General features: G+C 46.7%; 1 protein-coding gene across 2 annotated transcripts; it reads right to left on the reverse strand.

The window, feature by feature from the left end:
* Positions 1-7,343: 7,343 nt before the first annotated feature.
* On the reverse strand, positions 7,344-108,804 carry XPO6 (exportin 6). 2 transcript variants are annotated; one of them, XM_047712671.1, is made up of 24 exons: positions 108,202-108,804; positions 76,933-77,023; positions 73,222-73,334; positions 72,255-72,452; positions 66,413-66,572; positions 64,219-64,296; positions 56,245-56,698; positions 52,815-52,941; positions 46,219-46,328; positions 37,676-37,784; positions 35,456-35,545; positions 34,195-34,264; positions 28,080-28,239; positions 24,667-24,759; positions 21,832-21,976; positions 20,322-20,468; positions 19,256-19,445; positions 14,767-14,922; positions 13,676-13,790; positions 13,328-13,499; positions 11,769-11,930; positions 10,931-11,029; positions 10,537-10,767; positions 7,344-8,048 (listed from the first exon to the last, which is right to left on the reverse strand). In XM_047712671.1, the coding sequence occupies exons 1-24, from the start codon at positions 108,202-108,204 to the stop codon at positions 7,947-7,949; spliced, it is 3,375 nt and encodes a 1,124-aa protein (XP_047568627.1). In that variant the 5' UTR covers positions 108,205-108,804; the 3' UTR covers positions 7,344-7,946. The 2 variants fall into 2 exon arrangements, with proteins under 2 accessions (XP_047568627.1, XP_047568626.1); XM_047712670.1 differs by having other exon boundaries at positions 35,456-35,548.
* Positions 108,805-132,677: the final 23,873 nt, after the last annotated feature.

Raw genomic sequence — 132,677 nt, forward strand, 5'->3', positions numbered from 1 at the left:
GCAAGCTGGGAACGAGGCAAGCCGCTTCTCAGAGCAGGAGGCCGAGAGTGTGCGGGGAAGGACATCAAGACTTCAGAGGCAGACGGTAGGGCTGACTGGCGGTTGGAGTGTGGCCCCTAGTGGAAGAGCTCCAGGCCTGATTAAGGACTCCCCGGGCAGCCGGATGTCCTCATCAAGTCGCCTGAGTGAGCGCAGACATAAGGCATCAAAGCACCTTTCCCTACAGAAGTGGATTCCCTTAGTTCTCGCCAGTATGAGTGGCCGGCCAGGAAGCTCCTGTCCCCCTCAAGCGCATGAGTCCAAGACTGACCCCCCAAACTCAGCCCCTGGGAGGCTGAAGGAAACTGGGGGATGGGAGAGAGGGACGGCAGACAGACCACATGGTGAGAGGACCAGCGGCCACCACCCCCATGACCTTCACCTGTTGTCACATCCAAGCTGCCAGAGCAAGGACTGACCACAGAGGATGGGGTGGTTGACAGGAGGGAAAACCCTAAACCCCTGGGGCCCAGGAGGACCAGAGGGAGGCCGCTGAGTCACCCGAGCCAGAGCAGGGGGTTGGGGAGGGGGCCAGTTCCCATGATGGGAGAGGAGAGCCGAGGCTCATGAGTAGGGGGACCCCTGTGCTGCCCAGAGCAACAGGCCACCTGGGTAGAGGGGAGCGGCTGCAGCACCCACGCCCAGACTGGGGGACTGGGAAGGCAGGGGGGCTGCTCACACCCACTACAAACAACACTGAGGCCTCAAGGCCGCTGGCTCTGAACCTCTGGTCTGCTGACAGGGACAGTGGGGTCTGCAGGGGCCAGCAACAGCTTTCACTAATATCCACCTGCTGCATCCTGTGGGAGACTGGGAAAGGCCAGATATTACAGATGGGAGCATGGCTTATAGACTCACGGAGCCTTGGATCCGGAATCGAGTCCATTCTGGATATTCAAGCAGCCCTATCTACTGAGGGTCTAAAGTCTAAAATAAGGGCCAGAGGTCCCTCCTGCAACCCCATAGACACATGAGCTGCACCAGCCCCCTTAAAGCCACCTTGGAAAGAGGAGGGATGAAGGGGAAGGGATACCTTTTGAGACAAGACAGTTTTGATGGAAGTTTGACAAATTCGCCATGGACAGCCATGCAAGTTGTTCACTGTCCAAGAAGGCCTGGCTGAGGGGAGAGGTACCAGCTGAAATCGTGCCCACCCTCCACTCTCCTTGTACAGTGCTGCACCTGCTCGGAGGAAGAGAGCCTTTTGGAATTTGCACCAAGCCTGTCTAGAGTTTGAACTTTAACTGAACATTTTATCCGGAAGAGCCTGTTTTAAATCTGGAAAGAACGGGTTCTGTTAAATCCGCACATTTTTTCAAAACACATTTTTCCTGCCACCCGTTTTCCAGAGCACGAGGAGATAAGTTATAGAAGGAGGTACATTCTGTGCCCCTCTGACTCCGATCAGAGCACACACAGTACATTCTGTCCACCGCCTAGCATGTGTGTGTGTGCACTCACACACGCATATCCAAGTAAAGCCATGGGGCACACAATAGGACCCCCCACCCCCGCTTTCTGAAGGACGGGACTCCTGTGTTATCCATGCTTCACATCTAACCCTTGACCTGGCACCCGTCACAGTGAAGACCATCAGCAAATGTCCGGTGATCAGCAAGACCGGACCATAAATGACATGCGTCCTTGAACTGAGGGTGGGTCGAGGTGCATGGTCACAGCAAGGGGAACCTACACAGCCGGCCCTGGAGTCCACAATCCCCAGCCATGTAGAAACCCCAAGGAACCTTGCCCTCCTGGGGCCAGAGTGCCCAGGGCCTCCCGGATGTGCAGCCCCATCTGGATCACGGGCAAACCTAATTCTGCAAACAGCTCTCAAAGCCCCCAGGACATGGAGGACAGAGGAGCAGGACCCCTGGCTATGGAGACCTGCCGTACCGTGCGCCAGGAAGCAGGTCCCCTCCTCACACCCGCTGGCTTGACTCCCCACCACATCTCCAGACAAACAGGGCCCAGAAAGGGACGGGGTTGGGACGGGCAGGCACCATGAATCCAGGATGCACGGGGACCCCGACTCTGAGCTCTCAGCTCCCTGTTCTTCCCACAGCTCAGGCACCACCCACAAAGTGCCTCCACTCAGGTCTGTCACGAGGAGGAAAACAAAGCAAAGCAGTCACAGTGTCTCTGGCAGGGAACAGAGCAAGATTTGGAATTCTCCAGACTCTGGAGCCCTATGGACCTGAACGCGGACCCCAGCTTTGCCAGTGACTTGCTGTGTGGCCTTGGGCAAGTCACCACCTTCTCTGAACCTCGATATTCTCATTTCTAAGCTTTTGGTCTGAAGGCAGGGAATCCTAGGTGTGGGGGGGGAGCACCTGCAAAAGGGCAAAGCTGGCTGTGTCTGGGAGGCGGTGATGGCCTGTCTCCTCCTGTCTCTTCCAGCATGGAGGAGGTGGGAACCATTTTTGGAAATGCCACAATACAGATCATTAACGTAATAAAAGCCCCCAGAGCTTCCTCTGGGCTCCTGGCAGCTCCCCAGGCAGGCTCGGCAGGGAAGATTGAAATGCTCCGCACATCTTTCCCTGGAGTCTGAATTCGTCCTTCTTGAGTGCCCTTCAGAGGCTGGAACCAAGGTCGCTGCCACTCCTGGGGAACTCGGGAGTCATCTGCTTCAGCATGGGAACGCGGGTAGGGATGGGGAGGAGGCAGTACAAGGACCTCCTGGAGGCCCTGGGCCTCGGGCTCCACCTCTGTAAAATGGGGGTTGTGCCTTCCTCAGTGGCTCCAAGAATGACAGGGGTCCTCTCTCTTTTTTTTTTAAATTTTTTTTTTTTTAAGATTTTATTTATTTATTTGACAGAGAGAAATCACAAGTAAGCAGAGAGGCCGGCAGAGAGAGAGGAGGAAGCAGGCTCCCTGCTGAGCAGAAAGCCCGATGTGGGGCTCGAACCCAGGACCTGGGATCATGACCTGAGCCGAAGGCAGCGGCCCAACCCACTGAGCCACCCAGGCGCCCCAGGGGTCCTCTCTCTTGACGTCAGGGAGAAGACTCACGTCTGGATGAGTCTCTGGCCTCAGCTCCCCCGCTGGCTCCAGACACCACTGTGAGTCTGCGAGACGAGGTCCCAGATGAACCTCCCACAGTGTCCCAGCAGCCACCTCCACCTAACCGCCCTGGCGTGGCTTAGACTAAAATAACCACGGAGACCTGGGGTCTCCCCACATGATTCGCCCATAGGGGTGTGTGTTTTTGTGCAAAGAGGCTGCCACACACGTAACATGATCTTATTCCCACTGGGAGAAAGAGGTGTTATGTACGGACATATGTATGTAAATGCAAGGAAAGTTCTGGAAGGCCACCCACTGAGACATTATTAAATGACTTTGTAGATCTTCATGTTGTTTATCTCCAAGGAATATGTATTATTTCTGTAATAAAGGGGGGTGAACGAAGCTTATTTTTATTTTAATAAAGATTTATTTACTTGAGAGAGAGTGTGCTTGCATGTGAGCTGGGGAGGGGCAGAGGGAGAGGAGAACGGGAACCCCAAGCAGACTCTGTGCTGAGCTCGGACCCGAGGCGGGGTTTGATTCCACAACCCATGAGATCATGACCTGTGCTGAAATCAAGAGTCAGACGCTCAACCCACCGAGACACGCAGGCTTATTTTTAAAAAGAAAATCTACCCATTGCCAAAATGCTCACCTACGTCTGGCCTGTGTTTTACTTAAGTAATTTTTCAGCCCACCCTCAGCCCACCCCGGGCAGGCACCTGGCTTGGACTCAGCAGGCGCTTCTGGTGCTCTTCAGGGCCCCTGGGGCTCTGAGCCAGCTTTGGGCCTAACTCAGGAGGCCGCGTGACCTGTGTGCCCTGAACCACGCCACCCCCACCAACTCCAAGGCTGGAACCTATGAATTAACACGGATTTCTAAAGATGTTTCCAATGATGCACGCAGGGATGAGCGGAAAAGGGAGCCCTTGAAATCCTTCACTCAAGAGCTGTTTACTCGAGTGCTTTTCCCTGAGGAGCCCTGAAAAGTAAGGCCGCGAGTTCGCAACAGACACCCAGAAGACAGCAAATACCCAGAAGACAGTAAATCTGGAAAACCCTCATGTGCTCGACATTTTGGGGAGCCCACTGGGGGCTGAGCCCCACCCCCTGCCTTCATTCAGGTGGGGGCTACCACAGGGGCAATTAAGGTGGGCTCAGGAGAGCTCCCGAGGTGGCGGTCAGGGAAGACCTCTGCTTTCCTCCAGAACGGATCCCGGAGACGCCCCAGCGCCGCCAGACCACATCCTCCTGCGTGCTTGAGGCACAGAATGGGACGCTGCCTGTCAGCTGTGTGTCCCTGGGCTGGTCACGGCGGCGGGCCTTCGTCTCCGGCCATCTGTGCTGGTGCTCCAAGCCCCACAGAGCCAGATGCCTTCTCTTCCGGGACGAGTGAGAGCGGAAGTCCTGGTTTGCCCTGCTGGCCCAGGATGGCTGCTGATAGTGTCTGCTGTCACTCTAGACATCCTTGTATGCAAAGAAAAGCAAAACTGTTGGTCTCCCCAACCATTTCTCCATCAAAGCTTCACGGCAATTTGGCAATCTGCGAAGTCTCCAGGCAGCTCCCGGCTGCTGGCCTGCCTTCAGAGGCCGTCACCCCGTGTCCTCACCGGCTTGCCCACCGGGGAGCTCCTCCACACCCTCCAGGGACGAGTTCGGTGGTCACCATCCTCGATGAAGCCCCCTGATCCTCGGTCCTCCATCTGTTTTCCAGCCCCTAACCCCCATCACTGTACTTAGCACATCTCTCTCGGCAACAACCTGTCTGTCTCCCCATGGCCTGCAAAGTCCTGGCGGGCACCAGCTGCCTGATTAGCCTCGGAGTCCTTCACTTGCAACCCAGCACCTGGCTTAGGCAGGGATTCCGTAAATAACATTTGTTAAATTCAGGGCTGTCAATCAGGTTCCTGTCAAGGGCCCAGGAGTCAGCTAGAACCAACCACACCTTTCCTCACCCTGGTCCCATCCTCCCTGCAGAGATGTCACTCTGGAATAAATGGTGACTCTCGGAAATGGGCAGGAGAGTCCCCAAGATCCACAAAAAGCAGGGGCTGATATGGTCAAGTGATCTCAGTGGACCTGATCCGCTCAGACATTTTACAACTCTCAAGTCTGTGACTTAGCTTCTTCAGCATAGGAATCAGGCCCAGCAGGATCCATCAGAAGCCTTGAGGACACCTGTGCTGTCACCTTCGCACGGAGGAGGAGAACCTGCGGAAACCCACGACACAAGCACGGACGTTCACGGGCACAGATGCTCACTGCAGCACCGCTGGGGATCCGGAAAACTGTACACAAAGCGAGCGCCTGGAGCGGCCCCCGCCATTAAAAATCACGTTTTAGAAAAATGGTCACAACGTGATAATGAATAAAAAAGGCTGTAAGACAACACGAGCTTGAGTTCGCAGAGGAAAAAAGGAAAAGAGCAAAACTGTTATGTATTTGTACGTATTTGGGAAAGAAAATTCACCAAAATATTAACAGTGGTTTTCTCTGAGCAGTAGAATTAGATGACTTTTTTAGCTTTCTGCATTCTTCACAATATGTTAGGAGGGGGAAAAAAGGCAACAGAAAAGAAAGTTGACCCTCCATGGTGTGAGGCCGATGGCAGGCAAGTGGAGGAAAATGCTAGAAGTTGGAAGTGTTTCATCAGACCCCTTCCCAGAGCCAGCGGCTGTGCCTCCGGTGGATGCCACTGACGGGGACAGACTATCATGGCGGCCTGCCCGCACGCAAAGATGGCAGAGCAAGTGTCCTCTTCAGTGAAAACTTCGGTGTTGTCAGGACTGACCTAAAGCCTACCTGCTATCCATCTCTGGCCTCCCTGTCCTCTGCCTCAAATGCAGTCTCTGGGTTTGTCAAAGGCCTGAGAACATACCCCATTCCAGTCACACTCCTTAAAACCTGCAGGGTGGAGGGCAGGGGGCACTGCAGACAAGAGGGATGAGTGAGGGGAACCCACCAGGGGAGCAGCTCACCCAGCCTCTGCTTGCACACCTCCAAGGACTGGGAGCTCACTACAACCCACACAGCTGGGGCCATGCCCAGCAGTCTTGGAACAGAACCGCTGGGCCCACCTTATTCCCCGCAGCCTTCCCCCTACCCCCCAGAGTCCTGCCTCGAGTTCCATCCAAGGGTGCAGCTCTCTTCACCTCTTCCATCCGCGGGCATTCAAAAAGCCCTTTCACCAGCTCAGGCGTAGGCCACACCCGGGCCTTTCCGCACAGGCAGGTGAGGCGGTATTTATAGCCCAGGAATAATTGGATGCTAATTCCTTTCTGCAAAAGAGCGACTGGAGTTTCAATTTCCTCCTCTCTGAACTCTGAAGTGGGGCTAGCTGCAGCTGGGAGGCTGTGACTGACGTGCACACACGCACCGCGCAGGTACCCCTGCCCACCCCCAGCCCCCTCCCCCCACTGATGCTAATAAAGGCCTCAGAAGCACAAGCCATCAGACCCCAACTCCCTTCCTCCCCAGTTCTACCACCAAGCCAGCAGCCACCCTCACTGCAGGTGAGTGAGCCTCTTCCCGCCAGGGCTGGGTCCACATGACAACCCAGCCTCGTCTAGGGGCGCCCAGCAGGCTCAGTTGGTGGAGCGTGCAACTCTTGATCTCAGTGTTGTAGCTTAGCGCTCCATGCTGGGTGTAGAGCTCACTTAATAAAATCTTAAAAAAAAAAAAAAAAAAAAAGAATCTAGCCTAGTCCTGTTGGTCCGGTCACGGGGACTTTTAGGCAGGAGGAGCTGCTGACGCGACATCCCAGCAACTTCAGGACAAGCACCGTTGCCACACATGAACACGGCCGACAAGGCCCGGCTCTCAAGACACACCCGTGAGCCCTGAGTGCTCCCCAGCCCCCGACCTCTCCTGAGCACACCAGTCACCCAGCCCTCCCCGCTGCCGCTGACCTCCGGCAAGACTTTGGTCCACCGCCGGCCAATGCCCGGCTGGGTGTCTCGGGCAGTGTCCATTCTCTAGGATGATGAGCGTGAGCCCAGGCCTGAGGAGTAGGGGTGGCGGACCCTACCTGGCTCCAAGCCCACCTGTACCTCAAGGGGAACCGTACAGACAAGTCCCTACCCTCTGACTCTAAGAAACGGGGCCCTAGGTCTTCCTACAGCTTAATGGAGAGGCGGCCTAGGGGTCCTGGAGCGAGCCAGCCCTCCTCTGCTGGGCTTTCCCGCGGCCCCGCCGCAGGCCTTGTGGCTCACAGCCCTGCTCCCCACCAGGACAGCCCCTCCCCTGCACACTGGCCCCGGCGAGCTGAGTGGAAAGATGCTCCCTGACCAGCGTTTATATAACAACAACATAAGCATTTTATTTTTTCATTAAGCTTCTTAGTTTCTTAGTATCACAATGGAATGATGAGAAAACAAGAACAAAAACCCCACAAGTCTGCAAATCTCTGACGAAGAGCAGAGACTTCAAGGCAATCGGAGGGGAGGGCAGGAGAGGCTTGACAGAAGCGCCCCAACAGTTCCAGCATCAAGTCTCTCCGGGGCCGGCCGGGCCGGAGGTGGGGGTGGAATGGTGAGAAGGTGGCACTGTCATGAGCAGTCCTTGGCGTTTTGGCCTCATGGCTGACGTCCGCGGGCATGGCGCAGACCAGCCCACAGGATTCATGGGGGGTCTCCCTGGCACCTGGATGCACGAGCCTCTGCCTGCTCCCGATGCCCTGGGCACTCCAACCAGTGCTAAGATGCACCCTGAAGCCAGCTCGGCTGGGTGGGCAGCAGGACAGGAGCGTGGAGAGGGACGGGGCAGGCAGCGCTGTTCAGGGTGCGAGAATCCAAGGAGTGGCCGAGGCCTGTCCGGGAGCCATGTGTGGCAGAGGCGGAGGGGAGGCGGGTGGCAGCAGTGGGAGCTCGTGTCCCTTGGCGACAAGCAGGCCGTGCCTAGAGCTTCACGGTGCCGGGGGGCAGGCTGTCATTGCAGAGTCTGTAGTAACGCAGGTCGTTGACCAGCCTGTGCACGTTCTGGGTGAACGAGGGCAGGTCCTGGAAGGTAGGGGCACAGCTGCAGCCCAGCCCCACCCAACACCCCAAATCACCCAGCAATCCCACCCCAGCTACTTCGATCCCGGGGTGGGCCACAGAGGTCTGCAAATGCCTTATAGAAGTCAGAACTGCTACTCATTCACTCACCCTGTGTCAGCAACGGCCCTACGGGGGCAAAAGAACAGAAGCTAACACTCCCTGGGTGCCCACCACAGGCCAGGCCCTGCCCCAGGCCATCCGGGTGCTAAGCCACTCAGCTTCCCCACGAGCCTGCAACGCAGGTTTCATTAGTGTCCCCGTGTGAAGGGTGAAGAAAGCGAAGCACAGAGAGCTTCCAAAACTTGCCCCAGTTTCCACGGTAAGAAGGGAAGGGAACCCAGACTGGACTCGCCCGTGAACACGGGTATGTCCACCAACGCACAACTCTCCATCACCACAGCTGGCCAAGCCGTGTCCATAGACTCCTCCCCGCCCAGGGCTCCCAATCAGAAGGGACACCCCCGCAGGAGCCCACAGGGCTCAGACACCAGTGGAGAAGGTCCCTTGCAGCTAGAACCCCCAAGTCTCCCCCAATCCAGCAAGACCACCCCAGGTCCACCTCCTCATGCTTAGGCTGGGATCACTGGGGGCCAGACTGCAGGTCCAAATGCGGAGTAACATCAACGGTGCCTGCCACTGCCACGGGGCCTGTGGGACCCCATGTGGCTGGCGGTGCCACGGGAGTACCTTCTGGAAGCTCGCTGGTGGGGCCCCTCAGCATCTTTCCCCTGGCTAACTTCCCTTCTTCTTCAAACTCATCTCAAAGCCAGCCTCTGTCAAAGAGGCCCCAGACGGCTGAGGCCAGCCCCTCTGCTCCTCGTTCCCCAAGGGCCCGGGTCACCTGCATGTGGGCAGAGCTCATCGGCTCCGCAGCCGGAACCCCCAGCCAGGAGTCCCGCTTCCTGGCCCAAGCATTCCCAAGTTCTCTAACCGCCAACTACAGCTGAGCTTGCTGAACCTCCGCTCATCTGTGAAATGGGATTAGTAACAGGACCTCCCCTTGGAAGGCTGCTGGAGGCTTCCACGAGCCAGGGCACGTGAAGTGCTTGGCCCAGTGTCATCCACAGGGAGGCAATGTTGCCTGTCTTCCCAGCAAGGCTCCTCTGAAGGCGGGGAGGGGCTGGAGCCTCAATGCCCCCACAGGGCCGGAGAGCCAGCCAGTTTCAGGTACCCGTAAACAGATGAATGAAGGTGCAGGTTCTTTTACTTATTTTGTCCTCCAGAAAACAAACTAAAGAGGTGTCTCTTAGATCAGTGGCTCCCAAATGCCAAATTCCAAATGTCCTGGGGGGAACACAGAGTATGTCTCTGTACATTTAATAGGCCCCCAGGTGCGCTGATGCAGAACTAGACTTGAAAGCCACTGCTTTAAATCAAGAAGTTGACTGATAAGGACATCATTAGAAAGTGAGAGTTAGGTATCAGGACTTGGCCTCAAGAAGCAGAAGGAAAACTACCCAAGTAGCTACAGTGAGCTTCCAGAAGCTCAGGAGAAGACAAGACAGATCCCGGGGAAAGAAAGATTACAAGACAAAGGAAAACAGGAGCTGCTGAGTCTAAGAGAAAACTACGCTGGCTGACGCATATCACAGACGAGATAAGGAGCGAGCAGAATCTGTTCCAGCAGGAGCAGCGTGTCCGTCTGCACACGAAGTGGGGCTGCGGTCCGGCCACTGCAGCACAGAAGGCAAGGCAGGGACACCACAAGGATGGGGGAGAAAGGTTTCATTTTGCCACACGTCAGGCGGTGAAGGATGAAACAGATTCGTCCTAGGGAAGAGTTCCAGGAAGAGTCCAGCAGGCAAGTGCAGAGACCTAACGGCTGAGGAGGGCGGGTGAGTGCCCAGACAGGACACCCTGGGACAGGAGAAGCTGGGCGCCGTGGGACTCAGATGCACCGGCAACCATGGCTCCGTGTATATCCTGGGCCTCCGCCTCCCTAGCCCCCACCCCACTTCCCTGCCACGTTCCCTGGGCAGACAGCAGGGGGCGACAAGGGTCCTCCCAGGTGAGGCCCCGCTGAACCAGGAGGCCTGGGCAGAGCCCAGGGTCACATTCCTAACCCTGGCGGGACTCAGAGATGTGGCTCCTAAGCACCAGTCTTCCCAGACTACAAGTCTGGGCTATAGCAGCTCAGGACCCAGGAGGAAATGACTGTGACCGGGGGGCTGTGTGCACGATGCGGGGCAGGGAGCCCAAAGCAGAGGCAATCAGATGGACTGCTGGGGCCGGGGCTGGGGACTGATGGCTGGGACGAAGAATGCACTTGCTGCAGAAGCCCACACCGTGGGTAGGTTCGGCCCAGCGTCCAGCCACAGCACCGAGTCATTCAGGAGCCACCAGTGGGCACAGACCACACACGGAAGTGGCCTGCCCCTTCCTCCCTGAGCGGGCGCCAGGGTGAGAACCCACGCCTGCCCGCCCTTTAGCCTCGCCTCTCTCTCCTCACCCGATCCAACTTGAAATTCCGCCCCAGCACGTTTTTCTGATTGGCATCCACGCCGTCACAGCTGGTCAGAAACTCTGGGAGGAAGGCTGCAAAGAAGCCATCAAAGTCCACAGAGGCCATATTGTAAATGGCAATGCCGATCTCCTCCTGCAGCAGGTCGTGGGACTTGTGCACCAGGACCTGCAGCAGCACGTTCACAAACTGGAACAGCATGGTGGTCCGGAAGATCTTCTGCAGACAGAGAGGGTGGGCTGAGCGATGGTCCAAGGGCTCACTCTGCCCCCGAGCCCGTCCACATGCCATCCCGTGGCCCACCCTGAGCCCCTGAGGCTGTCCCAGAAGGCTGGGACTCCGCCCGCCCCACTGCCCCCTCCTTCTGAGAGAGGGCACTGACCTTGTGGTATAGCTTCTGCTTGGTGTTGAGAGTTTCCAAGTAGAAGAGATTTTGTTTAAATAGGTGGATATCCGGCTGGAGAAAGGACTGTCCGAAAGCCTAGGGAATAAGACCACTGTGTTAGGGGCAGCATTCAAAGCACCTCAGACCTGGCCCTTCTGGGGCCCCCACCCCACACCCAAAGAACCAGCACTCTGCTGGTTCCTCGGGCCCACTGGCAGAACAAGGGTACCCACGGCCTTAATGCCTCCGATCAGACCTTGGAATGTTCCTGAGTCATCTTAGCTCTAAAGCCCTCCTCCACTGGGCCTTACTTCACACATCAGTCTCACCTTGACCTTTTGTAATAAATATCTGGAACCCATTATGGATTCCACCTTTGAAGCTAGAAGCTACTCAAGTGACTAGTCAAATCTTCAGCAATCCCAGCAGACTCTGAAGCCTGCCTCCTGCCTTCCCTAGAGCCAACCTCTGTCAGCAGACCCCTGGGCCCTTCCCTCAAGAGACTCCACTCAGCTTCTGGGCAAGGGCGCCTCAGTGTGCAGCAGGCAGCCCCCCACCCTTGGCAGCACCGGACAAGGCAGAGAGACAGGCACGCATCCAGTACCCCACAGGCCAGCTGCTGGGCAGAAGCGAACTCGGTCTCACAAAACAGGCAGCTTCTCTCTACAGATGGAGACCAAAGCTCCAAGAACTTAACTACCTGCCCAGCTGCTCAGCGGCAGCACCACGCTCGGACTGGAGACTATGGAGCTTCCCCGTACACTAGGGCACCAAACCAAGGGACAGCCAGCCGAGGGAGCAGGTGGCACCCTCACGGGCCCTTCCCGCGCATCACCTGCATGATGGCGCTGAACTGAGGCTCGTTCTCCATTGGCTCCTCGGTGACACCCCGCTGGACGCTGGCCAGGACACTGGACTTAAAGAAGTGCCTCCAGTTGTGATGGAGCGTGCGGAAGAGCAGCTCAAACAGTTCCGCCTTCACGTCAGGGGAGGGGCGCTGCAGGGACACACAGACCTTCACAACGGCCCTTCCTGCAGCTCCAGAGCAACACAGACCAAGCGAGCCTGCGACCGGCACCAGCACGGCACCGCACAGCATGCAGAGTCAGTGTCCCGCCCACATGCTCAACTGGTCAGGTGCCCTCTCGCGGGCAGCTCAAACCAGGCATCCTCTCAAAAAGACACGAGGCCCAGATCGGGGCTGAGGGACCCTGTGTTCTTTTACTTTTTTCTAACAATTTTTTTTCTTAAGGATTTTATTTTTATGTAATCTCTACCCCAACATGGCGCTCAAACTCACAACCCCGAGATCGCGAGTCACATGTTTTACCGACTGAGCCAGCCAGGAAAAAAAGGCTACCTATTACAGAACAATCAGAAATATGGCTTTCCTATTTAGAAAGCAGCTGGTATGACCTGTCACGTCTTCGTCATGTAGTTCCTTTTCCCAGAACAAAGAATGCTGTTCCCAGCTAACCTGTTGATCTTATGCAAAACAAGTAAGAAGCTTTAAAAGCAGTTCTGCCCTCTGTGGAACAGGAGTTTAAAGTGCACCTAGAGCCATGGAAAGCAGCGGCAGAGGACTCCAGTGGGAGGCAGCGGGTGGGACTGGCTGCTCCCTGGGCCTGTCTCCGCTGTCACAGGTAGCAGGATTCGGGGAGGAGGGGATGGAGGGAGGCAGGCTCAGCAGTATTTTCTAACTGAACCGAAAACCTCCAAGTCATTGGAGGGCAGGCCAGGTCACAATTCTAGATGTCTCTGTAAAATTAAAACTGTAAGGCCCAGATAATATTTAATTCACTCTTGATTAAAATTAAATTGGGACCAGAGGGCACGAGCTCCCATGGCAGGAATCCTTACAGGACCCAAGCCTGTTTAATGATGCAAAGCAACTGACTTATTTAAGCCTTAGTTGGGGAATTACAATGATTAGCTCTTATTTAACTATCACATAAAACGTAGTTAAATCCACACCTATTCTGGATCGTGTCATTCTGAATGCCTGTTTTCTACGGAGGAAGAACGTCCCTTTAACAATAAAACCTTTGCACGGTCCAAGAACTAGCCTTAGAGTCTTGAGATCAATGGACGTTCTTACTGGAAAGTACATGTGTTACAGTGTTCGCTGGAGAAAACCACATATTCACCTAAACTGAGTGTTTGCCAGAGCAGACTGATCTCCCTCACCAACCAGCCTTGCTGTGCTTTCACTAGACCAGCTCGGATTAATCCAACCAATACAGAAAGACTGGACTGAAGGCATTCTTTCTTGGAAAAAATTATTTTTACAAGAAAAATAACAAATTAGCTTTAAAACAATGCGTTTTCTTCACTACTACATTTCCTCCCCAGGTGCAGACCGGAGGCAGCACTGGGGACCAGGCCCCCCCATACCTCGGCAATGATGGGATACACCTGCTCCATGCAGAGGGAGATGATGCTGGGGAGGAAAGGCTTGAACACCTGGCCAGGCTCCTGGACCACCACCTGCAGGATCTTCAGGAACTTCTCCACCACCCGGCAGCCAGTGCTGCCTTCGTTGAGGATGCTGTCGGCCAACTGTTCTCTGCAGACAAGGGGAAACGCGTGGTAGCCAAGGAAGCGTTTCTCTGCGGGCCAGCACGAACACCAGCGCTTGTGGCAAGTGAAGAGAAGGAGCAGAAAGCCCCAGGCTCTGTAGCCGGGGCCCCCCTACTTCTCGCTTGGGAGTCTGGAAACCACGGAGAGCAGGTGTGCGGTTACCTGGTAAACATGTTGAGGAAAGTCTGTATGATCTGCTCTGTGAAAGGCACGCCCATCTGTACTCTGAGGCCTCGAAACAGAGTGAGGAAGAAGCTCAGCATCTCGTCGGTCACATCTAAATGAAGGCGCAAAGCTGAAGGTCAGAAGCCGGCGTACAGGGTAAGCAGAAGCCGCGGCCCATGGCCGTCCTCTGACAAGCCGCACAACCATCTCGACCGAAGGCTTCCTGCTTGAAGAAGTTTCCCCAAAGCCCCCGGAGCCCATGATGGAAAGTGGGAAACCATCAGGGACATGCCGGGAAAATAGCTCTGGAGTCGTGAACCTCTGGCTGACCACAGCTCACTAGAGGAAGGGAAGGTCACTGGGCAGCCATCCTTACCGGCCGGCACCCAGCGTCACTTTTCTCCCTCTGACCACTAATCTGGGCACTTGGGTCAGGGGTTAAGTGGCTGAAAATGGGTAAGGTGGATAAGGAGGGTGTATTCAGGCTGAATGGCCCCGGCCCATGAAAAGGGATTAATCGCAGAAAATACTGGCTGCAGATCTAAACCATCATCTTGTGCAGTGTGTTTTGGCTCTAACCTCACACACTCTGCTCACAAGAGGCAATCTGGGAGCGCGTGCTGATCGACAAGACTCGTGCAAGGGCTCTCAGGAGAGCCAGGCCACGTGCACCGGGAGAGCCTCTGTAGGTGACACTGACGGAGGACGGGAACCGTATCAGCAAAGCCACCCTGCCCGCTAAGGAAATAAGCAGCACTCATGGGAAAAAGCTCTTTCCTCTCCTGTACCATGACCCCATCGCCTCATCCTCGCACATTTTGCACTGGGAGAAGGCAAAGACTTAGAAGTGCACGAGGCAAGATGCCCAAGTGATTCTGGGCCACACAACACAGGCGCAAGACCCAGGTGAGGGCTCCCGGGGTGGGGGGTGGGGGTGGGGGCTTGGCCCCAGACTCTCCATAACCAACCCCCACTCTGCCTTCAGTGTCAAGGCCCGCGCTACCCACTTGGGTGGGCTCTACAGAGCCCAGCAGTCACTCTGGGACTTGCGGGCACCCGCCACCACGGGGCCTGCCACCAGCTCCTACCTGACTGATGGATAAAAGCTGGAAAGAGGGCCAAGGAGACCTGCACGGATTCCTGCAGCGACTGGTAGCAGATCTGCCGGGACTTGGTGGACTCCCCAGAGATATTCTCCACGATGTCTTCCAAGACACTAAGTGTCTGGTGGATAATCACTTTGGCTGCAAATCAAGATTCAGTGTGTGTTAGGACTTTTCTGAGGATAAAGCAGGATAACAGGAAACATACGGGAAGGGGACATTTGCACAGGTATTTAGGGGACAGCTGCAGAAGTCTTGCTAAAAGAACATGGTTTCTCTTGATGGAGTGTCCTCTCTCTCTCTCCTCCTACATCCTTTTCTCTCTTCTTTTTCCCCTTTTTACCGCCAGGACTCGCTGGCCTGCCTACTCAGGTTTTTTTTTTTTGCCTCTCTTCTGCTTCTGTCCACCAGAAAAAGTCCAGAGAGAGAGGAAGGTACAGTGCGGCCTCCGGTTAGATGATGGGTAAGAAAGTAAGCCTCACAAGGGGACTACCCCAGGCGAGAGTGGACATGTGCACATCAGACTCACCATCAGTTCCAGGTCTACGGCTAGCGGGGCAGTCCGCACCGGCACCCAGCAGCACCGCTGCGGCTGCGGTTGCGCTTGGGAAGACGCCATCTGCACCCGGGGCCTGATGATACGCGTACGATGATTATCGTATGACTTTGTGTTATTAACCGCATCTACTCCTAACGAGACCCCGATGATGCCCCATGTAGCACCCCAAGAGAGCAGAGGCAGTGGTTGGCCAACAGCAGGAGCTCAAGACGACGCCGCAAGGGCCCGGCCCAGACGAGCCGCAGAGGAACGACAGGTGAGCACTAGCTGGCCCTACAAGTGGGGCAGGACCCCCGTCAGGGCACTGGGGACAGCCAACAGCCCCAGCGCTGCAGGGCTGCTGGGAGGAGGACAGACAAGTTTGAGAATGTTTCCAGCAAAGTGCCTGGGATATCAGAAAGTTCCACACAGGGAAGCTGCCGTCCTTCTCCAGCACTGGTGGAGCTGCCTCTCACCCTCAGACACAGGGCTTGCCCCCAGCTGCCCCCAGCAGGCCCCCGTGGCTCAGCCTGAGCTTGCCACTCAGCCCTGGCAGAGCTCCACAGGCAGAACCAGAGGCTGAACCAGAGCTGGGCTGAGAGCTGGCCTCCAGCTGGCCATGCTTCTGGGGCCGCCCTGGCCCCCCATGCTCCTCAGCCTCTAGGGGGCTGAAGCAGCTTCCAGGGAAGGTACGGCAGAAAGAATCAACGCTCTGGAGGTAGATGCGATCAGGTTTGACTCCTGACTCCGCTGCGTTCTAAGTTGCAGTTCCTCTTCTGAAAATGTGGAGAGAGAGATGACCCTACCTCACTCAAAGGATTTTAAAATAATGGCTCACAGAGGCACCTGGGTGGCTGAGTGGGTTAAAGCCTCTGCCTTCGGCTCAGGTCATGGTCTCAGGGCCCTGGGATCAAGCCCCACATTGTGGGGGGGGGGGTCCTCTGCTCAGCGTGGGGCCTCCTTCCCCCTCTCTCTCTGCCTGCCTCTCTGCCTACTTGTGATCTCTGTCAAATAAATAAATAAAATCTTTAAAAATAAAATAATGGCTCACAACAGGCTGGTCTTCTAACAGCTGGTCACACGGATACTGGCACGTGAGCCAAAGACACGGCGTCCCACTCAAGGAGCCACTCACGCCCACTACTGCAAGCACAGGGACTTTAGCTAAGCAAGGACACCACACTTGGGTCAGAGGTTTCCCTAAGAATGCACAAGGTGCAGGGAAAGCAGTTTAGGGGGAAAGCTAAAAGGGTAAAGAGACCAAAATCTGACCTCTGGTGTATAAGGAAATTGAAACAAGAACCAAAATGCATTCACAGAAATGTACAAGAGGAAACTGAAAGCACCATTAAATACGTAATAGGAGAACAGGTCTATCACGTGTACCCCCACTGGACAGGACGTTACCAGACCATTAAAAACAATGCTTTCAAGAGCAAAGGGGCAATGTGGTGAAGAATCAGGATCCGGAGCCATTCAGACCCGGCTCTGACTCCTGACCGCACCACCTTCTCCCTGATTCTGAGCAACCTCCACCTGCCAAGCAGGGGGCGAGGGGTGGGTGGGGACTTGACAGTGGAGAGACTAGCGGTGCTGCTGGAAAAGATGATCACCCCGAGCATGCCACAGGGGACGCACAGAAGCGATGCGACAGAGAGTACACAACACTGCCCAGGCGGTATTCCTGCCCCAACGGCTGGAAACAATCAGAAGAGCTTCTGGGACGTTTTATGAGAATATGGTTTTGGACTCTGCAAAAACGTCAATGTCAGGTAAAACAAGAACCAGGAATGCTTTTCTGTATTAAAGGATTGGAAAGATGTAACCAGCAAAGAGAACACATGACCCCAGACTGTATCTTGGATTTTTAAGAAGCAAAAAAGGCCACTCTGGTACCTCCTGGGGCGCACCTGCCTGCGGTCTGTGTGTTACGTGATGTCACTGTTATCAGGCCGCACAGCTTGGCTGTCTTCTTGGTGTCTGAGTTATAAGACAGTATCTTGTTCTCGGAGAAAAAGGTTAAGAATTCAGGGATAAAGTGTCAATTTCAGCAACTTATGTTATTTAATTATTTAAATGGCTGTTAAAATGAAAAAGTTGAGGGAGCAAGAACACAAGTGTGGCGAAATACGAACAAGCGGTAAATCCTCACTTAAGATACACAGCTGTTCCTTTGCTCAGTCTTTCAACTATGGTGTAGGTTTCAAAAAGTATCAAAGTGGTAAGCTGCAATGGGAAAAACTTTCCAGGCCTTCATGTTATCACTTGGAGAAAGAGGAGAAAGCAAACCTCACCGGGCCGCAGGGAAGACTGAACGAACATCTGTACAGAAAGTTCTCGGCCCAGTGCGGGGCCCAGGGAACATGCCACAGATGTGAGCTCTGCCATTAAGTCTGTTCCCTGTGGAAATGGCTCCTCCTGTTCAGCAGATGGCCCCAGCATGGCACGGGGGGCAAGGGGGTAGCATCCGCTCTGCAGGGAAGCCGCGGCCACATACCCCGATGCTCTGGCCATTGAACTGTGAGTGAACATACAAAGGCTGCGTGTCACCTGCAGGCGGGTGCTTAGAGCCGCTGGGAGTGCCACTGCACCATCCTCTGCATCCCTGTCCCAGTGTAAGAACAGACTGTGGGGTGGCCCTCAGCAGCCCAAGGCCTCGAGTGACCAGAATTAACAAGCAGGATGTTGCCAACCCCTTAGCCCCAGGTGAACATGTAACAGCAGCAAGAAATACATCTTTCCTGGATTAAGCCACTAAGATTTGGGGACTGTCTGTTACCACATAGCCTATGCTGACTGATAATAAGAACGTGTAAGATAAAGGGAGAAAAGACCATCGAACTTTCTAAAGTGTGATTCCACACTAGCCATATGTAACCCCTGGGCAAATCACGTTGTCTTACACTAGTTTCCTCCCGGACTAAATCAGGTAACAGCAATGGACTCATAGGCTCCTGTGAGAATTAAATGAATGACAGAACGCTCAACACTGAGACCCAGGACCAGACAAACGCCGGACCGTGAAGGGCGGTGCCTGCACAGCAAAATGCAGAGATGGAGAGAAGATGGCCCAGGCAGGGGCCCGCACAGGGCGCCCTTGCTCACTCTGCCGCTCTCACGCACCCACAGAGCTACAGAAGACACAGAGAAAAAGGAAGACAACAAGATGCTAAAATGGTTACTTCCTAAAATACTGAAACAAGAGATTTAGTTTTTCCCGTCTTCATAGTATTCTAATATTTTTGTACAGTGAGCACTTATTAATGTTCCCGATTATAAAAATAATGTTCTTAACAAGAATGCTAAGTACTTATCACTATTTCTAACATTTCACAAAGTGTTTTTGTTGACATTCTATAACTCCCAATGTTTTGGTACTGTCTTAGTGTGAAAATACTATATTTTTATAGTATTTCTATAAGATTCCTAGAAATCTGATGCCTTCTACTTGAACTGAGTTTTCTTATCTTTTTCCTCTCTTTTGAATATAAACAATCAGACTTGAAGTGTCATTTGTGAAGATACCAAGTTTTTTCAAAGCCTCTGAAACACATGTTTTTAGAGAAAGGTTAAAAATAATTTCAAAAGACAGTACTTAAATCCATTTTTCCCAACATGCAGAGGTGAAGTGCTTTGATTGCTTATACAAGTATCTGAAATGGATCAATTAGTCACTGAAGATTGTTTATCCACGGAAGGCATCACCGATGGTTTGCTTATTTTTGACATTTTCACTAAGCGAAGGGGTGTCCTATACAGGAAACAGGTGCAGCTGACACGAGCACAGAACTCCAGACAACCAGGACTCTACCACCTAATGCTGGCTCTCCCCAGCCAGCAGCCGTGCAACAATGGACAGGTGAATACTTCATCGGCCACAAAGGAAGACAGCGCCTGCCCTATCTCCCTGGCCATCCCTGCCTTGGGGACACTTACTGTCATCCAGTGGCATCTTCCTCTGCGGGGCGACAGCATTGGGTTTCAGGTTGCGATAGTCCCGCGAGAGTGCGGAGATGAGGCTGGCGTGGTTGATGGAGCGCACAGGCCACTGCTGCTCGTTCTCGGGGAGGTTTGGCCACGGAAGCAGCAGGATATTGGAGAGGGCTCGGCACACCAACACCTGAGCCTGGAGGAGACCCACACGTCAAAGGGCGAAGAGCAACATGCAAGTGCACATGACATGACCTAGGCACCTGCCACACACACACACACAGTTCTGACCTCCTGGCTCCTTTCTCACAGGTCAGCCTGGGGCTTTGGTCCCAGTCTAAGGTAATGGCGGGAGAAAATGAAGCAGCGACACCTAGTCTGGGTCCAGCACACTCCTTGGCCAGCCCCAATAATCTTTCCTGGTGCCATCCCTTCCCCTCGGCACCAGAAGCATTACCACAGAGGGAGTAGTCACAGACACTGCAGACACTGGCCTTCGACACCCTCTGAGATGCTGCTCAGAATAGGGCTGAGAGCGCGAGGCCGCAAGAGCAGCTCTCACAGTCCCTGTGCCCTTGGCGCTGGGTTGGAAGCAGCACGTTGACAGCCAGGTGCTCTCAAGGAACTGCTTTGACTGCCCTCTGACACCACCTCTGTTTTGTTTGTTTTTAAACTTCTAGCCTGAGCCTCCTGAAGGATTTTATGAAAATCGTTGACTGGATGGAGTATCTCTACCTCAAGAAAATACAACAGAAACAGACTATTTGTAAACCAAAAGGAGTGCAAGGGGCCTCTGACAACACCAGCCACATGGCCGGCTCTCAAGGCAGCACCCCCGGCTGCCTCCCGGGAGGAACTGTTCATGTGTTCTGCACACCGTGCGGCCGCGTGGTAAGGGCCCATGGGGAGAGCACGGAGGCTGCCCCAAGTGCCACCTATGGAAGAAACCACCCCTGTCGGCGTGGCCTGTAAACTCCGAGTGCAAAAGAAGAGCCAGCCTCCTCCTCCTCGGCCTCCCCAAGTCTGAGCCACACAGCTCCAGGGCTGCTGCGGGTTGGCCCCGGGGTCTCACCTTATCGACAAGTCGCTGAGCAGAGGCATCGGTGATTCTGTTGAACACCTTTTGCACCGCGGGGATGCTGATCAGAAAGACAGGCCGCACGGTGGTGGCCAGGGACACCAGTAAGTGGCACGCAGACAGCAGCAACTTGTCCTGGACCTGGAGACAGAAGAGGACATACCGGCTCACTCGCTCTCCTGGGGGGCCGCTATTAGAAGAACTTTAATGAGGTAGCCGCAAGCCAGATACGGTGCTGGGAGCCATTATACCACCTAGGCTCTGCATCAAAGCTTCTAGGGATGATGGCCAGCAATGAGGCCCCCTCCTCTGTGCCACATCGCGGCTCCCGATGTCAAGATGGAAACAACCCCTTCTGGTTCCTCTTGGCCTTAGTCACCGAAACCTCTGGGCTCAGTCACTTGTCAGCTCTACAATCCCATGGCAAATCCCCTCGCATACCATTCAAACTACTTGGGATTGTTCATCTCACTCCAACCACGCCAACCTCTCTCTCCATTTGCCTTCCTGTACCTCACCAGTCATGCCAGGCTCTCCTGCTTCCTCCCTTCGGTGTGCCAATCAAAACCTTGGTTCAGGACCATCTGTCCTTTTCAAATTAGCAAAAGAGAAAACTACAGATAGGACCTAATGCTGGCAAGACTGGTGAAAAAAGGCACACTAAAGAGCCACAGGCATGCAGAACTATTTTGGAAAGAAGTATTAGAATTTCCTAGAACCACAAACTATCTCTAACCTTTAATCCTCCTTACTCTTAAAAAATCACCCAAAAGGATAAAGCTAAGCTCGGGAGTATGTATTTCAGAATATTATCTAGGGTAACTTTTTTTCAAATGGAGGCAACTTTAAAGTCCAGCAATGGCTAGGTAAATTATAAATTATATAAACCCCCCCTCATGGGACACTGTAACTCATTTACAAATTACAATTACAAACTCAACAAAAATTTATGGAAAACAATACACTGTGAAGAGCAGGGCAGAATGCTACCCGTGGTTAAAACTACAAAAGACAAACAAACATCTATATGTTACACAATATAAATCGGTGTCTTCTTGAAGGACAACTGAGTAGAATCTATCAAATTTACGTGGATCCACCTTTGACAGCAAATCCACTTCCTGGAATCCATCCTACAGGGATGTACACACCAAGAACTAACTTCCATCAACAGGAAAATTATAAAACATCCCACTCCAGAACAGCAGGGTTTCGGAGGAGGGAACCAAAGAGTATCACGACTTTCTGGTCTATAAATCTAAATGGTATTTTACATTCTCACAATGAGCATGTATTTATGTGGGACTCAGCTAAAAAAAATAAAGTTATATTTGAATTTATGTGGGCCACAGTTCAAAAGGAACATGATATGACACACTGCTCTACCACAGTGGTGAGAATTAAGGGTCTAATACCAAGCAAGATCTGGGTTCTCTAGTAAGTGCATATTTGGACAGAAGGGCAAGGAGTCCGCTACAAAGGGCAGCGCCTGCGGTTTCAGGACCTTGGTGCTGATCAGAGGTGTGACGGCATCCATGGTGGTGGAGATGAGCGTAACAAACTGTTGTGTGTTCTGCCGATGGGCTTCGCTGCAGTACTGCGCTAGCCAGTGCGAGTAAGCCTGAAGAGCGGCCAGCGACTGAGCGTGCCTGCGAAGGGGAGAGAAGATGCGATGTTAAAGGTCAAGGTCAAAATATGTTCGCATTAAAGGAAGAATCCCGCCCAGTGCATTTACTGTTTGAAGATATGTGTGATGGCACAGAAATCATTTACTTGCTCGGGTAGGACCTAAAAATAAAACACCATCTAAACCTTGCCACCGCTGCCTCTAACACAGAAGGCAGTCAGCCCTCTAAGTAGCTGTGGCTCCTTTAGTGGAGAATGCACTTTAGAAACCAAGAGCCGGGGTCCTCAGGGGAGTGTTCTTTCTGGGATCTCATTGCTCCCAGGAACTTTTGGGGAACAGAGCTAAGGACTCAGGCAAACCACATGGAAATCAAACTGAGCATCAACTCAGGAGGGCAAGCTGACCTTGAGCAGGAAGAACACACGGCCACATAAATGTTAAACACTAATCTCATACAGTACAAAAACAACTAGACAAATTCAGATTTTTACGATTTTCTAAAATAAATAAATAAAGGTCTAAATGTCCAAAAATTCAGTTTCTCTTTCCCTCTCTTCCTCTCTCTTTCTCTCCCCGTCCCCTACCAACATGCACAATCTGGAGAGCTGGTCTAGATGACAGAAGGTAAACGTAACGTGATTCGGGATTAGTTAGACCTTGGGTCAAAAAAAAAAAAAAAGATATAAAGGACATTTCTGAGATGACAAACTGAGTAGGGAAAAATAATATAGATACACACACACATACACACACACACTCTTAAAAATGCTACATATTGGGGCACCTGGGTGGCTCAGTTAGTTGAACGTCCCAAATCTTGGTTTCGGTTCAGGTCATGATCTCAAGGTTGTAAGATCCATCCCAGCACAGTACAGAGTCTGCTTAAGATTCTCTCCCTCTGAGGGGAGGGGGATGGGGGAATGGGTAAGCCAAGTGATGGGTATTAAGGAGGGCATGTATTGCATGGAGCACTGGGTGTTATATGCAAACAATGAATCTTAGAACATCGTATCAAAAAAAACTAATGATGTACTGTATGGTGACTAACATAATAAAAAATTATTCAAAAAATTTTAAAAAAAGATTCTCTCCCTCTCCCTCCACTCATGTGTGCTCGCTCTCTACCTCAAATAAATAAAATCGGATGACTTTGTTCCTAGAGAAACATGCTAAAGGATTTATAGGTGAAGTGACATGTTGTCTGCAATTTACTTTCCAACAGTTCACCTAAAAAAATTAAAAAAGTATGTGTTCACATGTGAATACAAAAAGAAAGTGTAAGAAACAAAAGCCAATGGGGCAAAATACTCATAACTGATGAATCTAGTTGGAGTATGTAAGGATGTTCATTCTATTTTTCCCCTTTACTACAGGTAGTAACTTTTTCAAGATGAGAAATTAGGTAAGAAAAGGTATTAAGTACCTTAAAGTACAAAAATACAGGTAATTCATAGTGATCAAGTAGTTACTTTGTATTTTATATTTAGAATGCATTGATTGTTTTACCCTTCAAGCTTTGAGTACCAAAATTAAGAAAAGGACATCAGTGTGCCTTTGGGGTCTAGGAATTTCAGTCAATCTAACCAATTCACAGACCTCTGTAAGGCTGGAGAGAGGGGGCTCTGAAACTTCCTGAAACTGTGTGCAAGATGTTGTGTTTATGAGCAAATTAGCATTTTTCTCGGCAGAAGCTTCACAGCTTTCTCTAAATTCTCAAAAAGGAAAGCTATATATATACATGCATATACACATACTCTTTAAAAAAAAATCCTAAACCACTCCAGTAAATAAGACTCTATCATTTACCTAATTTGCAGCTCAAGAACTATCCAGAACAGGGGTTAGCAGACTTTTTCTGCCAACACCAGAGTATAAATATTTTGGGCTTTGCAGACCATACATACTCTCTCCGTCACAGCTACTCAACTCTGCCGCTGTGGCACAAAAGCAGTCACAGACGATGTGTAAATGAATGGGTGTGTGTAAATGAATGGGTGTGGCTGTGTTCCAGTAAAACTTGATTGACAAAAAGCTGGCAGTGGGCCCGATTTGGTACAGGCCATAGTCTGCCAACCTTTGCTCTGTTCTAGGGCAAGTCTGGGCACTATGATCTCAGGGACATAGGCCCACCTCCAGTCCCCATTCCTCTAACCCTCCCACTTTCTTAATGGCTCTCCACTGTCCAAAAGGCTCCTCTGAGTGTGGTCCCTGAACGTCCTTCAAAATCACTCAAGTTCCCGTGTAACACACAAACACCCGAGGAGCCTCAGGCCACCCTGCTGTAGTCAGACTCTCTGAGTCACTCTCCACAGGCTACAGTTTCAGCCACTGGCCTACAGAATAAGACCTGAGGCACTCAAATTGTTTCCACTGTGGTCCTCCCATGCCTATCCGGCCTCTTCTCCCACCACACAAACTGCTCACCGCCTCCCTGACTGTGGAACCCCGCAACACATCTGTGTCTGGGCTCCTGCCGCTCTTCCCTCCTGAGACGCCCACTCCATGCGCGCTGCTCTCGGCGGTCACCGGCTTTCTACATTCCGCTCACTCCAGCCTCCCCTGCCCCCAGACAACCCTCTCTCCCTAGGTCTGGAGGAGGGAGTCTTTCTCTTCTTCACAGCAACCACCGCTGTTCCTTCTTATCTAAAACGGACTGGGACTAGAAGACTCGGTCTTTCCCAAGAATGCACCAGCAGCCCACTCTGTACTTACACATCGATGAGATCAGGTTTCAGGACTGACGGCACAGCAGTCTCAATGTTGTACAATTTTATCTGAGATCCATAGAGAGTGACTTTGACCAACCTGTTGGCAAAGAAATCGGCAGGAAGAGACACTCAGCTTACGGACTATGACAGACAAAATGGACAAGGTACCAACAAAGGTCCCAAGGACAGACATTTTTCCATCCAAATAAGAATCAAGACCAGACCTTCAATTTTATCCCAAAGATCTAATCTGAGATGTGCATAAAGGTTTATATAAAATACTAAGGCATGATTTACAGAGCCAAGAAATTCTGAACACAAAATAAATATCTAACAGGGAAATACAGTATAATATACACCATAAAACAGTTAAAATCCAAGTATCTTATGTTGTGTATTTTACGACAAAAAATAAGAAAAAAGTAAATGTTTCACATGAATAGACATATGATAAAGAAAACAGAGCAAAATGTTCACTGTAGCATCTAAGTGATGGGTATATATGGGTGTTCGCTGCACAATTTTTCCAATTTTTCTGAAGATTAAAAAAATGTTCCTGTTAAAATATTTGAGGGAGGGGGCAGGGCATGAAGCAAAACTTTTTAGAACAAATTGAAGGGTTTTTAACTTCAAGCACTATCCTTTCAGAAGCAAGTTGCTGAGCCCACTGGCCACCCACAGGCTCACTGCATACAAACGAGCCTTCAGTCCAGTAACCGAGAGCCAGCTTTCAGGGAAATGGAAACGCCTCTTTCACTGGAGACCGACGTTCCCTTCTGGGCAAAGGGAAGAAGCCGGAGGCCCGGGGCAGCTCCGTCTGTGCCTGCTCTGTAACGAAGCTCTCTAACGGAGCAGGTCTGAGGCAGACACCAGGGAAGACAGAGGGCGCTCTCCGCCTGCGGTGCCCCAGGGCACAGCTTCTCAAGCTTAAACGACCCAAAGAACCCACTGGGGAGCTTGTTACTGTGCAGCTCCCGGGTCCGGCCCCACAGACGGACTCCGGGCAGTGAGGAGCAGCCAGCAAGTCTGCATCTGGCACTCCATGCCTGGGGACCACATTCTGAAAACCACTCCTCTCAGAAGGGAGTGGAAAGCAGGACCTGCCTAGAAAACCCCAAGCTTGAGTCCCAAAGCATGCAGGGCTGGGGAGCAATGGGGGTCAAAGAGCCAAGGGCTCTCAACTGAAATTCTGGGAAGGGGCCGGCATGGTAACACAAGACACCCACGTGCACCCAGCGTGTCATTCTGCAAACCGCTCTCCGCTCTGTGCCCAGAGTACATCTCAGCCGTGCTGAATATACACACAGCGGGCAAGCACCGCCACGCGTCCCCTTTACTTTTTCATCCTATAAAACTCCACATCCACCTGCTGAAGAACAACTCCATCCCCCCTACCCCAAGCCTGGCCTGTCACTGCCCTTGCTCTCTGGTTCTGACTAGTGTCTGTATCTCCCGTGAGTGGAATCACACCGTGTTCAGCTTCACGTCTACAGCATCCTGAGTGCCGTTCCGCACTAAAAATGACTGCTGAATGTGTCTTCCACCACTGCTGCACTTGGCAGCTTCGCCAGTAGGTCTGTCGCACGCAGCCTGCAGGCGAGAAGCCAGCTCATCCCACTGGCCACGAAGGTCACGCAGCCCTAATGAGGAGCCTTCTCTCACACTTTATTCTAAACGAGGACAGAACAGCCAAGTATCTCTGAGTACTGGGCCTGCACACCCAAGCAGTGCACAAAGAGGTACACCAAGGCAGGGACTCCGAAGTCTGAAAAAATGTGGTATCAGACAGGAAGAAAGACGCATCCCAAGCCTTGCCCAGGAAGGAGAGGAGGGGCGCTGGAGGTGGAAGCCCCGTGGTCCGGAAGGAGCACAGCATGTGGACTCAGGAAGCTGGTCACAATCCAGGGTTCCCTCTTGTGAACCGTGTGACATAAAGCAACAAGGCACTCCCCATCTCAGGCCACGGCTGGCTCACAGATCACACAAACACCCCCGTCCCTCAAAGTACAGAACAAAATAAAACGTGCAAGACCACTTTTTGAAAATTTCCTATTACTGTGTGCTTTTATTATTATTAATTTGCCTTTTAACGATTTACTTAAAACTCTTAGTTATCTGTGCTTTTAGGCGAAGAGTAACAGTTAAAGAAAACTCAGGTGTGCAAGTCACTAGGCTTGGGGCTCGGTTTTGCTCAGTGAGTTACCAATGATCTGGCTCCTGGGCCAATGACAGAGTCCGGTGACCTGACTTCGGCTGGACCCACATCCACCCAGTTTTGATCTAATCAGTCCACCAGCTACCTTGAAACAATCTGAGCCTCCTATCACACCGGAAGCACCTTTTAAAAGTTATTTATTTAAATTCAATTCCGTGAACATATAGTATTATCATTAGTTTCTGGGGCAGAACAGCTGCATGACACCCACTCTCACTCCACCCCGTGCCTCCTTAACGTCCGTCGCCCAGTTACTGTTCCCCCCACCACCCCTCCCCTCCCGCAACCCGCAGTTTGTTTCCTAGAGTTAAGAGTCTCTTATGGTTTGCCTCCCCCCTTCTGTTTTCATCTTATTTTCCTTCACTTCCACCATGTTCATCGGTTTTGTTTCTTAAATTCCACACAAGATTGTACATTATTTGTCTTTCTCTGACTTATTTCACTTAGCATAATACTCTTTAGTTCCATCTACGCCATTGTAAATGGCAAGATTTATTCTTTTTGATGGCTGAGTCATATTCCTCTGTGTGTGTGTGTGTGTGTGTGCACGCGCTCGCGTGCGCACATGCATGTACACGTATACCACATCGTTATCCATTCGTCTGCCAAGTATCTGACTTAATATTTAAGCACATGGGTTTGTGAGAGGGGAGCGGGAGGCCTGGGCAGTGGGAAGTGGTCCTGAGCAAATGCAGCTGTACACCTGGGAGGGTCCCGAAGGGAGGGTAATGGAGAAGGCTGGTAGAGAGGTAGGGAACCACCTCTCGGGTCAGCTTTGACTCCTCAGGACTTAACAGGACTGGGAGAAGTCCCACCTCTGGCATCTGGCTACCTAGTTGTAAGAGGCTGAATGACCACTTGTCTGTCCTTCGCCTACCGGGCCTTTCCTACTGTCTCTTTACCGTGTGGGCTGAGACGTACGATTGACCTCACCTGGTTTCTTCTGAGACCAATCCTGTCTTTTTACCTACAGACCCGTCTGCTATGTGCTGGGCACTGTGCTAAGTGCTTCCTCTCACTAATTCTCACAGTCAGCTGCAAGACAGCAGGTCCCTTCCACGTTACAGACGAAGGGCCTGGAGTTCTCAGAGGGTACGTGCTGCTCTGTGTGCACCACACACCTGGCCACACGCTGCCCTCACACAAGAAGGAACGACCAGGCTCTGAGGAAGGGAGGGCACCACGACGGAGCCGCCACCTACCTCTCCACGACCGTGAGGGCATCGCTGAACCGCGCGGCGAACACATCTCCAATGAAGTACTCGGCCAGCCGGCCCACAGCCTGCAGGAGGGAGCTCAGGTCTCTCAGGGAGCAGTGGAGGCGCCGGCAGTCGTTCTCCGCTGTGATGTTCAACCTGTGTCCTGCAACACAACACCGCCAATGGGTTCCCGCGGGAAGGTGGCGCTGCAGTTACTGCTACAGCAAAAGCTCATCTGGGCAACTAGAGGGAGCAAAACCAACTGCAGAGGGGCGCCTGGGGAGCACGGTCAGTTAAGCGTCGGACTCCTGATTTCAGCTCAGGTCATGATCTCGGGATCATGAGATCGAGCCCCACATCAGGGTCTGCAGTCAGCGGGGAGACTGCTTGAGACTCTCCCTCTCCCTCTGTTCCTCCCCCGACCAAACGTGTGTAAACTCGTACACTTTCTCTCTCCCTCTAAAATAAATAAATCTTAAAAACAAAAACAACTGTGAAACACAGCAACTCGCAGGCTGTTTCCCAGTAACAAGCCAGAACAGCAGGCCCTGCCTCCACCCAAACCCGCACGCACAAGCATTGTAGGCCCAGAGAGAGCGAACAAGAGGGGCACACAGCCCACGGTGTGCAAACACGGACCTGATGTGATTCCTCTTGGGCCAGAGGTAGCGACACCACCAATCCTTCGCCCAAGGAAACAGGCGGGGCGGCGCAGTCATTTGCCGATACAGGTCATACTTCTGGGGTGGAACTGGTGTCCTAGACTGGCCACTACACCTGCAAAGCTGCCCACTTTCCACACCCGGGCTGACCATAGAATGCAGCCTCAGTGGGCAGACAGGCAGGATCCACCGCTCCGCAAAGAACAGGGTGGAGTCAGCACTCCACACCCCAGAAGGTCCGAAGAAGCATGGTCTGGGATAAAGGCACAGGGCCTGGAGTCTGAAGACACAGGGGCCCGAACACCTGCTGGCTCTGGGCCTCAGCCAGCCCTTCTGAGTCTCAGTTCCCTGTCTTTAAAAAGGAAAATCATGCTCCTATGGAATTCACTAGTGTACGGGTAAAGTCAGATGGCTTGCACAGGAAACCCTGTGAACTGTAAGGTATAAAGCACCACTCAGTGTTTGTGTCACTATATATAACAAAGAGCATGTGGTTTTCTAAGACCTGAAACTTTCTTTTCAATGTAATTTCTTCACGCTGAGTGATAAAGGCACAAAGGTGAGGGACAAAAATACTTGCAATTCAGACACCTCCTTGCCCTGCAGACCCCTCCTCACAAAGGTCCACAAAAGACAGTGAGCATCGCTGGGCGGGGAGAACTCACTCTGCACTGGATCAAGTCCTGCACCCTCACGCTGTGGGAGGGAGAGCGAGCACCTGCAATGCCAGCGCTCCCAAAATACCAGACCCCTCCCGCTGCCATGTCAGGAGTTTCCTCTCTGTGAGGAGAAAGAACTGGCTAAAGGCCACCCCCTCCTACGGAATTCCCCAAACATCTTCCCAGAACCCAGGCCTAAGCACACAGCTCCCCGTAAGCATGGTGCCAAACCTCCTGGGGCTCCCTCCTGGCTCCGTGGGAGAACCTGAACTCCCAGCATACACTCCAGGGCTCTCACTGCCTCCTGCCATTCCTATTTCCCACCTGGACCCCCCGGGAACCCCCGGTGGCTGAGGTCCCTGCCTGGACTGCCCCTGGCATCCCTGGTCCCTCCTGCCTTGCGTACTCTCCCCATTCTCCAGACTCACCCAAGTCCCTTCTGGGAGGCCTGCCCTGTGCACTGCCCAGCAGAAGGAACAGGCTTCCCTCCCGTCCTGCATTCCCCGCCAGGGCACCTCGGCGCACACAGGGAGATACACTAAGGAGCCACACGTCTCCTCACAGACCATGAACTTCCACAAGGGGAAGGGCGGTGGCCAGGACCTGGCACAGCGCCAGGTAGAGAACAGGCAACCACAACGAATGACTGAATGAGATGCTACAGAACACAGAGCAAACCGAGTAGGACCAGGTGTGTCAGGTGCTTGAGTTCCTCATAAAGCCCTCGGCCCTCAGGAATGTTCCCTTGTTATTCAAAGGCCACTGTGGACAGGCACTGTGAAGCCGCAAACAACAAGCCCGAACACCTCAGAAGGTGCCAGGAAGCGGCAAGTCTGAGGCCTCAGACCCTACACAGACCTCCAAGTGCTGAGGCTTGGAACAGAGCCTGGGACAGCGCCCGAGCGTGGACAGGAGTCTGGAAAAGGGTGTGGGTCACATTCCAGGGAGCAAGAGGACAAAAGGAAGGGGCAATGCAGGGAAGGACCTTTCAGGGACAGAGCCAGTGACAAAAGCCAGCTTTTGCCTGCCCCCCAGTCGCCTGCTCCTCCACCCTGAACAGGGAGCAGTGCCTCAGGGAATAAATACCAAGCGGGATTCCCAGCCCGCAGGCGGCCTTCCCCAGGCCCCAGGGGCGAGAGTCAAGGAAGGCGAGCCCCCCCCCCCCCCCCCCGCCCGGTCCCTCCGTCAGAACAAGAGGTATTTTTGGTCCTCCCCGCGCCCCGGCCCAGCAGGCTCCGCTCTGCCCACCAATTCTCAACTTACCCACACCTGACCCTACAGCTACGTACCCTTAGGCTTCCCGAAGAACTAGGTGCTTGAAGAGCAGTTACACAAAATGTTTCCCTTTTAAAAACCAAACCAAAATACCACCCCCTAAATCGGGTTTCCACTGGAGTGGGTTCTCAGCAGTCATCCTAAGGGGTCTGCCCCCCCCCCCACCCCGTCCCCACCGACCCCACCCCCTGCACCCACATGAATACACCTGAGGCAGGGCCTCTTCCCCGACGCCCCTCCAGGGAGTTTTGCCTCTTCAGTCAGCTTGGTCAGAAACACTGAGGGAAGAAGTAGTCTTCCCAGTTCCTTATGATCATCAGCGGTGCCCCCCTGCCGAGGGGAGAACACAAAAGCAGCCTAAGCCTGCTGACCCACGCCAGTCTTGAGGAAAGGTGAGGATTCTCCCCTCGGCTGAAATGCAGCCCTGGGTCCCTTCATTTCCTGTGTCACCCTCCTGCTGAGAATCCTTGCCGTCCTGACCGGTCCCCTCTAACCCACCCTGAATCGTCAAAGAGCAGTACTTAGAGTAGAAAACAGACTGGGACTGCCAGGATTTTAAACGATTAGTCTGAACCATAAGAAATTGCTGCTATTTGACCATTTCTAACCGATCAACACTGCAATTCCATACAATTTAACTGAATACACATGTGCCATATAAGGTTCACATTAATGTGAACTATAGCTGTTTCCTTCCCGCTGCCTGCCAAGGCAAACACGTGCATAGGCAGGAAGTACCCTAAAGCAAAGTCGTCGCCCCCACCTCCAAACCCAGAACTCTCATACCACCGGAAGCACAAAATGTGGCAAGGAGCCAACCTCAACTCGAGGGGCAGGCCTGAGGGTCCACCAAGAAAGCTGTTCCCAACTACCCACATCTTCTGTTTGGCTAAGGCTTACATGTCCTCCTGACAGCAAAGAACATCCACAAAGGGGGACCCTCTGCTACACAGAGGTTTTCAAAAGATAAAATCCTCTCCCCTAAAGCAAGTTACCCTGAAGCTATCGAGATGCATTCTTTACCACGTCCAAAGGACAGCTTCCTGGCAAATCACATCTTAATGTTAACTAGAACTCCGTCTTCTCTTTGTTGGGGGGCTGGGGAGGTAGAGGTGTGAAAATCATTTGAGGAATTCCACTCTGAGAGAGCAAGTAGGTCATAAATAAACCCAAGCAGAGCAAAGAATGTTTAGAGACACAACCACCAAAGACAGGACCTCTCAACCCACGAACGGTGGGAACGACCAACAGGAGCAAAGGGGGAGCTCCCCGGGGGCTACAGGGGAGCACAGCCACTGAGGTGCCACAGCAGCAACATGTCTTGCCTTGGACCTGATCACAGATGTGGAGGCAGAAGACTAACAAGAGTCAACAGGAAGACTCCCATCGATATAGACTCCAGAGACCAAAGAATGAAAGGCTAGTGGGAAGCAGCACACAGGAACAGCGGGTCCACCCTGTCAGAGAAGACACCACGGTCTCTGGGAAGAGGCGGTAAGGCTGCTGACAGGGCACGGGGGTTATGTCAGAGGGTGAATGGCCATGGGACCAGGGAACAAAATGTATTCAGAATTTCCATTTTTTTAATAGGCCTTGCATTGGAAACTTGGCTTTGGAGCCACCAAGGGGTGGGGGAATGCTTCGTCGTGGATAAGAGAACTTGTTTTAAAACGGGAAGTATTTTTTTGGCCTGAGAGGTTTTTGCCCCTGGAGTGTGCACCAAGGATCAGTGCTAGGGGTGAGATTTACAAACAATCTGGAAAAGCCAAGCACACTGTGAAATTGCCAGCAAAGGGCTTTCGATGAGAACAGGTACGTGATATTGCACATAGGGAAAAATAAAACAGATTATCCTTCTCGGATGAGAAGTTATCAGTATGTCTCAGAAAAAGGACTTAAAAATCACTCAGACTTTTATCCAAAGACAGACTCAATGCAACGTAAAGAAGGCAGAGACACCCTCGAAAAGGAACACGGGGTCAATGCAGGGAAGGAGGGGAGGGAGTGCTTGCTCAACCTTTTTAATGCTCAAGAATAATGTCTCGAGGATGCCGAGTACATTCTAATTTGATGAGTGGCCCTGAGGAAGAGACCACCAGGGCACAATTTCTCCCCAAGAATGGATGCTAGAAACATCGGTAGCATTGGGACACAGTCAAAAGGATTTTTGTTAATGTTGACAGCATATTCTACAGGCATGTCTGCTTTGAAAAGTGGTCTTTTTAAAGTTCTAAGTTGTTCTTAGCCTATCAACAAACTTTGGGGCATGCCAAGTCCCATCGACCTCCTGGGGCCCAGTGGATTATTTAGAAGCTAATACAGTCATGGAAACAAACCGTCACAGGCCACCAAGAAGGGCAGCCTCAAAAAGAGCCTCTTGTGGAGGTCCTGCCATGAATAACAAGCTCGTCCAGGAGATGGTCTCTACCCTGGGCAGCTCTGTGCCAGGCTGAGACAACAGTTACACAACAGAGGGACTGGAGGCCAGGGCTGGGCACAACTCCCAGAGGGGGAACACTAAAGAAGAGCAGTGTGAAACCACCACCAGAGACGGGAGGGGCTGAGGGGCTGGGGGGCTGGGGGGCTGGGGGGCTGGGGGACTGGGGTGAGCACAGGTGCATCTGCAAGCACAATGGTAAGTTGCTGGGGTTTCTGGTGTTTTTGGCTAGCAAAATAGAAGTCAGGTTGGACTTACTTCAACTTTTTAATCGTTCCCTGTGACACCATCTTGGGACAAATAAACATCTCCGGACATTAATTTCCCGTTCCGTGAAAAAGAAGCAACTGGTACTAATCCTCCCAGCTACAGGACAGGTGAGAGAGTTAAGGAGTGTAGGCAAATACTAAAGGGCCAGGCAGGTAATGCGCATTTAACAAATGGAAGCTATTATTGTCATCAACAAAATAACCCCAAAATGCCAAGAAGAAACCCCAAGCAGGCACAGCCAACAAAGGGCCACCCCAAGTCTTTCCGCCCAGCTATGGCCAGCCTCCCGCGGGCCATCGACAAGAGGAGAGCTGCGGATCGCAAGCTGTCAGCGTGTTCCACGAGTCCGCCTGCTCCGGAGCCGCTCCCATGTCCTGCTTCCAAACACCCAGGAACAAAGAGCACATGGCAGGGAAGCCCAAGGCCATTTTCCCTAGCATACTTGCTGGCTGACAAGACCTAAGGAAATATCCTAAGTGCTGGGCTTTTTGTGTTTTTTTGTTTTTTTTCTCTTCAAAGTTCTCCCTCTTTGCTCCAATTAGCTGCCTCCCTCTCTCTCTCTCTCTCTCTCTCTCTCTCTCTCTCTGAAACAGCTCTCCAGAACGCACTGTCGGAGTCTCATCTTTTGCCTCCCCACAGGTCCTTTTTATCATATTCTTTAGAAAAGTTTTCCCTGTGCAGAAGTGGGGAGAGATAGAGCCACAGGGAGGTGGTAGTGGAGAAATCATGTTCCAACAGCAAAGACAGCAATAATGAAATATCAGCCCGATATTTTTTTAATGTTGGTTAAAATGAGAAAATAAAAACCAGTTTACCTGACCCTGAAGTAACTATAAACTGCTGTAACCCCAGATAAACTTCTAAATTGTCCTGAAGAACTGGGAACTGAAAACAAAGAAACAAAGATTAAAAAAAAAAACATAAACGCAAATTTTAACAGCATTTTTAACATTAAAACATAAGTATCTATGGGGGGGTGGGCAGCAGATAAAAGAAACTTCTCTGGGAACTTTTACAGGCAGCTAAGCTGAAGTGTCTCCATTCAGTGCCCTGCCCTCAACAATTTCTACAATTCACACCGCCAACTAACGGTTGGAGTAAGAAAGAAAACAACATTATCAGTTCGATACTCTTTTTCTAAACAAAGCAGTGGATGCTGGGTAGGACTATCAGAACTGTCATGTTCCTAAAAGCGGACGTCAAACCCCAAATGGTCTAGACCTTCTAGAGCTCAGAGACAGGGCCTATCTATCTCCCTTCAATTCCAAGGGAAACTGTTCTGGAAAGAACTACCAGATATGCCTCATTAAAGTGCATAACAAAGTGAAAAGACAGGCCAAATTTTCTGGAAGTCAGATTCCCTTAGTCATTTAGTACACAGGACCTTCATAGCCAAAGCTCTATCTTTTCTTTCTAAAGCTGCTAACTCACCATTAAGATAAAGATCAGACTTTAATGTGACAGGTCCCTATGAAAGGCAGCTGGAAAACACAACAGCACTTTCTACAAGAGAACACAAGCCCGCCGATCACCTCACCCTTTGAAGGCTTAGGGAAATCTCCCCAAATAACAAGCACCACTTAGTGAATGAAAGCAGTCCTTACGCCCAAGAGTCTAGCACATAAATACAGGCAGAGTGCTAGCGATGAGCTTTACAAAGGCTCACTTTCCAGCAATGTAATCTTTGTAAGTCCTCTACGGGGCCTGGCCATTTCTGAGTTACTGATGCAGGCATGAAGGCAGACATCAGGAAAATTCCTATTACATCCAAGAGTTCAGGAAAGAAAAACAGCACTTCCAAAAGTTGATTTAAACTATTTGGGGGAAATGTTAACATTTGTTAAACTTAAGGGCTGGTTATGGTAATTACTATGTTCTTTAAAAACAAATAAATAAAATTAAAAAAAAATATATATATACATATATATATATACACACACACATATATATGTGTATATACATATATATATATACACACACACACAAAAGTATCAGTGAGCAAAAAAGCTTACTACTCATGCTACATGTGCAGGGAAAAACCTTAGGCTCCTCATCCCCCTCCGAGAGGTGAGTTACCAGTGTTGAGAAGGCGTGCGTGGGAAGGAGCTCCATCACCTTGGCCACCACCTCCAAGCTCTGGCGCAAGTAGCGCTGCCACTCTGTCTGCTGCTGCGGGGGAAACAGAGAAGGATTAGCTCTCCCGGGAAGGCAGAGTCTTGACATCTCCCCTGCCCCTTCATCTGTAACCTCAAGTCCACTCTCACATAGAGAATCTTGAAGAAATGGCAAATGATGGAACTGGGTTACTCAGTACTTTAAAAAGATCAACCTAGAGGGGCGCCTGGTGGCTCAGCGGATTAAGCCTCTCCCTTCAGCTCAGGTCATGATCTCAGGGTCCAGGGATGGAGCCCTGCATCGGGCTCTCTGCTGGGTGGGGAGTCTGCTTCTCCCTCTCTCTCTCCCTGCCTCTCTGCCTACCCGTAATCTATCTCTCTGTCAGATAAATAAATAAATAAATGATCTTTTAACAAAATTAAAAAAATAAAAAGATCAACCTAGAGTATTTTTTTTAATCCAATGAATTAACTTCATAAAAAGTTATTTCCTCAGAAAGCACATGACCCACAGAGAATGGCCTAATTTTCCCCCTATGGTCAAAGGAATACAGATTTCAAAAAGCCAGTTGTGAAGTGCTTGAGCCCCCCTTATGCCGTCCCAGCTATAGAAGTGTTCACACATTCGTCACCTTCTGAGACAGTCCCTGACTACCTTCCTGTCAGTACAACGGACCACATCAGTGCCACTCAAAGTATCGCCCACAGGCAAGGCAGCATCTCTTGCAGGCTCGTAGAGAATGCAAATTCTGTGGCCCAACCCCAAATCAAAGTCTGTTTACCAAGCTGTCCCAGTGATTGTCACCCATGCTCAACCACGAGAAGCACTGTATGAAATCATACGGTTAACAAGAAGTGAAGCTCACATTTACCACACACACACAATGTGCCAGGCATGTAGCCAGTCCCTCCACAAGCTACCTTCATGTACCTGTCAGACACACTGCTCCCCTCTCGGAGAGGAGAAAATTAAGGCTCAGAGAAATTAAAGGCCTAGACTTCTACCTCCTTGGGATCCAAGGCCTTTGGGCTCCAAGTACAAGGCTCTTTCTAAACCAAACATGGCCACCCTTCAAGGTCTCTCCATGCCACCGTCATTGTTATTTGGAAAGACATACCAGTGACCTGAAAATTCTGAAGTGATGGTGGGTAAGAAAAAGGAACATAGGAATTGTGTCCTTCGACACATATTCTTGGATGGGCACACCAGCATCAATGAAGTCAAGACTGACTTTAAGACATGGATTTACAAAATACACTCAGAAGAGACTTCCTTTCGTTCTAGGCTTACCATTTAAGTCGTTCTTTATTTCCACCTGCATCCAGCTGGCTTTTGTTTGTTGCCCAAAGTTCGGGGCAGAGGTGCGGAGGCGAGGCAAGGGAACGAGAGGAATACAGAGCCCTTACTAAACCTCTTCTCACTGTGCATATGGCTTCTCTGCTTATATCTCTAGTCCATACAGATAAAAATGCCTGCCAACTTCCTTTTACAATTACGGAACTACAAAAAACGAACAGGATATACAGTTGACCCTTGAACAACAGGGGTCTGAACTGCGTGGGTCCACTTATGTGGAATTTTTTCTCAATAAACACAGTACGGTACTAGAAATTCATTTTCTCTTATGACTTTCTTTTTTTTTTAAGATTTTATTTATTTATTTGACAGAGAGAGAGAGACAACAAGAGAGGGAATACAAACAGGGGGAGGGAGAAGAAGGCTTCCCGCCGAGCAGGGAGCCCGATGCGGGGCTCGATCCCAGGACCCTGAGATCATGACCTGAGCCGAAGGCAGCCACTTCATGACTGAGAGCCCCCAGGTGCCCCTCTCTTATGATTTTCTTAGTAACATTTTCTTTGGTCTAGCTTACTTTATTGTAAGAATACAGTAAAATACAAAACACATGTTAATCAACCATTTGTTTATAAGACTTTCCTTGAACAGTTAGGTTATCAGCAGCGAAGTCTGGGGGGAGTCCTAAGTTATACTGAGATTTCTGACTGTGCGGGTGGTCAGTGCCCCTAAGCCCCGCACTGTTCAAGGCCAGCTGTAAAGTTCAAAAGCACAACTCAAACTGTAAGACTACTCTGGCTCCAGAGCAGAGAGCTTACAGGTTCCGTCTCTGTCTGGACTCACACCAGAAACAACGACGACTAAGGTCGATGAGGACACGCTGCTTACATCGTCATCCAGAGTCTCGTCATCCAGCTCCTCCAGCTGGGCCTGGTTGTATCTGAACTGGATTCGATTCAACACCTCCGTGAGCAAAAGGACTAGTGCGTCTTCGTACCTATGTGGCAGAGAGAAATTCAACATCAGGTGATAGCAGGCTTTTAGCCTAGGATTTTGAAACGGCCTCCTGCACTCTGAGAAAGAACGATGTCCCTGCTGGATTACCACATACAAGTAGCATGTGAATTAGATTTAGTTTGTGGGTTGACAAGTGTGTGTGTCAGAGTGGAATGGCAGCAAGGCTATTTCCTCATTTCGCCATGTGCCAGGCATCTTCCTGATGGACTGATGGGTCCATCTGCACTGATGGACTGAAGGATCTTTTTTTTTTTTTTTTAAGTCAGCTCATGCCCAGCGTGGAGCTCAACGCAGGGCTCCATCTCATGGCCCTGAAATGAAGTTCCGAGCTGAGATCAAGAGTCGGACGCTTAACCAACTGAGCCACCCAGGTACCCCCCGACAACCACTCTTCAAGTCTATCCTGCCTGATATTTGCCGTGCAACCCCCCAAATCTCTTTTGGTTACTGTCTGCATCGAAAAACTCTTACTTTCAACCTATTTGTGTCTCTGAAACAGAAGTGAGTCTCTTAGAGACATGTAGTTGGATCATGTTTTTTTAATCCATTCTGCCAATCACTGCCTCTTAAACTAGAGAAGTTAATTCTTCACATTTAATGTCATTACTGCTAAGGAAGGACTTCTGCCATTGTGCTACTTCTTCCCTCTAGGTCATGGCTTTCGTTCAACTCCTCTATGACCACCTTCTTTCACATTACAGACATCTAGTGTGCCATTTTCATTCCCTTGTCACTCCTTTCACCATGCATTTGTGAGTCATCTTCTCCATGCCTTCCCTGGGGATTATAGGTAATTATATATAAATATCAAGTTATACTGATTTAATATAGGATTCAATAATTCAATCCTTTTAACATCTAAGAGAGATGGCTGGTATTACTGGTCTATTTCTGATGAGGAAGCCAGAGTTAAAAGAAGTTAAATAAACTAGCCAAGGTCACCAAGCTAGGTGATTTGAACCTGGGATTCCATAACTCAACATCCTATGCTCTCCCCCATAAACCACCAATAGTCTTTGGGCCTGCTCCAACCACTCCCCAAAACCTCATCTTTAGTCAGTTTTTAAGAACACTTAATACCTAAAGGAAGAACTGGAAAAAGCCTGGGGGAACCCTGCTCCTTTGACCTATATCTAAGAACTTCTCGAAGAAACATTTAAAGCTCCAGGCCTAGATATCTCCCATACGTGGTAAGAACCTACCTCAGAAGACACCAAGTTTCCTGCAGCAGGCACACCAAAAGGGCCAACAAGCCACTAATTTTCAAGGACAAACCAGCTGCTAAATCCCTGTCTGTCCCAGAACGTTTCAAAGATAGGTTTAGGGACTCCCCCTCCTCACAAAGCTGAGCATCCAGGCCAGGAACTCAGCACCACTCTACCCCACACTCTAGACTGGTGTGGCTGTGAGCACATAAAGCACCCTGGTCCTCCACCTCAGGGAGCCTCTGTGGCGTGGGCACTGCAGGAAGACCAAGCGGCAGAAGGGGCACAGGGACACCATTCTTCCTGTGGGCTCATCATCCTGGCTGTGTCGCCCCAGCCAACAATCACCCAGAGGTAATAAATTGTTCCACTTTCAGCTTCCCCATTCCTGGAACCAGCCTCGTGCACAGCCAGCCCGCACCCCCTCCTCTGCAGAGTGAGCTCCAGCTCCATGGGGCCCCTCCTCTGAGCTCCTGTGGCAGCTGGGTGCCACCCTCTCCTCAGAGAGCTGAGCTCCAGCTGCATGGGGTCCGGCCCTCTGATCTAGATTTCAATAACTCTGCCTTGTTCCCTTGGCCCCTCAGCCCTAGCAGTGGGGTTGCTTCCTATAGTTCTCATCTGCTTTACCTTGCTGTTTCCTTCTTGCTCTTCCAATCCTCCAACACCAGTTTCACCACTTTCCTACACTGAATCCTTAAAATAATTAAGTCTGGTTTCCATCTTCTTAACAGGTCTCTACCTAATAAACCATCTAAGCCCATGCAGGTGAGTTCCAGCATAAGCTAACCAGAGCTAAAAGGTATCCAGTGCCAAGATCAAATACAGTCCATCCCATCTAAGTCACAACCCCTGGACTGAGACTCTGTACAGAGGGTCTGCAGACTCCACCCCTCCCCACAGTGTTTGCAAATGACTTAACCTAGGCTAGACAGGCAACTGAGCATGGCCCAGAAATGAATGCTGGTGGCAAAAATCACTAATAATATAGGCAGCATCTGTGGGGAAAATTGCCAATAGACTCAAAATCCCATTTCAGTAGACTTCAGAGAAAAAGGTAAGATCAAACACTTAAGCCTGGAGCTTATATCTGCCATTTGCTCAGACAAAAATTCCTAAAGTTAATTATAGAAATTTTATGCTATAAATTGCTATACTGAACCAAAACATTTTCACAGTTTTGCTAGGAAAGAAAATCCACTTCAGACCAGAGGGCAGATGAAACCTGTCATCTACAAATTGTCTTGCTGAGCTAAAAGAGAATGTAAAGACTTTGTATGCATAGGATAACCTTAAATTAGACCTAAAACCCAACTGGCAGTTAGCAACACTGGTGCAAAAAAAGCTTATCACATAGAAAATTAAACCCAACTAGAAACCTGGCTAAAGCACACTTAGGTAGTACTTGCTCCCCCAAAGTGTCTGATGAGGGTAGGGAGAGCATATGGGTGTGGCAGACTCTGGTTGTCTACCCAATACCCATTCTTCTTTTCTCCCTCAGTTAGACAACCGGGCACTGAGGCCAACTGGAAGACTACATTTCCCAGCCTCCCTTGCCGATGGCAGTGGCTGAGGACATATTAAGAGAAGTCAGTAGGCAGAGCCTCTGGAAGAGCATCTTTTGTCCAAAATCTCCCCTTCTCATTTTTGCTATCTGAATCGTGGTGTGATGTCTGTAAATGCAGCATCCATCTCTGACCACAAAGTGACTGTGGAGATGGAAGCCATGCCCGAGGCTGGAAGAATAAACAGGTAAAAGGATTCAGAATACATATAAAGAATGAGAAGGCACTGACCATTTATCAAGGGAAAGACAATCAACAGAAGCCAACTTAGAGATGCCAGCACACTGGAATTACCAAAGACTTTTAAAGCAGCTATTATGAGCATCCCCATAAGGTTTTTTAGATAGAAGGTGCTAGGGACTGAATTGGGTCCACTTGCAATTATTATGTTGAAGCCCTAACACCCATGTAACTATATTTGGAGGTAAGGCCTGTAAAACAGCCAGTGGTATTCTGTTATGTGAGCTGATCAACAGAGTAGGTAAATGATCACGAGAAAGAAACCTGGAACTTAAAGAATGAAGGACAAAAGAAAGAGAACTGGCAAGTATCTGGGTAAATACCATTTCTCTAGTATTTTCCAGACTACTCCTCTCCTCCTAAGATCTTTAAAACATTAATGATGGATGAAAGCAATAATAAAACACCTGATGGGGTTTTCCATGGATATAGATGTAAAATGTGGCAACCTCCATCAAAGAAGGGAGGACAAATGATGTATGTGGCAGCAAGGTTCCTACATACATTTGCAGTGGTGAAATGCTAATGTGAAAAGCAAATATACTGTAATACGAAAGCAAGCTCTAGAAATCGCAAAGAAATATTGTAAAACAATAAATACACTGAAAAGGGAAACTAAATTTGTGTGAAACTAACAAGAGTCCCAAAATAAATGAAGCAAAAATGATAGGGCTGAAAGGAGGCATGGATAAACCCACAATTATACACAGAGAGCTCGCCTCTCTCCTGGTCACGGACAGAGCATGACAGAGGACACACAGAACCCCGCTGCCAACCTGACCTAACAGACATCTACTGAACACCCCATCCAACAACAGCAGAATACATGCTCTCGTCAACCACACTCTGAACAATCACCAAGAAGACTGTCATAAAACAAACCTTAGCAAATTGAAAAGATCTGAAACCACAGGAACTATGTCTGCAGATCACAGTAAATAGAAGATAGTAACAAGAGGATAGATGGGAAACCTCCAGATATTTGGAAGTTAAACAACAAAGAGAAAATCCCAAGAGAAATCAGAAAATCTCTTTAGCAAACAAGAAAAGGGAACATAGGACAATCTGATGGGCATGGCTAAAGCAGTAGTCAAAGGGCAATCTGCAGCACAACATGCTTGAACACGCAGTGGAGATAAACCTACAGGACCTGTGTGGCTGGAGCCACAAATGTGATTCCTGAGCACCCCAACATCTGAGTTAAATAAAACGGCAGCCACTGCACAGGTGTTTAGTAAACAACAAGTATAAGTACAAATGAACAAAAAATGAATAAATGCACAGGCAAGTAATGGACAAAAGTCCAAGTCAGACTACAAAGTCTGGGGCAGGACCCTAGACTGCTTTTCTTAACTCAATGCAGTAACTGAGACCCCATTCACTTGCTCTCTGTGGCCGTCAACAGCATGAACAACAGCATGAATTCCTCCTCACAGGACCTAGAAAACTCCTGGAGCCCTGACACAAACCTAGTTATCACCTTTTATTAACTGTCTCAAAATGCCACGTGCCACAAAGGCACTTCCTTTTCGTTAAGCAGAAAAACCCACCCGGAAAGAGAGGGGAGCAGGTTCTCTCACGCTCGCCCATGTTTGTTTACAGTGCAGCCCAGTGTCACTCAGAAGCCCTGGCTGATCTGTGGCCGGGACTTGCCAGTACTCTCACGACAAAGGGGATCACAGGACATGACTCAATAACTCTAGGTTGCTTAACTCCCTTCAGGTTTCCTCATCTTCCTGTAAAAATAAGTTTCTACACAGGTGGCTGCTCCCACTGTGACAAGCACAAAGAGAAGGGAAAGCGGGAAAGAGAACGAAGAGAACCAGCACTTATCCACTGCCGGCAGCCAGGGCACTGAACACGCTCCAGTTCACTTCCCTTTCTCAACAGCTTGTAAGCAGACACAACGCTCCCCGGAGTACAGCACAGGAAAAGGAGACTGAACCTCAGGCCTTTGCAAACCACCCCGTGCAAACGGCCAGTGTGGACCATGCACTCCAGCAGCAGCTCTGCTGGGTGGGCTGTGTTACCAAGCACATTCCTCTGACAGTGGGACATGAGCCCCAGCAGCTCTGATCAAGAAACTCGGGAGCAAAAAAAAAAAAAAAAAAAGAAAGAAAGAAACTCGGGAGCATTCTCACTGAGTGAGGAACATGCAGCACTCCAATCCCCAAGCTCCTGGGCCCAAAAATAAATCCATGTACATTTGTGCTTCTAAATGGAGAGCCTACAAAGCCTACAACACTTTGTTGTGATGAATGATGCAAAACCAATAGACCACAAGGGACAGGAACTGAGCGCGGTCTCTAACTTAACCACACCCACGTTTCCCATTTAAGACACCAAGAAAACATTCTTGACTAGTTCCTGCAAGTTCATTTACTTCTGAAATTCCGGTTCAAGCCACAAATGTGATTCCAAAAGCACCTCACCTTCTTTCAGAGGAGTTTTATCAGCTGAAAAACATCTGATCGTACTTATGTGCTTTTTTAAAATGAGTGGGTCATTACCACGAGCCAAGGCTCTTCATCAGCCCTTCTGCAGAACTGCACATGTCTGACATATCACGGTCTCTTAGAACCTACAACAGTGGTTGCCACATTTCAAAACCTTCATCTAAGGACGTGAGCACACACCTGCACAAATGTATAGTGTAAGAGGTGACAGGAAAAATACAGATATTAAAATTCAACTCTTTTCTTTGTGCCCCTCAGGGGACTACCTTATACACCGTCTTTGGAGCCGCAAGCTACACCACCAGGCAGTGTCTGATCAACAAACAGTTCCCCGGGAGATGGTTACTATTCAATATACTATTCGAAAACCACAGACTAGCTTTGAAGGGTTGGGGTTTTTTTGTTTGTTTTTTCAAGGGCATAAAAGTGTTCTAAGTGTACGTTTAAAAAAAAAAGTCATTAAAAATTAGAAAGCCTCACTTAGGATGACGATTGAATGATCAATGAGAAAAATTCCTAATGTTTAAAGCGGTCAGGCTTCATCCGCGATAACTGTGACATCAGAAGACAGGTGCGTGGGCAGGCGGGTCAACTTGTGCAGGTGGAGGGCTCTATCACTTAACTCCACGGTCACCGGCATGGCTAAGGGCAGCAGTGTCTTCTGCTACTTATTATCACAGTTGTGGTCATCACTGTGATCCATGACTGAGTGCCAAAATTAGGTTAACTACTGGCCCAGGGACTTTATATACACGATTTCCTTGAATCCTAACCATCCTGCAAGAGACATCAGTACATGCATTTTGCAACAGGAAATGTGATCAGCATATAACCTGACCAAAAGTAACACTGCTCCCACGAAGCAGAAAAGGAATTTAAATTCTAAACCAGAGCTCTTTCTGTTGGTACAAAAATGTGCACAAGTGTATTTTAATGCTAATAATCTGCTAGCACATATTTTCTCAATGAAACCATATTCTCCACACCTAAAACACGTTTGTACTGTGCTTTAAAAAGCACCTGCATATTAATCATTTCTTCAGTTTATTCTTCCAACAAGCCTGAGAGATGAGAAATATCTACCACTAAATATAGCAAAATCAGGCACAGTCCCAGAACCAGAGTACAACCGTTCAGCATACAAAATAGAGAATAAGGCAGATGTACCTTTTCTTTGAGAATCTCATTCAAAAACACTATTACTTAGAGTTGGCAAATTCACCAAAACAGGATCTACTGTTGTGTAACGAAGTCTCAGATACATGAGTGTGCTACCCATAAAGCACATCTGACCTGACACCACAGCAACATGGAAGCTGTTGTGCAATCACAAAAATAACGGTTTGGGAACAAAAGTGCAAACGTTTAAACTTGTTCAGAATTTTTAAAAACTCGTAAAACCTCAGCAATACAAAGGGTTTTAGAGGGTCAGTCTGACCTCTTCTCAGGTGGGGATTCGCCTTACCACCTCCGTTGAGCACACTTCTGGGGAAAGGCTGTTCACTATCCCACCACCAACCACGGATGCCACGGACTGAGCAAGTGTTCATAATGCGCCAAGCGTTCTCGATACATTAGCTCATTATTTCATTTCTGAAATAAGTAACTATAGGGTCTAGGAAATATACTTTCTGCCTGTAAGAAAAATGATCTTGATGCAGAGAAAGTGGAACCCTCCTAAACTGCTGGAGGGAATGCAAGCTGGTGCAGCCACTCCGGAAAACAGTGTGGAGATTCCTTAAGAAACTAAAAATAGAGCCACCCTATGACCCTGCAATTGCACTACTAGGTATTTTCCCTGAAGATACATGTGTAGTGATCCAAAGGGGCACGTGCACCCGAATGTTTATAGCAGCAATGAGATGTGGTATACAGATACAATGGAATACTATGTAGCCATCAAAAAGATGAAATCTTGCCATTTGCAATGATGTGGATAGAACTAGAAGGTACTATGCTGACCAAAATAAGTCAATCAGAGAAAGACAATTATCATATGATCTCCCTGATATGAGGACCTTGAGAGGCAGGGCGGAGGGTTGTGGGGGGTAGGGAAGGAAAAAATGAAACAAGATGGGATCGGGAGAGAGACAAACCATAAGAGATTCTTAACCTCACAAAACAAACTGAGGGCTGCTGGGGGGAAGGGGGTAGGGATAGGGTGGCTGGGTTATGGACATTGGGGAGGGTATGTGAAATGGTGAGCGCTGGGAAGTGTGTAAGCCTGACGATTCACAGACCTGTACCTCTGGGGCAAATAATACATTATATGTTAATAAAAATAATTAATAAAAAAAAAAGAAAAATGATCTTGAGAAACACCTGAAGGGAAAAACATTTCCCCATTTACTCTTTTTAAAAAATACAATAAAAAGTACAAAAGTAATTTTTGCTGGACTATGGGATTATGGGTAACTTTTCTTTATATTTTCCTATCTTTTCCTACTTTTTAAAAATACTTATTTTTCACAAGGCTTTATTACTTTATTTAGGAAGTTTTCAAACATATACAAAATGACCACGAATATAATGAACCTCAAGTTAGCATTAATAAAGGTCAACATCAATTATCAACACATGGCAACCCACTTTTCCCTCTATCCTCAGTGGATTACTTTAAAGCAAATCACAGATGTCTTATCATTTTATCCAATAAATATTTCAGTTTTTCATCTCTAAAATAAGGGCCATTTAAAAACAAACCCATGAAAACATTGTCACACCTAAAACATTAATAATACAAATTATTTTTTTAATCAGAAAACATTTTTTTAAGAAAATAAGATATTTAAGGGGGAAAAAAAATATAAAATGCACAATGACATAACTACCTAACCAGTTTCCTTGACCCAGTCTCACTAAAAAGGTCTTGCTGCATGGCTGCCCCTGCAGGCCACAAGAAAAACTGGCAAAACTGTCTATTTCTAGTTACCAGCGTTTCTGGGGTTTACCTGTTGAGAACCGCTTCCTTGTCTCCCAGACGGCTTTTAATTTTACTTGTCAGATAGTCCAAAAAGAGCGTCCAGATATCCAAGCAAGAGAAGTAACCTTCATGAGTAGGCTATGATGCAAAAGAAATCCAGACAATGAAATTACTTAATGCAACTGCTTCTTAGAAACACACCCACCGGTGCTTATTCCCACCAGAATGGTGCGACCATAAGCCTAGATTCCCTCCACTTCCTTGTAACCACAATTGGTATATTTTATTTAAAGACTTTATTTATTTATTTGACAGAGAGAGACACAGCAAGAGAGGGAACACAAGCAGGGGGAGTGGGAGAGGGAGAAGCAGGCTTCCCACTGAGCAGGGAGCCCAGTGCAAGGCTCAATCTCAGGACCCTGGGATCATGACCGGAGCCAAAGGCAGACACTTAATGACTGAGCCACCCAGGTGTCCCACAACTGGCATATTTTAGATGGTCTTCAAGACTGAGCCCTAGTGATCCTAACAAGATAAGGGTGTCATAAACACATCATTAGGGAGAGACTATGCAGGACAAACTGAATTACAAAATAAGCCGAGCAGATGCCAATCTTTAAATGTGAGATTGATTGGGGTAGGGGTGGCTCTCACAGATCATCCAATTCAAATCTGTTTTAGAGAAAAAGAAACTGAAATCTGGAGTCATTTTATCCAAGGTCAGGGGTAGAAGCAGGTCCCTTTACCCCTAGCCAATGCTCTTTCTACTATATACACCTACAAAACCAAACAAGTCAAGCAGAGAAAGACAATTATCTTATGGCTTCACTTATATGCAGAACATAAAGAATAGCGTGGAGGACATTAGGAGAAGGAAGGGGAAATGAAGGGCGGGGGGAATCGGAGTGGGAGATGAACCATGAGACTATGAACTCCAGAAAACAAACTGAGGGTTTCAGAGGGCAAGAGGTAGGGGAAAGGGTTAGCCCAGTGATGGGTATTAAGGAGGGCATGTATTGCATGGAACACTGGGTCTTCTATGCAAACAGTGAATCATGGAACACTACACCAAAAATTAATGAAGTACTGTATGATGACTAACGTAATTTAAAAAAAAAAAAAACAAAACCCCAGTGGCTCCAAAGGTGCCAAGTTTACACATCCGAAGGTTAGGAAAGTAACATTTGCAGTCTTCCTACAGAACAGACTGAAAACGAGCTTCATTCTGACCCTCAGGCGTTATCTCTTTTGCAGAAGGAGCGGTGTCCAACAGGCTCATAGCAATCTCTAACCAGGTGTTGATAAAGACAAAGGGAGGAGGGAAGAAAAGAGTGAGTCTTTGCAAGGTCCTCATGCTCCAATTTTTTAAGAGCCTTGAGATTCTACTTCATGCAAAAATCCACTATGTTCTCCACAACCTAGTCCTTCTCACACATATTCTATTTCAACCTGTGACCCCCAATCCCTTCTATATCCACTCAAATTCTTGCTACTTCCAAGAGCTCTTTTGTTTTATTTGTGATTACTTCACTGAGCCCCATGTTTGCTGGCAGGATCAGACAGGAAAAGAAATAATACCATCATCTTCTAGGATCAGTTTCCTTCCATTTCAGATCTACAAGGAAATCCAGAGGCTTACAAGGGCGTAAGTGGGATTTACGCATTGGGTGGTAGCATGAGATGGAAGTTCTGTACCCAGGCTGAGTCCAAGACAGAAAAACTTAACTTTTTCGGGCGCAGACGCAGGCAGAGTCCAAACTCACAACCCATAGCGTCTCCCTGGAACTGGAATGCACAACTGGAATGCACAGCTTAATAAGGACCACCGACAGGGCCATCCTCAGAAGACAAAATGACCATTTCCTGTCTCCACTTCATCCTCTGCAAGAGCCAGGATGTCCATAACACCAAAGGAGCCAGAAGAATAAGGGGAGAAAACAATAAGCCAGGTGGAAATAGTATGGGCGGCTTGTAGACAGGAGATGGAATCTTTCCTAACTTCCTGTAGGTCGCACGCAGTTGTCCCTCCTTGATCTGAAAACACCCACCTCTCCCTCCACAGAACATAACTGATTATATGCATATGGAAGTGCTTTTGGGAAAAGTCACCACACAAACCCAAGTTTTATGGTTATGTCAATTATTATATATTACATATATAAAATATATTATATACATATTATATACTACAATTATACACGTCCTCCCCATGCCTCTGAATTGAGGATTTACCATGTGGCTCAAGACCAGAAAATCAGGTGGGCAGGTACACCCGCAGTAGGACCTGAAACACGTCCCCACCTGCAGGCCCCACTGTGAGGCCCTTGTGAGCTGCGCATAATCTCACCTTTGACAACCGCTGTGGGTACAGATGGTTAAGCTCATAAAGATGACAGGCTGGCTGCACTTTTGGAGTCATCCAACGTTTCAGAACCCTCACAGACCCATTTAAAAAATCTATCTAGGGGCGCCTGGGTGGCTCAGAGGGTTAAGTCTCTGCCTTTGGCTCAGGTCATGGCCCCAAGGTCCTGGGATCAAGTCCCACATCGGGCTCTCTGCTCAGCAGGAAGTCTGCTTCCCCCTCTATTTCTGCCTGCTGCTCTGCCTACTTGTGATATCTCTCTCTCTCTCTCTCTCTCTCTCTCTGTCAAATAAATAAATAAAATCTTAAAAAAAAAAAAAGTATCTGTACTCAGATTTATTTTTCACACTCCAGGGCTGACTGATCACTAAAGAGCCTGACAAGTTTCTTCAAGAATTTAGCGACGCCTCCCTTCTCCAAGCACGTCACAGTGCATTGGTCTTTCTGATCAAAACAGCCTCAGAAAGTAGACAGGTGTTTTTCTTCTTTCCATTTTACAGATGAAGAAACAAAGACTCAGAAGCAAAGTCACCTACCCAAGGTGACAAGATAAGGAACAGAAAGAGAACTAGGATGTGGAACTTAAGCCTCCTGGTCCCGAGCCCTGTCCCCGGTGCCACACTACCCCAGGCACTGTTGTAAGAACGACAGGTAGGTACTCTGGCAGGTGAAAACGCAAGACCAAGAAGGACCTGGTGACAATGTGGTAAGAGATGGAGCAGGAAGACAGAAATCAGACACTTCTAGGGACACCTCAGCGAGGAGAGCAATGGTGGAGGCCAACGCCTGCCGCGGCTGGAGGCGCTACGCAGGACACTTTGGTGAAAAAAATGTAGGAAAAGAAACAAGAGAGAGGAAAGAGTTAACGAAAGATACAAATACCATCTTTGTCTCATTATTATTCTTTCAGTGTACGGTAACCAGTACTAAAATTTCTTATGGATTCTTTACCCATCATGGGACTCCCGGAACTCACAACCCTGAGATGAAGCAGCGGAGGCTCTACCGCTGAGCCAGCCAGGCACCCCTTAGGAATTTTAGAAACAAAAGGCAGAAACACTTGAGTACACTCATAAGCCTCTAGACAAGAGGAAAGAATGTGTTCCCACTCCACAGAAAATTAAATTACGATAAATTAAGATCACACTGTTAATGAACAGATGAGAACTTAAAGCTCTATCTTGAGAGCACGTCACTTCTGACTCTTAAATCTTATCCCAAAGAACTCCCCTGCTCCCACCAGCTCCTGACCCTGGAGTGCACTCTGCCATCTTTTTTCACTCTGCCTTTGCAGGCAAGGGCAGCCTAGCCTGCAGTGAACCGCACAGATCACCTTCCAGCTTCCTGCTCTTCTGCCCAATGCTCAAATCTGCTTCTGCCTGGACCCCAAAGGACACTGACTCCCACAGCCTGGGAGCCTCCGCCCAGAAAGGAAGGTCCTCATACAGGAGGCCGAGAGAGAACAAGGGAGCTCACCTGACAATGACCTTAGTCAATGGAGGAAGAAAAAAGCCTGTTGTTTGCTTCATGACCATAGCCATTTCTTTTCCCAGTATACAAATATAACACATATAAATACATAATACCACTAGGAGTTCAACAGAAAACGAACACATGGGATTCTAGAGAGGGGACCACAGGTGATGAACACTGCGACAGACTGTGAAGGTGCCCACCATAGTCCGTCTCCTTAGGTGAGGAAACTAAATCTAAGGAAATTAAGAAGACTGGTCCAAGGACACAGACCTCATAGAAATAACCGGAGCTCAAACGCAGAACTATTTGTTGGGTTCAGGTCCAAAGAAGCAGGTGTAAGAGCTGCATACTTTAAAACTTCTATTAGGGGAGCCTGGCTGGCTCAGTCGGTTAGGCATCTGCCTTCGGCTCAGGTCATGATCTCAAGGTCCTGGGATCGAGCCCCACGTTGGGCTCCAGGCTCAGCGGGGAGCCTGCTTCTTCTCCCTCTGCCACTCCCCCTGCTCATGCACACACACTTTCTCTCTCTTTCTGCCAATAAATAAATAAAATCTTTAAAAAAACCCAAAACCACACTTTTATTTAGCTTTTTTCTATACTGCGTATAAAAGGCAGATAGAAAACTTCACACACAGAGCAAAAGAGCAAAACATTTTATTCCATTTTCCCAAATAAACCCCTTCTTCCTGACCTCTGCACTGGCTCCTCATCTCTTTCATCTGCTACACTTACTCTAAGGTGTCTACCAAATCCTTTCTTCCTGGCCCCCCAGATGCAGCTCTCTGGATCCGTCTCAAATTGTTCCCACCTCGAGTGCTTCTGGCCTACCTCCTCACCCTTCCCCCATCTCGTCACCTCCTCCATTCCTTCTCAGGCCTGGTGAGCTCAGCGTGCTGCCATTCTAGATCTGCGCCCACCAGCCCCTCTACCAGACATCTTGACACATCCTCAACCCAGGTCCTCCTCCACCTGCACCCTCCCCACTGCTCCCAGGAACAGATCACCCTTACCCACTGGGGGTGCTTAATTTTACGTGCCCCGAGGAAACCTAGCTCACCACTGTACCCTCAACCACATACACACACCCCTGCCAGCCTAGGCCCGTGTCTCTATTCCAGCCTCATTTAAGCTACAACATTAGTGGTTTCAACTACCAAAACAGGGGTGCCTGAGTGGCTCAGTCATTAACGGTCTGCTTTCGGCTCAGGTCACGATCCCAGGGTCCTGGGATTGAGCCCCACATCAGGCTCCCTGCTCAATGGGAAGTCTGCTTCTCCCTCTCCCACTCCCCCTGCTTATATTCTCTCTCTCGCCATGTCTCTCTCTGTCAAATAAATAAACAAAACCTTAAAAAATAAAATAAAAAAATTAACTACCCAAACCATCTACTTATAAAATCACATGCCCTCACTGACCCAGTAATGTCATCACCAGGATACACCAACAGAAAGAGCTTCATGGAGAAGGACACCCAAAAGCATGCATGAGAACGTCCACAGCAACACCACTCATGATCACCAAAAACCCAAAAGCAGCCCAAATCAGCTGTGGAATGGACTTGCAGATAATGACTTACTATAAAGCAATGAGGGCAAACTATGGCCCCACACAACACAGGCGATCTCACCAGCGGACACTGACTGTAAAGGCCAGAGAGAACAAATACATACTGGATACTTCTGTTTAGAAAAGAGCTCGAACAGGCAAAACGAATCTGGGACATGAAGGCAGAGTTGGATAACATATAGGGAGAAGTGAAGGGGAAGTGATTGGGCCGGGATACGGGCGGTGGGGGCGGGTGCTGGCTGGCAGTAATGTTCTATTTCTTGATTGAGGTGGTGGTGACATGGGTTTGTTTGTTGGGGAAAATTCATCAAGCTGTCCATGTATGATCTGTGCACTTCTCTGTGTGTGACACTTCAAGAAAAAAACCTTATTCTAGAGACACTCACAAAAGGATGAGCTCTGAGTGAGGTATAGAACTGCTGAATAGCTACACTGTACACTTCAAACTAATTAACTCTGTGCACTAAGTCTACTGGAATTAAGAAATAAATCACACATACACACACACGCACGCACGTGCACATGCAGGATAGGGTATGAGAGAAATGTCTGCAGCCCAACTGGCTGCACAAGCCTATGAACTGACTGAACATCTCTGAACTGTACGATTACAACGGGTGAATTTCGTCAAGATGTAAATTTTACTTCAATAAAGCTTTTAAAATACACACACACGCACACATATATATGAAAAGACACTGGGTCACAAAATGTAAACTCAACAAAGGCACAGACTTTGATTGCGAGGGTTATGTGCCTAACCTACACAAGACAAGCTCGAAAAGTACCTGTTGAATGGGGGCAAAAATCGGATCCACCAAAACTTCACTCTTAAGAGCTTCACTACTTGTAATCTCCTTGTAGAAAGCTTTAGTGACAGTTACAGAACTAAAGGCCCTAATTTCAGACTATTTGCATCTTTTGCTTCTCCAGCAAAACGTGGTTAAGAATACAGACTCTATGAGTTCAAACCCTGATCCCACCACTTACTGATCGTGTGACCCTGAGCAAGTTACTCTTTGTGCCTCAGTTTCGTTATCTGGAAAATGGAGACAGTTAGTAATACCCACCTCAAAGCATTGTTAGAAAGGATACATGTGTCAATCTTCACAAGGTAAGCATCATACAAATGTTTGAGAAATAAAGAAGCTCTTTCCCCTGAAAGCAAGAGAGTAGACTTTGAGGGGGGTGGGCAGGATGAGCCATTCTGGTGTTTTTACCTGATGAAACGTGTACTTGAACAGAAGCGTCAAGAACTCCACCACGGGGAACTGGGAGTAGGACTCGATTCTTCGCAGGTGGACACTCACAAAGAGCCTCAGGAAGTCAGTGAACTTCTCTACGTAGCTACGTAAGACAGGAAGACGAATGGTGACAATCGGAACCCCAGCCACCCCCTCAGAAGAAAATTCAAATTCAATCCAAATTTCTTTCAGTACAAAACTATACAGATTTAAAATATATTTTCAGTTAAAAATATAAAGGCCTGCAACAATTACCTACAGGTCAGGCAACCCTTCATTCCATTACCACCTGAAACATAGCAGAAAAGCAACTTTAATCCTCAGACACTATCCATTAAGGCATCCTATAAACTAGTGCTCTCAGTTTCTAACCCTTCAGGTTATGACCCAATTCAAGTGAAAGGAAACGGTACTAAAAAGTCGATGGACAGAGCGTGTGCATCATTTCAATGTGGCAAGTCTGGAAGGCTGGCTGGCTTTGCTAGGAGGCCAAAATATTAAAATGAATGAGCTAAGAACAAAAGCAAAATAGGAGTAGACCAAAGGCATGGCACCCAGGTAATGTATATTCAGGCTTACAACCTGATGCTTGATCTTCCCCCCACCCTCTGGCTCCCAGTGGCTAATTAAACACAAGTCCATCCCAGGCCACTCTGAAAGTGATAGCAAAAATAAGGGAGGCGGGCTGCCCGAGCTGGACAGGCCTCGGGGACAACTGAGTCTGGTGCTTCATGGGGCAGATGAGGCCCAGGAAGATACAGTGACCCGCCCGAGGTTGCTGAGCCAGCTCATGGCAGAGTGGGACCCCCATCCACTCCCATGCCAGTGCTCTTTCCTTTCACAGCACAGGGACTCCCCCATTCATGTGTATTCACAGTGTCATTGCCCAGAGGAGTGTGGGTCGCAGCGGCAAGGATAAGAGACTGCTCTTACTGAACGCACAGCACACCATCACTCTCAGGTTTCAGAAACTGTCATTGTAAGCCCCTCGATACCAAAAGGTGATTAGAAAATGAGATGGACATACCTCCATAAATCATATTTCGGAGACCAATAAACAAAGATAAAGATTCACTACAGGCCTTAGTCAAAGATTAATTATTGGCCACAGGCAATTCTGACACTCACCACTGCAAAAAGCTTTTTTTCTTTTTTTTTAAAGCAAGGATTATGCAATAATAAAGGTGGGAAAGCAAAAGACTACTCCTCGGAAGAGCAAATTGGCCCATAAATCCAACATCCCCTCCCGTACTGTTCCTGGGACCCAGCACCCTGCAGGTGGCCCGGCCTGCCCGCCTATCTGACCTCCGCACCTCCGCTAGGAGCTAACACGTGATGTGTAAGCTTCTTTGCAGCTTAAAAAAACAAAAACGAAAACCATTCATTTGCTCCTAAGGAGAAAGGCGGTCTCTGTGGATCATGGGACCAAGGCCTTGAAGCACAGTCAGGCATCCAAATCAACAGTTTTCAGAGAGAGTCAGGTGCGAGGAGACTTCTCTCCATACCTTGGCCCATGCATTCTCCAGAGGCGGCGCCTCCTGCCTCGCTCTGCTTGTCATGCCCTCTTCTGCCGTGGCTGTCCAGAGCTGTTACCAAAAGACGCTCGATTCCCTGCTACCCATCAAGTAAAGGGAAGTCTTGGGGAAAGGGCGCACTGCCTCAATTTCAACCTCCAGCCCCATTTTTGATGCGTACAGACAAGGGCCGTTTGGAAGCCGACACTCTAGATTTACTTCACCTCATTTTCCTCCCCTTGCCCACCTTCTGGTACAGGTGCTAATGAGCAGCGGAAAGTTAGAAACAGATGCCAGAGGAGAAGAGGAGCAGAGGCCTTGGGTCGGAAGCTCCTAAATAGCTGAGAATGGACGTGGCTGTTTAGAACTAGTGCTCAGGGGCCCAAGAGCTGGGGAGCAAGCACACAGAACTGTTCAGGTCACCTTTCTGCTTCCGGGCACCTCTCAGCTTTCTCAGGGTTAAGAGGAAGCACAGGATTAAAACATAAAACCAAAAGCACAGAAGTTACACGTAACAAAAGCGTGACATTGACAACCCGAGACCACATTTCTCTACTGCCCAATGCAAGCCATCAAGAACATTGTGCTACAAGTAAAACTCAAAGCATTGGATACCTGACGGCTGATGTGGGCAGCCGGACTTCCTGTTAACATATGAAAATACAGCCTTTCTCAACCAAAGCTATAAAGGATTTAAAATTGTGTGTTTGCATACTGATGCCTTTGCATTCATAGAGAAAGCGATTATGAAATAATGAGAAATAAAATCAATGTATCACCATACGGGATCATGAGCTCTTTTGTGATTATACAAAGAAAATTTCACACAAAGCTTGTTTACAGGCAACCAAAGCAAAAGAATCTTATGAATCCACGTTTTTAACTTTAGAAAACCCTTAATAAAATTGCTAAATTTAAAAAGCACAAAGGTGGTCTTTAATCACTTGACTTTATATTCTGCTATTTACTCTAAGAAAAAGGAAAATGCCTTAACTCTGTGTAGCTTAACAACAAAAAACAAGCCCAGGAAGATGGATTAAAACATGAGCAGCATTAGCTGCCCAGCAACCTATGAATATTTCCTAACTCAATATGATTTATCCACCTGGAGGTTTCTGAACAGTCAGTATGATGCTTTTAATACAAGCTTCCAATTTCCCCTCTTTCTGGTACACAATGGTAGCATCACATCATTGAAAGCTGTAGGACAGACAAATGACATCATCCAGAGGATGACACCTCGGGGAACCGTGATGGGTTATCTTTTGGAGTACATCGGAAAGAAAAGCAAGGTTGTTTTCAGCTCCACTCAAGGGGAGGGAACGAAGAAACCCAAGTGTGTGCTACGTTAACACGTGCCCTTATTCACACCCCTCTCTGTGGATGCAAGTGTGCCACCTGCGGGAAGCTCCCAGTAACACCTCTCCTCTCTGCACCGCACGATTTCACTTGGGAGAAGTCAAATAGTAAAAACTGATGGGCAACATCAAGTGAAAAGGGGGGATTAGAGCTCCTGTACCTCCATGGCCTCCTCTCACGTTCCTGGCTACGCACGAGCAGCAGACTTGGCTCCTGCGCCACCTGAGACCTGCAGGCGAATCGTGAGGGTGGGGGGGGGGCGGGGGGTGCGGAAGGGAGGACAGGAGGCGGAGGGGGGAAAAGACAACACACCTACACAGTTCACAGTCACCTTCCCAGCTCGTCTCATCCCCCTAGCCACCCTAGCCCTTCCGGCTAAGCTCAGACTTACTGGCAGACACCTACCTGTCCGTTCCTCGTCAGGAGCCCCACACTCTGAAACCAAAGAGGATTACAGACACTATGCAGCACAGCGTGACAAACAGTCGCGGCCCTTCTGAGGACACGGCCGACTCCACACTTGTTTTCATTACCTCTCATCGAGTTCTTCCAGCCTGCTCTTCACCGTGTGAGCATTGTTATCCTTGGTGATTTTCTGCAGGAGGTAGAAAGTCTGCTGGAACATACGTAGTAAATACTCCTCGAATTCCATAGGCACACAGTTCTTGGACATGAGTTCATTGATGCAGGACATGGCCAGGACCCCAAGCCGGCCGCGTTCCTGACCCAACACACAGTTCTGGCTGCTGCCGTTAACTGATGCCATCTTTCTGGCCCGGATGTCACAGCCAAAGCGCGCAAAGTGGAAGATGGTGGTTAGGAGGGATGGGGTGATGCTGGCAGACAGAGGAATCCAACTGAAGAGATGGGCCAGGCACTCCAAGGCCAGGGAACAGATATACTCACTCTCCGCATCAAGGATGGGGATTGGCTGATTCAACAGTTTGGCTGAACTAGGACTCTGCAACAGGTTACTCAGTAAGTCACCTGGAAATACAAAGAGCTCTTAACATACACACTATCGAGTTTCTTACAAACTAATTTACCTACAACAGAGAGAAAGCAAAAGCCATCTTTCGTTAAACTCCATATTGAAGAGATCCATAAAAATGTTAAATAAAGCTACTCTTACTTCCCAGGGTTCAGTGAATTTTTCCTTTGGAGAATATATTTTTCATGAAAACATATAATTTGTTTATAAGCAGAATTCTTCACAGTTCTTTTTTTATTAATTTATCAGTGTAGGACACCTGAGTGGCTCAGTCAGTTAAGCATCTGCCTTCAGCTCAGGTCATGATCCCAGGGTTCTGGGATTGAGTCCCACACCGGGCTCCCTGATCAGTGGGGAGTCTGCCTCTCCCCCTCCCACTCCCCTGCTTGTGTTCCCCCTCTTGCTGAGTCTCTCCCTGTCAAATTAATTAATTAATTAATTAAGGAATAAAGAAGAAATGTAGGCCAAAAAACCCCACATACATAAAGGAGAAAAATCCACATTCAGACTTCCCCACAGCACACAAGAAGCCAGACAACAGTGGTACTGTGTCCACAAGTGCTGGGGCAGGAATAACTTAACCCAAAGCTCTCCTTTGAGTACAAAGGAAGACGACAATCTTCTCAAACACAGAAACTCAAATAATATATTGCCCACAAACTCTTCTTCCTTTTTTAAAGATTTTATTTACTCATGGGTGTGGGGGGGGGGGGGAGCAGAGGAAGAAGCAGAATCCCCACTGAGCAGGGAGATCCGGGATCAGATTTGAGCCAAAGGCAGACACTTAACCAACTGGGCCACCCAGACCCCCCACCCCCACCCCACAAACTCTTCTTAAGCAGGAGAGTGAATAGTAAAACCATGCAAATAAAGCAATAAATAAAAACGAAGAATTAAGGAATGGAGCAGCTGTGGCAAGGGGACTAGAGCAAGAATGGAATTAAATATAGAATGAAGACTAAACATATGGAGGAAATCTCAGAGGGTGTGCTAGCTGACTCTTATTTCACAAGCAAGAAGTCTCAAAATATATGGGCTAGAATTAAAACATGTAGTAAGAAACTGGGGTTTTCATCTTCTTTTTCTTAGTCCTAGAGATACCTTTTACAAACTAATATTCCTTGTGGAAAAAGCTATTCCTTTCATTTTAAATTCCTTCCCGTTAAATTCAAGTGAAACTACAATTTGTTTTTATTAAAAATAAAACGGAGAGCATCTGGCTGGCTCAGTCAGAAGAGTATGGGACTCTTGATCTCGGGGTCATGAGTTCAAGCCCCATGTTGGGTACAGAGATTACTTCAAAATAAAATCTCTAAAAAAACTAAAAATAAAAAAATAAAAATGGATGTGATGCCACTTTGTCTTTTTATTTAGCTTACTCTCTCTGTAACTACGTATAAAGAGGCACCTGGAATGGTGTTATTTCTGGATGATGGAATACTGGCTACATTTATACACTGTATTTTGTGCTTTATAGCAGCAGTTCTCAAACATTTTGGCCCTAGAACCCCCTTTATACTCTTAAAACTTACTGAGTCTGCCAAAGAACTCTTCTTTATGCAGGTGATTTCTGTTCACATTCGTCACATAGAAATTAAAACTGAAGTTTCTGAATACTTCAAATTTTTAAATTTTCACTTAAACACATTACATGGTAGCATAAAATATTCTTAAATGAAGAAAATGCATTTTGCCGACAAAAAAATAAGTGGGAAGAGTAGCACTGTTTGTACATTTTTAGAAATCTCTGTAATGTCTGTCTAGTTTAAAAGAAGACAGATTCTCTCATCTGCTTCAATCTGCGGCAATACGCTGTTCTCGCTGAAGTATATGAAGACAACGGCTTCACGCAGATATGAAACTGACAAGGACGGAAGCGCTTCTGTGGCCTTCCTAGGTGACTGCAGCTGTTCCTTAATATAATATAAAAATTCTACTAGTAGTCATCTCTTAAAGGTTAATTGCAATGTGGGATCTGAATGAGTTTTATTCAGTATACTCATGAGAGAAGGAGCAAAAATGACAAACAACGTCCTAGTTTTTTATGGACATGTATTTGACCTTTGGGACCCCTGAAAGGGCTTGCGGGACCTCCAGGGCCCCCAGATCTATCGAGAACTCCTGCCTTACATGATGAACACCAACAGATTAGTTAACCTTTCTCAGCTTCATCTCCTCGGCCATTAAAATGAGGATTTGTGATTTATTAATAAGGGGTTTAATTTCTACCGTTAAAAGTAAATTAGAAAGCTGTCCCCTGGCATCTTATGAGGTGTTTCCTGGCTTCTGTTCTGAAAGAGCTACATTTTTTAAAAAGATTTTATTTATTTATTTATTTATTTATTTGAGAGGAAGAGCAGAGTGAATCTTCAAGCAGACTCCCCACTGAGCACAGAAGAGCTCACATGGGCTCAATCCCACAGCCCCATGAAATCATGACCTGAGCCGAGTCAGACACATAACCGACAGAGCCCCCAGGTGCCCTGAAGGAGCTGATTTAATACTGGATGAGACTCATCATGATCTCAGCTACCCACGCTGATAATCAGAGAACCTAGTTTCAAAGACTAACGCAAGAAGGATGTTCAAGTATAATCTGCACATAAATTATCCAGTTTGTTATGAGATTAATAAGATTTATTTTTTTAAAAGATTTTATTTATTTATTTGACAGAGAGATCACAAATAGGCAGAGGCAGGCAGAGAGAGAAGAAGGGAAGCAGGCTCCCTGCTGAGCAGAGAGCCCAAGGCGGAGCTCAATCCCAGGACCCTGGGATCACGACCTGAGCCAAAGGCAGAGGCTTTAACCCACTGAGCCACCCAGGAGCCCCAATAAGGTTATCTTTAAATGGCTATGGTGGCTGTCCACCTGAGTCATATGCAACTTTCTCTCATTCAACGATAAGTGACGGTTTCTGGTACTGCTCTTCTCATCGTTCATGAACCGGGGACCACTTACAGAAGATGACAGAGTCAGACAATTCACCACTACCCAACTAGAAGAATTATCGGGGTAGAGAATTAACCAGGATTAAATGGAGGCTTCAGCAAAGGAGAAACGACCAGACACCATCTCAGTATGATCTTCTATTAAACCTGGACATTTCTGGGCCCCGAGACCTATTTATAAAGTTTCTTCAACATTTTTAAGTAGAAATAAATTGTGGCTTTAAAAATGAAAACAAAACAAAAAAGTTGTCCCTACTCTTTAGCTCAGAAGAATTTTTCCAGAGTAGGATTGCTAAGGGGGGGTTGGAGGGGGGAAGCAAAACAACAATAATAATTATGTGGCGAACAGCTCTCACCCGTTATGCTATTACTTCACACACAGTGCTGCACTAAGCACTTTACATATTCTCACTTCATGCTCACCTCTCTAAGGTAGGTATTATTACCCGCATTTAAAAATTGTTAGAGTAACTAAGATACAGACACATTAAGCATTTCCCCCATGTTCCTCAGCTAGTAAGTAGAGCTGAAACAGAAACCGAGGTCTGTCCCCTAAGCCGATGCTTCTTTCCAGAAAGCAGGTTAGCTAGAAAGACCATGCAGCCAGGAAAAGTGATCTGGAAGAGAGCTAATATTTAAATGCAGAAAAATATGCATGGTCCGAAGTCCTGAGTAAAACAGCCATGTAGGCCATGACCACAACTTCACAAAGATACAGACGGGCACAAGGACAAATACTGACCAGGGTGACGCAAACGTAAAAACTATTGAAGTGGATAAGATTACCTATTATTTTTCTCCCCTCAAAACAAGAATCTCTGAAGGCTGTTCTCGAAGAAAATTATTTTACTCAACTTTAAATGTTCCAGTCTTTTAGTAGGTTACGAAGAGTTTTTCACAAATTTTATTTTAATCAAAGTGGGAAGGAATTCCCACAGAACAGAGCGACTCTGCTCCACGCTTCAGCTTTCCAGCACAAACCTGAGCAAGCTGGAACAAGCTACCTCTGCAGGAGGCCAGCCCCGGATTATTAAGCCCGAGGACAACTTCAGCTGCTCTGAACTGGGCCAGGTTCCGGCGGAGTACGCAAGCCCTGCCAAGAGGTCGCGGACAACTCCGGTGCATTTACTCAACTGGAAGCCACCCAGACGGGTTAAGCATTTGTGCAAAGATCCCTTTGGCCTTTTGACTTTTTCAATTATTAAAATTTCATGTTTTCTGTTCAGTTCTACATTTACAAACTGACATTTGGCCAGGATAATGACTTCTTCGTTGTCCTGCGTGTCGAGGGACACTTAGCAGCACCCATGGCTTCCACTTACGAGATGCCAGTAGTACCCTCTCCTGTCATTACGTTATCCAAATTATTTCTCCGTGTCGCCAAATAGCCCCTACAGGGCAAAAATTGCCCCAAGTGACAACCAGGGATCTCACTGTAGCCTCAGTCCAGCAGAATGGGGAGAAACTCCATTCAAGGAGTCTGAGGGAACAATGAGCTCACGGGAGCGGAGTGGCCCTCCCCAGCCCCATTTTCCTACACATGGCTTATAAGGGGAAATGTGAAAAGATTTGCCAAGAGCATAAAGATCTGCAATCTGCAAAGTCCGGGAGAAAACAGAAAGGTATAAACTACTCTCCATCAATCAGCTCCCCGGAAACCTGCCAGTGCCAGGATACGTACAGACCCAAACTCGACAGAATGTGCCACGAAGTCAGGAAAGACAGCGTCTCGAGTTCTATCGCAGAAGAAGAGCAAACTCAGAATCTCAGTTATTTACACCATTTCGTTTTGTTCACTGATTCCTCCCTGCCCCCGCACTTGTCCAAGCAAAAAGAAGTGAGGACGAGAGGAGGCTAAGGAAGGAAGAGGGCCGAAGCTGCCCCCGTCCGTACAGCAGGAAGCCACGGCCCCAACATGCAGAGGGCATGGCCACGGCTTCCCCCATTCAGTCCTCGGAGGACCCCTCCTCTCCTTTCACAGCCCAGGAGGCCAGCGGTCAGGGAAGGTACAGAGAACACGTGGCAGAGCCAGGGCTCTAAACCAGGGGCAGGGGGAGGCGGGCAGATGCCGGGGGAGTGGTGGAGAAAGCAAACTTGGGGCGAAGGCCACGCACCTAGGTTCAGAAGGGTTTCCGTCCCTGCTCTGACACCAGCACTGGGACTCCGCCCCCCCATGAGCCCCAGTTTCCTAGTTTGTAAACGAAAGATAAAACCATCATCTATTTCACAGGATTCTGGTCTAGTGAGGCAAGTTTAAAAGATAAAGCAACAATTTGAGGAAGTATTCTGAGAAGCAGACCACAAGTGTACTTCAAAGCTTTTTCTACATCCAGAATGTTAGAGTGGCCGTTGCAGGGACTAGTTCCTGGGCTTTGTTCTTTGAAAGAGATCAGACCAAATCGATGTTACCAGAAAGCATATGAGGAAAAAAACGCCATAAGCCACGGGGCTGCCAGAGAGCTGCATGGGGACTCGGGCAGGGCAGAGAGAGGCGGGCAGAGCGCCGGGGCAGGGGGGCGGACCGAGTATCTGGTTTACTCACTGGGTTTCCTGTCCCCACTAAGATCTTCGTCCACAACAGTGAGCTCACGGTCACTAGAGTTAAACAACCTCCTACAAGCTCTCCTGCTTCACTTTGCGACTTCAGTGCGCAGAGGCAGTTGAGCAAAACCATGAAAATAAATGTTAATTAAATCATCAGCACTGTCCAAATAATGGAACAGGACCTGACAGCTTTGCTTGCAACTGTCAGAAAGAGAGAAAAGGCGTATCACGTGAACATGTAAGCCTACTGTTTTTTAAGGAGAAGTGTGCCAGCTTAAAAGCCTACTTCACTTCCCAGGCCCCCAACAGTCTCCATTTATTTTGCCTTTTCTCAAATACTAAAACTCAAGACTTGAAAAATGCTTTAATGGTGCCTAAGAGGCAATTTTCAAGAAGTATGAACCACACTTCCAGGTTTTGTTAGTATGGAAATGTCAAGTCCGTTCACACTGCGTTTCACCCCACCTCACCAACAAAACCTAAGCGGCGCAGAAGAGAGGCAGGCATCTATTCTGGATTTGTATTATCTGATCTTCCCCAACCTGGCCTCCCTCAAAGCAGAAACGGAGTTTGCTCAGCACATGCAGCTGAATGAAGCTAACTAAAACACACGGCCTTCGGAACCAGAAAATGATCTCTGGGAAAGTTCAAACCGCGGTAACTCCACACTGGACGTTAAGCCAGTGTTCACTCACCTAAAACCAAATCCAACCCAACAGAACTACTCTTTGCAAACTAGTGTCTAAGCAAAATGACACATTTTAAGATCAGCCAGACTGCAGGAGATTCCAGAGCCTGAGCTCATAAAAAAATCAAAGCTCTGCCTCATTTGTGATTTTTTTCTTTAATCATCAGGTATTGCAAAATGTAGAACTGCTAAGTCATCGCAAATATCCACGTTGAAAATGAAAGTCTGTTACCAAGTACAAATAAAGTTCAAATCCCTGTCGGCTTTTAGTACACTCTCAAACTGAAAGTCTAACAAATGACTCTCTAACAGTTCTTAATCCAAGTACGATAAGTGGAACCCGGAATAAATTAGTATACTATGAGCTGTCCTCAAAACGTCATGCTGTATTTTCAGCTCCACAGCAGCTCTACAAGAATCTGAACTTCCGCTTGTTAACAACAACAGGCTACATGAAACAGCGCAGGCTTGGAGGTTTCTGATTTCAACAGCCCGTTTCCTGGGGTAAAGGAGAAAGATGGGGAAATCGTTCTCATCAGCCCCACCAACCTTTACAGGAGAGGAAGAAGTGTATGCAACCCACAGGACATATTCTACTTGAAAAGCATCTGTGATCATTCAGTGTAAACACAAGCATTCAGAAACTAAAAGTGTCTGCTCAGACACAATTTCCTCTTTCTATCTATCCTTGAAAGTAGCCATTTTTAGGCAAAATGCACTTTGACTTTTGAAAAGGGTATTACTGTAATTGTGGATAATGAGCCACCAGTAAACGACTTAGTGACCCTGCAAATATGCCCACGCTTGACCAAATTATTCGGAACTGATGTAAAGTCAATGCTGATTACTGCACGCTGATCTCATCTTCCCCGAGTCCCGTAGGGAAGAAGACCCTCCACACCCTCTCTTCTTCCCCGTCCCCGCTCCTCCTTCAGGAAGCCAACCAGCTCCTGCACAGCAGACCTGTCAAGCCCACAGGCACATGCCAACCCCAGCATGAGCAATACACCATGAAATCTGAGAAAAAAACAAGCCAGAAGGGACAGCCACCAGCTCTAAACTGAAGGGGATGGAGGTGGATGAAGACGATCAGGGGTGTCCTCTTTCTGACAGGTGAGGAAGAAACAACATGAGTTGTTCAAAGTGTATTAGAAAGCACAGGTACTTACAAAGAACTAAGCAGAACTAGCTCCTCAGAACACATGGGCAGAAAGGCCGAAAATAGATCAAGGAAGAGTCAGCATCTGTATCTGGCATAGGTAGCAATCACTACCCCATTGAGACCCCCAAACTGATTTAAAAAGAGGAACACCATCTGTGGTGGGCAGACCATACCACTTTCTCCTGAGGTCGGGGACGGCGGGGGGGTGGCAGCAGTGACACTGTGTTTGTCCCATACGGTCTCCAAGATACCTATCAAGAAAGGAGAAATGGAGTTTAAGACAGAAATGAAGTCTAACCTATGAAAATCAGACTGAGAAAAACGATCTTGTATCTCTGATCAAACACCAGTATTTAAACATCCCTCTCTCCATCCTATGTCCAACTGGACATTCCTGGACACCACCACTGGGAGGGTCCAAATCCCATTTATCATGCCCCAAATACGTGCCGCTACTCCTGCTACGCTCCTCACCCAGCCAATGGCTCCATCCCACAGGACCTCGGCCTCAGGCCTCTGCTGGCCCATCCGGCCTTGCCCCCACACAAGCTGCACACACTCAACTGTGCGCTACTCCTTCCACACCAACCTCTGCCCTGCTCTCCTCCTTCCCTTCAAACCTGACCTTCCCCCCAGACTGACGGTTGCTATCTGTCCCTCAGAGTTACACCCAGCTGTCATCTTTCCCAGAAAGTTCTGTCCGCTCAGTTCTGCCTGCCCTCTACTGTAACTCCTAACACACCCGTTTTAGCTGTCTGTCTTTCCCCCCAGCACTCCAGTACCCTAGTCCCCTCTAGTCCCCCATATCAGAGGCAGACACTGCGTTTTACTCCTCTCTGTATCTTTTTACAGAACCTACCACCTAAGATGATGGAGCGTAAATGCTTTTGAAAATAATGTGTTTTCAAAATATTTAGTATTATAATATAGGTGAACCTTGAAGTATCACACTATGAAAAAGAAGCCAGACACAAAAGGCCACATATTGTATGATTTTTTTTTTTTTTTTTTTTTTTTTGAATGAAAAGGCCGAAGAGGAAAATCCATAGAGACAGAAAGATAAGTGGCTGCCAGGGGCTCGGGGGTGGCGGGGGAGGGTGGTAAGGAAAATGTTCTGGAATGAGATGGTATGATTGTTGTGCAACCTTATGAATATATTAAAGACCACCGAGTGGAACACTGTAAACAGGTGGATTTTGTGCTATGTGAACTAATCCCAATTTTAAACATTTGAATGTCTGCACAGTAGGACACAGAGGTATCAGACATGGTCCTCGAGTGCAGAAATATGACCTCTAGTTGGGGCATCAGAGAATGTACTCCGAATGAAATGCTCTGAGGTATGGGCTCCCCCTAGGAATGTGGGGAAGGACAGGGGGCAAATGACAAGTTTACTTTTGATCAAGCATTCCTCACCGATTTTAAGTGCCCACTGCATGTCATGCGCTTCTGTAACCCCTAAAAAAAGAAAAAAGTTCCTAGACATCCAAGAGGAAAGCCAGGCAGAGGAAGTGGAGATAAAAAGGCTTTTTCCACTACAACACCCCTTCAAGCAGCAAGCCTAGGCCCTCTTCCGCACTCAAGGGCCCCGGGGTCCTGGGCTGTACCTGCGCCTCCTCAAGAGCAGCCCGGCCAGGCAGGGCCACCGCACTCCACCCTCACCCCACCTTCCGCCCCCTTCTGTGGTTCGCTTTTGCTTTCTGTTTAGCCCTACTCCCCACATGCCATCACGAGGCTCTGATAAAAACAGACAAGATGAGGGGCGCCTGAGTGGCTCAGTGGGTTAAGCCTCTGCCTTCGGCTCAGGTTGTGATCTCAGGGTCCTGGGATCGAGCCCTGCATCGGGCTCTCTGCTCAGCAAGGAGCCTGCTTCCTCCTCTCTCTCTCTGCCTGCCTCTCTGCATACTTGTGGTCTCTGTCTGTCAAATAAATAAATAAAATCTTTAAAAAAACAAAAAACAGACAAGATGATGAAGAAAACACTACTTAAAACTACAGGCTAACGCACCTCGTGCTGATGCTACACCTGGTCTTCCTTTGCAGCACAAAATTTGTAACTTTCCCATCCTCCTCTCCTCCGGCTTCTTCTGATCTTAAATTCAAATCCTCTTTAAAAAGGTGCTTGCCACCCACCTTCCTGAGAAGGCAGCGCTTGGCATTTCAAGCATATCCCTGATGTGACTGGCGGGCCAATCCATAAAGACAGCAAAGGAAGGAGGTCACCAGCACGTTCAGAGGTCCTACCGCACGGGCCAGACACCGCACCCGGCACGGGCAGCCCACACCGTGTTCTGTTTTTTGGCTCCACCACAGTCACAACGAGAGTGACTGCTCGAAATGGCAGAGCGTCAGCGCCACACTGCTCACCTGTCAGCAGCCCGAGCACAGCCTGCACCTGGTCCAGCAGCAGCTTCCGCAGCTCCTCCTTCCGAGCCACGCTGAGGTCCTCACGGGGACAAGCCAGCTCTTCTGACGTCGTCTTCAACATGATCAGCCCGAGGGGGGTTGTCACGGGGGACTGGATCAACTGCAGGCAAAAGGAAGTTCTGAGCAGGCTATCCAGCCGACGAGGGTACAGGAGGACAGGGGAAACAGTAAACCTAGCAGTCCCTCCATGGTAGAGCCTCGCCGGCACGGGCCACATCACTCAGGGCTCTGCAGTCCATTTCAGTTCCTTCTGTAGCCATTCAAAGTGTCTTCTCATCTCAAAGGTCTAAGGTTCTAACCATGAACATGATGCTCTTTTACACCTAACATGACAATTTTTTTATACATCTACCTTCCCAACAGAGCCTTGGTCACTCGCCCAGACTGATGTAATAGTGACAGAGAAATGTGTAAACCAATTTGCGATACCTCCATTTCCAAGCTTTGCCTGCTTCATGGAAGTTTGAGATTAAGCATGTGGTAGAGCAGAAACATGCCTACACATCACTCACCCATGACTTCGTCATCGACAACGGTTACGATTTTACAAATACCTATGTCGCACATTTTACTCTATCACCTGCACTATCCACTGTGCTCTAAGAGCTGCCTTAAGCAAGAGACAGAAAAAGGTACCCCTTCAACAGCATAACACTACTTAGATCTTTCTAATCAACTTCACAAAATTGAAAGCATTACTCAACAATTATTTTTCAGTTTCCAGAAATGGTAAAAGCAAGCTGCCACTAAAATTCTGTGGACTTACAGGCTACACTCTAAAAAAGGGCACACGGGGGTGCCTGGGTGGCTCAGTGGGTTAAAGCCTCTGCCTTCCGCTCAGGTCACGATCTCAAGGTCTGGGATCCCCGCATCGGGCTCTCTGCTCAGAGAGGAGCCTGCTTCCTCCTCTCTCTCTCTGCCTGCCTCTCTGCCTACTTGTGATCTCTGTCAAATAAATAAATGAAATCTTTTAAAAAGGGCACACGACTGAAGGAACACTTGACCAACTTCTTTAACCAGAACGATAAATTGTTTATTCAATCTACAAAATGAGGGAGGCGGAGGGCACAGGGAACTGCAGAGGAACAGAACACCTCTCCTCCACTTGAAGCAGCACAGGGCACTTGCCTTTCTTTTGCAAACAGCTCTCCCTGCTGCGGATGGAGGGAAAGCTCATCCGCAAGAGCAGGAAATGCCTTCACGGGCGGGAACTCAGGATAAATTCAACTGCCCTCAGGAGCAGCATGACGTGAAAACAGGGGCCACGGGCGGCGTGTTGAAAATACTGTCTACTGCATCAACTCTCCTGAAGGCTACAACTGTAGACACAGCCTCCACGGGCTTTCTCGCCATCCTCTACAAGTCTGGGCTGCTTCTAACGTGAGAAGATGCAGGACGGAAAGAACAAGAAATCCCTGCAGCAACTTTTCTTTACCAAATAAAGAACTGACCCTTCACATGCATCTCTTTCTTTCCAGAGGCCTGTGGGTTACCAATTCATACTTTAGGGTGACGGCCTTTAAGGAGGAGGGTGCCTACTGGGATGAGCACCGGGCGTTGTACGGAAGGAATAAACCACTGATTTCGATTCCTGAAACCAATCCTGCACGGTATGTTCACTAACTTGAACTTAAATAAAAATTTGAAAAAACAAAACAAAACAAAAATAATAAAACAAATAAATAAAAGAGTTCCATTACTTCCCTCCCCCACCACTCCCTTCTTCTGTTTTTCTCCTCTACCTCTTTCATCTCTATTTTTCCCCAAAGCCCTCATTCTTACTCTCTCGGCTGGGAATGCCATATATTCCATTTGACAATACATTTCCCTGTAGATAGGAAAAGTTCTGTGCTCTGTAGGAAGTAAAAAATTCCTGTATTATGGAAAATGCAGCCGAAAGCCCTTTCTCTCATTTGGAAAAAAGGAAGATGACCAGGCAAAAAACCAACTGAAAATGAAACTTGTTCTTTACCTGAGAGAACAACTGGGTCAAATATTTTATTTTAGCTTTTGTGTCCAGAAGACTTGTTAGTAAAATACTGTCTCCCTTTACCATCTTCACATGTATAATTTATGCTCGTAACATAGGTCATTCTTGGGAATTTATTTTAACAGAGAATAAACACTTTTAGGTTGAAGTTCAGGTAGTGTGAGCTTCTGAAAAGGCTCAATGATTTTTACTACACCGCCGTATCAGAAACGAAATGGCAATTCTTTCTATGCTGCCTGCCCTTTAATTTTCTGGTCCCAAGCACAATGTGACCACAGGTCCAGCTCAGCAGATTTCAGGAATCTGAACAGACTCTAGAAAGGTATGATATTTGGTCTTCTGTTTTGGGGGGGGGGGGGGGGGGAAGCAAAGGTCAGTTTCGACTTCAACTACTTCCTGCTCCAGTGGCTACAAAGGGTATAACCAATACACAGAACTACAAGTGTCCTTCTGGGGCCCAAATTCAACTCCCCTTGGCCTGGTATGTGGTCACAATGATGGCATAAATTGCACAGATGCCCAGCCAACCAACACAGAGTTAAAAACAAATACAAACAACTCTGTATCCCATACAGCAAGCAGAACATGATGGAACTGAGTCAGAAAAAACCTTTCCAGATGGTTCATTCAAAGGATCGTCATATGGGGCACCTGGAAGGCTCAGATGGTTCAGTGACTGACACTTGGTCTCAGCTCAAGTCAGGTCTCAGCTCATCTCAGGGCTGTGAGTTCAAGCCCCACAATGAGCTCCACAGGGCCATAGGGCCTACTTAAAAGAAGGGCGGGGGGAGGGCGAAGGCGCCTGGGTGGCTCAGTGGGTTAAGCCTCTGACTTAGGCTCGGGTTATGATCTCAGGGTCCTGGGATTGAGCCCCGCATCGGGCTCTCCACTCAGCATGGAGTCTGCCTCCCCCTCTCTCTCTCTGCCTGCCTCTCTGCCTACTTGTGATCTCTCTCTGTCAAATAAATAAATAAAATCTTAAAAAAAACTTTTTTTAAATTTTTTAAAAATATTAAAAAAAAAAAAAAAAAAAAGGACATAGGATGGTGAAATTGACTCCAGAACTGGTTTGCTTTTGTTTGCCACTAAAGTTTACTTTATCATCATCATCAGAAACATCATCAACTGGAGATGTCTGGGTGGCTGAGTCAGTTAAGTGTCTGCCTTCAGCTCCGGTCACGATCTCAGGGGCCTGGGATAGGGCCTGCATCAGGCTTCCTGCTCAGTCAGGAGTCTGCCTGTCCCTTTGCCCCTTCCCCGTGCTTGCTCTCTCTCTCTCTCAAATAAATACATAAATAAATAAATAAATACTTTTTTTCTTTTTTTTTTCTTTTTTTCTTTTTTTAATGTCAGAAACTGAGCACCATTATTCTTGACATTTTTTTTATGTTGCTATTTATCTCATGGATAAATGAGGAGGGAATAATATGACAAAAAATATGACCAAAAGGATTTTAGAGATCACTTTGTTCAATCCTCTTGTTTCACAAAGGAGGAAACAGAGGTTCCCAAAGGGGCAGGAGTTGCTAAAATCAAAGATGATTTGTGACAAAAATGGACACAGACCCTAAACGCACATGCTCTCTCCAGCACTCTTTCCACTGTGGAGTGTTTCAAAGTCACAAAGGCTACATGAGGTAAGCATGAAGGGTGGAAAGAGGGAAGTGGTGAACAGAGGAAGAAAACTAGCCCTTTTAAACTCCATGAGCACTTCACCTAAAAATGCTCTTCCAAATTGTCATTTGTTACCAGTAATTATACTTCAAGGGCAGATAGGAAATGTCTATTCTCCATCAAAGGAAGTGACCCCAGGTGGGTGGAAACGCGGCTCCTCCCCACCTGCTGCTGCTAGGACCACACGTCTCAGGCTCACATTCCACTGCTTCTTCTCAGGGGACATGCCACTAGCCCACCTAGGAATGCATTCCCACTCTAGGAGGGTGATGGAGAGTCACCACAACTGTCCTCATCCCAGAGTGAAGGGAAGTGTATCAGAGTGAGCCCTCACTTTAGGTCCTACCACTCTAGCTTCGCTAGCCTCCTTGCCATTCCTCAGGGTGTTTGCAACTGCTATTCCCTCTGCCGCAAATGCTGTTCCCCTAGATACCCACATGGCTCACTCCATCGCTTCCACCTAGGTTTCTGCTCAAATGGCGGCTCCTCAAAAAAGCTTTCTATCATCATCCCAGCTACATGACACCCCCTAGCATTCTCTCTTTCTCCTTACTCTGGATTTAATTTTCTTCGTCTTACTTATAACTACCTATAAGCTTATTTATTGTTTATGGATGTCTGCCCACTGGGTATAAGTTCCACGAAGGCAGGGACACTGTTTTTGTTTCATTACTTTATCCCCACCAGATATCTAGCACGTGGCTGGTATTCAACAAATACTTTACTGAATCAACGAATCTCCTTTGCAGTATCAACCCAAAAAATCTCCAGATAAACGGATCACTATACAGAACCAAAAAAAATTTTTTTTGAATGAAGAATTTTTGTGCCACTTTGAGGCAATCTGAAAGAAGGAATAAGGATACTATGTTTTTTTCTTAGCTGTCCCATCATTCAGATGCCTTGCAGAGAGAGCAGTCAGAATGTTAGAAAATGTCCTGAACCTATCTATAGTCACTGAGACACTGATTTTCAGAGACTTTTATTCCTATAAACTGTACATAATACCCATTTCCTGCATACCCACAACTATCTCAATAACATGAAACTGTTTCCAACTTCAGTCAGGATTCAAATGAACAACAGCATCTTCTGCCTGGCTTTTAGGTCCCACCCTTACACTGATGACTTCCAAATCCTGACCCGTGGCCAGACCTCTTTCCTGAGCCCCAGATCTACAGTTTTCAAAGTCTCACTAGATATCCAAAGAACACACAAACCATGAATGCGTTTTCTGCCAAACTGAACTCCCCGTCTTCTACCCAACTCCATTTCCTCTCCCTTCACCCCTGGCCTGGAAAATCGGCTACCAGAGCCAGAAACCCCCCTTCCCTCACCCCTACCACCCGGCACTGACCACAGCCTCTTGACTGGGTCTCCTAAGTGCCCCATCTCCACCCTCCAGAAAGGCCTCAGGGCCAGGTCCTCCCTATCTCACTCACACTCAGGGCTCTAGCCTTGCCCCTCTGCAATCAAGACCCCTACTGTCCCAGAGCTGTCTTTTCAGCACAAAAATGTGGCTGTGTGTTCTCCCCTCTACACACCTTTCATGAGCTCCCAAGGAAGGACTATGAATTACAAACTGAAGGCCCCTGCAAAATCAAGGCCCTTCCTGGCCGGGCCCCGGCCCATCAACCTGGCCACTTATTCCAGCACCCCACCGCCTCACACCTCACCCAACAACGCTGAAAACACGTCAGTTCCTAAAGGCTGAATGCTCTGCCGTCACTGCACTCCACACACACCTCCACACCATAATTAGCCACAGTGCTGGATAATTACTGTTTGCACAGCTAGTCCCCCCACCAAATTAAAACTATTGCTCACCCCTGTACCCCCACACCTGGAGCAGTACCTAACAGGTTTTCAAATTTTGCTGAATAAAATCTCACAAGAAGTTAACAAAGGGATTGGGTTCTCCCCCCTCTTTTGCCACTGCACAAAGGTACGACACGTCTCAAGAATGCAAAGTTAAGCGAATGAGTTCATGTATCCTACAATGAACTCTCTACTATGGTTCCAAAATGCTGATCTTAAAACTCATCTTCAAGAGAAGGAAATAACCACTTCAACAATCAAACAGTTTATGAGATGAGGTTTCCTTAGGTATATCCTTACCTGTAAAATGTTCGTAAAAAAGTCATGGTAGAACATTGGCCAATCTTGACGGCCAATATCAACAATAACTTTGCAGAGCTTGTTCCGGATAAAGTAAGGTAAGGTTTTGTGGTGAGCCAAAAGGAGTTTGGGCAGGCAGCTACGGATTTCCATCTTATCTTGAGATGGGACCCCAAGCCACATTTTATTGATCAGATTCTGAAACACAAATACACATCTTTGAAGTTAACCATCTCTACACAAAAGTAGCTGGTTTTCATCCAATGGTTAGCTACATCATCTCAAACAAAAAAACCCTGCTTCTAAACAAAGGTTTAGGGCAAACTGGCAATAAGAGTACCAGGAACATTTAAACCCTGTAATACAACACTCTCATTCCTGGAAAGATGTGCTAAATAATTTCACAGAAACAAAGAGCTCCACATGCAAAACTTTCTATTATACATTGTCTCTAATGGCCACCAAAAATGACAAAAACAAGTCTAATATTCAAAATAGGAGAATGGCTTGGTGAATAATGGTATAACCACTTAGTGTTACGAGCTATATGATTATAACTAGGTTTTTAAAAATGGGCACAGAAAGACAAAATCTGTAAGACAGTTGAACTAAATGAAAATGTTGGTGGTTGGGATAATGGTATTATGGGTACCATCTCTCCTCCCAAAGTGTTTTTCTTTCATTATCTTTCTCCTTTAAATGACAACATGGAAGGAAAAGTTGCATATTAACACAAACAACCTACCTACCAACCCAGCCCCATCTCACCTTTCTGGGTTGGAAGATGGAAAGGTGCCCCAGGACAGTAGATATCCTGACAGAGACCGTGTGTGGGAGGAAGCCCCTGTGCTGAGCTACCATTCTTTCCCAGCCATCTGCACACTGAAGCTGAAGTCCATTGTTAACAATCTGGCACTGTGACCACAAAATACTTTTCCAAACAGCAGAAAGTTGTTTGACAACTTACCTCAAACACCGTTAAACTATACATCATGACATAGTCATTCCTGGTGCTGGAGAGGAAATAAAGGCAGAGTCTCCAGGCTCCTATTTGCTGGGCAAAGTTATCGAGAAGCTCCTCTAGAAAAGTTAAATAGCAACAAAAGAAGGCTATGAGGGACATGAAATCAACACAAGGCTAAGGTGTCTCATCAGGTTTTTTTTTTTTTAAGATTTTATTTATTTATTTGACAGACAGAGATCACAAGCAAGCAGAGAGACAGGCAGAGAGAGAGGAGGAAGCAGGCTCCCTGCTGAGCAGAGAGCCCGATGTGGGGCTCAACCCCAGGACCCTGGGATCATGACCTGAGCCAAAGGCAGAGGCTTTAACCCACTGAGCCACCCAGGCGCCCCTGTCTCATTAGTTTTTAAACACATATTTCTCCATATCATGTGACTGACCCCAAAACACTAGAAAAATCCAGCCATGTATTCGAGGTAGAAAGGACAGACTGTACATTTTTCTGACTCTAACGTGACCACGAGCGTGGATAGTGTGTTTGGCCATCTACAGTCTAATACCCTATGGGCACTTGTTTAGGCAGAGAAACTTTCACTGTTAAAGTTCTTACTCAACCTGGGGCGCCTGGGTGGCTGCGGCAGTTAAGCATCCAGCTCTTGATTCTGGCTCAGGTCATGATCTCAGGGTTGTGAGATGGAACTCCATGTCAGGCTCTGCACTTGGAGTGGAGCCTGTTTAAGGTTCTGCCTCTCCCTCGCCCTCTGCCCCTACCTCCTCAAAAAAAAAAAGTTCTTATTAACCTAAGTATGGTCAGTTATAAAATACCACTTCAAAAAAAAAAATCATTTCACCTTATGAATGATGGCTAATTATTCACTTGTTTCCTCTGGAGTACCGGCCATATATATTTCTTTAGGACTCACACTGTTCACACAAACATAAAATGATAGCTAGGGAAGCAGGACAAGAAAATATTAAGGATAACCTTATTAGTATAGGGCAGGGAAAATGCAAGAGAATTAAAGATGGGTAATTCTCTTTATTTGGTCTTCATTTGGTTTTATTTTAAAATACCACACCAAAAACAGTCTGTAAATCACAGTAGCAATCATGGGCTTGGAAGCTGCCAGGAGCAGCCCAGTCCACATCCAGTCAGTTAGAAATGATTTCCTCCTCCTTAGACGGCTGGCAGCATCAGCCAGAACCCCAAGATAGCAAGGGCTAAGAATCTGTCACCACATGTCTGGACACACTACCGCTTAGTCACCTTGACCTGCTGCTCTGGTCATGGAATACAACACAAAAGGGGTAAAAATTTTAAAAATCAAAATAAACATAAATTTAAGAGGATAAAAAGTAATTAATTTAAAAATTAAAAAAAAAACAAACAACACGAAACTTTGTAAAAGAGTAAAAAGATAAAACATCAACAACCCCGGGGCGCCTGGGTGGCTCAGTGGGTTAAAGCCTCTGCCTTCAGCTCAGGTCATGATCTCAGGGTTCTGGGATCGAGCCCCACATCGGGCTCTCTGCTCAGAGTGGAGCCTGTTTCCTCCTCTCTCTCTGCCTGCTTCTCTGCCTACTTGTGATCTCTGTCAACTAAATAAAATCTTACACACACAAAAAAAAAACCTTGTCAACAACCCCAACAGATTCTAGGAAAAGCAGGAAGTACAGCAGCCCATTCTAATCCTAAAATCACTGCCCTGGTAGTACTCTACAGCCTCACTGAAAAATCCCACACAAGAAAGCTTTCAACTAAGTAAAAGTCTGTAAGACTCCCAGAGCAGGAGTCGAACCAGAGAGAATGACTCTGGCCAGAACTCTGGGCTAGAGACTTTGCTGCTCGTTCAGAGTCTCATTCCAGGTGATCACTGCTCCACTTTGAGGCTCCGGCTTCCTCCACTGTGAAAACGACCGGATTGTCCCCCGAGTTTCCCTGCAAACAGCTGTATCTCTAGAGCACTAACAACATGCCTTTGGTGGAGGGTGGATAGAGTCCCTGTAATAAAAGGCCTCCTTCCTTTCTCCCACCTCGCCACGAGAAAGCCTTCAGTTTACCCAAGATATCAAAAAAGAAGCCAGTGGTTCCAGCCCACACACTCAGACAAAACCCCAAAGACTAGATACAAAGAGAACTGAACTGAGACACACCCACCATATAGAGCCAAGCACCCAGGGATCCCCGTTAGCCTGCATTTAAATGAGACATCTGTACTATCTGGTTATTTAATGCTATTTTAAATCAGATTAGAATACGATTTTAGTTCAGAGGTTCCACTTCTAATTCAGGAACACTGAAAGTGAGCAATAGCTGCTTTGCAAACCAAAAAATTAAGAGAAAAACCAAAAGCATCTCAATAAGCTAAAAATAGGACTTCAAAGCTATTAGTGTTGGGATATAGTAGACTGATATAAGGGGCAGATCCTTCACCCGCTTTGGTAAAAATCACCAGTGGTATTTTTACTGTAAGTATAAGGTACTCTGGTAGCATAAAACTAGCGAGAAGACAGATGACTCTGGAGGCAGTAGGGTCAGCCCAACTGAGTACTGAGTCAGTCTAGGGAAGCAAGCAGAGTGGATATTCTAGGCCAAATGCCTGATTATCTATTGGGTTCAGCTTCCGTCAGCATCCCTCTGTTTACAAATATTCTAGTTCTCTACAGTATACTCCCTCAGAAAGACAGGCATGCATAGGACAGGCCTAAAAGAAATGACCAAGTTTAAAAGTTAAAAAAAAAGGAGTAAGAAATTTACAGCTACCAGGAGCTGATGTGTTTGAAGAATGCAAGAGAAAATGGACTACAGGACAAGGTCTGGCCACCTGGAAACCCAGACTCCAGTCAAACTCTGGACCAAAGAGTCCTAGAGACAGAAAAAGCCCTCTCCAGAGGCAATGAACATGAGGTCCATACAGAGCAATCAGACATCTGAGGGGAAAAGCCTTTAGGATGGGATAGAGAAGAAACATTTCTTGTTTTGAAGTTCAGGGGTTAAGTGTGGACTCAGAGGGGAAAAAAAAGATTACTCCAGGAATACAGTGCAACATGTCTCTGAGGCAGAGATCGGACTCTTGAATACACACTGTACTTTACAGTATGCTTTAATGAATATTGTTCACGTAAATGAATATGAAATTCAAAAGGAAATTCTACAAAGCACTAAGGTTCCCAGAAGACCTAAGAAAACTATACCTACATCTCTGTGCTGTTTGAAGCCTTTATTCATCAAAACCTGCAGAACGGAAGGGACAATGGCAGAGATAAGGAAAAAGATGCAAGAAGCCCCCAAAGGAAATACCAGTTAAAGGGCCTGCGGGCACTAGGTAAGGTCTAGATGAACTTCCATACACCGAAATCATGTCATTCTGACACTTTCTTGAGGTTGTTTTTTGTTTGTTTGTTTGTTTTAAATTAATAGTCACAGGCTTCTTTTATATAAGTTCAACATTGCTGAAATTAAGAACAAAGCAGTGGGAGGGGCTTTCCACACTTGGCCAAAGGGAAGAAAAGCCATCACTGTGGATGACAGTGGGCCCCATGGACCACAGCCCTTGCACAGCTAGATTTGCAGATGCCACCGAACAGCAAAATGAGAGCAAAAAGAGCAAGAATTCCAGGGGAAACAGACTTGACCAGTGCAGGCCGCGAACTCCTTCCTCCTCACGAGGGCCTTTTCCTCTCAAGTGACTCTTGTCCACTCAACACTTCACTTACCTATCTCACGTTTTCTTTCATTGGTTGTACAATCGTGGAAAAATTCTGTCATCAGACTTTCCAATGCCCTGAGGGAGGCTTCTTCAGATGCCTAACAAAGGAATTTGAAAGAAAAGAAAAAGATCAGTAACTGTATCTCCTACTCTCCTCGCTTCCCTCCAGGTCCCTCCAGGTCCCTCCAGGTCACATTCGTAAATTTACTTCCTCAAACATCTTGGCTCAACATTCTTCAAATGCATGGGATTCAGAAAAACTGAAGGGAGTTTCCCAGCTGGCTCAAAACCCAAATTTTGAGTATACCCTATAAATTCATGCTACTGTACAATCGATCTACAATCGATCTTCAATTATTTATGCTAAGGAAAAAGGGAACAAATAACTCAAAATATCGTTCCAGAAATATATTAAAAGCAAATTAACAGCCCCCAGCCCTGACTGAACAGACGGAGTGAAGAGACTAAGGGAGGAGGTTAGGGCTCCCTAGAGATTGCCTGTTGATGGTGCATTTTCCCCACGTCTAAATAACTGGCCATATTTGGACTGAGAAGAACTGCAGTCAAGCTGCTGCACGGATCCGTGGGGGTTCTGAAGGTGCTTCCGGGGTCACATGTTCTGACAAGTCTCAATTTCAAATGAGCAGCCACCAGAGACTAAGGGTAGGACAGCTAAGAGGCAAGCTGAGTAGGAACTCAAAATGAGCGTGTCCCAACCGTGGACTCTCAGCAGAGCCGCTCGGGCGGAGGAGGAGAGCAGGGGCTCTCGACCCCGATGCCCATCCTCTCCCTCCTCCACGTGGAGCCCCCAACCCACTTACTCTTCTCCCACTCACGTAGGTGACGTCCTCTGAAGCAGAGAGTTGGAGTCAACACTCCACTCACCCATCTGCGGAAAGATGAGCGCTCCTATACCATTTCTGAATTCTCACTGGCATTATCTACCCAGAGATGATCAAGAGCCAAGGGTGGTTCTGATTTCTTAATTATCTCTTAATTGCAGTCTCCCCACCTTCCCCCTCCTCCCTTCTCCACACCCTCTCCATTGCCTCCCCCGCCCCCGCAGTGAGAGCAGACTATGAAAACTGTATTTTAAAACGTGTCCACACTCAAATGTATGTATCAAACCATAATATTACCGGAGGCCTCTACTTGGTAACTGACTTTTGAAGACACTGAGGAACTGGGCCACCTCTGTGGGTAAATCGGCTCTTAGGACTGGTACTAATTACAGAGGCGGGGTCAGGCTTGCACTGGCCCAGACATCAACGGACAGGACACGCACACCACAGAACACAAGGGGACCACATTCAAACAGTACCAGGCATGGCTGTCCCTCCCATGCTGCGGTCACATACAAACGGCTGTGCCATGACAACTCGCAATGACATGCTGAGTGATGAATTACTGTAATAGTTTTAGCTCTTCCAAGTTATCTGAATTTTGTATTTATGATCAAGATTAGCCCTTGAACCTGGGTGGCTCAGTGGGTTAAAGCCTCTGCCTTCGGCTCAGGTCATGATCTCAGGGTCCTGGGATCGAGCCCCACATCAGGCTCTCTGCTCAGCGGGGAGCCTGCTTCCCCCTCTCTCTCTTCCTGCCTTTCTGCCTACTTGTGATCTTTGTCAAATAAATAAATAAAATCTTAAAAAAAAAAAAAAAAAAAGATTAGCCCTCGAATCTTACTCTTTTTTTAAACCAATGTATCAGCTCAACTGAATAATATCCTTGGATCACAGGTTAATCTGAATTACACATTTTGGGGCACCTGGCTGGTTCAGCCGGTACAGCGCGTGACTTCTTGATCTCGGAGTCATGAGTTCAAGTCCCATGTTGGGCTTGGAGCCTGCTTTTTAAAAAAAAAAAACCTACACATTTTTTTCAAGTGGTAAAATAACTGAAGTGTCAGGCTAAAAGAAGCCTGAAATCTTTTTCACCTGTTTCAAGTTTTTGTGTTGATCAAAACATCCTCACTGTCCCTGCTTTCCTCGGTAAATGCTGAAAACTCAAATTCCTAAAATGAACTGCTGTAAGTAAAAGAGTGCCTTGGTCTGTTTCATAAATCGACCTGGGATACCCATTTCATTTGAAAAAAGGATTTGCTATTTTAAAAAAAGTTTCTGGAAAGATCTGAAAGAATCAAAGGAAAATCTCACAAGCAACTTACGGGCAAAAAATTAAAATTAAAATTAACATAAATTAAGAGATATCTGTTGAACCTAAGTCAGTTATTTAGTTAAAATAAATCAGTTGGTCTTCTGGAGCCAAAATGGGTCCCTGAAAACTCAAGACATTTTCAAATCCCACCTGCTCCACAACTTTTTCTTGTAGTGAAACATTTCAAAGCTAAGCCTAGTAAACACCTCAGCTCACCACATTCAGCCACTCAACCATCAAGATCTATTTTGTACTGGTTCTTGAGGCAGAAGTTTGTGAACTCGCTAATTCCCAGCCACGTATTAAATGCTACTGGGGCAAGTTCGGGACAATCTCTCCAAAAAATGCAATTCTAACTCCATTCCCAGTCCCATCCACCCCTCCCCAGCTCAAACCCAAGAAGCATTCCAGTAGAAAAGCAGAAAAGATTTAAACATCCAGTAGGATCAGACTGGATGCCCTCCACCAAATGATGGTCACATGAAAACAGAAACTCTAAAACCTAACCCAGTAGTATCACCAGGTATTTCCCAACAAGAACAAACAGCAGGCTGCTCACATTTTCAATCACCCCTATACTGTAGTAAGTACTAATACCTACCTCACAGTGACCCGTGTAAAGCTGCTATGTAAACTCTGAAGAACTATCTAATTCAGTTATGGCTGCTATCATTTGTATTTGGTCTTAAATACCAATTGAAAACAGACCAAAACACAAAAACAAAAAGAGAAAGAGAGAGAGAGAAGTGGTCAGGCCTACTTTGAAACTGGAGATTCATGTCCTCGGGCTTTACAGGCTTTGTCCAAACATATCTAGTGAGGCTTTTCCAACTGGATTTTAAAAATTAAACTATGTAAGTTTACAGGAGACAAAAAGAAGGCTGAAGAAGCCTTGCCAACATCATACAATTAGAAAGAGATGTTAAAACATAAAAGATAGGCTCAAAACCTGCAAATGGCCACAGGGTATTGGAAAAGTCACCCCAACTGGCAAGAAAGCTACTGGAACCTTTGCCAGGTGGCGAAGCCAAAATCCAGATTGCTGTGGGTTTAAGAATTAAAAGCAAGTAAGGAAGTGGTAATATTCCAGCAGACTACCCTTCCTAGCAATAAAGGGACAAAAACATAAAACAAAAACCAAGTGCCATGATGTGGTAGGAAGTGAAGGTTCCAATTCCCAAAGACTATTCAAGCACTGCACTAATTTATGAAGCACATTCAGGGTTCAAATACACCCGAATGCTTCCCAGCTTGTGCTTGGGATAGGAGAGCCACATCTTGAAGAACAAAGGAAAGAGAAGATTAAATTAAAACCAAGTAAGATATATTCACATGAAAAAAATTCCAGTTGGATTACGGGTATAAAATGTGAGAGATAAAATAATAAAGCTTCTAGAAAATAATATAGAACATCTTCATGACGTTGGAGTAGGGAAAAACTTCTTAAATAAGACACATAAATGCACTAAACATAAAGGAAAGGAAAGGATTAATCAATCAGAAAATTCATCAAATGGCACAATGAAGAGAGTTCAAAAGAAACCCACAGAGCAGGGAAAGAGATTTCCAACATAAATAACTAACAGAGGACTTAGACAAAAAACAAATGACTCATTTTTTTTGGACAGGCAAATAGTTCATCATAAGAAGGTATTCAAAAGCCTATACAGAACCTCATCAGCTGTCAGGAAAATGCAAATTAAAAACACAACAGTGTTACCCATTCACCAAAATGGCTAAATTTAAAGGACAATAACAAGTGTTGGTAAGGATGTTGAACAGCGGGCACATGCATAGAGTGCAGCTGGTAGGAGTGTGCACTGGGATAACCACTTCAGAAAACCATTGGGCTGAACAGAAGATATTTGCAAATGACATATCTGATAGAGGGTTAGTGTCCACAACATATAAAGAACTGATAGAACTCGACACCCAAAAAGCAAACAATGCAATTAAAAAATGGGCAGAAGACATGAACAGTCATTTCTCCAAAGGCATCCAGAGGACGCATGAAAAGATGCTCATCATCACTCATCATCAGAGAAATGCAAATCAAAACTACAATGAGATATCACCTCACCCCTGTCAGAATGGCTAAAACCAGCAACACAAGAACAACACGTGTTGGTGAGGATGTAGAGAAAAAGGAACCCTCGTTCACTGCTGGGTCAGAATGCAAACTGGTGCAGTCACTTTGGAAAACAGTATGGAGGTTCCTCAAAAAGTTAAAAATAGAGCTACCCTATCTCCAGTAATCACACTACTGGGCATTAACCCATATAAAAACACTAATTCAAAGGAATACATGCACACCTATGTTTACAGCAGCATTATTTACAATAGCCAAATTATGGAAACAGCCCAAGCATCCATCGAAAGATGAATGGATAAAGAAGATGTGGTAGATATACACAATGGAGTATTATTCAGCCATAAAAAAGAATGGAATCTTGCCATTTGCAATGACATGGATAGAGCTAGAGAGTAGAATGCTAAGTGACATAACTTGGTGAGAGAAAGACAAATACCATATGATTTCACTCATATGTGGAATTAAAAAACAAATAAAAATGAGCAAAGGGAAAAAAAGAGACAAACCAAGAAACAGACCTTTAATTACAGAGAACAATCATGGTTACCAGAAGGGAGGTGGATGAGGGGATGGGTAAAACAGGAGATGGGGATTAAGGAGTGCACCTGTCATGAGCACAGGGTGACGTATGAAGTGTTGAATCGCTACATTGTAAACCTGAAACCAATATAATACCATATGCTAAGTACACTGGAATTTAGAATAAATAATTTTAAAAAAGAAAACCAATGGCAGCTGAACACATGCATACCTTATGATCCTGCAATTCTACTCCTTGATAACCCACAGCAGAAATCTGTACAAATACATCAAAAACAAGGTACACAAATGTCCACGGCACCATTACTCATAGTATCCAAAAAAATCAAAAGAACCCAAATGACCATCACCAGTGGAATGGATAAATAAGTAGTTTATTCACCAGAAGAACATTTAGGACAACAAGAATGGATAAATATTGCTACGTGCTACAACATGGACGAACCCCACAAACACAACGTTGAGGAAAAAGCCAAAACACATCCTTCATTATCCACTGCACGCTAATTTTAAAAGCAAGCACGATGCACCTGTGGTGCGTTATAATCACAATAGTGGTCACCTTTGGGGAAAAGGGATTCCGAGATGCTAGTACCATTCTGTCTCCTTGATCTCAGTGTTAGGCACACAAGCATGATCTTTACATTACTTCCCTGTAAATACACACGCAGCATTTAAAAAATCAATGTCGGGGCACCTGGGTGGCTCAGTGAGTTAAAGCCTCTGTCTTTGGCTCAGGTCATGATCTCAGGGTCCTGGGATCGAGCCCCGCGTCAGGCCCTCTGCTCATCGGGGAGCCTCCTTCCTCCCTCTCTCTCTGCCTGCCTCTCTGCCTACTTGTGATCTCTGTCAAATAAATAAATAAAAATCTTTAAAAATAAATAAATAAAAATAAAAAACTAATGTCATACTTATTTTCAGCGTTCAGGTTGGTATTTTCAGATGCCGAATTTAGAAGGTGTGTTTTTTCTTCTACTAACACAACTACTGAGAGCAACTGGGGGCCTGCAGGTCACGTGTGAGTGGGAGGCCTCACCTATTTGTTTTCAGAGCTGTTGAGGGCAAAACACAAAGGATAACAATCCCGAAAACCTGTGTGTGCTTCCCCAAGAGTTCCCTGGCTTACCGCAGCAGCAAATTAAAACCCTGGGGCAGGAACTGAAAATAAACCTGGGTCAGAAGATACTCTCAGAGAGCTATGTGAATATCTAAAATAAACCAAAGTTTTTTGTTCCAGAAAGAGTTAAAATCTGCGAAGTGGAGGAGCTTTCAGCTGTGCCTGCTCTGACTGCATCTGCTCCTTTTATACCACTGCTCACAGTTCAGCAGCTCAGAGACAGGATCTACTACTACTAGACTCATTTATTAAGGAGCAACGAAGTCAACCAACACCAGTAATCACCTAATAAATTATAAGGAAAACCTGAAAGGGGAAGGATCACGTAATCTGAAAAACTTTTTGACTCTTTCTTATATCATCTATTCCCGCAACTAAGGTCATCCGGCTGGCTGGTTCCTGCTTTCCACTGTCTTTTAGATTTGCACCTTTTCCCTCACCACAACTTCTCCCAGGCCCTAATCCCCTCCTGTCAAGGTTACTGTAATTTCTCTTAGCTTGGTCGCCTTGATGTCAGCTTCCCCAATTCCAATCCAATCTGTGCTTCACACCAGATAAATTCTTCTCAGCACTGATTCTTTGTCCCCAATTATTGTAAATCTAGCTTTAAAGAGCCTTTGAATCTGGACAGCCATTCATTCGACAAATCAGCTCAATGCTCACTAACTGACTCTGTGTTAAGCCCCAGAGATATAAAGGTAAGACCGTCCCTGACTTCAAGGAACTGGAGGAAGCCTGGGGAGAGACGGGGAGAGCCTATACAAAAAAGGAGAATACAATGGTTTACATCATCTAGCAGTGACATAGGTATGGCTAGGTTCAGGAGCCCAAAGGGAATTAACTCTGTCTGAGGGGCAGAGGAGATAATGTATCTTGTGTTTTAAACAATGCAGAGAAGTTTACTAGGATGAATGGAGAAGGAAAGCATGCCTGATTCACCATCACTCACCACAAGCAGCCAACACTCCATTCTGAACACTCATGGTCTCCTAAGCAAATGTCGATTCCCAATCTGCATTTGCTGCTGGGTCTGCAATTCACAGTTCTACCATCATGAAATTTTTCACAGAACAGAAGTTTACAGCACGGCTTCCTTCTTTGTATCCTGAGTCTCTGTCATGTTAACCAGTACTGCAGTTTTGCCCGTGGCCCTGCTCTCTGGTCAGTTCCACATGCCGTGACGGAATAGCACAGGCTCTGGGCTTGGGCTCCTCGGTTTTGGTTTTCCAAATGCACCTCAACCTCGGCCTAGTTATTTAATCTGTCAGGATTTTTTTCCTTTTTTTTCCTTTTCTGCCCAACTGGGGATAAGAGAACCCAACACATGGGATCATTCTAGGGATTAAGTAAACTGTATAAAGTGAACACAGTGCCAGGAATAAAGAAAGGGCCAAAAGCCCCATCTGTAAGTTAACACTTCATCAGTACTGGGCCTCTCTCCTTAACCAGAACATGAAGTGCCTGGAAAGAGACTCTGCCTAACACATCTGCACTTTCTACCACATTCAGCATGGAGTGCTGCTCAGACATTTTAGACCGAATTCAGGAGAGAAAACGGAACAAGAAGACAGTATCACTTTCAGTTTCTCAGGAATACTGGTGATCTCTCCAAATTTAAGATACATGTGACTATTTAAATTTCCCCCTTTAGGGCCTCTGACACAGTGACCTTTGCTCACAAGCACGCAATAAACATTAAAACAAACAAACAAACAAACAGGAGGCTGCTAACAATATATCTTAAAAAACACTGAGACTGAAGGTGATTAAATGGTCCCTTATGGCACCTATGTGACAGGTTTCTCAAACCCTGGCTTAAATTTGTTGTGTTTTATCTAATTGCCTCTATAACACCCCCTCTAACGCATAACCTTTGGGGCGCCTGGGGGGCTCAGTCAGTTAAGCATCTGACTCTTGATTTCAGCTCAGGTCTTGATCTCAGGGTCCTGTGTTTAAGCCTCACATTGCTGGGCTCTATGCTGGGCATGGAGCCTACTTTAAAGAAGTAAAAAGTAATAAATAAAGCATAACCTTTTTACAAAATCGATGCTGGGGGAAAAAATGACTCTTTTTCAAAGAAGCTTTTATCAAGCTTTTTGGCACCTTTTCCAGGAGCCACATCTCACATATCCTAGAGGCGAATCAAATGAGCCTCCTATATTTAGGTTCACAGCCTCCTTGACACCAAACCTAAAAACATGAGGACTAGCATCCCAGAGCCCCATTCAACATTCCCGAGGCATATCCAGAACAATGTTACTACTCCACCTGCCTGTGTATAAAGAAGGTACCTGAGAAAAGAGATTCTGTACTAGCCGCTGAGCAAGGCTGCGAAGTGCGCGAAGCATGTCTGATGTGTCACGACAGATGCCATTGGCAGAGACATTCAATCTCATATAAACTTCCGGGAACCTAACAGGATTATCGTGGGTGTTCAAACTCTCCACTCTTTCTCCCCTACTTTCTTCACGGCAAAGAAAACAGATGAGCAAAGAAGTCCCTCCGGCCCTCCGGCCTGCCTACGAACATGAGATGAAATACAAAGCTTAAAAGAAGGCATCAGTGTGACATCTATCTGGCCCCTCTGATGTCACCCGGCTCAGAATGCTAAGACAGGAAAGCCTGAAGAGGAAGCCCCAGCCAGGAGGGCAACGTTCACCGGTCTTTTCCCACTTTCCTGTCTCTGCTCTGTGTGTCTGAGAGGGCAGATACTAACTTTAAAAAAAGAAATAAATAAAGAAAGAAAGAAAGAAACCACACATTGTGATTAAGTAGAAATCTCATTTAACCTCTCTAAAAAGAAACTGTGCCGAAACCAATTAGACCCTGGAAGTCCAGCACTCAGAAGGGCAGGCCCTGAAACAGGGTGAGCCGAGTGCCTTGCTCACACAAGACTCTGTCAAGCCATGCCCGTTGTCCAGGTGTCCCTTAGTCAGTCTGTGATAGAGAAGTAGAGAAAGAGGCAAGGCTAAACAGAGGGGTCATCTAGGGCTCCAGATGTACAGGGAAGTAATTAACTCCAAAAATTATGTACAGGAGTTACAGGAAAAAAATGTTTTCTACTGCAGGAAAGAAAGGGAGACATTCCACGTTCTGGGAAAGCAAGTCCGGGGCGATGCACTTACCATGAGTCCGAGAACGGATGTCTGGAACTAACTACTGAAGTTAGGCATTTGCCTCACAAGGGCTGCGCACTGTCTTGCCTACAGCGTAACCCTGGAAATATGTGCCCTTTGGGAGTAACCACGGATATAACTTTGTACAGTAGCGTCACACAGTTACTGATGCATTATAATCAGATCAATATCTGATTAAAACACGGACTTTAGCCACATCTGAACAGAATTCTAGCCAAGAAAAGGCACTTTTCTGCATCAAGCTGACCAATGGCCAAAAAAAAAAACCCTCCAAGTATTTCTTGGGTTTGGGTCAGACTCTTCCATGAACAAAAGGGGTCTACTTCTGGGGACTAGGAGGGAGAAACAGGGTAACTGCCAGGCGTCCGGGCCAGAAGATCCAACCGGTCCCCTGTGGTGGGGATAAAATCGAAGCAACTTTTTCACCTCTCCGAGGGATTAATGAGAGGAAACATCTTGTACACGGAGGACACTATGTTTGATGCTGGGAAAACCTGTCCATGCCCCATATGGGACAATACATAAGAACAAGAAGAACCGCTGGACAGGAGCACCAGTTTCAAAAATTTAGAACAAATCTAAAGGAGATCACAGCATCATGACAAGTAAATGCTACACTCTAAGGCTAGATCCTGTGCTAGCCTTAGAGTGTAGGGAAACACGCTATGAAGGACAGAACCGGGCCAAAGGACAACACTGGATATGCACAGTAGATGAGATCAAAGTCCTGAATTAACCGATGTTGATAACTGCACTGTGGCTTTGTAAGAGAACATCCCTGTGAGAAAATACACTACACGGGGTCAATGGCAAAGACGGAGGTGACTTCCTCTCCAACAGTTCAGAAAAAAACCACTACACGTACATATATATGCATATATACATACATAGAAAAGGCATAAGTAATAGGGCAAACAGAGCAAAATGTTAGCAACAGTGGAGTCTGGATCAAGGGCATGAGAGTGTTCTCAGTACTATTCATTCCTTGCAATCTCTGTCAGCTTGAAATTATTTCCAAATAAAAAGTTTTTTAAATGTAGCCACCAAAAAAAATGAAATCTTGCCATCTGCAACGACGTGGATAGAACTAGAGGGTATTACACTAAGCAAAAAACTCAATCAGGGAAAGACAATCACATGATCTCACTGATGTAAGGAATCTGAGAAACAAGGCAGAGGATCATAGGGGAAAGGAGGGGAAAAAAGAAACAAGACAAACCAGAGAAGAGAGACAAACCATAAGGGACTCTTAATCTCAGGAAACAAACTGAGGGTTGCTGGAGGGGAGGGGGTAGGAAGGATATAGGGTGGCCGGCTGATGGGACACTGGGGAGGGTATGTGCAATGGTGAGTGCTGTGAATTGCATTAGGACTGATGAATCGCAGACCTGTACCCCTGAAACAAATAATACAGTACATGTTAATAAAAAAGTCAAAATAAAAAATAAAAAGTTCTTAAAAACTTCTGTTAGATTGGTACCTCCGACTTTGCTCCGCACTGCTCCAAGCTGCCCGGGTAAAGAAGAAAGGGACAGTGAGAAACAAGGACCCAACAGGCAAGAGGAGGCTGACAGTTCTCCCAGGTGCCAGCTTTACTATCACACACTGTTTTCTAAAGAGGATAGTACATAGCCTGGCATTAAAAATTTCACATCTGCTGGCTGGGCAACAAGCATGTCCCACTAGGAGCTCAAATACATGTAAGTTACATGCTTATTTATTTAGATTACAGTGGAAGGCTTTAATTACACAGCCGAAAAAGCAAATGGTAAGAATAGTTATTGTGCAAGAGACTGTCTAACATAACTGAGTAATCGAGCCCCAAACAGGCTCTCTCTTCACAATTCCATCTGCTGCATTTTCCCAGGTACTTCTCCCAGGAGGATGAATATTTATATCTGCACGCCTAGTCAATTAAACGCAAGAGATACTGAGCACGTTAACACAAGGCACGCTATCAAGAAATCCTAAAACAGAACCACTGAATCTTAAGAGAGAAACACAAACCCCAGAGAACGGCAAGTCCAACCTCATTTTCAGAGAAGGAAAACGAAGCTCAGAGAGTATCCTGCCCAAAATCGACCAGCTATTGCTGGTGAAGTGAAGGCCCTGAGCACAGCCACCAGAGCCCTCTCTCCCAGCAGCAGCTCCTCTACCCCTTAAAGGAGGACACAGCGTTCTAGGGCTATGAGAATGATGAGTGAGCTGGCGTTACCTTGCAGAGCATGAAATCAGGGAATGAATGAGTATGAAGCGGACAGAGCACGATAAATGCATGCTGCCGATCTAAAGGACAGAGCACGATAAATGCATGCTGCCCATCTAAAGCCCCGATCAACGCTACAGCTCATACATAAAGGGTTTCACATCAGCTGCTCTTACTACCTGCAACTGTTTAAGGGCAAGTTTGTAAAAACCCATGCCACCTTCATCCTGAATTATTCCCAGACAGCACTGGCATTTTACATACCAGTTAAAATAACATTTCTTTCACTTTGGCAAAAAACGGCAGGCCGTTTCAGACTGTTGGGTTTTGAAGGAGGATAATCACTTCCTTTCTCCCTTCCAGGTTCTAGCCAGCTGCTACATAGTCACAAGCAACCAAGTGCAGATCAAAGTCCAATGTCCTCTTCACGACTGGCCAAGCTGCAATGCCTCCTCCTTCCCATCCTGAACTGCCCAGTCAGGCCTAGCAACAATAGGAAGGCAGGACACGGCAGGTGACAGCTTCTTTTGAAGATAAGCAGGGGAGAGAAGTCCAAGGACAGAGCCAGGCAAAGTTCTGACACAGAGACCTCACACCTGGGAGACACCAGCCAGTGGTTTTGGGCTCTTCCCAATGCAACCCTCATGAATAAATTAGGAGCTACATCCTTCCTGTGGGAAGGAAAGAACGAGAAGGGGAAGAAAGCACTCAGAAGAACGCGCTCCAGTACTGCTCCCACCTGGGGTACAGATGACCACGCCTCGAATGTGTGCCAAGCCAGCAATGAGGACAGGCGCACCGCTGTGAATGTACACTCTCTACTGTTACTGAGCTGTACACTTGAAAATGGTAAATTTCATGTTTATTTTACCATACACACACACAAAAAACCCTTCACTGTGGGGGAAAAAATATGTTAAGGCCCCATTTCTAGTACATTAAAGTTAAGTATAAAGGATGCTTAAGTAAATAGTTAAGTAAACATAAAATAAACCTACAAGTGTGACCTATAAATCCTATAAAGAGACAGAAACAGGGAGAACGCAGATAGCAAAAAAAAAAAAAAAAAAAAAAAAGACAAAAATAAAATCTAAGTTGGTGATAACTCTTCCTACCCCACCCCCAAAAAGATATTAATGGAACAATGAAGCCATTTTTTTAACCTATTAAGTTTGCAACAATTTTCTTAAGAGTACCCAGTGCTGAGGGGTGTATTATCTACAGCTGGTGGCAAGGATAAACTGGTATAAACTTTCCAGAAAATATCTGATGACATACCTTAAAAATGTTCATACTAAATCTAAAACTATTTTAAAATAAAAGGTTTATTAAAAAATCTTCATACCCTTGGGTCCTTCTGGGAACCAAGCCTAAGGCAATTTTCTGAAATACAGAAAAAGCTCTTTGCGAAAACATTAATCACATTATTATTTACAATGGCAAAAAAAATGGAACAACCCAACTACCCAAGAATCCATGCAATGCAGTATTACCCAGCCACTGTAAATATTTATGAAGTATTTGATGATCTGGAAAACCACTTATACTATAATGTTACATGGAAAAGGCAGAAGGAAAAAAGTGCATTTACAGTGTGATCTCAGCCACATTTAAAAAGTAAACAGGAAAAAAGACTAGAAGGAAACAAAATGCAAGAAGTTGAATCAGAGGACAGTGAGCTCCTGTCTGTTTTGTACTTTTAACAATAACCTACAGAGTTCAAAATACTTTTTCCCATAAGGGGAAAAAATAACTATGCAAAATCAAGAGGTGGTGGAGAAGACCGTGACAGCGTCAGCACCTACTTCAGTCACTAAACGGTACGAGAACGAAGTAGCCACAGAAACTCAGCTAACTCACTAGTCACAAGTCTCGGAAGGCTTGACTACTTTTTTTTTAAAACTAAATTCCCATGGGAGAAGAAGATGCAGGAACCCCCTGTGCTATTTGTGCAACTCCTCTGCAGGTCTACTTCAAAATAAGATGTTTAAGTTAAATAAATAAATCCTTGGAAGATCACTACTCTTTCTCTCAAAACAGAATGTGGAATATAGATGAATAATTTCCAGGGCTGGATAAAAGCACAGGGCTCCTTTTGTCATGAATTAAATAAAAGACTTTTCTGGAATGGATGCCTTCACAGAAATCATCGGGGCTGCCTGGTAGACAGCTCGAGCTGCAGCACTTCAAAAGCTTTCGTCTTTGGGGCACCTGGGTGGCTCAGTGGGTTAAGCCTCTGCCTTCGGCTCAGGTCATGATCTCAGGGTCCTGGGATCGAGCCCCGCATCGGGCTCTCTGCTCAGCAGTGAGCCTGCTTCCTCCTCTCTCTGCCTGCCTCTCTGCCTACTTGTGATCTCTCTCTCTCTCTGTCGAATTAAAAAAAAAAAAAAAGCTTTCGTCTTCAAGAACTGACCATTCTTGGGGCGCCTGGGTGGCTCAGTGGGTTAGGCCGCTGCCTTCGGCTCAGGTCATGATCTCAGGGTCCTAGGACGAGTCCCACATCAGGCTCTCTGCTCAGCAAGAAACCTGCTTCCCTCTCTCTCTCTCTCTGCCTGCCTCTCCGTCTACTTGTGATCTCTCTCTGTCAAATAAATAAATTAAAAAAAAAAAAAAATCTTTAAAAAAAAAAAAAAAAAGAACTGACCATTCTTCCATGCACATCTGTGGCTCCATCTGCCCTAAAGTGGCCCTTCTGCTTCTCCACCTCAAGCCCCAAATTCTTGCCTCGTGACTTCCTATTTCTGCTCTGAAACCCAACCCAGGTGTCAACTCCTTTGGGAAGCCTTCCTTGATACAGCTCTCTGATTTGGCCAGGCTTTTTTTTTTTTTTTTTTTTTAATATAGTTGTACCCCTTACAAGGCTCTATCTCTGCACTTTTCCCCTAGCACAGTAATCATCTGCTGACATGTACCTTCTCATCCAGAGTTACAAAATTCCAGAAGTTAAAAAATTCTAGAACTTGGGGCACCTGGGTGGCTCAGTGGGTTAAAGCCTCTGCCTTCAGCTCAGGTCATGATCCCAGGGTCCTGGGATCGAGCCCGACATCGGGCTCTCCGCTCAGCAGGGAGCCTGCTTCTCCCTCTCTCTCTGCCTGCCTCTCTGCCAACTTGTGATCTCTGTCTGTCAAATAAATAAATAAAATCTTAAAAAAAAAAAATTCTAGAACTTATCTTCACCCTTTCCATCCTCACATTAACTGTAAAGCAGATTTCTTCCCAATTATTTTGCAATGCTATTACAAGAAAGCCCTCAAATTCACCAACAGTGCTTCCTCCACCTCCTAACTTTCCATTTTGGTAAAAAAAATTACCAAATTAGAAATCACACACATAGGGACACCTGGGTGGCTCAGTGGGATAAGTGTCTGCCTTCAGCTCAAGTCATGATCTCAGAGTCCTGGAATCCAGGCCCACACTGGGCTGCCTGCTCAGTGGGGAGTCTGCTTCTCCCTCTCCTACATTTCCCTCTCCCCTATTGTTCTTGCTCTTTCTCTAATAAACAAAATCTTAAAACACATATACACACACACACACACACACACAGAGCCATGCACAGACTTCCTACCACAAGTCTTTCCTTTTTCTTTTTTTTTTTTAAGATACTCATTTGAGAGAAAGAGTGTGCACATGAGTGGGGAGGGACAGAGGGAGGGAAAAAGAACCTGAAGCAGACTACACATGAGAGCAGAGCCCAATGCAGGGCTTAATCCCACAACCACAAGATCAAGACCTGAGCCAAAACCAGGCTCCGACGCTCTACTGATTGAGCCACCCAGGAGCCTCACAAGTTATAAAGTCTTTTCAACTTTCCCTCCATCATCAGCAATATTTGCAGTAGACCAGCACTCCTCCAGTATTAGGAACTGCTTTCCTTTCCTTCTACACCTAGGGCATGGTGAATCCAAGACACCAAACTTAACATTCTACTCTTGAATTTATCCAGGACTTCTACTTCCTCACTAAGAACTTTAACTTCCTCATCTTTTCATTTGTATCACCAGTTCCAATTTCTTTGGGGGATTATCTTCCATAAAGTAATGAAGACTCTTGTAACTCCCAAGTCACAACCCAGAATGGTAAAAAAAAAAAAAAACCCAGGTTGCACTGAGCTAGGAGGTCAGCTGGACCCACTCACTAGCCAAGTGACTTGTTCTAGACACTGCAAGAAATACCTTTTTAAAATAACAAATGATTTATCAAAGGCTTTGAAGGTCACTGGCAATCATCAAAACCACAAGGGGTAAATGTCAAGGAGTATGTGCAGATAAAAGTGGTCCACTCAAAGCCCTTTCACTTTCAAGCTGTTCATTATCCAGGTATAAAGGGGTATTTTTTTTCCTCAAAATCTTTTCTGATATTTGTTTGAGGTCTTTGAAAGCCTTCAAGTATCTTCTCTTCATAAGAACTCACTCTCCTTTAATGGGGCGCCTGCGTGGCTCAGTGGGTTAAAGCCTCTGCCTTCGGCTCAGGTCATGATCCCAGCGTCCTGGGATCGAGCCCCATATCGGGCTCTCTGCTCAGCAGGGAACCTGCTTCCTCCTCTCTCTCTCTGCCTGCCTCGCTGCCTACCTGTGATCTCTATCTGTCAAATAAATAAATAAAATCTTAAAAAAAAAAAAAAAAAAAAGAACTCTCCTTTAAGATTACACCAGGATGGGATTTTTCAGCACTTCTCAGCCAAGTAGGTCTGTCCACAAATGTCTGGAAACATGGACCGGTCACCCCCACAGTAAAATGAGATGAAGGCCACCTGGTGTTCCTCAAAGATAACCTATGTGCCTGGGTCTTTAATTCACTTGTGAAGACTGGGGAGGGCAGGTAGGGAGGACGGAAGAGAGAAAGAAAGTATAATGATTTTTAAACAATAAATGTTTAAGGTACAACCCAAGAGTTTCAAGAAATGTCAGATTTACAGAGATGCTCTGACCTATATCCCAGGACAGGTGCCTTCCTTTAACCAGGTGGAGGCGCTCTCTGCCATGAGGGGAGTTTCAGGAGAAAATAAAATCAGAGACACACTCTGCATGACTGGTAAACTCCCTTATGAAATTACTTCATATATCCTTTAGCATTCTAAAATAACATTCTGGTTCATAAACCCAGTTAACAGACGATTACCAAAAAATCACTTCACCAAGGTGAGCTCCACAGCTTTCTGGCAATGGAATCGCTTTCCTATAATTAAACCTGTTTTTATGGGATGTTATGACAAACACGAAGCCAAGTGGGGAAGAATGTAAGCCTTAACCACATGGATCATCAGAAAAAAAGTTTAGAAAATGGTAAGGTTATACAGTCCCATCACTAAAACAAACACATTAGTCAAGTCCAAATTTTAGTATACAAGAAATGTTAGTATTCTTATTCTGAATAAAATCAGCAGCATAAGATTCACCAACCAAATGTGCAAGCCATTCCAAACATAACTTTATGGATTCTAAAATTCAGCCAAATTATATTAAAAAAAAAATTGCTGGCTGACCCAAAAGAAAAACATACAAAGATCAGAAGACCAGGAATGGTCAGCAGACATGGGAAAAATACATATGGCAATAAAAAAATCAAAAGATGTTCCACTTCACTGACAAGTAAAGAAAGGCCTGCATATGATGTGCCTGATGTGCCATTTTCACTCTTCACGTTAAAAAAAGTTGTAATGGTCGGCCAGAAGGCAGGGAAACAGGAAGTTACTGCATCAATGAGAATAGAAACTGGTTATCTTTTCACAGGACTAGCACTATCTATCAGAATTTTTAAATACACTTACTGTTTGTCCCACAATTCTTCTAGAAATTTATCCTACAATTTCACAAAGTAGATAAGGATATATTCAACATGTTTACTACAGTATTAGCAGCAAACACTAGAAATCTAAAAGAGCCAACATCAGGGAATTAGCTAACTACCTTAAGGCAGGCATACCAAGTTCTAGGACAAAATGACAAAAAAAGAATTCACACTCGTGGTGCCCAGGTGACTCAGTTGGTTAGGCATCCAACTCTTGATTTCAGTTCAGGTCATGATCTCGTGATCATGGGATTAAGCCCCAAGTCAAGCTCCGCACTCAGTGTGGTGTCTGCTTGAGATTCTCTCCCTCTCCCTCTGTCCCTGCTCACACTCTCTAAAATATAAATAAATCTTTTGGGGTTCCTGGGTGGCTCAGATGGTAAAGCATCCGCCTTCAGCTCACGTCAGGATCCCAGGGTCCTGGGATCGAGCCCCACATCAGTTTCCCTGTTCAGCAGGAAGCCTGCTTTCCCCCTCCCTCTGCCTGCCTTTCGACCTACTTGTGATCTCTCTCCCTGTCAAGTAAATAAATAAAATCTTAAAAAAAAAAAAAGTTTAAAATAAAATAAAATATAAATAAATCTTAAAAAAAAAAATCCACACTAAAAGATATCTTAACTGAGTTACTGAACTTCAGCAACATAGATTTCTTCTAACAACCATATATAAAAGGCAAGCTATCTCTAACTGGGGTGAAGGGACAGCACTATATGAATTAGGCTAACAATGCTTTTCTTTTTTTTTTTTTTAAGATTTTATTTATTTATTTGACAGAGATCACAAGTAGGCAGAGAGGCAAGCAGAGAGAGAGAGGAAGAAGCAGGCTCCCCGTGGAGCCCGATGCGGGGCTCAATCCCAGGACCCTGAGATCATGACCTGAGCCAAAGGCAGACGCTTAACCCACTGAGCCACCCAGGCACCCCAACAATGCTTTTCTACACAATACCATTCAATGGCAGAAAACAATGAAGAAATATCAACAAAATGCTTACGAAAAGAATACACGAACCCATTTATGGAGAATAACAGACAGGGATACTCAAACATGAAATAACTCAAGGAATATAGCAACCATAAACTCTTCTGAAAAAAATTATTAGAGATGCCTAGGTGGCACAGTCAGTTAAGCATCTGCCTTTGGGATCGAGCCCTGCAATGGGCTCCTTGCTCAACAGGAGAACTATTTCTCCCTCTGACTGCTATTCACCCTGCTTGTGCTCCCTCTCTCTCCTTTCTCTGACAAACAAACAAACAAATTAATAAATAAATAAAATCTTCCCAAAAAATTATCAGCTAATCAATGCTGAATAGATTAAAAGGGTCAACAAAACGCTCAATCCCAAATGGTGGAACAATGTCCAAGGATCTGCAAGAGAGAATGCAAACCCAGAATTTTATACCTAGCCAAGATGTCCTTCAAGCATAAAAGCAGGCATTTCTGATTCATCAAATAAGTGATAATAAAATCTAGCCAGCAGGAAGATGAATTAAAGACTTCAGATACGAACCACAGTTAAAAGAACCAATGGGGAACACTGAATCCTTTAAAATATAAAACAAAGGGGCGCCTGGGTGGCTCAGTGGGTTACAGCCTCTGCCTTCAATTCAGGTCATGATCCCAAGGTCCTAGGATCAAGCCCTGCATCGGGTTCTCTGCTCAGTAGGGAGCCTGCTTCCCCCTCTCTCTCTCTGTCCACCTCTCTGCCTACTTGTGATCTCTCTCTGTCAAGTAAATAAATACAATCTTAAAAAAAAATAAATAAATAAAATATAAAACGAAGACTAAATACTGGTTATAGTCATGGAACATACTATAAATGCTCTAAAGACCCTGACAAAGTAAAATAACAACCAAGAATGAGAAGAGGGAAATAGAAGGAGTCCAAATGTTCTTATTTTTGCTATTATTAAGTTCACTGATACTGCCTAGAACTAAACATGGAATATATTTATTAAAAATGATGCCATCTTCTTGGAGCACTGGGCTGATTCAGTCAGTAGAAAACACAACTCTTGATCTTGGGGTCATGAGTTCAAGCTTCACACTGGGCATAAAGCTTACTTAAAAACAAGTAAATAAAATAAAAATGATGCCATCTTCTTAATAACTTTCATAATCTTTTTCCTTAACCTATGGGGATTTTTCAAGAGCTAATGATTACTGAAGCAAAGATTCATTTGAAATTTGACAATTCCTTTTTCTGTTTCACTTGTTTTCTTTTTTTGCTATAAAATTCAAGTGACCTCAAAGGCACTATGCTTAGTGAAAAGAGTCCATCTCAAAAGGTTACATACTGACTACAGTTATACACCATTCTTAAAATGCCAAAACTATACAGAGAAACAACTGGATGCTAGGAGAGAGGGTACGGGGCTAGAATACAGAGAGCATTAGGCTTGAGGGAGTTCTGTGCTGATGGGACCGCTCTGTACCTTAACTAAGGTGGTAGTTACACAAATCAACACATGAACTGAACTGCACAGAATCATAATAAAAGTGACTGTAGGTTAAAACAGGTGAAAACTACATGGGGTCTAGAGTCAATAACTGACATGGACAAACATCAATTTCCTGGTTTTGACACTGGACATAGCTAGTAAAGATGTCACCACTGGGGACTCATAATAATCCTTTTGCAACTTTCTGTATTTAAGTATTTCCAAAAGTATACACTTTGTGGAACACCTGGGTGGCTCAGAGCGTTGGGCCTCTGCCTTCGGCTCAGGTCATGATCTCAGCGTCCTGGGATTGAGTCCCATGTTGGGCTCTCTGCTCAGCAGGGAGCCTGCTTCCCCCTCCACCTCTCTCTGCCTGCTGCTCTGCCTACTTGTGATCTCTCTCTGTCCATGAATAAATAAAAATCTTAAAAAAAAAAAAGTATACACTTTGTTAAAAAATACAAATAATAGTAAATTGATTTTTCATTCACTTAAAAACGAACACGATCCGAAAAATCAGAATGATCACTTTTTAAATGAAAGTACGTATTTTAGGACTCCATCTCATTTATCCAGATAGATACATACATACAAAAACATATGGATGTTTATGTAAGGTTAATCGTAGTTCAGGCTGGTAGGATTTGGGGTAACTTCTTTTTTTGCCAACATTCTTGGCACCTTTTAATCTACTTGTTTTTAATAAGCACATGTCGTTTTTGTAAAAATTATCCAGTTATTACTCTTTTCTAAATAAACAAAGACATCTTTCCAGGTCTGCTTACAAGCCAATTTAGAAACCAATGATTTTTTTTTCCCCAGCTGCATTCAGCTCATAAAATACCTTTACCTTTCCAGGGAGTCTGAGACCAGAGATCTTTTTCATGATGACGTTTGTATAAAACAGCCCCAGGCTCTGTGAGGTACCTGAGCTACTGCACCTGCTAGACCTAATGGGCTTCGCTGAACTCAACTGCAGAAAGTCAAGCCACCCTCTTCACTGCTGACGTCCTGTAATGTGGTCCAGCTACCACCGTGCCCTCAACCATCATGCTTTTCCTAGTCCTATCGCATTAGAGGATATACAGACACCTAGCAGCAAACTTCTACCATCTTGCCCTTTCTGTTAGGAAGTCAGTTTTACAGGTTTTACGGTTAGAGGACTAGATGTACTATTTTTCCTAGGACAGTACACCCAGTAGGGCTACATTTCAAGTGAATATGCCTGTATAAATGTGCACTGGCTTAAGGAGAAACCTACTCATACAGAAAAAACATGGGCTGTGGAGTTAGAACCTTGAGTCTGAACCCCATCTCTACCAACCTGCTGTGTAATTTTGGTCAAGTTACTTACCTTGCCCTCCCTGACCCTCAGTGTCCTCATCTTCCCAAATGTACAACGGGGACAGATAAGACCTACCTTGCCGGGCTGCTGTTAAACTGAATGAGGTACCATGCGCAGTGTACACGAGGGCCCCTCAACAATGACTAGCACCGAATGTAATTATGAAACACACAGACCTTCTGCTCCCTCTGACCCCCAGCTTCCTTCCTTTCCCATCAGCCTCCTGCACCTCCCTCACTTCTCTCTACACTGGGAGTTTCCTCAGTATCCACAACCCCTTCCCTCACCACACCCCGCCCCCACTGTGCCCCAGCACTTCTCCCAGAAGCAATTACTGTCTGGAGCCTCCCCCTAAGTACACATCTACACAGCATTTCTTGTAACAACTTCCCCTGTTCGCCTGTCCAACCCCCCCCCCAGCCCCATAAACCACCACCACCACCACCCTCACTCCCCCTGCCCGTCCCCATCCCGTCTACTTGCCCAGAAGAAAAATGCCCTTATCAGAGATTGCTGGTCACGTGGGTTTTGGAAAAAGACAGTGCTTACTATATTCATACTCTATTTCAATCTTACCACACTCTCCAAATACTGCCATTGTCATTTACTAAAGTCTAAAGCCCACCTTGACCTTCCCGGATTTTTTTTTTTCAACCCTGCCTCTTTTGACTGTCTCACTATGTGCAGAATGCTTAAGAGGCACTGGAAATGCAGAGGCCTAAGACTCACCCTGATAGGAACTCCTAAAGACAAAGAACTAATCCTCCCCATTGGCAGGCTTGGAGTGGGACTAAACGGAGACCAGAGGATTTGAAGAGTCTTATACTGTGCTCTTCAAACTAGAAGAATGTAGTCTTATAATTTCTATACAGCAATAACAAATACATCAAAATAATAAAAGCCAAAAGAAAAAACCTAACTATAATAAAAGTTGGTAAATGTTAAACTACATACTGGAAGGCCTCAAAGAGATGGTATTTAGGGTGACCTTGAAATGGTAGGGAAGGTCTCACCTGCAAAAAAGAAAAGGACAGCAGAGCAGAGGGAACAGCACTGAGCAAAGAAAAGTATGAAGTGGACTCAGTGTTCTGGGAATGACAGGTGGTTTGTTGTGGCTAGAGAACAGGTACAACCTGGGAAGTCTTTAAAAGACATTCCAAATCAATCACCTTAAGCATTTAATAAATCATCTTCAATCCATACTGAGAGGACGAAAAGTAAAACTGAAAAATCCAAGGCCCAAGTGTTTTCCATCATTCTGCAGTGATAACAACTTGGTCTTTGGGGAGTCTGGGCAGCTCAGTAGGTTCAGCATCCGACTCCTGATTTCAGCTCAGGTCAGGAGATAAAGCCCATCTTCCCCCTGGGTTTAGGATTCTCTCTCTCCTCCTCCCTCTGCCCCTCCTCTATACCCTCCCTCCCTCCCCATTCAATTCTCTCTCAAAACAACAACAACAAAACAATTGGTCTCTAACAAAGCGGGCCCTCTGCTCTGAATGACCTGGGGTCAAAGTGCATGCTCCCTTCTGAGCTCTACAAGGTGGCTCAGGTAGGAATACAGACGATGAACTGCTAGGGGGAGAAACCGGAAGCTGTCAAGACACTACGAGTGAAAAAGCAAGAGACGTGGCCTGACCAAAGTGGACAGAATGGAAAGAAAGGCTGGGGTCAGAACACAAGTCAGGAGAGCATCCACAGGTCTACAAGAAGGGGACTAAAAGTGAAGAGGAAGTTAAAGATGACTCAGGTTTACCACTTGAGTGTCCGTGAATAAAGCCATGAACAGAACCGGGGCACGGGGTGGGAGGGGGTCACTAACCTGAGGGAAAGATGACGGATTTGGTTTTAGACATGTTTAATCTGATGTCTTCAGGACACAGGTGGATACCAATGACAGGAGAGTAAGGCTGAGTTCTCTAGGACACACAGGTCCTAATTGAAGCCATGAGAAAGACCAAGGGAGACTGAACCAAGGCAGTAATATCATAGGAGCCAAGAAAAAGTCCAGTGGTTGCCACGGGCCAAAAGGAAAAGTCAGCATAAGGACTGAAAAGAGGCCCTTTATATTGGCTTCAGCACACAGAAGTTAGAGGTGATCTGGAAAAGTGAAGACAGAAGGTCAGTATACAATGGGCTGTAAAAAGTGCAGGCTGAGAGCAGCAGCTACAAGCTCAGGAGCCCCCTCCCTCTTCACCCCAGCCTGTACTGTCACATCTTCCTTGACTTGGACACATTTACCGACAATCCACTTTCGTAACATCGTCGAGACCCTAGTCCTGCCCAACGCCAACCACCTGCATCTCAACCCAGCAGTAGCTGCCCATCTCCCCACAGAACAAAGTCTCCTGTCATCTTCCTGTCAGTTTCTTTACCTGTCATCTCCATTCCCAGCAAATCCAAATCACCCATTAAGTAAAACCCCCACTATCCCTAGTCACCAGGTTAGAGGCTGCCAAACTCAGCTTGACCTTTTCCCTTTCCTTTATCCCCTGATTCTAGAATCAGTTTTTCAAGCAGTGAAAACTCTATTGTTCAAAACTCTATTGTTCAAGTCCTCCTCACCCTAATTCTACACCCAAGAACCGACTTTTGTCACATCCAGACATGCAAGTTGTCATATCCGGTTTCCCACACTGATCTAACCCTGCACGGCAGATGGATTCCTTCTCCTTCACGGAAAACACAAAGCCAAACTCCTGAGAGTAGTATCAAAAAGCCCTCCATGATCTAGCCATAAACCACCTCTATGGCCTTCTCTCCAACTACTACTTGACAAAAACCACCACAGCCAAACCAGTCTATCCAATGGTTTGAACACTACACAGTTAGTTACAGCCTTTTCTTCTGAAATGCCCTCTCTCTGCAAGTTCTGCTCATCAGAGGGAGCCTCACGGACTCCCATGCTCTAAAGACCCTGTAAGCACCCAAGACCTCCATGGCATTCCCACCCCAGTGTAACTGTCTCCCATGCCAGAAACCATTTCAGGCTCTTGGGACACATCAATGAACAAAGTGAAGATCCCAAGCTCTAGGGAGTCAATATTTTAGCAGGAGGAGGTAACAAAAAAAGACCTCATAAATAATGTTATGTACATAAAATGTTTAAAAATGGGGGCGCCTGGGTGGCTCAGTGGGTTAAGGCCTCTGCCTTCGGCTCAGATCATGATCCCAGGGTCCTGGGATCGAGCCCCGCATCGGGCTCTCTGCTCCGCGGGGAGCCTGCTTCCTCCTCTCTCTGCCTGCCTCTCTGCCTACTTGTGATCTCTGTCTGACAAATGAATAAATAAAAAATCTTAAAAAAAAAAAAAAAAGATTTTAAAATGTTTAAAAATGGTAAATGCAGGGGGCGCCTGGGTGGCTCAATGGGTTAAGCCTCTGCCTTCGACTCAGGTCATGATCTCAGAGTCCTGGGATGGAGCCCCGCATTGGGCTCTCTGCTCGCCCGGGAGCCTGTTTCCTCCTCTCTTTCTGCCTGCCTCTCTGCCTACTTGTGATCTCTGTCTGTCAAATAAATAAATAAAATCTTAAAAAAAAAAAAAAAGTGGTAAATGCAGGGCACCTGAGTGGCTCAGTTGTTAGGCAGCTGCCTATGGCTCAAGCCATGAGCCCAGGGTCCTGGAATCAAGCCCCACATCGGGCTCCCTGCTTGGCAGGAGGCCTACTTCCTCTCTCACTCCCCCTGCTTGAGTTCCCTCTCACTATCTCTCTGTCAAATAAATAAATAATAAAAGTAAATAAAAATAAATAATAAAAGTCTTTAAAAAATAATAATAAATTTTAGGAGGGTGGCGGGAGCCTGCGGGCCTGTAGGGCTGGCAACCAGTTCTGAAGGGCAGCGTGCAGGGTAAAGATGTGATGACCTGGGTACTCGAAAAAGAAGTCCTGTAGGGTGAGGCTGTCTCTTCGAAGAACACCAGAGGCCTGCAGGAACACCACATAGCGTTGCTCCAGTGAGACGTAGGCAGCCCCAGCGACACTGCCAGCACCAGACAAATCATGTGAAAATCGGGTTGTAGGGCCCCAATTGCAGTAACTAATTTGTGACTGGGTTTTTAAAGTTTCACAGTTGGTTCTGAGGTATTGCGTTTTGAGAAATTCTAACCAAATGGCCTAGTCTGGCCTAGTCAGAGTCTGTTGTGAGGGGGCCTGGATGGCTCAGGTCATGATCCCTGGGATGGAGCCCCACATTGGGTTTGCAGTTCAGCGGGGAGTCTGCTTCTCCCTCTGCCTGTGCTTTCTTAAATGAATAAATAAAATATTTTTAAAAAATAAAATAAAATAATTTAATAATAAATTTTAAAAAATAAATAATAGATGGGGCACCTGGGTGGCTCAGTTAAGTGTCTGCCTTCAGCTCAGGTCATGATCCCAGGGTCCTGGGATCGAGCTCTGCATCGGGCTCCCTGCTCTGTGGAAAGACTGCTTCTCTCTCTCCCACTCCCCCTGCTTGTGTTCCCTCTCTCACTATTTCTCTCTGTCAAATAAATAAATAAAATATTTTTTAAAAATAAATAAAATGGTAAATGCTACACAGGGCACCTGGCTGGCTCATTCAGTAGAGCACGCAATTCTAGATCTCAAGGTCATGGGTTCAAGCCCCACGTTGAACGTCAAGCTTACTAGAAATAAATAAATAAGAAAGAAGGTCAATACTACAAACAGAAGTAAAGCAGGCTGTGAAGGAGTGGGAGCAGAAGCTCCGGGGAGGGGGGAGGACTTGAGAACCAACCACTGCTGTAGCGCCCGCAGAGGGAGGGACCTTGACTGTGAGCTAGAGAGAATGGAAGGCCAGCGGTCACGGAGCGCTCTCCCCTGGAGTTCTACTGCAAAGGGGAACAAAGAAATGGCGCAACAGCCAACCTGGGTAGAAGCAGTAAAGAAAGGTATTTACCATGAGAAGACATGCCATGTTTGTGTCCTGCAAGTACCCAGCCCCTGAGAAAGTCCTCAGCACTCAACAAACGTTAATTCCTTCACTTTCCCTTGACACCTGCAATTTTGTTATCTTACTGGCCCATACCAGATCTGTGCAACTACCTGCAAAATTTTCCTAACCCTTCAAGACTCAAATGTGCCTCCTGGGAGAGAGCTTCCCTGGAACCTCTCCTCAGCGAGTCCCCCTCAGCTGGGCTACCTTTGCACCCATGCATTCTTCCACTCTCACCGTCACCATGGCCTCTTGCAATGGCTGGAATACAGTCCCATCTGCCTCACGAAAATGACTCCTGGAGGCCAGGCGCTACCTACCCCCCTGGGGTCAAAGTGTAACAATGAAAAGCTCTCACTGTGCTCTAACTCTTGAGCCAGACTGCCTGGGTTTGAACCCGAACTTTATCACTCAGCTGCAGTGTGGAAGGGCCCTGGATATTCTCATCCACTTAATGAGAAATAAAAATAGCCTCTACCTCCTGGCATTGTCTGGAAGAGTCAAGAAGTTAACGTATGTAAAATACAGGGCATACTCTAAATGCTGTAACTATTAACTATTGTATTATTATATTGTATCCAGTGTACCTAAGATTATAAGCTTGACAAAGGAAATCAATCAATTATTTCACGAATGAATAAACTGAGGCATTAAAAAGCTCTGTACATTACAGTCTGTGTTTTCGTTTACTTTACCAGTAAAGTAATTCCATCATTTGAACCAGGTCATGTCTAATTTTCTCAAAAGCTGTTAAAGTCATTTCTTGATTACCGAACCTGCCTCCCAACCCAGCTCTAATTACGCGACTGCCTACAGAACCTCTAAGGACCACGGACCCTTTCCCTAGCATCTCCCCACACCACCACGGCTTCTTCATACCTCCCACGCATGCAGGGGACCATGGAACAACACTGATGACCAAGTGGATGACACGCCACCTGAGTGGCCGAATCTAAGGTCTGATTTTGCCTCCGTTATATGGACCACTCACCACTTGTTACGGAATGCCACAGAAGGGGACATTAAAACTTAAGTCTTTGTAACCAAAGCAATTTTCTAAGCAACTACAGAAACACTAATTTAAGCAAGAACTCGGTTTTGCACACAATTTCCATAATAACCAACAGATCACTCGGTATTAGGTAACAACTTTTCAGAGAAGTAGTGGGAACCTCTAAGATATTACATCACTTAGGAACTCATGGGAATTCAACAAAACCCAATGACTTAATCAAATGTACTTACAGTATAGTTGTTACAGTAATCTGGACTACACTACAAATTTTTTTGTTCTTACATTTTTATTTATTTAGTTGAGAGAGAGAACGAGCAGGGGGGAGGAGCAGAGGGAAAGGGACAAGCAGACTCCCCAGTGAGGAGGGAGCCAGACACAGGCTCAGTCCCAGGGCCCCGAGATCAGGACTCTAGCCTAAGTCAGACACTTAACCAGCCCCCATCACCATCTACCTCAGAACCAAACAAAATATATCCAGATGGCGTTCCAATGATCTTCCACGATCTTCCGTGTGAGACCTGCGCATGTGCGGACCGACAGGCCCCAACTTACAAATGATTCAACTTTAGGAGGCTGCAAATGCAATTCACAATCAGTAGAAACCATACTTGGAATTTTGACTTTGGATCTATCCCTGGGCCAGCGACATGCAGTACAAAATTCTCTCGAGATGCTGGGCAGTGGCAGCCAGCTGCAGCTTGCAGTCAGCCCACGGTCACCAGGGTCAACAACCGATACAGCCACAACCATTCTCTCCTTTGCCTTCAATACAATATTCAGTAAGTGACATGAGATATTCAACACTCTAATATAAAACGGGCTTTGTGTTAGATGGTTCTGCCCAACAAGCCATCCCTCGTACGCTTACATGTTCTAAACACATCGAAGGGAGGCTAGGCCAAGCTCTGATGTTCGGCAGGTTGGGTGTAATAAATGCATTTTCGACTGACAGTATTTTCAGCTTACAAGGGGTTTATTGGGACATAACCCCACTCTAAATGGAGGAAGATCTGTCCTGCCAAAAAGCGCAGGCTTTGCAGTAGAGTGCCTTGGTCCAGATGCCGGCTCCACCCAGGTATCCTACAGCTCCTCTGTCCTCAGCCCCTCTGGTAAAACTGCCAAGAATGTAACCTAGCAGGGTGGTCTCGTTAACCAGACCAGACTGACTGACTACAAGAAAAATGATAGCTAGCTTACAGCAGATATGTAATAAATGGTGTTCTTATCGTATTATACTATTTTCATCTCATCAGGATTGAAGTTTTACAAAGACATGAAAAAGGCTCAAACAGGGGCGCCTGGCTGGCTCAGTTGGTTAAGCGTCTCCTTTGGCTCAGGTCAGGTTCTCAGGGGTCATGGGATCAAGCCCTGCACCGGGCTCCCTGCTCACTGGGGAGTCTGCTTCTCCCTCTCCCTCCACCCCTCCACCCTGCTTGTACAAGCACTCTTACATGATCGTCTCTCAAATAAATGAATAAAATCTCTTTAAAAAAAAAAAAAAAGCGGGGGTTGGGTTGGGGCACCTCATTGTGGGTTGGGTTAAAGCCTCTGCCTTCGGCTCAGGTCATGATCCCAGGGTCCTGGGATCAAGTCCCGCATCGAGCTCTCTGCTCACCGGGGAGCCTGCTTCGTCCTCTCTCTCTCTCTCTCTCTGCCTGCCTCTCTGCCTACTTGTGATCTGTCAAGTAAATAAATAAAATCTTAAAAAAAAAAAGCGAAGGGAGAGGCTCAAACATGTGTCAACTATTACTCCTAAAGTAAAATGTTGAGTAAGAAATAAAAAGGCAAAAAAGTTCCTGGAATAAAGCAAGAGATGTGATCCCAGGGGGAAAAGCTCCTCCTCCTGTAAGACACACACCAGGCAACGATTTCCTCGCATTCTGGTGACAAAGCCTGCCCCACCCACACCCCTGACCCTTGGATACCTACAGGATATGAACCCCCAGTGTGAGTGATGAAGAAAGGATGTGATTAGAAGGTCCTAATCTGGTCACAGCCACTGTGGCCACCCCTTGCCTGCTTAAGTATGTGAGGTCTAGCTTACAAAAACCTTGACTCGAAAATTAGCCCCAGAAAAAAATGTACATTGTAATCATGAAGTCAACTACTTTACAACTGCTCAGAAGTGGCCATTTCCATAATGTTCTGATTGCCAATTAAAATGAATTCTAAATGCAAGGATGCTTGGCTAGCTTTGTCAAGAGCTGGTAAGATTCTGCCAAGGGGTCCTAAACCACCATTCCTGGCAAGCTCCCTGAGGGGAGGAGCTTGTCTGCCCGTTCATCAGACATTCCCTAAAGCCTGGTGTCCAGTGGCAACTTAGAATTCAAGGAAAGATTTCTACACCGCTGTTCTAGGCAGCATCACTCCAAACAGCCAAAAGGTGGAAGGAACCCAGGTGTCCATCAACAGATGAATGGATAAATGTGGCATGTACTCACAACGGAACATTATTTAGTGTTTAAAATGAAGGAAATCTGACACATGCTACAACATGCGTGAACCTCCCGGACATCACGCTGAGTGAAGCCAGTCACAAAAGACTCAATACTGTATGATTCCGCTTCTGTGAGATACCTAGAGTAGTCAATTTCCAGAGACAGAAAACAGAGCATGGTCATAGGGGATGAGGAAGAAGGAATGAAGTTATTGCTCCATGGATACAGTTTCAGTTTTACAAGATTAAAAAAGTTCTGGGATGTGGGGATGTACATTCACCACAATGTAAAAGTACAATGTGACCCTGGAACAACATGGCTTTGAACTACACGGGCCACTTACACACGGATTTTTTTTTTTTCCCAATAAAAACAGCACAGCACTGTAAATGCAATTTTCTCTTATGATTTCTTAGTGATATTATTTTCTCTAGCTTACTTGTTAAGAATACAGTATAGAATACACATAACATACAAAATAAATATTAATCGACAGGTAACGTTATCAGTAAGGCAACAAGAGACTAACAGTAAGTTTTGGGGGAGGTCAAAATTATAGATGACTTTCCACTCATGGGGGGCAGCGCTCATGACCCCCACGTGTTCAAGGGGTCAGCTGTACTTAATGCTACTGAACTGTAACAACTAAAAATGGTTAAAATGGTACTTTTTATGTTCTGTGTATTTTACAACTTAAAAAGAAAACCGGAAAATAAACTGAAAGAATAAATGAAGAAAGGAATACTGAGTACTACCTTCATCACTCACTCCGCGTTCTATCTCATACCTCCGGATATTCATTAAGGAAATTCCTACCCCCATCTCATTTTACAGATGAGAAAACTGGGCCTCAGAGAGCTTAACCTATCTGCCACTACACTACACACAGTATCTACTACACAGGGCTGCTCAGCATTCATGGTGTATTTTACCCCACTGGTTGTAAGGCCCTGTGAAAACAGGGCCATGACTGATGGTCTTCTTTCTATGCCAGAACCTAACGCAACACCCACAGGCCCCTTGAATAGTTTTTAAAAAGTCACACTGGCCTGAATATCTACATCACAGATGTCATTATGTCCCTTTCTCTACTAAGTCCCTAACAGGAGTAAAACAGACAGCCCTAACAACACTTCCTTCACTGGAGGTGCTCAAACACAGCCTGAGCACTCAAGCGCTTCCCCACCGGCTTACTATGTACCAGGAGCTGGGGCAGATAAAGGTTCAGACAATTTCATCTTGGAGGGCACTGAATCCACTGCTGTGGAGAGAGAAGGCTCAGGAACGATTATCACAAGACAAAGGCTTATAAACAGATGTGAGTACACAAATCGAAGGGAGTGCCAAGAGTGTCTCTGGGTCTGAAAAACGTGGAAAGGATCTTCAGAAGAGGTGGCTTCTGAGCTGGATCTGGAAGAATGAAGAGCTTCCAGGCACTACCAGGGAAAAAGACCAGGGCATGAAGCAGAAACAACAGCATGCTGGGTGTCAAAAGAACACCCCCATTCCTGACTTGCTATTACCCGGATAGGCGACCTCTGCAAATCACAAACCCTGTTTCCTTCTATATAAACCACTGCAAGACCCCATCCAACCCTGTGTGTTACAGCTAAACAGAAGCTCTGAAGTCAAAGGGCCAAGTTCAAATCGTGCCACTGTCACTCAAGAGTGACCTTGAGCTAGGTAACTAGTGCTCAGAGCCTCAGTCTCCCCATTTCAGGAGAGAGCTACTGAACTCATTAAGTAACACATGTCAATCACTCAGCACAGGGCCCAGGCACTAGTAAGCCTCAAAATACAGGATAGCTCCAGTCAATAGGCTACATTGTAAGGGAGGCAAACCCCAGATGCCAGGGTAGTGCCAGCTGCGCTTCCAGGTCCCTCCAGTCATGAGACATCCCCTGGGGGATGGGAGCGCCGAGCTCGGGCTGCAAAGCCTGCACGCATGTGTCACTGCTGGGCTCGGCACGCGCCTGTCCCCGCCCCGGGGAGAAGCGATGGCTCAGCAGTCCCGGGGCCCGCTTCCACCCCTCAGACCCGGCACTGGGGAGGGAAAGGGGCTCGGACCCCACTTACCATGCTGGCCAGGGGAGGGGCGGCTCAGGTGAGCTGGCTCTCGAGCTTCGGACACGTCCCGCTCGCACAGTTCAGGTCATGGTCCCGGCAGGCTCGGGAAGTCCCCCGCCCATGCAAAGACAACCGCTGCCCCACCCGGGCCCCGCGGGGACCCTCTAAAAAGAGCGCAGCCCCCCGGCCCGCCTCATCGGGGACCCCCTGAACAATTCATCTAGAACCACCCGCCCCTCCCCAAGAAAACTGAAAAAGCAGGAAATGGGGCTCGGAAGCCGGTGAGAGGGCAGCGGCTCTGGGGGCCCCCCGCCCGGGCCCGACCCCCGAGGGGAGGCTCCGGGCCCAGGCAGGGGCTCCCGGCCTCCGCGTTCAGAAGCGGCTGCGGGCCCGGCCCCGAGGGCTGAAGGGGCGGAGGCTAAAGGGGCCTCGGCGGCGCATGCCCGGGCGGCCGGCTCAGGGAAGAGCCCGGGGGGCCCGCGCTGTCCTCGCCGCCTCTGCCCACACGGCCGCCGCCACCGCCCCACGGAGCATCCCTCGCGCGCCCGCCCCCGGAGCCACCCGCTCCGCGCCGCGCGGGCCGCCCCCGACCAACAGCCCCAACGCGCCGGAAGTGGCGAGCGCCCGGCGCGGCCCCACGGCGCGGCCGCCGGGCTGCGGCGCTGGAACCGGACCAATCCGGAATCGAGCGGGAAGGGGGGTGGGGGGTGCGGGGCGGGGCCGCACCCTGACGGCTCCCTCCTGGCCCCGCCCCTCCCGGCCCCGCCCCGCCCCGCCGCCCATCCACGCGGGCCCGCGGCCATGTTGGTAAAGGGCCCGGTCTGCCATCTTAGTAAGGGGCGTTTCCCTTTCGCTTCGGTAGCCCATTCATTCCGCCGGTCTTTAGGGAGCGTCTTCTACGCGCCAGGCTTCGGGCCGGGAAGTCCGTGGCCCACAGCCTCTGCCCTCGTGGAGCCTACTTTGAGTTCACGCATACTTTAGCCCTGCTATGGCCCAGGCGCTAGGACTGGTTGCAGTCAGCAAGCCTGCTGTAGACCCTGCACTCGAGGAGGCCAGAAGCAACGAGGGCAAATGATAAATTAACCGTAAGACAGGAGGAGTGAATGTTGTGAACGCAACAAACTAGCAGCGGGCTGAGATGGAATGCAAGGGAGGCATGGAAATGTAAACTGACACCCGAAGAATAAAGTCAGTAATGGAAAGCATGATCAAAGCCAAAGGAGCAGTAAGAGGCGGCTGCCGGCTCAGTCGGTGGAGCGTGCTGATCTCAGGGTTCTGAGTTTGAGACCTGCCTTGGGTGTAGAGATTACTTTAAAACAAGACAAAACAAAAAAAAACCTTAAAAGAAAAAGCTAAAGAACAACAACAGCAGAGGTGCTGAGGGGGTAGAATGTGAGGCGTTCCTGTTCCTATCCTCCAACACGCTTTACTTGTGAAAGTGCTGATTTTAAGGAACAGAGGCAGTAAAGAACACCGACCCGTAGAGGTTGAGCCCTCGCGTGTTCCCACCGCGTAGACGAGAGCAAATCTGTACGACCCGGTGGTTTTCAAACCAGCGAGAACCAGAATCACCCATCCCACCCCTGCGTTTTGAAGATTCTCGCTCAGTAGGTCTGGGTGGGGACTAATTTACATTTCTAAGTTCCCAGATGATGCTAATACTGGCGGGTCCTGGGACTGCCTGTGGAGAGCTGCTGGGAGAACTCCAGACACCCCAAAAAGCAACAGCTTTCATTTATTCCTTCATCAAATATTTATGGCAACCCACTAAGTGACATCCACGGTTCTGAGGATTCAGTGCCGAGAAAACTCTTATGAAATAGACACGTTATTATAAAAGTATTATGTGATAAGTCATCAGTTATAATTGTGATAAGGGTGTGAAAGAAAAATACAAACCACCATGAGAATTAATGGCCAAGGGATCTAGGTTAATCACCAGGGTAGGAATGGGGAGGAGGTCAGGAAATGACATTTATTTAAGCTGAGGCCTGAAAGACGCCTTGTAGTTTGCTAGGCAGAGAGAGGAGGCATAGACTATTCTAGGCAGTAGAAACGGCATGTATTAGAGAATCCATACCCGAAGGTAAATGGATGAATCAGAACCGAGATCAAGCAACTTGACCTTTCTTGGCTCAGCTTAGTGGGATGACCAAAGGCTGTAGGATAAGACGGATTTGGAGTGGAATCCCAGCTCTTAGCACTCGTGGAAGAACGTTAAGCGCATGACTATCAAAGTCTTGGCTTCCTCACTGTGTAAATGGACGAAATAACAGAAATTCAAGTCAGACTCAAGTAGAGGTATGCCTTTGACTCATATAATTCCCATAACTGAACATCTGGAAATAGGTCAGTTTCAGGCCACTAGACTGTTTCAGTCCATAGAACATGCATGCTCGTGAGTTCAAGTCCCATATTAGGCAGAGAGTTAGGAAGGTAGGAAGGAAGGTGGAAGATAGGAAGGTAGGGACAGGGAAGAGAGGAGAAGAGAAGTCAGGTTCATGCTGGGAGTAATGGAGGCCCTGGGTCCATTCCTCTAGGATTTTCTTGGCTCTGCTCTCCTCAATACATCAGCCTTGTCCTCAAGATGACTGCTAGGAACAGCCAAGACCACAAGCATCCAATTTCACATCCAGCAAGAGAGACCCCCCTTATCTCACATCCTTTCTCATGGTAATAAACTTTATCCTACTGGTCCTGGTTGGCCCTATGCCTGTCCATCCCTGAGCTAGCCACTGTGGAGGAGGATGGAATTGATATGATTGGCTTTGAGAACCCTCTCCTGGAGCTGATTTCAACTCTTCACCTGCACATAAGGCATGCAGTAAATCACAGCTATTTTTAATTTTTTCTCCAGGGATTTTGTCCAAGTCACCTAAATACACTTTGTTATTATAGTAACTCAACCCGTCTACTCAGAAAAAAAGAGTTAAGCTGCTATTACTTTTTGTTGGCGCTTCAGAGATGGCTCCCCATCCATCTCCTCTGGCCCATTCCACTCTCTCCGCCTTGGTCCCATTCGTTCATTGTATTCATTCAACAAACATCTCGTGATTATCTACGTTTTGCCAGGCCTTTTCCTAAAGACTGAAAACTCCGAAATGAATAAGATCAGGCAAATTGTTCAGTGCCTCATAGCAGAAAAAATTCAGCACAAGAAGGCACTATAATAGAGGTGTGTACAAACCTAAGGGCGCAAGGAAGAGGGGAAGGAGCAACTCGCTATGGACAGAGGAGTGATTGGAAGGTTGAACAAAGGTGGTAACATTTTCATTGGGTCTTGCTGGATGAACAGAGGTTCTCCTGACTGCTACAGAGGCCCCACTCACCTTCCCACTCCAACGTCTCCCACGGCATCCAGACTGTTTCCATTGCAAGTGATGAGATTGTAGCTCTGGAATTTGGAACCCTATCAGAGGGGAAAGGGGACTTTATTGTCTCATCTAAGAGAATCATCCAAAGATTTACATTGATTTCAGACATGGCTGCATGCAGAATCTGAAATGTCATCTCTCTCCATTTCTTGGTTCTGATTTCTTGACCAGGGGTCCTTTATCCACACCGTCACCACTGGCATATCTAGGCTTTATCTTCTCCCAGACGGAAGCCTGGCAGAGAAGAAAGTGTGCCTCTCCTGTAAGTATTCCAGGGAAATAATCCCCTTGGCTTTGATTGGATCACTCCTGAGCCAATCACTGTGGCCAGGGGAATGTGATGCGCTGATTGGCTGGACCTCAGTCACATGCTCTACCCCAATTTCCAGAATAGCTCTTCCTATGGCTAAAATCTCTCTGAGCCCCACCATAGCTCTATGAAGCCATCAGAGCGTGAGGAATTCTCTCCTTTTTCCTGCAAGGAATTGATTTCTCAGAGCAGAGGTGTTATCACTCAATATGGATTTAATGAATAAAGAAAGAATGAGCTTCTGGCACCCTCTGTAGGTGACAGGAACAGTCTCTGTTTAACATGGCATTCAAGGCCTTTGAACCTCCAGCCATACTCTCTGGTTGAGTTTTATTCTTCTTATGCAGCTGGATGGCCTTGAGCAGGTCACCTAAGCTCTCTGTACCTCAGTTTCCTCATCCATAAAATGGGAATGGTATTAGTACCCACCTTAGATACCTGTATCATTTGGCTTCTATCAGGAAATTCTAGTTAGAATTGAAGAATTGACAAGGAAACTATTTTTAAAAAGGTGTAAGAAACCCTACCAAAGATCATACAGTAGCCCCGTCTAGTAACAACAGGACTCCGAGTACCACTAGACCTGAAGGGGTAAGAGGAGGAACAGTTGCCAGAACCTCTATAGAGAGAATGGTGTGAGCAGAGCTTGGGGAAGCAGCCAGCCAAGGTGTTTTCTGCAGGGAGGAAGCCAATGGAATAAATACCCGACCTCACTCTCTTCCACCCTCTATCTCCTGTTGGGATCCCCATTGGACAATCCAATCCAGAAGCCGGAGAGGAAGGGAGTCTAGTGATGTGGTTGTTGGGGCCAACTTCCTGGACACAGAGAAGGGGGAAGGGGACTCCAGAGGTGCACATGGAAGAGATCCAGCAGAACATTACCGTACTGTGGCAAGCACACGATGTTTGAACTGTGGCACATGGAAAAGACGTTCCATAAGGTTTAGACATTAATTATTGATTGTTTCCATCCGAGTTGCAGCCCACCTTCCCATCTCCTTCCCTCCGCAAGCCCACCGAGTTAGACTTCTCATGGCTCCTGGAAAGCAGCAGGCTCTTCCCTGTCTCTGAGCCTATGCTTATGTCATTCCATCATTTTGGAATGTCCTTTTCTTCATCTATCCCCTTACATTCCTACTTACCCCAAAGACACAATTCAAATGTCTCCTCCTGAGTGACCTCCTCCCATAAATAATAGCAATTTATAAAATATCCATTAGTACGAATAAAGGAGAAATCTTGTCTAAAGACTTACCTAGTTGGGACATCCACCAGAAATATCCAACAGGAATTATCCATGGGCAAGGCATGATGGGAGAGAGACTTCTAATGCTCAGCAACATCGGCCTCGGCTCTCTTCCAAGTTCAAGGGAGGTTTATACTTCCCCACTTCTTGCAGCTGAATGGGACAATGGCAACTGGGTGGAAGTGACCGTGTCACTTCGAGCCAGAGCATTTCCTTGCCTGTCCAAGTCCCTCTGATTCTGCTTTCCCCCCGCCACAGAGAGCTCTGAGGCAACATGTTGAGACTGGGGGGGAACCATGAGATGGATGGAGTGACTGCATGGGGCAGAATGCTGCCCTCAACTATACCAGGCCAGCAGAAAGAAGCAAGAAACAAACTTTGTGTTTCGAGGGACTGGGACTTAGGGGTGCTTGGTTACTGGAACACAACCTGACCTATCTGACTAGCACACGAGACTATGTGTGGTGGGTAGTCTACAAAGAAGGGCCCCCGTTGAAACATATCTGTCAGAATTCCCATCTTTGTACAGTCCCTTGACTTTGACCCTGGGTTGGCCCTGTGAATTCACTTCTGACCAGTAAAATGGAATGGAATTGAACATGACTTCCAAAGTCAAGTCTTAAAAAGCTGCATGGTTTTTGCTTGGGTTTCTTAGGTATTTCCTTTGGGACAAGCCAGCTAGCATTTAAGAAGTCTGATTACCTGAGAACCCCAAGCTGTGAGAAAGTTCTAACCAGATATGTGGAAAGACTATGTGAAAAGAGAGAGTATTGCCTGACCAGCTCCATCCATTACAGTTGGCTCAGCTGAGGCACCAGCCATGGGAGGGAAGAGTCTATCTTGGACTATTGAGCCCAGTCATGACTTGGGAAGACTCCAGCTGCTGGCACTTCTCTGACTGCAACTACATGGGAGGCCCAAATGAGAACCACCCAGCTAGGCCCCATCAGTGTGCAAGACTAGAAGGGATAACAATGAGTGGTTATTTTAAGTCATTACATTGGGGGATAAAACAACTCAAGGAGCCATCACAGCTCTTTCTTGGAGCCCTGTGAAAAATCAGTTGCCTGTAGCTACAATCAACCACTGAGCAACCCCCTAACATAAGACCTGGCCTATCTCTGTTGACTGGGTCCTTAAAGGACAGGAGGTACCTCAGGCTCACATTATGCAAGGTCACTCCTCTTCCAACCCCAAAACACACCCAGGTCTCCCAGCTTCAGGAGCCTGAGGTGACCTTCTGGATAGAGACCTTCCAGCTTGAGGCCAACTCATCACCTTCACTGTGAGCTAGTTGCTGAAATGGATTTCTGTTGGCTTGGGAAACTTCAGAAGAAATGACAAAGTGAAAAGTCTATGGATGTTGCAATACCTCAATTCTGAACAATGTGTGTAATAGTTATTTTTATCTAAATTATTTCCCGAACAAGATCTAAATTTAAGAAATCCAGTGTGTTATGGAACAATAATTACTTTTTTAATGGCACACAAGAAATGGGGAGGATAATAAAAGATCAGAATGGATCCAAAAATATGGTGCTGACAAAAGAGAAGATGGGCCCTGGTCTGTGGACCAATGCATACAAATTGAGTACAAAATACGTCTACTTTATATGCAGATTAGAACGAATAAAAAATGTAAAAGGCAGAAAATTAAAAGAACAGCTTGTTACAAAGCAGATGACAAATGAGAAATAAACCAAGGCTGTAATGAAGGAAGATAGAAAAAAGACTCATTATGTGATGACTGTATGCATCGTCCAAAGTCTTCATACAGGTGTGACCCAAGTGTCAGCTGTTCCTTTGTCCTCTGGCTCCTGTGTGCTTTAGTTTTGTCCAACTTCAACCCAGATACAAACTTCTGAGCATCTTTAAGTTTCCCATAACAATCCACTCATACCAAAGCAGTGTTTCCAGTGGGGGTGCGACTGGCCTTGTGTGAGAGACATCTGACCAGGTAACGTGATCCTGGTCACCACGTCAGTAATGATCATGCCCCCAACCCCCAGCAGGCATTATGACAAGTAAAACCAAGCCCACATGTTTCCAGTGTTTCCTGGAGGCAGTATTCCCCTCAACAGAGAAACCCTGCACCAGAGCAATAGGGACCGATATTTACTGAAGATTTCATAAGGATGCAGAAGAAAGGACTTACATCACACATTCCGTAGCAAACAATCAAAACCCTTCATTCTCATTTTCCGCCAGACTGCTCCTAGATTATTTTTGCCTTAGCTCCTTACCCCTCATAATGCCTGGCTGTCTCCTTTATCTTTCTTACCTCCAGAATTTCATTCCAAATCTCAAGTTTCTCTCCTTTGATGCAGAAAAGCACATCAACATTGCCTATGATGCTACCCCATCTTTGTATATTCACGCTCATCATGGGCAGTGCAAAGGGCCCTCTCATTAATAGAACCCACCATTAATAGAAGGTGGTAGACCCACCATTGCTGGTTACTTGACCACACCCAAGTGCTGTATCAACTGTGTTTGCTCTGGAGCATTCCAATATACAAAATTGTCTCCATCGTGTGAAACAAGAAGGGTATAGATGATGCGGGGATATCTGGTTTGGTTTGGTTTGGTTTTCATGTCCCTTCTGATAACTCCAGTTTTGCTACGAAGGACCACCTTTCCTTTATACTCAGTTTTCGAAGTTTTTGGGTGGGGCTGACCCCACTCCCTGGTGTCAGAGGTAAGCATGTGACCCAAGATAATGTGGTTTCTGTTCATCTATTAACAAAACCAATGCCATAAAAGCCAATCCTATGCATACACATAAATGCGCAGGTGTATCTATAGGAGAAATTTATAAAAGTAGAATTACTAAGTCAAAGGGTAAATGCCTTTGTGATCTGATGGATTTTCCTGAGTCGCCCTCTATAGGAGTTATCTACTCTTACCAGGTATAAGGACTGTATCTATTTCCACACAGACTGGCCAATAGGATATACTGTCAATCTTCTGGATTTTTGCCCATCTGAGAATTGACATCACAATTTTCATTCTTTCTTTCTTTCTTTTTGAAAATTTTATTTATTTATTTATTTATTTATTTATTTATTTATTTATTAGAGAGAGAGCAGAAGCAGGGGGCGAGGCAGAGGAAAAGGGAGAGGGACAAACATATTCCCCACTGCCTGGGGCAGGGGGTACCCAACGCAGCGTTCGATCCCAGGACCCAGAGATTATGACCTGAGCCAAAGACAGATGTTTAACCAACTGAGCCACCCAAGTGCCCCGACATCATGATTTTTTTTGTGAACTGTCCATTTTTGTACTTTGCCCCTCTTTGCTCTTGAGTTGTTGGGTTCTTTGGCCACATTTCTAGGAATTCTTTATGCAATAGGGAGATTAACCCTTTGTGGTATTGACTTGCAAATATTTTTCCCAGATTTTTGTCTTTTGACTTTGCTTATGGTTTTGCTTTTCAATGAAGAAGTTCTGATTTTTTTAAATAGTTGAGTGAATCAATCTTTAATGGCTTCTGATTTTTGAGTCATACTTAATAAGGATGATTCCATGCCAATGTTTAAAGGAATTTACCCACACTCTCTTCCAGTACGATCTACATAGAATTTATTTAGGTGTATGGCATGAGGTATGAATCCAATCTGTTGTTTGAGCTAGGAGAAGCCAAACCCAAACCAGACACAGAGTAAGGTGATTGTGTTCCCAGAAAGACACCAGACCTATTGTCAGAACCTGATGCATGAAACGAAAGAAGTGTCCACAACTGGCCAGGACAGCCAGGGCAGCACCACATTCCAGGAAGGTGACAGCAAGAAGACAGCAAACCCAGGGTCCCATCAGCACGAGGATACAAGGAGATCAGGAGAAGGACCTGGGTAGCTGCTTCCGTTCTCCAGCCTAGAAAAAAATAAATTCATTGTTCTTCTGCATCATTCAAAGCACTTTAAGGTTCCTTCATACAAAAAAATTTTTAAGTAATCTCTACGCCCGTGTGGGGGTTGACTCATGACTCCGGAATCCAGTGTGGCATGCTCTTCCGACTGAGCCAGCTGGGTGTCCCTCCTTCATATAGATTTTATGCATTTCTTACTAAATTTATTTGTGGGTCTTTTACCTTTTGGTTCTATTGTGGAGGGGAGGTCACCACTTCCTTATCTCTTCTAAGTGGCTGTTGTTAGTAAAAATAGAGAAGCTATTGGATTTCCTTTGTTAAATTTTGGACCCAGACAACTGAGTATTTTTATTGTTTTGTTTTGCTTTATTTTCCCAACAGATTCACTTAGGTTTTCCAGGTATGAAACTGTATCATCTAAAGGACGCCTGTCTGGCTGAGTTGGTAGAGCACACAACTCTTGATCTTGGGGTCATGAGTTCGAGCCCCATGTTGGGTGTAGAGATTACTTAAAAAAAATTCTGGGGGCACCCGGGTGGCTCAGTGGGTTAGCCTCTGCCTTTACCTCAGGGTCTGATCCCAGGTCCTGGGGTTGAGCTCCGTATCCGGTTCTCTGCTCAGCAGGAAGCCTGCTTCCCTTCTCTCTCTCTCCTACCTCTCTGCTTACCTGTGATCTCTGTCAAATAAATAAATAAATCTTAAAAAAAAATCTGTATGAAGGAAACCTCCCTTCATCAATTTCTTAGAGACGACTGAAAATCAAGGAGGGTGTTTTCACTGATTCCAAGTCCTGAATGTTCCGTGAGGAGAAAAAAAAGAGAAATTCTCATCTCCTGTGGTACCTCCTAGCCTTTATGCAGGCTCACTCCTTTTCCACGCCTTCTCCCTTTACGTAGTAAATTTCTTTCTTTCTTTCTTTCTTTCTTTCTTCCTTCCTTCCTTCCTTTCTTTCTTTCTTTCTTTTTAAGATTTTATTTATTTATTTTAGAGAGCATGAGCAAGAGAGAGAGAGAGAGAGCACAAGCAGGGGGAGCTACAGAAGGAGAGGGAGAAACAGGCTCCCTGCTAAGCAGGGAGTCCAATGTGGGGCTTGATCCCAGGACACACCGATATCATGACCTGAGCCAAAGGTAGATGCTTAATGGCTGAGCAACCCAGGCACCCCGATTAATAGATTCCTATCAGACTTCCAGCCCCAGATCAAATATCACTTCCTCTGGGAAGCTCTCCTTAACCTCTCCACCCTTATCTGGGTGGTCTGTGCTTGTCCATCATGGAGGTCACCCCAGTCATTGTGCCGCTCCATCTGTGTGTTGAGCCCTGAGCTATGTGGGGAAAATGAAACTGATCAGAGCCAGCCTTTGGCCTGGAGGAGTTGACATTCAAAGAGAAAAGTTGAGGGGCGCCTGGGTGGCTCAGTGGGTTAAGCCTCTGCCTTCGGCTCAGGTCATGATCTCAGGGTCCTGGGATCGAGCCCCACATCAGGCTCTCTGCTCAGCAGGGAGCCTGCTTCCCCCTCTCTCTCTGCCTGACTCTCTGCCTGCTTGTGATCTCTCTCTGTCAAATAAATAAATAAAATCTTTAAAAAAAAAAAAAAAGGAGAAAAGTTGAAGAACAGCCAAGTTTGCCAAGATTTAAAGACCATCTCAGGACACCAATGGAATAAAATGGCACACACTTCCATGCCAAGAGAGATTCACTCTGGGCTGAACCCAGTGGTCTGGGAAATCTTCAAAGAAAAGGCAGAGCTCAAACATCAAGAGAAGCTATGCGCACACAAATTCTCCCAGGGACATTTTGGGATTCAGACTCTGGTCAAACAGCATGCCTGCACTGATTCCACAGCAAGCAATTTGGGGACTTTCGGTGTCAGCCTAAATGCTCACCTGCCACACTGTTTGTCATGGCTGAAATTCTCAAAAACGATTTTAGCTTGTATGAGAGAAAAGCAATTCAAATTGGCTCTAACAAAACAGGTATATATTCTGGTTCCTATATATTGAAGGCTGGTTATAGGTGGCCTTCAGGCATAGTTTTATCCAGGGACTCCTACCAGGTCCCTTGGAACGTGATCTTGCTGTCTTTTAGGTTGATTCTTTGCTCTTGGCCAAGCTCTCCCCTACTGTTGGATCTTGGCTGTACCAGACTTACCCTCTCAGAAATAAGTCTAAAGGAAAGAACAGCTTTTTTCCTGAATTGTTCTGGAAAGGATTCTACGACTTAATCTAGATTAGCTTTAGTTGAGCCATCACTTTTGAGCAGGATGGAATCTAATTTGAAGTCCTGGATGATACTTATCTGTACTCTGTCATTCCTTTATTTCCAGATCTTGGTACCTCCGGTGAGGAAGGATGGAGAAGGGAGAGACTAGCAAAGGGACTTCTCCCTGCATAAAGGGAGACCTTAGCCTGGCACCTCCTCTTGGAACAGGAACCTATTCAACGTATCATGACACATGTTGTAGAAAACTTTAGTAGACAGGTCTGGATTTTCTTTAAACATTCAGTGAATCAAGGCTTCTGCTGGACAAAAGGGAGCCAAAAAGACGTGATAGGTCCCAAGGTTGACAATAGTTGGTAAGCCATCCCCATCCTCCAGCCTGCTTGAAAGGAGCAAGGTGTTCTGTTCAGTACCCCTGAGCAGCATTCTCTTATCCGCATGACTCACTTCGAAAACAGAGCCTGCATGGGAACCACTGGGACAGAACTGGTGGCTGAGCCTGGGCTGAGCAGCTGGAGTGTGGTTAGGAACGGTCTTGCATCCACGTGGCCCAGAATTCAAGAGGCTGCCACTGTTTAGACGGTATATGTGACAATAAACAAAAACCCATTTGTGCTCATTTAAATACAGTGACAGTATATACATCAGGAATGCTTCAGCTTCCAAATAACAAAGACTTAAAAATGAGGACCTTTTTTTTTTTTTTTGCCTAATAGTAAATAAGCGATATGACACTATGTAGACTCAGCTGTTCAGTGGTGTTATGGCGTCTCTATGATTCTCTTAGCCTTGCCCTCATGGTGCAAGATGGCTTCTGCAGCACCAGACATTGTGTCCACATTCTAAGTAAGAAGAAGAGGAAAAGAGAATGTGCCAGCCACACTGGCCCTTGCCTTTTTGGATAAAGGAAAAGCCTTCCTATAAACCTTGAGCAGCCTTCTGCTCCCATCTTATTGATCAGACAGAGAAAAAACAGCCTCCTTAAGCAGCAAGAGCAGCTAGGAAAAGAGACAGTCTAGTTTACTAGACTACAGTGATTGTAGAGAGAGTGAGGAATACCAGACAGTGTCAACCACAGGAAAGTTTATTATAAATATGGTGGCATAATGTTTTGGGGACATCAACCTCTGTTCTTTTCAATTTCCTGATATTTTTTTTTCTTCCCTGCCATCCAGCTTAAAGTTGTGCTTGGCCCCTCATGAGAAGAATGTGAAAAAGTGAAAAACAGAAAAAAGCCATGAGTCTGGCTTTTGTGTCTCAATACTTTAAGTCCTTATCGGAGAAATATAAAAGCCAAAAATAAGGTTTTCCACCTTCAGATCAGGAATATTTCCCTGGGATATAGGGGGAAAGAGAAAGAAGAGATGTAATGAAAAAAGAGAGAGTTTGGAAAGTCTCTGAAGGCCAGACCCTGAGCCCTCCTTCTTGTGGGGGAGGCAGCAAGACTCCAAAGAAAGGTTTGAGAAGTCCAAGAGTGGATGGAAAAAATGCTTCCCAGAGTACCTTGGTTCCCAGCGGGCATGAGAGCAGCAGAATGATCCCTAAGCCTTGGTGACAGTCCAGGAGAGGCCAAAGCAGTTGCACGACAGAACAGCTGAGTGGCCTGTGTAAGCTGATGGCCAGGGATGGATGGCTAAGACGGATGTCTTGGGCACACCGGCATGGACTTCAGGGACGCGACACTGCCACCATAGCCAGGCATTCAGAAGCCACCCATGAATTAGACACATTCAACAGAAAGGTGCAGGTGCCATCTTGGCTTCAACAGAAATGGTGGTGAATTATGAAAAATATATCCTTGAGTATGTCGACTGAAGGGATAGTCCATGACAGAGATGGCTGGTAGCCTTCCCCAGCGTCCCTTCTCCCCTTGTCCCCCATGAATGAACCCCTACTTTAGCTGAACACATTCCCAGACTCCCTTGCAGCGAGGTGTGATCGTGTGACCACGTGTGGCCAAAAGTCATTACAGAACTGCCCTGTGGGATTTACAGGAAGCCGCCTTCAAAAGAGGGACCTGGGAGCCTGGGTGGCTCGTGGTTTAAGCCTCTGCCTTTGGCTTGGGTCGCGATCTCAGGGTCCTGGGATGGAGCCCCACATGGGCTCTCTGCTCAGCAAGGAACCTGCTTCCCTCTCTCTCTGCTGCCATCTTTGCCTATTTATGATCTCTCTTTCCCTCTCTCTGTTAAATAAAAAGATAGAGAGAGAGAGAGACCTGGGAGCCTGGGGGCTCAGTCAGTTAAGCATTTGACTCTTAATTTTGGTCAGGTCCTGGTCTCAGGTTGTGAGATCGACCCAAGTCAGGCTCTACACTGTACATGGAGTCTGCTTAAGATTCTCTCTCTCTCTCTTCCTCTGCCCCTCCCCCCCAACTCATTCTCTCTCTCTCAAATAAACAAACAAACAAACAAAAGGAGGCACCCGTTCTTTTCCCCTTCTTCCTTGTTGCTACCTGGCATAAGCCGCTCCAGGAGCCATCTTGGTCCAAGAGGTGACCTTGAAAACAGAAGGGGGAGGGAATGGAGCCTGAGTCTCTGGGATGTGGCCTGCCTGCCTCTGGACATATTTGACATGAATGGGAGACGCACTGCAATCAAACAAAGTGCCACAGGCCGAGGGGCTAAAAGAACAGAAACATATTTTCTCAACGATTCTGGAGGCTAGAAACCCAAGAGCAAGATGTCAGCAGGCCTCCCTCTTGGCACATAGGCAGCCACCTTATCCCTGTCTTCACATGGTCTTCCTCTGTGTGTCTCTGTGTCCCAATCTCCTCTTCTTCCAGTCATACCGGATCGGGGCCCCACCTGAAATGACTTCATTCTTACCTTCATCACCTCTTTAAAGCCCCCATCTCCAAACATGGTCACATTTGCAGCTGCTGGGGTTAGGACTTCAGCACACACCCTGTAGGAGGGCCACACCACTCAGCTCTACACACACTTGCTCTCAGGAGCCAGGCCTGCCTCATGACCAGCTCTGCGTAAGTCACGTTCCTGCCTTGTGGCAACTCAGTTTCCTCTCTTGTGAAGCAAGGGGCTTAACAGGTCGATGGCGGCTGTTGTTCATGTTGCTTCTCAACAGCTCCCTCTAGGGCTGCTTTCATCAGCTAAATTTAGGGCCAATCTGTCCCCATCGTGGGCTTGGTGTAGCTGGAGAAGAGTGTGGGCAGACTGACACAGTGCTGGCTGTGAGCCCACAGCCTCCCTCATGGCCTCCCTCCTCTCCCGCCAGGAGGCTAGGTAGGACTGGCTCAGGCCCTCCACTGACCACCGACAGTCCTCCCATGAATGCACTTGAAGAAGTTGAGGACAGGCCTGTCCCTGTGGTCAGCCCTCCCTAGGTTCAGAGAAGAGACAAGAGTTCCATCTGACATCTGACTCCATTCTAGATGCCTTTCATGGGTAGCTGGAAAACCTTCATTTTACAGATGGAGAAACTGAAGCAAATCCCTACCTTTATACCCGGTCTGGAATCCACCCTCTCCCAACTTCTTGAAAACTTCCCTCTTTATATTTTCAACCCCTTTCAACTGGACCCATCCCATTAACGTTTTTTTTAAATTAAATTTATTATTTTTTAATAAACATATAATGTATTTTTATCCCCAGGGGTACAGGTCTGTGAATCACCAGGGTTTACACATTTCACAGCACTCATCATAGCACATACCCTCCCCAATGTCCATATCCCCACCACCCTCTCCCGTCCCCCCTCCCCCACCCCATTAACTTTTTAAAGATAATTCATGGAAGCGCCTGGGTGGCTCAGTCATTAAGCATCTGCCTTCAGCTCAGGTCATGATCTCCAGGGTCCTGGGATCGAGCCCTGTATCAGGCTCCCCGGTCAGCGGGAAACCTGATTCTCCCTCTCTCCCACTCCCCCATGCTTGTGTTCCCTCTCTTGTTATCTCTCTCTCTCTCTCTGTTAAATTAATTATTAATTAATTATTAAAAAAATAAATAAAAATAAAGATAATTTACCATTAAAAAAAAAAACACCCTAAAAAAACTGTTCCCTCCCTCCCCATGCCCCGACCCCTGGTGGGACCACTTTTACTGTTTCCCCATGTTTTTTATGCAAATATAAGCAAATACAAAAATATTGTCATAATTCCTATTTTCCCCATGACTTACACAAAAGATGGCAAGCCGAATACACCTTCTCCCATTGGCCTTTTCCCCCCACTTAACGGTATATCCCAGCAATCTTTCCATTACAATACATAGAAACTTTCTTCATTTTTTTATAGCAGCAAAATATTTCCATTTTTGCCTGTACCATGGTTGATTTAATCTGTGCCCCATTGGGCTTTTTCCAGTCTCATGAGAAAAAAGTCAACAGCAACAATGACCAACACACACACACACACACACACACACACATTTTTTTCCATGCCAAGAGCTCCATAGCATAAATTCCCAGAAGGGAGACTGCTGAGTCAAGGATAAAAGCACCTGTCATTTTGATAGATAGTGATAAGTCGTCAATCACAAGAATTGTACAAATTTGCCAAACCCCTCAGAAAATGTACACAAGTGGCTATGTCTCTTTTGGCTCCCTAGAGTCAGAAGAAAAATAAAAACTAGGGGAAAATATTTGTAACCCAAATCACAAATGAAGGACTCCCCTGCTTAATACATGCACACTTAAATCAATAATTAAAAACAGCAGTGAACCAAGTAGAAAAATGGATTAAAAACATAAAAAAGATAGTCTCTAAATTTCCCCATACCGATGAAAAGCTGCCAAGTTCACCTGTAATAAGGGAAATGAAATGTCCACCAAACATACCTGGGTAGCTCAGTGGGTTAAGCCTCTGCCTTGGGCTCAGGTCATGATCCCAGGGTCCTGGGACCGAGCCCCACATCAGGCTCTCTGCTCAGCAGGGAGCCTGCTTCCCTCTCTCTCCCTGCCTCTCTGCTTACTTGTGATTTCTTTCTCTGATGAATAAACAAATAAAATCTTTAAAAAAATACCAAGAGGCTATTTTTCACCTATTAAACAGTGACCAAAAAATCCAAAAGGTTGACATTTCCTCATTATTTGTACATTTTCTTTTTTTAAGGTTTTTATTTATTTAAGTAATCTCTATACCAAACGTAGCACTCGAACCCATTACCCTGAGATCAAGAGTCACACCTTCTTGGGACTGAACCAGTCAGGCACCCCCATTATTTATACATTTTCAAAGTGCTCTCCTTTGTCCTCTCCGGGTGCTATCTTATTTCTCATCTCCACTCCACAAGGAAACTTCTAGAAACATCTAATGTCACTGCTTCCATGTGCATGCCTACCCCAAACACTACCAAGGCAGGAGTTCTCAACCGGGTCTGATTTTGCCCCCCAAGGGGGACAGCAGGCAATGCTGGAAAGAATTATCGTTGTCACGGCTGGGGGTGGGGTGTTACCAGCATTCGGAGAGTAAAGGTCAGGAATGCTTCTAAACTTCCTCCAAGGCAGAGGACAGGCCCCGCGCTGCAAAATCATCCAGCCCAATGTCAACAGTGCCAACGTTGAGATTCCTGGCATTAGGATTACCTCTGGTGTCCAATCTGGTGGACCTTTTTCTAAGTTTTCATGTACCTGACCCCTCATAGCATTCAGCGTGTTGACTGGCTTCTCTCTTCCTCCTTTCCAAAAAGCTGACTTCTCTGATGCTGCCCTCCCCTCCATTCCCTTCCTAGGCTCATGCCCCATACATGGCAATCCGTGCTGGGGTCCTTGAGGCTGGGGTTCTCTCACTCCACACTGACTCTAGTTGACATCACACACACCCTTGGCTTTAATCGCTGTCTGGCCGAACCTCACCTTAGACCTTCAGTTTTGTAGCACTAACTTCCTGACCCACAGTTCCACCCAGATGTTTCTAAGGTTCCTGGCGCCCATCAGGCCCAGCTTGCCTTCTGGGTCCTCCATATCACCCTCAGTGACTAGTAAAAACCATCAGTCTAGAGATGCTAGCCAGATGCTGGGACAGGATCCTCAACACATTCCTCTTCATCAAGCCTCACCAAGTCCTGAGATGTACCCTCTAAATATCTCTCTAATTCATTCACTTCTCCCCAGTCTCACTACCACCAGTCCTCTCCAGATCACCGTCACCTTGACCCTGGACCACCGTGTTATCCGCATGGGTTCTCCACCATCACCCTGGCCCCCAGCATCCACAGGGAGCTTTTCAAACCCCACATCGGCCTCCAGTTGCTCTTAAGATCAAATCAAAACCCTTTACCTCCTTATCTCATAGCAGCAGAGAGGGTCCCCACCCCAGAAGACATTACAGGGGACTTTCCACCTGAGAGGTCCCGTAATTCAGGCCCCTAGTCACTTAGAGCCCTTAATGTCACTTGATACAGTGACACTTGAGTGACACAGACCTGAAGGAATTGAGTGGCAACCTGTGTTGCAACCTGGGGCAAGAGTGTTCCAGATAAAAGACCAGGAAGTGCAAAGACCCTTGAGGAACAAGACAAATTGAATATATTTCCCCACATACTTTTTGGTGGTTTGTGTTTCTTTATTTTGGAACTGCCAGTTCATGGTCTTTGCTGTGTGTCCTCTGGGGCTTGTGGGCCATTTCTTTCTGATTTGGAAGAGCTAATTTTGTAGTAGGATCCTAGCCTTTATCTGTCATTTGAATTTCATTCTTTAAAAATAGTTTGACCATTTGTTGGGGCGCCTGGGTGGCTCAGTCAGTTAAGCGTCTGCCTTTGCTCAGGTCGTGATCCCAGGGTCCTGGGTGGAACCCTGCATCCATCTGGGCTCCCTGCTCAGCAGGAGATCTGCTTCTTCCTTCCCCTGCTCTTCCACTGTCACTCGCACACTCTCTCACTCCCTCTCAAATAAATAAATTAAATCTTTTAAAAAAGTTTAAAAATAATAAAAATAGCTGGCTGTGTTTGTTTTGTCTGTGGTAGTTTTTAATGTGTAGAGATTTTAACATTTTTTATTGTCAAATTTATGATTTCTGAACTGGGTTTCTCGCCAGCAGGACACTTTTCCATTGAGATTTTTTTTTTTTACCCCATTCGTATTTTCTCCTAATTTTTTTACATTTTAGTGCTTTGAAAACCTTGATCTGTCTGGTGTCTCCTATGCTTTAAAGAGTGAAATATGCAGTGGGTAAGGATCTGGATTTATCTTTTTCAAAGAAAATAGAAAAAAAAAAGAAAATAGAGTAGCCCATCTTTTCCTCACGAATTTGAAGTGCCCTCATGCCAGATATTAAGCTCAAATCTACCTCTTCACACTCGCTCAGCAAGGCGGGGGACAGGGCTCTGCAAGCCAGCTTTCTTCCGGGTCAGCGCCATGTACACTCTGCCCATAGGGGGCGCTAGAGATAGATTTTTGAGGCTGGAGAATGAGAAGGACCATCCTGCCCCTGGAGCTAGGACCTGGAACTAGGGTGATGCTAATGGGTGACTTCAGGGGCTTTAGCTCTCCTCCTGCTTCATCAGATCCCACCCAAGTCATCCCACAAAAGCATTTTTTTTAAGATTTATTTATTTATTTATTTGACAGACAGAGATCACAAGCAGATGGAGAGGTAGGCAGAGAGAGAGAGGAGGAAGCGGGCTCCCCGATGAGCAGAGAGCCTGATGCGGGGCTCGATCCCAGGACCCTGGGATCATGACCTGAGCCGAAGGCAGAGGCTTTAACCCACTGAGCCACCCAGGTGCCCCCCACATAAGCATGTTCTAAATCCGTTGTTGCCTCAAAACAAACTCCTCTTCCTCTTTCCATCAGATTGCCTTCCCAAAGATGTCTACAGAGAAATTCTAGAACGGATCATACTTGGGTTCAGAAGGAGAGATCAACAAGCCCTAAGGGGCTGCTGTCCCAGACCTGAGACCTGCCTCAGGGGACCTACACACAGCTCACCCAACCTGTGCAACTTGTCTTTGCAAAGCGGAGCCCACACAGGGGGTACGGACTCAGAGTTGGCATTCCCAGCCCCTCACTCTCTGGGTCTCTGGGTCCTCCTCCCAGCCACGTACTATTCCAGAAGAAGCACCAAGGCCTCAAGGCAAAGTCCCCTGGTGCCAGGGATCCAACCCATCATAAGACAGGATCATGTGGCAGCAGAGCTCTTGCTGGCATCTGTTGGCCAGGCTGCTGTATGCAGGGGAGGGGTTCTATTTTGTGTGACTCCCCAGGGACAGACTTAGGGCTCAAGGGTGGAAGCCGTGGGACTCTTCCCATGCCAGCAGCCGCCTTAGGAAGGCTTGAATTCCCCATCCCTGATCCTTTGCCTGGAGCGCGTTCCCTCCAGTATTGACATGACTCACCACTCATCTCCTTCAGCTCTCTGTCACTCAAGTGTCCCTGTATCAGTGAGCCCATCTGTGACCGCCTAATCTAAAATTGTAAACCTCCCACTCCATCCCTCTTCCCTGCTTTGCTTCCTTAGCACTCATCATCACATATTTTATTAATTAATCTTGCTTATTATCCATCTCCCACCACTAGAATATAAACTCCACACTGGCAAGGTTTTTTTTTTTTTTATGTTCTGCTTATTACTGAATTCTTCGTGTCTAAAACAGTGCCTGGCACATAGTAGATGCTCAACAAACTCATGGTAGATGCTCGACAAATATTTGCTGAACGCATTCCTCCCCACCACCTTCAAGGTAGGTGTTGTTTTTATCCCCATTTCACAGAAACTGAGGCACACGAAGATGAAATAACTGGCCTTAGCAGCAGCCATGGGTTTCCAGTCCCAGACGTGCTGTGCCCAGCGCCACCACCCTTATCTCTATGCGATATTGTGGTTACAAAATGCTTATTGCAGCCTTGCCTGGAACAGAAGAAGCCTGGAAACAACCTAATTTCCATCAGTAGGGGAGCAGTTAAATAAATTACGATACTAGGCATCCTGTAGTAGCCTATAAAATCAACCTATAAACGAATGAAGCAAATCTGTATGCACCTATTTGGAACAAGCTCCAAGATATTGGTGAGTAAAAAACAGCAGGATGCAAAACAGTGCATTGCTTGTGTTCTTATCCATAAAAAAATAAACAGGAGAATCCTATGCACATGGGTTGGATATGCAGAGAAAAGTTCTTGAGTGGATACTGTAGAAAGGGTTGACAAGGCAAAAGGGAAGCTTGGGCATCACTAGTAGGAGGAAACCTTTGCATCCCATTTTGTATTGTCGGGATCTTAAATCATGGCATGATTTGCTTTTTTTCAGAATTGTACATCTTCCACGTTGTTTAAAACTCAACAACAACAACAACAACAACAACAACAAAAACCCTACAGGACTTGTACAAAAAGTGGGAAGTCCCCTACCCCATCTCTTTGTACCACAGGTCTTTTCCTAAAGGCAACAAACTCAACTCTTTTAGATGTTCCTTCTGTTTGCTCTTCTCTTTCTTTTTTTTTTTAAGATTTTATTTATTTATTTGACAGACAGAGATTACAAGTAGACAGAGAGGCAGGCAGAGAGAGAGGAAGGGAAGCAGGCTCCCTGCTGAGCAGAGATCCCAATGCGGGGCTCGATCCCAGGACCCTGGGATCATGACCTGAGCTGAAGGGAGAGGCTTTAACCCACTGAGCCACCCAGGCGCCCCTGTTCTTCTCCTTCTAAGTCAGGGTTTCTCAAACTTTAAGTAGCACGTTGAACCACCTGGGATCTTGTTAAAAATACAGGTTCTGATTCAGCTGGTCTATGGCACGTTCCAACATTTTCCATTTCTTTTTTTTCTTTCTTCCAGATTTTATTTATTTATTTATTTATTTATTTATTTATTTATTTAAGATAGAGCGAGAGTGATAAAGAGTGCAAGCAGGAAGAGCAGCAGGAAGGGGGAGAAGCAGGTTCTCCACTGTGCAGGAAGCCCCGTGTGGGGCTCGATCCCAGGACTCTGAGATCATGACCTGGGCTGAAGGTAGACGCTCAACAGACTGAGCCACCCAGGCGCGCGAAATTTTGCATTTCTAACAAGTTCCCAGGTGATGCTGTTGCTGCTGGTCCGCGGATCATTCTCTAAATGTCGAGATTCTAAATAACATGCTAATACACCTATTTCTTGATTTTTCTGCTTTTGATCTTACTTCCTGATATAGAAAATGAAAATTTAGTTCTCTTACACCCTCACCCCAGCCTCTCTCCCATACACATGCCTCCTGTCCTCATCCTCCCAATATAGTTATATACTCTTTCTGGTTACAATAATTTTTTAGTATTTACATTGTTATGCCTTGGTAGATAATAGTCACAGCTCAGCCACATAGTATGCTATGATTACATTTCCCTTCTTGTGCAACTTCTTGTTTTCCCTGGAGTTAATAATTGCTTAATTTTTTTCATTTCACCTTTATCAATGCATTCTCAAACTCTCCTGACAAAACTGAAAATCTCTTCTTGATAGATCCAAACACATAATACGCTCTAAATCTTGGAGCTTCTGGTCCTCTGGGTCCATATGATTGGTTATTCCATACGTTTCCTCAATTAAAAAAGACCAAGAATAAACGTAAACAGAGTTTGTGGCAGGAAGCAGAGTTGTTCCCGGTTATAAATTGGGACTTAATAACTGCTCATTGTATCCTAATCTCCCTTATTCCTTTTAGTAATACTCCACCCCCAGTTTTTGGCTATGCACATTTCTGTGCTGATAGAAGCTGATTTCCCAGTCTCCTTTCAAGCTGGAGGACTAAATATTTGCTGGCAATAGGAGTTGATAGGAGGAATGCACTTCTGCATCACTCCATCTTTCCTCCCTCTGGAGGACTAAAACGAAAATGGGGTTCCATAAGGCCAGCTTCAGCCAAGAGGATCACCTAGCTCCAGAAGTTTACCTGAAAAGAAATAAAATTCTGGGGTGCCTGGGTGGCTTGGTCGGTTAAGCATCTGCCTTTGGCCTGGGTCATGATCCCAGGGTCCTGGGACCGAGCCCCCCGCATCCGGCTGCTTGCTCAGTGGGGAGCCTGCCTTCTCCCTCTCCCTCTGCCCGCCACTCTGCCTGCTTGTGGTCTCTTCTCTTTGTCAAATGAATAAATAAAATCTGAAAAGAAAGAAATATATTTAAAAGGAAGGAAGGAAGGAAGGCAGGCAGGCAGAAAGAAAATTCTACCTCGTGATAAACTTGGACCAGACCTGGACTGACACAAACCTTTTCCCCCGTGATGTAATTCACATGCTCCTCTGGGAAGACACTGGCGTTTCTCAATGGAATGCTTGAACGACATTCTCATAAACCTTAATTCGAGTAAGACCTCTTCTAGGAATTGAGCTTCCTATCCACTCAGCTGTCAGTCAGTCAGTGCCACTAATGATCCAGAATCAGACATTCCATTTTCTCGTGTCCAACAAAGAATATCTAACCATTCCCTTCCCTATAAAAGGGAAAGGAATCTTTGAACCGAGTTGGTCATAAGGCTCTTTCTTCATGGCAAACTTGAAATAAAACTTTGGCATATGCTCCTAATTAACTTATCAGAAGACTTGTTTGAGCTGCTGTAATGTGGGGCCTCTTTGTTACAGAGGCTTAGCTGTACCCTAATTAAGGGAGAGAGAAGAGCCATTGCCTACCCACCCCCACTGGGCAGAGAATCCCCCGCAGATGGGACCCTTTCCTCTCTGGGGCCTGTCTGGGTCCTCACATGCACTGCCCAGCGCATGGCCTGGCCTGGAGCGTGCGCCTGGTGACCACTGAATTTGCAATTGAAATGGGAGCTGGTGGTGCTCGTATCTACCTCTTTTCCAGACTGGGAGGTTCATCCCAATGCTCATGGAGCGTCTTGAGTGAAGGACTTTGAAAAACAGCTGTGCTCAGTGTGCCAGAGGAGAAAGGTGTTTTGTCTAGGCTTCAGAGAGCCCCGGGAGAGAGGGCCAGGTCAGGAGATGGAATTTAACTGACCAGTTACAGTTACCAGGTATTGTCTATGCTCTGACTCACGTAAGTCCCCCAGGAGCCCGCACGGTGGGCGTTTGGAGTAAACCTTAGCCGGTCTGCCCGCCCGGTATCCATGGGGGTGAAAGGGAACAGGAACATGAACAAAAACCAGAGAGGCCCTCCGAGGACCAAGAACAACTCCGTGTCATGAAACTAAGGAGACGGATTAACTCTGCCTTCCGCACACCTGAGTCCTAAATGGAAATAAGGAGATGTCGGGGAACACCCTCTGGGGCTTGATTGGAGCCTGGGTGAGGCCTCGCAGGCACTGTTCTCTACCTCCCGACCCAGGGTTGCGGAGGACCACAGCGCTGAGCTAGGAACCCAGCAGACAGCCCCTGCCAGTGACCTGAGTGTTTCCAATAGCCAGGCGTGGGCTCTAGGTCCCCCTGGGAAACCCCTGGGTTCCTTTTCTAGAGGCTCACTGTATTCTGGAAATATTAAGAAATGCCAAAGGCTGGGGTGCCTGGATGGCTCAGTGGTTTAAGCCTCTGCCTTTGGCTCAGGTCATGATCTCAGGGTCCTGGGATGGAGCCTCACATCAGGCTCTCTGCTCACAGGGAGCCTGCTTCCTTCCTCCTCTCTCCTCTGCCTGCCTCTCTGCCTACTTGTGATCTCTGTCTGTCAATAAATAAACAAAATCTTAAAAAAAAAAAAAAAAGAAATGCCAAAGGCAGCGTTATGAAGACCAAAGGGTATCTTAAATGTTTACACTTGCCTAATAAACGCTTTGAACATACACACGAATCCAGATAATATAGTTGTTCCGTTCACAAGATACTTGCAGGATTCATAAAGGACATTGACTCAGGGCACCCCATGGGATGCTGCGGGGAGGATGTGGTCTGAGATGGGAACACGAGGACATGCTTTTAAATGTCCCATGAAATATTCCTGGTCCTCACACCCGCCAGGGAAATTGTCATGCCTGAATGTATAACAGTATGTAGAAATCGTATCAGAAGCTTACGCTGAATTCTCTTTGAGAACATGAGGACCAGGGCCCAGATTTCCCTGATGCTCTTGGTGGGTCTGTGAGCCTGGCCTGAGACCAGCAGGACGACTGGGGCTGCTCCTGAGTTCTAGGCAAGGGGAAGTTTCCCTGAGGAGGCAAACCGGGAGCCGAGGACTGCAGGCCTACAAGTCCAGCACCCACAAGCTGGAGGGCTGCCCTTGCTGGTATGTTTCTTGCCTGTGGGCCTGGCATACAGATCATCCCTCTTGCAGTGGGGAGTGAACGGCTGAGATTTAAGGACTCAGACCCTCTGAGATGCTTGGGGCAGAGTTTGGAGCTGTCTGGTGTCCCTAATCTTTCCTCTCCAGCTGGAATCAGAAGAGGGTAGGGGCAGGAGAGAGAAAGGTGGGGTCTCAGACCCCTACGAACTTGGTCTGAGCCTCTGACCCCACCCCAAAGCCAAGAGCCTGGCCCAGTCACCCAAACAGGAGAAGACAGATAGAGCTTCATAACCGCTGAGAATTAAAACCTATTGATTTTCCCCATTAGCTAGAGAACGCCATCAGAGTGCATTAAAAGGCAGGCAAGCACCAGCCTCGTGAA

The sequence above is a fragment of the Lutra lutra genome, chromosome 18 (assembly GCF_902655055.1).
Source record: "Lutra lutra chromosome 18, mLutLut1.2, whole genome shotgun sequence".
NCBI classification, from domain to species: domain Eukaryota; kingdom Metazoa; phylum Chordata; class Mammalia; order Carnivora; family Mustelidae; genus Lutra; species Lutra lutra.

Coding starts and splice junctions, on each gene's coding strand:
- XPO6 (XM_047712670.1), bottom strand. Junction 64,297..66,412: donor TGTGCTCGGGCTGCTGACAG/GTGAGCAGTGTG, acceptor CTTTCTTGATAG/GTATCTTGGAGACCGTATGG. Junction 14,923..19,255: donor GAAGATGCCACTGGATGACA/GTAAGTGTCCCC, acceptor CTTGATTTGCAG/CCAAAGTGATTATCCACCAG.